General features: G+C 32.4%; 11 protein-coding genes across 17 annotated transcripts; 5 read left to right on the top strand and 6 right to left on the bottom strand.

The window, feature by feature from the left end:
- Nucleotides 1-23,537: 23,537 nt before the first annotated feature.
- LOC144844326 (uncharacterized) lies at nucleotides 23,538-29,719 on the bottom strand. Of its 3 annotated transcripts, XR_013612422.1 has the most exons (6): nucleotides 29,212-29,719; nucleotides 29,054-29,117; nucleotides 28,146-28,235; nucleotides 27,442-27,577; nucleotides 23,914-24,488; nucleotides 23,538-23,879 (listed from the first exon to the last, which is right to left on the bottom strand). XR_013612422.1 is itself a non-coding variant. In XM_078701177.1 (5 exons), exons 1-5 carry the CDS (start codon nucleotides 29,422-29,424, stop codon nucleotides 24,476-24,478), a joined length of 516 nt encoding a protein of 171 aa, XP_078557303.1. In that variant the 5' UTR covers nucleotides 29,425-29,719; the 3' UTR covers nucleotides 23,538-24,475. The 3 variants fall into 3 exon arrangements, 2 of the variants coding, with proteins under 2 accessions (XP_078557303.1, XP_078557301.1); XM_078701177.1 differs by having other exon boundaries at nucleotides 23,538-24,488; XM_078701175.1 differs by lacking the exons at nucleotides 23,538-23,879; nucleotides 23,914-24,488 and having other exon boundaries at nucleotides 25,543-27,577; nucleotides 29,212-29,712.
- A 1,164-nt stretch (nucleotides 29,720-30,883) lies between these two features.
- On the bottom strand, nucleotides 30,884-33,738 carry LOC144845337 (uncharacterized). Its single transcript, XM_078702604.1, has 4 exons — nucleotides 33,377-33,738; nucleotides 33,186-33,249; nucleotides 32,750-32,827; nucleotides 30,884-32,531 (listed from the first exon to the last, which is right to left on the bottom strand). The coding sequence occupies exons 1-4, from the start codon at nucleotides 33,587-33,589 to the stop codon at nucleotides 32,035-32,037; spliced, it is 852 nt and encodes a 283-aa protein (XP_078558730.1). The 5' UTR covers nucleotides 33,590-33,738; the 3' UTR covers nucleotides 30,884-32,034.
- Nucleotides 33,739-37,362: 3,624 nt separating this feature from the next.
- LOC144844802 (uncharacterized) lies at nucleotides 37,363-47,642 on the bottom strand. Its single transcript, XM_078701868.1, has 5 exons — nucleotides 47,504-47,642; nucleotides 40,027-40,381; nucleotides 39,833-39,896; nucleotides 39,402-39,479; nucleotides 37,363-39,181 (listed from the first exon to the last, which is right to left on the bottom strand). The coding sequence occupies exons 2-5, from the start codon at nucleotides 40,237-40,239 to the stop codon at nucleotides 38,685-38,687; spliced, it is 852 nt and encodes a 283-aa protein (XP_078557994.1). The 5' UTR covers nucleotides 40,240-40,381; nucleotides 47,504-47,642; the 3' UTR covers nucleotides 37,363-38,684.
- A 14,013-nt stretch (nucleotides 47,643-61,655) lies between these two features.
- Nucleotides 61,656-91,032, top strand: LOC144845324 (rho GTPase-activating protein 24-like). Of its 4 annotated transcripts, none has more exons than XM_078702576.1 (6): nucleotides 61,656-62,262; nucleotides 83,255-83,510; nucleotides 84,442-84,552; nucleotides 85,536-85,668; nucleotides 86,454-87,531; nucleotides 89,249-91,032. In XM_078702576.1, the coding sequence occupies exons 1-6, from the start codon at nucleotides 62,164-62,166 to the stop codon at nucleotides 89,357-89,359; spliced, it is 1,788 nt and encodes a 595-aa protein (XP_078558702.1). In that variant the 5' UTR covers nucleotides 61,656-62,163; the 3' UTR covers nucleotides 89,360-91,032. The 4 variants fall into 4 exon arrangements, with proteins under 4 accessions (XP_078558702.1, XP_078558705.1, XP_078558703.1 ...); XM_078702579.1 differs by lacking the exon at nucleotides 61,656-62,262 and adding an exon at nucleotides 73,349-73,488; XM_078702577.1 differs by lacking the exon at nucleotides 61,656-62,262 and adding an exon at nucleotides 73,873-73,967.
- A 1,669-nt stretch (nucleotides 91,033-92,701) lies between these two features.
- Nucleotides 92,702-93,112, bottom strand: LOC144845143 (uncharacterized). Its single transcript, XM_078702297.1, has one exon. It carries the CDS (start codon nucleotides 93,110-93,112, stop codon nucleotides 92,702-92,704), a length of 411 nt encoding a protein of 136 aa, XP_078558423.1.
- Nucleotides 93,113-93,634: 522 nt separating this feature from the next.
- On the top strand, nucleotides 93,635-104,402 carry LOC144844582 (cysteine protease ATG4D-like). Its single transcript, XM_078701556.1, has 9 exons — nucleotides 93,635-94,456; nucleotides 95,727-95,810; nucleotides 96,272-96,493; nucleotides 96,721-96,907; nucleotides 98,974-99,050; nucleotides 99,572-100,105; nucleotides 100,379-100,455; nucleotides 100,846-100,965; nucleotides 101,650-104,402. Exons 1-9 carry the CDS (start codon nucleotides 93,733-93,735, stop codon nucleotides 101,845-101,847), a joined length of 2,223 nt encoding a protein of 740 aa, XP_078557682.1. The 5' UTR covers nucleotides 93,635-93,732; the 3' UTR covers nucleotides 101,848-104,402.
- A 755-nt stretch (nucleotides 104,403-105,157) lies between these two features.
- Nucleotides 105,158-106,706, bottom strand: LOC144844745 (uncharacterized). Its single transcript, XM_078701792.1, has 2 exons — nucleotides 106,476-106,706; nucleotides 105,158-106,277 (listed from the first exon to the last, which is right to left on the bottom strand). Exons 1-2 carry the CDS (start codon nucleotides 106,693-106,695, stop codon nucleotides 105,733-105,735), a joined length of 765 nt encoding a protein of 254 aa, XP_078557918.1. The 5' UTR covers nucleotides 106,696-106,706; the 3' UTR covers nucleotides 105,158-105,732.
- Nucleotides 106,707-109,147: 2,441 nt separating this feature from the next.
- Nucleotides 109,148-118,305, top strand: LOC144845328 (general transcription factor IIF subunit 1-like). Its single transcript, XM_078702589.1, has 13 exons — nucleotides 109,148-109,240; nucleotides 110,725-110,807; nucleotides 111,368-111,440; nucleotides 111,949-112,142; nucleotides 112,402-112,572; nucleotides 114,016-114,136; nucleotides 114,286-114,379; nucleotides 115,000-115,141; nucleotides 115,685-115,851; nucleotides 116,529-116,608; nucleotides 116,832-116,970; nucleotides 117,517-117,631; nucleotides 118,098-118,305. The coding sequence occupies exons 1-13, from the start codon at nucleotides 109,223-109,225 to the stop codon at nucleotides 118,303-118,305; spliced, it is 1,605 nt and encodes a 534-aa protein (XP_078558715.1). The 5' UTR covers nucleotides 109,148-109,222.
- A 36-nt stretch (nucleotides 118,306-118,341) lies between these two features.
- On the top strand, nucleotides 118,342-120,011 carry LOC144845332 (uncharacterized). Of its 2 annotated transcripts, none has more exons than XM_078702598.1 (2): nucleotides 118,342-118,673; nucleotides 118,898-120,011. In XM_078702598.1, the coding sequence occupies exons 1-2, from the start codon at nucleotides 118,342-118,344 to the stop codon at nucleotides 119,541-119,543; spliced, it is 978 nt and encodes a 325-aa protein (XP_078558724.1). In that variant the 3' UTR covers nucleotides 119,544-120,011. The 2 variants fall into 2 exon arrangements, with proteins under 2 accessions (XP_078558724.1, XP_078558723.1); XM_078702597.1 differs by having other exon boundaries at nucleotides 118,342-118,763.
- Nucleotides 120,012-120,508: 497 nt separating this feature from the next.
- On the top strand, nucleotides 120,509-129,649 carry LOC144845338 (juvenile hormone acid O-methyltransferase-like). Its single transcript, XM_078702606.1, has 5 exons — nucleotides 120,509-120,526; nucleotides 121,476-121,675; nucleotides 128,130-128,452; nucleotides 128,566-128,704; nucleotides 129,103-129,649. Exons 2-5 carry the CDS (start codon nucleotides 121,501-121,503, stop codon nucleotides 129,267-129,269), a joined length of 804 nt encoding a protein of 267 aa, XP_078558732.1. The 5' UTR covers nucleotides 120,509-120,526; nucleotides 121,476-121,500; the 3' UTR covers nucleotides 129,270-129,649.
- A 5,172-nt stretch (nucleotides 129,650-134,821) lies between these two features.
- On the bottom strand, nucleotides 134,822-140,515 carry LOC144845232 (sodium-dependent phosphate transport protein 3-like). Its single transcript, XM_078702413.1, has 8 exons — nucleotides 140,230-140,515; nucleotides 138,751-138,838; nucleotides 138,367-138,456; nucleotides 138,155-138,282; nucleotides 137,681-137,833; nucleotides 137,384-137,516; nucleotides 136,843-137,078; nucleotides 134,822-135,398 (listed from the first exon to the last, which is right to left on the bottom strand). Exons 3-8 carry the CDS (start codon nucleotides 138,452-138,454, stop codon nucleotides 135,237-135,239), a joined length of 900 nt encoding a protein of 299 aa, XP_078558539.1. The 5' UTR covers nucleotides 138,455-138,456; nucleotides 138,751-138,838; nucleotides 140,230-140,515; the 3' UTR covers nucleotides 134,822-135,236.
- Between the last annotated feature and the right edge of the window lie 3,664 nt (nucleotides 140,516-144,179).

Here is a 144,179-nt window from a genome sequence, read left to right as displayed (position 1 = left end):
AACAGCCATTGAAAAGAACCGCCGCGCGTAATATGACTGCTGATAAATCGATATTGTACCAGTTTGAGTGTTAATTGGTCTGCAGTTTTCTGCGGTTTTCGATCAGTTTGCCTTACTACTCGGATTTTTGTCCGTTTTGTCCATAACTTGTCTCATTTCTTTTCTTTTCATAAGCCTGTTAGTGACAGTCATATTGATCAGATCTCATTGGCGGCTTTGAATTGTCTAGTATCCTGACAGTGGAAATACCATTGTTTCCAACCTCAACAATTACGATATTATAATTATAAGTCTATAAGTTTGAATAAAAAACCAATTATGCGCTATGCAAAACAAAGAATTTATTAAAACATTATTATTCCGAAACTCACAACAATAAAAGTAATTGGAAATATCATATAGAAACTGATTGGTCGTATCTTTATTATATCTTTACAAATAAAAACATGTTATTAATAGATAAATCCATTGATTTTATGCAAAGTATCCGTAGGTGGTCTTGCAATTAAAGCCCGTTTATAACGACAATAAATAGCTATACCGTAGGCCTAAATCTTCTAATAACCCACACTCTAATAGTAACCCCCCTTCTAATAGTAACCCACCTTATAAGTCAATCTATAATATAACCCACTACGCTAATAGTATGGGGGTTACTATTAGAGTCACAAAAACTATTGACAAAATGACACTAAAATCAACATTTGTTTATTTTATATTTTTCTTTTCATTATGAAGACTGGTCGTTTTTGATGCAGCTGTATTGAAAATAAAGAGATAATGCATGTTGATCTTGGGAGTGGGAGAGGATTGAGTGTTTTTGAGTTTATTAAATAAAGTTAAGAGTTCAACCAAATTTGTTTATTCGTACTGTTTTATTATTTTGATGAGTTGCTGACCGGAAAAGTTGGGGGTGGGTTACTATTTACAGGTGCCTTAAGATTACTAATAATAACCCACTACTCTAATAGTAACCCCGCTTCTAATAGTAACCCACCCTAAAATGCAATCAAAGAATAATAACCCAGGGGTACAATTAGAAGATTTACGGTACGGTATATACATAATATTATTTCTTATAGAAAACAAAATGATTTGGAATAGTTCCCATCATAATTATATAGACCTATCCATTTGCGACTATTCGTGCAATTAAATGACGTCATAATCAATAAGAGCAATAAAATCGTTGTATCATGAATCGTTTGTTCTTATCATGGCGTCATTTAGATATAATTTGTAAGTAAACAAGTTTACCTCTTTTATTGACGAACCCCTTGTGCTTGAATAAAACAGAGATGAGGAAAGACGATGAACATGGATGCTATGTCACTGTATTGATTTTGACTGCTATAATAGAGAGTTTTAAATCACATCTTGGCCCTAATTGATAACTATAATTTCATTTTAATTATAACATTTAAATTATAAATTTAATTACTGTAGTTTGAATTGATAAATAACATTTATAGATTAGTATTAGTGAAGCGGTGTGTGAGACTATAATCGGTTATATGATTAAAGTGACCATTGTCGTGAGTGGATGCTAAAGCACGTGATTGATGAAGATTTATTATGTATAGAAAAGGGGTTTATGGCAACATAGAAAAGTGTCTCTATAATGACAACAAATACATGACGAATGAGACGTCATCATGTGACGCGAAGGGACACATCCATCTTTATCTCGCGGAAGAGTTTCTATCAATCACAAAAGTGATGTGGCGCGTGTCAACACATCTTGTCTTAGAAACAAATGATTTATTACACAGCACGGAAAATCTTTTGCAAAACCGTTGGCAGGAACGAATTGTATGAGTTTTGATTATGCAGTTAATTTTGCCCGGTCTCTCTAGGCTCGTTCTGGAAATTTCACCTACTGAAAATGTCTGCGTAATTTTAAATTTCAGCTTCTTTATTACTCCCCGGGCTCTCATTGCACAATAAAATCAATAGTTAGGAATTCTACACGATGAAGATGAGACGCGATTCTTCCGATAACTGCTTTCTAACATAAAACAAAATACTCTGAATTTGATCCACTTTCACTCATTCAAATCTCAGCGCAGTGATATTTTACTTTTATTGATTGTACTCCCGAGTTGTGGATCATTCCCCATTATGTAAAAGGTAGAAAATAGTTCTTGTTTCTGACGCCATATCGTTATTTGTTGTTTTCAAAAACACAGGGGACATACATTCGACATCAACCTTACGGTCAGAGTATCTGTAATGCTAATGTAGTTACTATTCTAAAGTATTTCGAATAATTCTAGTAATAACATAATTAACCAAAGGCCAAAATGATTCGGTTGTTCAGAAAACGCACCGCAGACAATAAAAACTATGAAATCGATTTGCGCTCCGACATTATGTCTCCATGTTCACAGTTTATGTAGGCTTTTATTAAATATTGATTTACATATATTTAAATAATATTTCTCTATAAATAATACTACAATTGATTTATTAAGACATAAAACGATAAAAGAAAATATCCTGGGCCTAGTTATGGAACAGTTAATACGCTACATTTTTATAACGTCAGCAAAAATGTGAAAAACGATGCAACGTTTGGAAAAAAAAAGTTATTCACATGATTTATAGGGCGACTTTATTTCCGGTAATACACATTAAAATTAGCCTTAATCCTTCATCGAAAATATGATGAATACAAGTAGAAACCTTAATAGTAAAGATACAATTGGAATAGATAATTACAGTCGGAATAATGATATGGCGACTGGAGAGAGAGACTAGAATACATGATATTTAAACAAACACATTTGCATTATCAAACTGAAATATAGAGGCAAAGGGCCCTTTAAATTGGTATACATGTCCCAGTGTAGTTTCATATTTTAACGTAAAATTCGACAACAAGTGTGTGTTTCGATTCTCAGTTTGCAATAATTAACAATTTAGGAACAAAATGGGCTAAATAGTAAATAATGTGTGCAAGAAGGCAATGAACTATTTCTTAATTTAAAAAGAGATAATTTCGAACGATAAATAGGGTAACTGACATTTTAATTATAAAGAATAAAATACAAACATAATATTGATAATATCATACTAATACATTTGTAATGATGATGATCCGGCCTGTATTTAAGTGAACAGAAAATTATATTTTGAAATAATGATAGTATAGTACTGAGCATCAATAATACAAATTAATTAGTTTTTGTAATTTTAAAGTCTTGATATATTTATTAAAAATATAGTATAACAATAAGGTATATACAAAAGGTTTCTGCAATTTTTAGTGAGGATCAATATGTTTATAGAATTGTTTTTTCTTTTGCGTGTATAGTCTTCAGTTCAAATTAAATACAACGCTTGCTTTTAAATGCTTTTATTGAATTTGATAACGAATAACATATTGGATTACATTTATTATGTTATTGAATAATAATTATTTCGAAAATAATTTTAAAATAACATAATAGAAAATCAACAACGAGATATTAAATTTAAAAACATCTTCTCTTGTTCAACAATGAAGCTGATTAAATAGTTCGTTGTTAAAAATTATTTTTCACCATTATTCGATTATTATTTAGTTTATTAAACATTAAACCTACTTCATATCATGTCCAATATTGCTGAATGGTTATTAAATATTATATTAATCTATCAGAGTTACACGTTAAACAAACAAAACAAACAATTGAAATGAATTCATTTTTCTATGACATACATTTTCTTTTGTTAAACTTACCCCAGGCGAAGTTTGTATTACTCAATTAACTTTTCAACGTGCCTACGGCCTACATTTTACATAATTTGCATTTTATTAATTGCATTGTTGACAAAATTACACCGGTATTTAACCCTACGGAAACGGAGTTAGGCATTGTTATCATTTTAATGGTCATTATATTTATTGTTTGTTCTGAATTCGTTTTTAATGAAAGTTTTCGTACATACCGCGTTCCTTGCACGCTCTTCCTCGCTCTCGCTGCCGCCTTAAAGACGACACACAATAACTCTTTTTTTTCTTCATACTCGCCGTATTTGTTTCTGCTGTAGGCCTTGTGTATAGATATTGTATTATCATAGTAGAATTCTATTAAACCACAAACGAGTGAGATTACTTACATCATAGACTAAAACAACTAAACAGTTTTAAATATATTTGATGTAAACTCCGAAATCAATATTTATGAAGAAAAAAAAATTAATTATAATTTCAATAAAACGGTTTGATTAACTCATTTAAATTATTGTCAAATCAGCAGATATATATATAAATTATATAAAATAATCTTTGGACAAATAAGATAAATGAACTATGAACTATCATTTAATTATAATGTTTACCATTGTTAATTGTTCAGACCATGGAGGTATAAAATATTTTATACCTCCATGTTCAGACTAGAACAATTTTATTTTTGACCGAATCGTTAGGTAGGCTTATTGAAATGCTCGTTACTGCAGGAGAAAAATCAATTAAAATTGAATTATGTAAAAGTTATGATAGCAGATAAAGAAAGGCCCGTTCATTTGTTTTTGAAGAAGACACCGTCCAGTTAAATACCGGTAATGCATATTTGTAAAATTTTAAATATATGTTCTTTTTATATAGGCCTATGGTTCTAAAAAGTGTGTACGTTTTTGTCTTAGAACGAATATGTTTTATTTTATGTAACCAACTTTTTTAAACCAAATTCTTCACGCTAATTGTAAGAATTCATATAAAGGAGTGGCGCATCAGTATCATCACACAGAAAACCCACGGAGTCTAGTTTGAGCGATCTCTTTCACTTTCAGATCTTCTCATATTGCCGTTTACGCATTCCACTTATCATAATGATACACCTGTCTTATACGAGTATACTTAATTCTCTACAGTACTATCATTGTGGACTCTATCATTATTTCTTTAAAATGATCTGATACTCCAATAAAACATACTGTATTTAATTGCATGTGTTGAATAAATCGTGAATTTTACCTCAGACATTCTACAAAATATTTAAAATTATTACTTATTTTCGAGTTTTATAAAAATATTTAATTTACCGGTATTAATTCTCCAAATAGGCATATCGGTTGATAATAAGGCCACAGTATTTATAAAATAAAACATATTATAAAATTAATAATCTAAAAATGACCAGGGAAAATGCTGAAATTAATAAACGATACCGTATTCAAAGATTATAAAATAAAATCGATTCAGTTTTTAATATTTAATAATATTGTTCGGAAAATGTGCAAAATAGAGAGCATAATCAAATAAACGAATTGAATTTGTACAAATACTTTATTGGAAGTAATTCGTTTTATATTGTATTAAAATTATTTGAACTTCGTATTTAATATAATAAAAACATTATTTAAGTGAACAGTGAATTCATAAGGTGAATGAACGGTGTATGGTGGTAAAAACGATAGTGTATGAGAATACTGACTCATGGTAATTATGATTACGGGGGTTGATTAAATGCTGGTGATAATATTGGTGGTGACTATGATTATATATTGGTGGTGACTATGAGGATGACTGGTGGTGACTATGATAATGATGATTATATATTGGTGGTGACTATGAGGATGACTGGTGGTGACGATGATAATGATGACGACTATTATTATTGGTGGTGACTATGAGGATGACTGGTGGTGACGATGATAATGATGACGACTATTATCATTGGTGGTGACTATGAGGATGACTGGTGATGATGATGATGATGATGATTATATATTGGTGGTGACTATGAAGATGACTGGTGGTGACGATGATAATGATGACGATTATTATTATTATTATTGGTGGTGACTATGAGGATGACTGGTGGTGACGATGATAATGATGATGACGAATATTATTATTATTGGTTGTTACTATATATGTAGATGACTGATGATGGTGATGGTGGTGGTGGTAAAGATGTTGATGATGACGATTATTACTGGTGGTGACTATGAGGATGTGGTGATGTTGATGATGATGAGGATGATGTTGTTGATGATGATAATGCTGTTGGTGATGATGATGATGATGATAATGCTGTTGGTGATGATGATGATGATGATGATGATGATAATGCTGTTGATGATGATGATGATAATGCTGTTGATGATGATGATGATGATAATGCTGTTGATGATGATGATGGTGATGATGATATTGATGATGATGATGATAATGCTGTTGATGATGATGATAATAATGCTGTTGATGATGATGATGGTGATGATGATATTGATGGTGATGATGATAATGCTGTTGATGATGATGATGATGACAATGATGATAATGCTGTTGATGATGATGATGATGATGATGATGATGATGATGATAATGCTGTTGATAATGATGATGGTGATGATGATATTGATGGTGATGATGATAATGCTGTCGATGATGATGATAACAATGATCATAATGCTGTTGATGATGATGATGATGATGATGATGATGACGATGATGTTGATGATGGTGATGGTGATGATGACGATGATGATAACGATGATGATAACGATGATGATGTTGGTGACGATGATGATGATGATGATGACGATAATGACGATGAAGATAACGATGATGATGGTGATAACGATGATGATGATGATGATATGCATGCTTATGACAATAAGATAATATATTATATATTATCATATATGATGAAAGCTTTCATTTACTACAATGGAAACAATAAACAAAAACGTTTCAGTGTAAAACCTTTACCTGCAATGATTAATGATCAAACCAAATTGATGTACGCAGTTGTAAACAACTTAAAACACACTTGAGAGACGAAATTATTATTATTTTAAACGTCCATATTTTATAATTGTTATTACTTTCCAAAAATTAGTCATTTATAATCCACTTGATTATAAAATATATAAGGCCCACTTAAAAGAAATAAGTACACTAGATTAGTATTAAGGTTCATCTCGCTGATACATGTTTAAAGACGATACCGACACAGTGCTCTTCTACATTGATGGATTATTGATATTAATATAATTAGAGTCATTTACTGTCTGCCTCTCATCATTGTCATTATTGGCGTTCTCTTTACTTCGATATAATTCTCGTCTTTTGCTCATTCGCTTTTAATTCTTCCCGGTTCGGATCATTACTTCGTTCGTCTGAATGTCGCCGATGTTCTGTTAGATTTCCCATAATACACCAGTGTAGTAGGATCGCCATTATTATTTACGATATCCCTTGAACATAATTTATTTCTTTTATTGAAATTATGGCTATGAAATTTCATGAAACCCTGTTGTTTCCTAAGAAACACTCTGAACATCATTTATCAAGATATAGATGTCGTTTCAAGAAGACTAAATCAGACGATTCACGAGAAATCGTTGGCGCCAAAACTTGATCAAGACGGGAGACTTGTAATTAGAGAAATTTCCAACAAGAAATTAATACATAAACGCGATCTATAGGATAACGCATGTATAAAGGATATTAAAAACGTATATATATTTCACACCTTTTCACTATTAACTAATCACTTCTTATAATTACACTTTCAAAATAGGATATAATTTGATAGATTTAAAGTTTCTTTTAAATTATACTGAATTTGTTTGTACACTGTGAACAATTTTAACTGCAATCTTACATTAAACTAAAACACAAGCACAAAATAGGCCTAAATACCAACAACAATATTATTAATATGTTATAATACTATTAGGCCTATATGACTTATTTATTCCATTTTGTTTTACAAGAGTAGCTTTAAACATAATGATACAACCGATTTAAAAAGTAAAAATTATTATATAATAATTTAGAAAAATGTCAACATTCATTAAATTTCATTAAAATATGAAACTTTAAATGACATTTGCACCAAACATTGCTTATTTTATTGCTAATCTGATATAAGATATAATTTTTTAAACTTAGTTCTGAAATCAGACTGTACCCTAAAAACCCATATTCGTTGAGTGACTCTTTCACATAATTTCAAAGCGTAGGCCTACCAAATATTATATTGAGAATAATTATACTAGGGGCCTATCCATCAGCTTTGGGCATGTTGGTGTTTTTCTATTTACTTTATGTCATGCCATTAAACATCAAAACTAAATTTAAGTCTATCGTATACGGTTAATTACAATAATTTATTACAATTCAATAAGATAAACTAAATTAATGTTTTGCGCGCTGCATCCTCCATCAGCTGGTGTGTAATGTACTAGGTCTATCACCAGGATTGGGAACTTCTATTTCTCCATTAGTGTATATTATTAGGTATTACTTAAGCGTATAGTGAAATGTTTACTGTGCCTGAAAACATCAAAGTTAATAAAATTCACGCATTTTGTTTCTATAATCACGTTTGACAAACGCATCTACTTATTTCGTATTCTTTTAACTACTGTGTCAGGTTATTTAATTCAATGAGATGACTGGCAACGGTATAAATCTCAAATTAAATTGAAAATATGAGCATTATCGGATATCAAAATTCAGCACGTCATTGTTGGTTTTTTTCACTTAACTCATTGCATATCATTTCAGAAACAATTTATTTTCTTTTCTCGATTTGTCTGAATAAATGATGGCAGACTAGAACTAATCTGTTATGATGGAAGAGAGAAGCGTCGTCACTGGACAATTTACTTCCCGTGTGTGGTAAGATCAAGGACGTATTTATACCGCCACAGTGCAGGGCCACAATCCATTCAAAGTGTGCCAAAGGTAGAATGGGTTATGTGACAATTCAAGTGTGATTTTCCGCTTGAAATTATAAAAATAACAATTTTGAGAAAAAAAGCTGGGATTTTTTTTAGACCAGAAAAGAAAATAATTACTGCATGCAGTACTTCGATATTAGTAATAAGTAAACAAGTGTCATCATAACTAATACATACTAGGAATAGGCCTAAATTGCAATAAAAAAAACCGTAAAAAATACATTGTCACATCACCCATTTTATGTTGGACTTTTTGGCACAATACTTTGAATGGATTCTGGCCCACTGCGCAGGTGTCGACGCTTCAAACTCTGTATGAATAGAGGGCGATATAATGTATTTTTAATGAGAAGACTGAAGTAATAGTATATGTAAAAATAAATACAAATACATTCATCAAATCACAAATAAAATTATAGTATGTACAATGATTCAAGAGATGTATGATAGAGACCCCAGATTCAAAAAATTGTTTAAAAATTGGTTTACAAAATAATAATAAAAGATAATGAGAAGAGAAGACCAAGAAATAGACAAGCTAATTATTTACAAACAAAATAAACGAAAAAAATATTTAAAAAAATAAATAAATAAGTACAGTGTTTTTTTAATAGTAAAATACAATAGTTATAACGGCCTGTGGTTTTGCAATTTTCTTCGTGACGACTTTTGCAAACAGATTAATTACAAACGGCCAAATAAACACAGACATTTAAATGAATTAATTGATAACTATAAGTTGTAAAAAAAAACAGTAGTAGTAAAAAAAGAGAAGAAAATGTTATTTGGCACGGCCCATTAAAAGGAAACATAATAGGCTTATATTAGTTCCTACTATTTTTTCTAGTTTTGAATCAACGTGTTAAAATGTGTATAGAAGCTACGTAAAATGAGCAGGTTTCAGAAGCATTTTTGGCGTTTGCTTACTCCAGAAACCTAGGCCCCCGAAATTCGTGTTCTTTGCGAGTTTTCAAGTATTTGAATTGAGTCAATTGACGTTGGTGTTGTTTTAGTCAAGACATGGTACCGTTTGCAAATCCCGGTGAGAAATGGCCACAGCAATTTCCCCTGGTAATAAGTCCATATAGTTTACTCATCAAACTGTAATTTCAAAATCGTGTGTCTATTTCTAAATTGAACATTTAATTCGACTATGATTATGACTTGAGCATTATTTTGAGATTAATGAAAGGTAAAAAAGGGTAAGTTATGAGTTATGAATCTAAAAAGGAATGATTGATGGTTTAATGGCAACAGATGAAGCAAAATACGGAAATGAATGATTACGACGGCTAAAGAAACGCAGCAATATGATTTAGTTCAAGAGTAGAAAATTGAAGGCCTTTTCTAAAAATATTGTATTATATTATTATTATAATTTTAAAAAAGTATAATTCATTGTCAATATATTATGTAGGCCTACCTTTAATGCTGGTATGTTATTGTAATATGATGCTGGTTAACGTAATATTAAGTTCCCGTGTAGTGGTAAAGTTCTCATGTATTTGTTCTACGGAAAAATCTACGAAAAAATATTCCTTTAATCAACACTCTGTATTATAATTTAGGTATATAACCGATATTCGGCCTTCGGTGTTGTAACGGTTGATGCCATAAAACGATATTCGAGTTGTTGTCTCTTAGAAATGGTCACACTGAAATAAGCATACAAAATCCGAGGTCGAATTATGATTATTTATTTCCGAGTTGTAATGATATAAATTCGGTTGAAATTCATAATACTAATTAAAATCAATTATCTTCTTTATATTCTATGTTACATCAATAATAATTAATTTTAAATCTATCCTAAATCTACAAAGCAGCCGTCAACGTTCCTATGAATGTAACCGTCAATGAATTTATTTGAATAATAATGATTTCAAATCTAATTTCTATTCATGTTTTGTGCTGCGAAATAACTTATTGGGGGAATTCGGAAACAATTATTATTCCCTTGGTCGAATTTGACCATGGATTGTGTTGAATGACAAATGAAGATACCGTCACGAGTGTTCAAATGTGATCATCGCACGAATTGCTTCCTTTTATGCTAAAGATGTTTTAAAGATTGCTTTAGAAAACATGATTTACAGAATATTATAAGAACTTGAAGTTAACAAAAATGTACTGTATAGGCCTAAAGCTTCTTGGCTCCCACACTAGGATGACGTAACGTATAAGCGCGTCGCAATTATCACAAGCGACTTTGATTGGTCAACTCTACGCGCAATATGTGTTTCTGCTGATGAAGTGGTGGAGTTGTAGCTTGTGGCTGTAAACATGAATAAAATTAATGTTAAGATTATTATTATTATTATTATTATTATTTATTGCCAAAAACCAGTTACAAACAAACAAAAACACAGAAACTAAGGGAGTAGGCAGGAACCTAAAAGTGAACCTAATCACTATAACAAGAGTTCAGGTTCCGTACTCCCAAAGTAACAACAATGATATAAAATAAACTATATAAAATATTTAAATAACAAATAGACGAATCAACAGTATCAATATAAAATAAACGGATAAAATACAATAGTCGATTCAACAAAGTCAATATAAAACATGTGATTTAAGTGAATTTAAAAATGTTGGAAAACTGTCTAAAATTAAAGAATTTTTAATCATTTCCGGTAATTCTTCCCACAACCTAGGGAATATGTTAATAGCGGAATGATGAAGACAATTGGTTCGAGCATAGTGATGAATGAACTTAAGTGTATCAAGGTGACGGCCATTAACAACTATAGATTGACGAACACTACTACAATCAACCGTTCCAATAAGTGATTTACAAACAAAGGATAACAGAAGATAATTTCTTCGATTAGATAGTGTAGGCCAATTTAGCTTAGTGAGACGTTCCTCGTATTCCATTTCACCTCTTCTTTGTTTAAGGACAAGCCTAGTAGCCCTTCGCTGGACTGCCTCGATACGTTCTGTAAGTTTTTTGGTTCGAGGCAACCACGCTGGGACACCATATTCAAGGATGGGGACAATGAGAGCTTTATAGAGTGAGAAAATAGCTGAAGGGGATGATCCTCCTGCAATACTAGTAATAAAACCCAACATTCGATTTGAACGAGAAATAATTAAGTTTACATGGTCATCCCAAGTAAGTTCACTATTAATCGTGACCCCCAGATGACAATGACTAGATACGGATTTAATAGGCAAGTCATTTATACGATAAACAGGTCTATACTCTTTCCTTGATCTTGTAATGTGGAGAACCTTGGTTTTATTTAAGTTAAGCTCCATTTCATTTAGATCACACCAAGAGGAAAGCCTGATCAGATCGCACTGAAGAACAACTTCATCGTCTACAGTAAATATATTTCTATAAATTATCGTGTCATCGGCAAACAATGCACATGGAGAAATAATAGATGAGGGAAGGTCATTTATAAATAAGTTAAAAATAAGGGGTCCGAGTACGCTGCCCTGTGGTATGCCAGAGGTAACTGGGGATGATGGGCTAATGGATCCTTGATACAAGACTCTTTGGGAACGTCCCAATAGAAATGACTTGATCCATTTCCAGACATTGCCTCTGATATTAAAGTGACTAGCCAGCTTATTTAAAATAATATGGTGAGGCAGTTTATCAAACGCTTTGGCGTAGTCGAGAAAGATAACATCAATTCTGGGGGCTTTAGTTTTATCTAGCGAAGATGCCCAGGAATGAGTTAGGTTGGTAAGTTGGGTAACACAGGAACGGGAGGGGAAAAAACCGTGCTGGACTTCAGTAATTGGACAATTATAAGCAACATGATCAGATATACTTGAAAACATTATTTTTTTTTTTTTATGATTATCTTTTAAATCATAAATGATTAGGCACTAATTAATATTTCATAGGCCTTTTTTCTCATACAACAATTCACTTAAAGACCTGTTACAAGATTATATTACAGAGCACCTTGTTTGTGTGTCTATTGTACCTAATAAATAAGATGAACATAATAATAGTAACACATTAAAATTTGGTAAAGATTCATCCATTGCATTGTAAACAATCCTTCCATTGAACATTAGTATATAAATCGTGAAATATAAGCACCTATTTAAATGTATGCGTACTTTCAATTACCCACGTTCCAACAATATAAATGCACGAAGAGCAAATAATAACACCTTTATGTATAACCATGACGTTTATAAGTTTCTTGTTCGTTATATTAGATGAATGAAAGAATCAAGGAAGCGCTGTTTCGATTTACTATTTGTCAACACAAGCGTCGAGTAGCCCAGTACTCCGGAGACTGCTTTTGGGTTAATGTGCAAATTGTCTGAATAGGAAGCCCAGGTGATAAATAATGCAATAAAAATGCTTATAAAATCGATTATTCATTTTTATTATATGTATCTATTACAACTTTTGGGTTTCAGTGTATGAAAAGGGGTTTTAGGTCATTTCATGAAGCAGCATTGTATGTGGGTATACCATTATTTTACAATAGAGAACAGGCTAGCTATATACTCTTGGAGACTGTAAACTATAGTATATGAATTATTGTTTGTTGAAATTTCAAAAATAGTTAAAAATCATGAGCAACACATTCTGAAATTAAAATAAGAGGCAATTAAGTTATTTGTGATTTTAATATAATTGTAATAATGATTTTTTTTCGCAGTGGAGTAGCTTGGTGGTTAACGTGCTTGCCTCCCAATGTCAATGGTTGAAACCTGATCCTGATCTAGAACCAGTATTGTACTCACGACTCTTCAAATCCACTCCCCAACACTCAAATGAGACTTAGTTTATAAGCACGACATAATTATAAAATAGTTTATCCATCGTGTAATTGGCCAATTACTAGTGAAATAGTTGTACACTAAAAAAAAGTATTATATAAAAATATAGTATGGTATAATTACAATAATATATAATATTTGGTACTAGGAGTAATGTTAGTTTAAATGCCACACGGATACTTCACAAAAAACATTACTTGTATTTTTATATTTTGTGATGATTTATTAAAAAGCATTACCGCCCTCAATCAGAGCCATATATAAAGAGTTACGACATTGAAAATTAGAAGCCATTTTTGTGTCAAAGAATTCGCACGCTGAGGGCGCGCGCGTCTCTTTTGCAGCAGAGCCATATATTGAGAGAGTTACGACTTCGAATGGATTAGAAGCCATGTTTGTGTCCAACTATTCCTATGTAGCGTATGGAGTTGAGTCTTTTATTTTGAAAATGTATAACGTTCAAAAGGCTATAATTATCGAATTTAATATCAAAACAATCAATTTGTTTAAATGTTTTTGTTAAAATAATAAAAAAATTATAAAGTTACTGCGAACATGGTTTTAAACAACAAAAATAGCAATTTCGGAACGGCTCTGGTTGTGCGCTCCATGCACGCTCTACGCGTGCGCGTTTAGTTTGTACAGCGATTCTCTATAGTAATGCATTGTTTTTACATTTTCTTGTTTAAAATCATGTTCGCAGTTACTTTATGATTTCGTTATTATCTTGACAAAAGCCTTTAAACAAATTGATTGTTTTGATATTAAATTCGATATTTAAAGCCTTGTGAATGTTATACATTTTTAAAGCAAATGACTCGACTCCATACGTTACATAGGCATAGTTGGACACAAACATGGCCGGTGTGCACACCACGTGACTTTCTAAAATCCGTGAACGCAATGCCGTAACTCTCTCTATATATGGCTCTGTTTTGCAGAGCCATAGAGAGAGTTACGGCATTGAATGGATTAGAAGCCGTGTTTGTGTCCAACTATTCCTATGTCTTTTGTTTTGAAAATGTATAACGTTCAAAAGGCTTTAATTATCGAATTTAATATCAAAACAATCAATTTGATTAAAGGTTTTTGTTAAAATAATAAAAAAATTATAAAGTTACTGCGAACATGATTTAAAACAACAAAAATAGCAATTTCGGAACGGCTCTGGTTGTGCGCTCCATGCACGCTCTACGCGTGCGCGTTTAGTTTGTACAGCGATTCTAGTAATGCATTGTTTTTACATTTTGTTGTTTAAAATCATGTTCGCAGTAACTTTATGATTTCGTTATTATCTTAACAAAAACCTTTAAACAAATTGATTGTTTTGATATTAAATTCGATATTTAAAGCCTTGTGAATGTTATACATTTTTTAAGCAAATGACTCGACTCCATACGCTACATAGGCATAGTTGGACACAAACATGGCCGGCGTGCACACCACGTGACTTTCTAAAATCCGTGAACGCAATGCCGTAACTCTCTCTATATATGGCCATATAGCGCACAACCAGAGCCGTTCCGAAATTGCTATTTTTGTTGTTTTTAATCATGTTCGCAGTAACTTTATAATTTTTTTATTATTTTAACAAAAACCTTTAATCAAATTGATTGTTTTGATATTAAATTCGATAATTAAAGCCTTTTGAATGTTATACATTTTCAAAACAAAAGACTCAACTCCATACGCTACATAGGAATAGTTGGACACAAACATGGCTTCTAATCCATTCGAAGTCGTAACTCTCTCTATATATGGCTCTCTGCCCTCAATAATGCGTTAGCGCCATCTATAGTTAGAAAACTTATACAAAACTTTTCTAGCTATCTTCTATACGACTACTCTAGTCTAGGCCTACTAGTACTAGGCCTACGTACGTATACTAATGAATAAATTAGAAATTAACCAAGCTATTATACGACGGTAATTAATTTATATAAATGCTTATTGAATAATATATATGTTTATGACTTACTGTGCGAGGAAACTGAAGGAAAATGTAGCTAGCCTATAGGGCCAGGCCTACTAGCTAGCTAGCTAGGGCCTAGGGCTAGGCCCTACAAGCTAGTAGTAGTAGCCTAGTAGGCCTAGGCCTAGCCTAGCTCAGGGCCATGCCGCCTAGGCCTAGCCCTAGCAGTCGTGGGCTAGCCTTCTACGCCCTCTACGATGGTGGGCCTACCAGCTAGGCCTAGCTAGTAGCAGATAGTAGGCTTAGGTATAGTCTAATAGTAGAGGCCTAGCTAGGTTGGCTTATTAGAATAGTAGCTACTAGGCCTCCCCACCCGTCGTAAACGCTGCTCCAATATATTAATGCACTTGTCAATTGTATGACCCACTATACAACCCCGGGAGAGGTGCGTCATTTGTCCGATGTGCGTCATACCTTATGAATACCATGACGCACTCATGCGTCAATAATGTGACCTACCTTTAGGTGACCATGACGCACCCATTTTGACGCACTGTGACCATGTGTTTTATGATATTTTGGGTGGTAAAGTGACGGACATTGACACACCATTGGTCATTGATTTGACGTACCATCTAGGTTTTTTGATGCACCCCTGTGTCAGTAATTATTTGTAAATGACGCACCTCTCCCGGGGGTCATATAGTGGGTCATATAATTGACAAGTGCATAATTATATCAAATTGGACACACAGTACACTAGGCCTACTCGGTGCTAAAATATGCACTTTCGCACTACACTCTATATTAAGGGAAATCCCTACAAACTGGGTTTTTATTAGAGATTCAACCGTGATCTTCCAATATTCCTGAAACAGGAATCATTTCACTTTTAAAACTCAAATTAAATCCCAGTTTAAGCAGGGAGTTGTAAAAACTCCCTGGTTTAAGTCACAGGTTCTTTTGCCAAGTAGTATCATAAATGAAAACTAATGCAATTTACATTTACATTGATTGTGTAATATGTACGTTTTCAGAACTGCATGCAAAAATGAAATTTTTTAACAAAGATGTTTGATTGACAGAAACACATAGACTAGAGTCAGTGTATTTTTAGATCCTCTAACACTCGAAGGAACAGAATCTTTTACCATTAAGAGTACTTGAATTTTCAAACCTTAACTGTACATTTAGTGTAAAAATAAAGAGATAATGTGTTAAATGAAGAAAAAAACTCTTTTCTTTTGATTACTTTGTAGTTCAATAAATAATGTTTGAAAGTTGACATTGGCTACTGGGTGCATGTTTTTTCCCCATAACTTTCAGACCGGTACGTCCATAACTTTCAGACGGGTACATCCATAACTTTCAGACCGGTACGTCCATAACTTTCAGACCGGTACGTCCATAACTTTCAGACCGGTACGTCCATAACTTTCAGACCGGTACGTCCATAACTTTCAGACCGGTACGTCCATAACTTTCAGACCGGTACGTCCATAACTTTCAGACCGGTACGTCCATAACTTTCAGACCGGTACGTCCATAACTTTCAGACCGGTACGTCCATAACTTTCAGACCGGTACGTCCATAACTTTCAGACCGGTACGTCCATAACTTTCAGACCGGTACGTCCATAACTTTCAGACCGGTACGTCCATAACTTTCAGACCGGTACGTCCATAACTTTCAGACCGGTACGTCCATAACTTTCAGACCGGTACGTCCATAACTTTCAGACCGGTACGTCCATAACTTTCTGACCGGTACGTCCATAACTTTCAGGCCGGTACATCCATAACTTTCAGGCCGGTACGTCCATAACTTTCAGACCGGTACGTCCATAACTTTCAGACCGGTACGTCCATAACTTTCAGACGGGTACATCCATAACTTTCAGGCCGGTACATCCATAACTTTCAGACCGGTACGTCCATAACTTTCAGACCGGTACGTCCATAACTTTCAGACCGGTACGTCCATAACTTTCAGACCGGTACGTCCATAACTTTCAGACCGGTACGTCCATAACTTTCTGACCGGTACGTCCATAACTTTCAGACCGGTACATCCATAACTTTCAGGCCGGTACATCCATAACTTTCAGACCGGTACGTCCATAACTTTCAGACCGGTACGTCCATAACTTTCAGACGGGTACAATACATCCATAACTTTCAGGCCGGTACACCCATAACTTTCAGACCAGTATGTCCATAACTTTCGGACCGGTACATCCATAACTTTCAGACCGGTACATCCATAACTTTCAGACCGGTACGTCCATAACTTTCAGACCGGTACGTCCATAACTTTCAGACCGGTACATCCATAACTTTCAGATCGGTACGTCCATAACTTTCAGACCGATACATCCATAACTTTCAGGCCGGTACGTCCATAACTTTCAGACCGGTACGTCCATAACTTTCAGATCGGTACATCCTTAACTTTCAGACCATTTGCTACCTTTAAAAAACTTTTTTTGGCCTTTTTAAAATTTAATTTGAGCACAATAACTTTACATTATTATTAGCATTTTTTTTCACCATAGTAAACTTGAGTAAAAAAACACTTATTACTGAAATATTAATAAAAATCAATTTTCCAGAGCTAATATCATAAAAACATTGTTGAAAAAGGTTGATTTAGGGTTTTTCATGTATTGGTTTTTAACATGATTGATGACTTTGATGTTTTGTCAAAAAGTAAAGTGTCTGTTTATCCTTATTCAAGTGTTATTTAAAGTAGGGCGCTTTCCGTTTAGATGCTTTTTATGCTTATTCAATTAATGGCTGCAACACACTAGGACGACAATGATCAACGATAAACATACATTTTTCTTGCATAAATTAAAACTTTCTTTCATTCAATAACTATAGGATTTCCATTTATGCTATCTTTGATGAAAATACCGTATATCCTCTGGTATAATCCCACCCCTCTAGAACACAAAATCTAGCTGACTTTAGGAGGAGAGAATATATTCGGTTCAGGGAAAAAATAATTGGTATTAAGCTAGAGAGAGATTTACATCCAGCAAAGTTAATACTAGGACTATGCCTGGGGATATGCCTGTTTGCGAAATCAGACATAAAGTAGGGGGATTAGACCTGAAATGGGATTATACCTTTTTTTTAAATCCATTTCAATGACGTCATGATCAATAAGAACATTAAAAATCGTCACAATATTATTGCTCTTTCCTTTACTAATCATGACGTCATTTGATTAGAAGTGTTAAAATATTTTCACCGTAGATGGTTATCCTATAGTTCTATTGTGAAAAATGTTTAGCTTTCTTTTGTTTTATACAGGAAAAATACATATTCATCTATTTATCATTGATCGTTATTGTCCTAGTATAAATGGGGCTTTTACTCATACAGTAGTATCCTACAGTATATGCCTAAAATGACCTACATATTTCTCATACAGTAGGTGTGACGTATAGTTTTAGAAGGTTAATGTCCTGTCAAGTTAAAGATGAACAGAAGTACAAAAAATAAATTGAAAAAAAAGCACTTTTGAGTTTGGACAGGAAACATCTATTCAATAAAACATGGATTACTTCAGTTACTTGGGGTCAATTTCCTCCCAGTTTTATCTGTTAATTTATTGATTACTATCAGAACTGGTAGGCTGTTCAATTATATTCTATTCTATTTGGGGTAAAGAAAAGAAGACAATTTTCAAGTCATTGATATACCGTAAAACCTTCGAAAAGAAGCCCATGGGCTTCTTTTTTTAGTGCTCTTGGGTGGGCTTCTTTTCGAGATGGGCTTCTTTTCGAGATGGGCTTCTTTTCGAGAGGGGCTTCTTTTCGAGAGTACTTTTGCAAACTGTAGCAGGGGCTTCTTTTCGAAATGAATGCTGTAAATTTTGTGAATTTCTACTACAATAATATGACTTTTGAGACATATTTTCAACCATGAAATTATGTTTAATATACCAATTAAAAAACAATATAAAAAGCAAAAAAAAGTCCTATGATTCACCGTCAAATACAATCATTTCGTTATCATCGTCGTCATCATCCACAATGGAATATTCAAGAGTGTCGTCTGTCGGTTGGCATCTCTTATCCAACCAACCCTTCGACGTTTACTTCTTTGTTTTCAGAACCATCAAGGGCTACATTTCTGGCATTAAAATATCCCACTACAGTAACTCTTAATCACGTGTTTGTATTGTTTATTTCTGTTCCTTTGACGTTCAGTTAATAAACCTACATTAATACAGTATAGTAGTCTATCTCGAAAAGAAGCCCATACTATCTTGAAAAGAAGCCCAGGGGGCTTCATTTCGAGATGGGCTTCTTTTCAAGAGTACTTTTGCAAACTGTAGAGGGGGGCTTCTTTTCGAGATGGGCTTCTTTTCGAGGTTTAAGCCCATGGGCTTCTTTTCAAGTTTTTACGGTATGTCAGAATAGAAAATCAGTATCTCCTCACCCCTTCCTTCATGGTTTGAAAATATTTGTGTAATTTTAGCTGTTATTGACAAACAGTGATTTTTTATCCATACCATCACACCAGCTTTTTCCAGTATAGGAAAATGATGGTGTCATTTTATTAGTAGATTCTAGAATAAATTTATGATGCTCTTGTACTGTCAAGATCTGTCTACACTATCAAACTTTATGTGACAAAAAAATGTGATGTGCCCATATATGGACATGTATGATGATGTCATATCACTACCATATTTGGGCATGTCACATTTTGTTTGTCTTGAAAACTAATTTGATAGTGTAGACAGCTTAAAACAAAAATTGTGTTGCATATTCTTTTCTCCATATTCTGCATGGAATAACTCACTATTTATGATGTCTTGTATTTTTCTAGATTAGCATAGTAGCAGGAGAAAATATTATTTTCATCTAATGTATTGTAAGTCTGCAAGAGAGGAATACTGTGCATGCACTGCAAAATGCCAACACGGTAACACTTTATTTCTAATTTCATTTTGAATTGTACTGCCCTCTGTAGTTTACTATTTCACAACATTTAAATACAGACTTTCGATGTAATATTGTTTATTTGCTGTTTATCGAGAAAAACTGTAGAAAATGAAACTAAACTTGCAGATAGACTTTTGTCTTGTCGGGTGTATTTATCACCTAACTGATAAAAGTCCAGTTACAACTAGATAGAACAAATTGATTAAGCCTGCTCCAATCAGATATGTAGAGGATGCACAGCATTTTCATTATAAAATATATTACATATATACAATGTTTTGTAACCATCGACATAGTAGAATGGGTATAGACACTGCATTTTTAGGTCACGGTTGAGGTATCTTTTACTAATTTTCACTGACTTCTATCTACATCCTCACCGTTAAAATCAATTAATTTCCAATTACTAAAAGTTTTGGGTTTGTGTGTTGCCTGTCAATGTATCTAACAATAACAGTCGCTATCCAATACAATTAAACTATATCCTAATGGTTCAATGATAAAATGTCTGCAAATCAAACAGAATATTCTGGGTTCAACTCTTTTTCTCATTCTTAATCTTACTGATTTCATTTTAACACCTTTATAAATTAATTAACTTCCAGTTTAGAGTTTCTCTCTATGCTTGGAATATTTTCAATACTTATATTATTGTAACTGAACTTCATTCAATTTGGTCCCCATTTTGGATTGTTAATCTTTATATCGTTTTCATGTTTACAGTATATCGTTGAGGGCCTAATGTATGTCGGCCTTGGCTGTTTTGAGTCACCCTCATTAAACAAAGTTTAATAAAAAAAATTAAAATGGTAGATTTTATTTGAATAAAAGTGAATTTGTGATGTCACAAAAGTTTATTCAAATCTTGAATATGGGCCGAAATGTTTCATTTGACAAGTGTTTCACTAAGTTTCTGAACTCTTAATCATTATTATTGAGTCTTATATTAATTATTATATAGTTAGCTGTCAGAACTTTCCAATGTTTTCAGTTATGTCACTTTGGTTGCTTTCAGTTGGTCATCATCATACAGTTTAGACATGATATGGTATGTTTTCAGTAGTCACTTTGGTTGCTTCCAGTTGGTCATCATCATACAGTTTGTCATCATCATACAGTTTAGACATGATATGGTCTGTTTTCAGTTATGTCACTTTGGTTGCTTTCAGTTGGTCATCATCATACAGTTTAGACATGATATGGTATGTTTTCAGTAGTCACTTTGGTTGCTTTCAGTTGGTCATCATCATACAGTTTAGACATGATATGGTATGTTTTCAGTAGTCACTTTGGTTGCTTTCAGTTGGTCATCATCATACAGTTTAGACATGATATGGTCTGTTTTCAGTTATGTCACTTTGGTTGCAGTTGCTTTCAGTTGGTCATCATCATACAGTTTAGACATGATATGGTCTGTTTTCAGTTATGTCACTTTAGTTGCAGTTGCTTTCAGTTGGTCATCATCATACAGTTTAGACATAATATGGTCTGTTTTCAGTTATGTCACTTTGGTTGCAGTTGTTTTCAGTTGGTCATCATCATACAGTTTAGACATGATATGGTCTGTTTTCAGTTATGTCACTTTGGTTGCAGTTGCTTTCAGTTGGTCATCATCATACAGTTTAGACATGATATGGTATGTTTTCAGTTATGTCACTTTGGTTGCAGTTGTTTTCAGTTGGTCATCATCATACAGTTTAGGCATGATATGGTCTGTTTTCAGGTATGTCACTTTGGTTGCAGTTGTTTTCAGTTGGTCATCATCATGCAGTTTATACATGATATGGTATGTTTTCAGTTATGTCACTTTGGTTGCAGTTGCTTTCAGTTGGTCGTCATCATACAGTTTAGACATGATATGGTCTGTTTTCAGTTATGTCACTTTGGTTACAGTTGTTTTCAGTTGGTCATCATCATACAGTTTAGACATGATATGGTATGTTTTCAGTAGTCACTTTGGTTGCTTCCAGTTGGTCATCATCATACAGTTTGTCATCATCATACAGTTTAGACATGATATGGTCTGTTTTCAGTTATGTCACTTTGGTTGCTTTCAGTTGGTCATCATCATACAGTTTAGACATGATATGGTATGTTTTCAGTAGTCACTTTGGTTGCTTTCAGTTGGTCATCATCATACAGTTTAGACATGATATGGTATGTTTTCAGTAGTCACTTTGGTTGCTTTCAGTTGGTCATCATCATACAGTTTAGACATGATATGGTCTGTTTTCAGTTATGTCACTTTGGTTGCAGTTGCTTTCAGTTGGTCATCATCATACAGTTTAGACATGATATGGTCTGTTTTCAGTTATGTCACTTTAGTTGCAGTTGCTTTCAGTTGGTCATCATCATACAGTTTAGACATAATATGGTCTGTTTTCAGTTATGTCACTTTGGTTGCAGTTGTTTTCAGTTGGTCATCATCATACAGTTTAGACATGATATGGTCTGTTTTCAGTTATGTCACTTTGGTTGCAGTTGCTTTCAGTTGGTCATCATCATACAGTTTAGACATGATATGGTATGTTTTCAGTTATGTCACTTTGGTTGCAGTTGTTTTCAGTTGGTCATCATCATACAGTTTAGGCATGATATGGTCTGTTTTCAGGTATGTCACTTTGGCTGCAGTTGTTTTCAGTTGGTCATCATCATGCAGTTTATACATGATATGGTATGTTTTCAGTTATGTCACTTTGGTTGCAGTTGCTTTCAGTTGGTCGTCATCATACAGTTTAGACATGATATGGTCTGTTTTCAGTTATGTCACTTTGGTTACAGTTGTTTTCAGTTGGTCATCATCATACAGTTTAGACATGATATGGTATGTTTTCAGTTATGTCACTTTGGTTGCAGCTGCTTTCAGTTGGTCATCATCATACAGTTTAGACATGATGTCTGTTTTCAGTTATGTCACTTTGGTTGCAGTTGCTTTCAGTTGGTCATCATCATATAGTTTAGACATGATATGGTTTGTTTTGTCATGCTGCCATGTTCACCATGGTATCTTTTTTTTATTCATTTAATATTCATATTCCATTGCTATAGTAATGTTCCATTATACTAGTTAGAATCAATGAATGAGTATAAGATGAACTTAAAACAAGGCAGCAACCCAGCAGAGCGTCACAGTGAACTTGACAGGGTTTTCTTGACGAGAAAACACTCCATAATAAATTAAACAGAAAGAACGTGAGTTTAAACAGAGCCTTTAATGTTCTTTAGACAGAACTGACAAAGTTTCATTTTAAACTGGAATGCAAGGGTTGAATTTGTTCCTATATATTCCCAAATGCATGGCATGCGTGCTAACGTAATCCACATTTCACCATTTATCAATCCGTGATCTTGGTTTGGAAGCGGGTAATCTCCGTTCCTGGATAATATGTCGGAAAGCTGACCTCATCCAAGAGGTGACATGAGACCCTCTTGGTTTGTCATTAATCACATTCATTCCCCTAGTGGAAGAGGTGACCTGATCCCATGTTTTTCAGTTTAATCCTATCCATCCCCCCACTTGAAATTGGAATACACATAATCCAATATTTGCTTTTTTCCTTGTTTACTTGTACTCTAATATTTCCTTCATACAGTTCATACTAGACTTTAGCAGTTTAAAATGAAAAATTATTCATAAAATAATTTTAAAAAAGAAATAATCTTTTGGTGCCGAATTCAATAGAATTAGATTCTGTAAAATTAGGGCTTACAATAATATTTTTTTTAAAACATGTTATGACAGTATGTGAAGCGCCGCTGATTATGAGCTTTTCATAGAAATGGGCGATATATAAAAAGTGTTAGTGTTAGCATTAATAGAAAAGGCCCCTTTCCTGAAATCTATTATTTTTTGACTTATTTACAGTATACTGTATTCAGAATAGCCATGCTCTAGGCCCTCCTTGAGTTTTGGATCCCTGGTTTAGCCAGTAAAGCTTTTTCCCACTTAACTAGCATGCAACGTAAAGATGTAAGCCGCAACGCAAGCGAATTGACCAATCTAAAGCTAGGCTTATTTCAACTGTTGCTTGTGATTGGTCAATTTGTTTGCTTTGCGGCCTACGTCCTTGCGTTGCATCCTAGTGGAAACCAAGCATCAGAGATCATACTGTAGCTGTATGCCACTGCTTGCGTCACTTTTCCCTGCTGTTTCCTATCTCTTCTTTCTGAATCATTTGTATAGACAAAATATGACATAACCAAGACAGATACTGTATTTATAATACATAGATGATACTGATAGGCACTCAGACCCATAATTCACATCATTTTCGATTGTTTTTCAGTCTGTGTACTATTAGCCAAACAAACTTTCTGAGACATTGCAAAAAAGAACAAATTAGACTAACAATTGAAAATGCAATTAAGTAAAATCAGTTGACTACAGAACTTAGAAAAAGAAAAATTCTAAATGGAATGTTTTAAATATGCAAACAAAGAATTCTTCAGTATTTATCCAAACAAAATAGCAGTTATTAAAAATCATTTGTTGTCACTGCTTGATAGCCAACTTGTTTATACACTATACTCAGAACAAATTAAAAGAAATTTATTTGTACTTCATATTCTAAATGTTTTATGAACATTAAATTGTGAATTATGGATTATTATCAGATTGATTTGATGTAGTCATAAAGGAATGACTGTTACATTGATCTCTATGTCTAGCCACATACTTACTAATTCACCTGAGAATTTATTTGCACCCACTATTAGTATTACATAGCACTTTTTAAAATATTAACATACATTACATCATTTGATTTGATCCCTTTTATTGTATTGTTTTCCTATGTTTTGTCAGTCAAATTAATTAATCCAGATTTGATTTTGGAATTTTAGGCATGAATCTGTATTTTTTGTCTGCTTGGTTTAAAAAAAAGAAGTAAAATAAAGATTAAAAAAAACAAACTTTTTTGCTTTAAAAAGTGAATAAATTTTATGTGACATTAAAATGGCATATTCAACAAAAACATTAAAAACTAATTTTTTTTCAGGGAGAGAATCTTTAAATGGAAATATGCTTTATATTATTATAATAGTGTTGGTGTAGGGCAACTGTTTTAGTTTGGAAATCAATGCTTTAGCACTGAAGAAAGTTCCATTCAGTATAAAGACAGAATAAATAAATAATAATAATAATAAATACAGTAGTTTTTATACAGAGGTTGCATTGTACTTAATTGTAATTTTTACAAACCACTTAAATGTAGATGAGTCATAGGGCCTGTTTCTGCTGAGCAGAAATAATCGATTATTAACCGTTTATTTTTTTAATCGATTATTTTTGGGCAGCAGAAACGGCGCAAAATAAAATAACCGATTAAAAATAACCGATTAAAAACACTCAATCCATTGCGTGTTTTAATCGATTATTTCTTGTTTTAACCGATTATTGCGGAGCAGTTTTGAGCTGCAACACAAATAGCGATTATTGACCCTACTTTGACCTCTAGAGTATGGCAAACTCATTCACGTCACAAAGCATGCTGTTTATTTGCGCGATATCGACGACGATCAGCAAAACAACGATCGCGATGTAGACCGAATAACAATCAAATGTTAAACATTTGATTTTTATTATTTTGTGGGGGACAATTACCGAGAGACTTCAGGATTCTGTGTTACAAATACACCGTTACATCCCACCAGTCCAGGCTAACGATGTTTTACATGTCCTTTTTTAGGCCTGTTGTCTGTTGACTTGTTTCGGTAGAAATATATATAGCCTATAGGCCTAGCAGGCCGAAGGTAGAACCAACGAACGGCGAAACGAACTTTTCTCGCCGACGTGTCTTTTTAATATAACATCATTATTCTGTTGTATGTGGTACGGTAGTAGGCCTAGATGTTTATTTTACAAATAATATAGCTTTACGTAAAAGTAATTTTTAATCCTACATGTGAGAGTTTTAGGCAGCGATAGGATGTAAACAAACCAACTCTCATCGGCCTTTCATAACTTTAATGCGCTGTGGGGGAATGATGACATGATTTTAAAAACCGATTACCTGAATAACCGATTAAAGTCGTAGCAATTTTCAATTGCAACGCGATTATTTTTGTGGTTTGCGGTGACTGGAAAAAATCGATTATTTTGATTTTTTCAGCAGAAACAGACCCATACAGAAAAATTATATGATATCTTAAAGCTGTCCTTTTGTTTTTATTTCCAAAAAAAAAAATAATACCAATTGGCAGAGAAAAAGTAGAACGGGGTAACAAATCATATTGCCTGTCTATTCAATCAATCAACTCTTACTTAAATCCTGTTATCCCTAAATCCAAAGCCACTGGTTGATGTGTGGGATGATTGATTGCTGATCAAATCTATTTTAGATTACTTTACCATAAACTGATGATTTTTTTTTCCAAACTAAGTAGGTCTTGGACACATCTAAGGCTGTGTTTATACAACACTCTAAAGTTGAACACGTCTTTAATTGTTGGCATGTTCCAGGAACCGAGGTCAGTTTTTGGGTGGGGGTTATAAAAATATAAAAAGACAATTCACATATCAGGTGAATAAAAAAGTGCATTATTATATACAATTTAAAAAATACTTTATAAAACCAGTACAATATTTTATTTAAAATCAACGGAAATTTATCTCAATATTTCAGCTAATATAGGCAGGAAGGAAAAATGTACACATAATAATTCTAATCTTTCCTGCTTTTCCAAATTATTATTATTAGTAATTAAGTATTTCATCTACTGTACAGTATACAGTATAGTTTGTGTCTATTTTTAGTATATTACCTAGTACAAACTACGCAAGGTAGCTCAAAAGCTTCTTTGTAAGGTGAACAAGGCAGTCCACCGCCTTCTGTGTTGCATCTCCCCTCAACGAGGAACAGCGTACTGGATTGGGATACTGGAACTACCTTACTTGTACCAGGCACAACAGATTGATTACCATCCACGCAGATAAACTCTGTACGTTTATGGTTATCGCGAGAGGTCATTAGGTATCCACCATATTCTTTAGTCCAACTGTTCGGACATTCTGTGATCGCTGGCATCATAAGTGTGGCACTTCGTGGAGCTTGGCAAACAGCACAAGGGACATCATGGGCATGATTGTCAGATAGTGGGCTAAACTGCTTATCTCCATACCTGTATTCTGTACCATATATTGACCCTCTTTCTGCCTGATGCCCTGTTACCGTGAAGTTGTACTGTGGTTTTTCAGTCATACATAGAAAGTTTGCACCGCTTCCTGTAGAACCATATGGTGCCCCAGATGTCATACCTAGGAAAGATTATTAAGTCTAGAGCCTTGTTCGCACTGGATTTTTAAAAAGGTAAATTTAACCATGGGAACTTTACCCAGGGTGCATTATTTTTTTTCCCATTAGAAACTATAGAGGGTGTGCATATATCATGAATATTGATTATTTATGCCTGAGCTCCTGATGTCATACTTGCAAAACACACTGTCTGATGCATGTGCAGATTAGAGTTACTGTACTCTTTTTCTCTCGATGCTTCATGTATAGATTCAGGCCCTCTATAGTTTTTGCCTTAACCTAATAGGAAAAAAAATAATGCACCCAGGACCATCAATAAATGTTGTCACACTTTAATAATTTCACCAGTGTTAGTTCAACCAAGACCATGTTAACTTCTACAGGGCACAGTGGTGGTAAAATTATAAGTAAATTTAGTTTTTTTTCAACTCCGTTAATTTTACCAAATGAAATCCAGTGCAATTGAGGCTTAATATATTCTCAGTTCGGTTTACTTAAAATGTTACATTGAATAGGAACATGGAAGAATGTTTTGATGATTCAATATTCCAGAATATTAAAACATTTTACCTTTGTATATCAATTCAGCAGTTTCGGGGCAATCTATACGCCCCCAACGTGTGAATAGAGTAATTTTAGACTCTGGTAGTGGTACTGTAACTAAAACAAAAACAACCATATAAACCTTTAGTCATACAGAAGCACGCAAACTACAAAGTAATAAATGAAATATCTTAGATCTGTGTTGTAAAATCTTTCTTAATGTAATATATATCTCAGAATCTTTGCTTCATTTGAATAAAAAACATCAAAACAATTCAAAGGCAAATATATCCGTAGCAGTCAAAAAAACTGGATTGGAGATTTTTTTATAAAAGGCCTTTACATCAATTACATTACAAACAATTTCATATAAAAAATCTACAACAAAAAAAAAGAGAGAGAGAGAAGAGAATATTTAAAACAGTTCCATTTCATTTCAGCCTACTACAATTATTTAAGACTAACAAGAAAAAAAAGCAAGAGCAACAAGGTTTCTATGGTATTTAAAAAAACACAGATTTAATTTAATTACATTATTCTGACATCTATGAAAGCTAATGTGTGATCCCTTCCACACATCCAAATACATTTCCTAAGAGTGTAATTAGGCACAGTTCTTTGAAACACTTTGGTCAAATGCCAAATGAAACCTGTGCCATTTTTTTATCTTGTGAAGTTCATATAAAAATACACCTGTGTTTCCAAAAAAAAAAAGGATGGTGGAGAGTGTCTCGTTTCGGTTGTTAAGTTAAAATCGTCTTCATTCTCTTCTCCAGAAGACGGTTGTAGCACAACAATGTTGAGACATTCTCAACCTTACTTTTATTTCCTTTTGGAAATGTGGTGTACCACAAACCTAACTTTACTAGTGTTAATCAGCATGTATGACCAATGAACAATTTTTTAATTGCTATGCATAATGTTCTCAGACCTACTTTTCTTTCGTGAACCATTGTCTGAACTGTAATCTCCTATAGTTGATAACTTTAGAATTTGTTCCTGAAATTTAATAAAATGCTGTATGTTGAAAAAAATATTCACTATCTTCATACTCCTCATATAATTTCAAAATGTAATCACAAGTTGAACTTACTTCATTTCTTGTCAGGTGATCTATACGTGCTTTATCTGACCCAATGATGCTACATAAAGTTGGTATTACTATACATAGTAAAACTGTACATACAATTGCAAGGCCAAGTGAAAGGTTGACAAGTTTACGCATCTCAACTATACGACTGCGAAGTTCCCGCTCACTGTCCATTACCAGAGAAATATCCATACCGTTGGCTTTCATCTCTGTCATGTTTTCTCTAGTATGTGTTTACTTGTTGGACTTGAATATGTACCACCACACTTGTTTAATTAGCTTGCTACGCACGACTGGATGGGTTATACTTTATAACTACTTTTTCCTATTTCTTCTATAGGATAACTGCCTTCCTATACAGTAAAAGTTTTCTTGTTTAAGTTGCTAATACGCATACAATTGAAATGGTTATATTGTACTTTAAATGCCTATTTTATAGGATGAACTTCCTTCCTCTCGAGGAATACCGGTTCCAGGCTGGATTGTTTGATTATCTATAAAAACGTTATCAAGTGATAACAAGCACACTTTAAATCCCATTTTCCTTCTGGGTCACTTGTGTTTCCTTGCCAAACCACAAGATTCTACCAAATGGTATTCCAGTTATATTATCAATTTCATTGTTATTATAAGATTTGATGTAATATGCAAATATTATTTTTTATTATTCTGGTTACATATCTCTGATTGCCACGACATTCTATATTACCACAGCAGTGGCGGATCTAGGGGGTGAATAGGGTAGCAAGCCACCCCCCTTAATTCTCAAAAAAAAAAAAGAAAGATGCATGATGGTGTTCTTTTATTATTTCATAGGCAAAAAATAAACATGAAATGTCTTGTACTAAAAAAAACAAAAAAAAGTGTGTGGCGTATTTGGCGTTTTATGGATTTGTGTTATAGACACGGCGATTACTGCAATCATTGTATACTAAATTACATTGAGATATTTACCTGGCTGTAGGGTATATATCTAAGGTTAACAGACCACCAAAACACAGTACACATGCACTATCGAGGTATTTTCGGAGTACCGCATTACCAAAAGTTCATTTCGTTTGAAGTTTTTTCGATCAAAGTTTATTATTAGTTTGTCGAAAAAGATCCGTATAGTATTTAGGAAGGATTTATTTAAATTTACATTATGTAACATTTGTTATTAAATGTGATTGAAACAGTTGCTCTTGCCTATTAAACAGTGTGTAAGCATCTATTTTTTTCAAAAAATTTCTGAGGCTCGGGAGGGGGACACCCCCTCCCAAACCCACCCCTGCTCGGTGCTATGCACCTCGTTTGCCACTTTTGTGGACACCGCCCCCCCCCCCCCCTTCCCTTTGAAATTTAATTTAATTTGAAAGTAGGCCTAAATGTGACATATGACATTTTTCTTATTAAACATGTTCGAAATATGTTTTTTTTTAATACACCTCAATGCATAATTATACTCGTACGCATAAACATGTTTAAAAACAGTAAATCTTTCTCCCCTTTTCCAACTCTTAACAAAAAATATCAGCTGCAAAGTAAACACAGCCTCTTATGCAATGTATTGTTTACATTTTATTTCAAGACCATTCAAGCTTTTATTTTCAAAAGATTGAAACCAACACACTTTTGCAATTACTTATTTATTTTTTATGGAATTTGTTTACAATTTCAATTAAATTAGGGGGTAATGAAAGAAAATTAGTATTGTTAAAATAAATGGTAACATGTCATATGACATTGTTTTTGTAGTTTATGGTAATTTATGAATTGTATTTTCCAGGACACAAAACTCAAGTAAGTTGTTGGACTATTAACTATTACTACAAACCAGTTGCTAAAACAGACTCACACAAGAAATGGAAAAAATATATACTGAAGTGAGTACAAATGTATCATCTAAACATAAGAATTGATTAAATACTTATTTTAACTTTTAATCGCAAGAAAGTTTAAATAATTATTTGACACAATAACATTTTAACATAGATGAATTTTCATTCTAATAAGAATTGATTGACTAAAAGAGAAACCAATTATTCTATTAAAAGGAAATTACTTAGGAGAAAAGATATATTCTTTTATGAAAATGCATCAATATACAAATTTAAAAGTAAAAGAATACATGAATGTTAATGTTGTCATATTAATATATAACCCTTTTAACAATCAGCAGATTGTCCTGAAAGCAAAAATGAAATATCAAGCAACTATAGTGTCATATATTATATAGTAGATTTAGAGTAGCAAGATTACAATATAATTCATAAAACTGAACCATGCGCGCCTTAACCAAGCCTATTGGAAGATATCCACTACTGGGAAAAATAAAAACTTTTTTTCTCCACGGAAACCAGTTTCAGAACGGTTCTTTGCGATCAAGACCAGAATTAATTGGGATGTTTGAAACCGTTTTTAAGATCGGTTCTTTTTTGTGGAGACCTATCTCTGCTGACAAGAAAAAACCGTTCTTGAAAAGAACGGTATTCAAAACCATATTTCTGCTCAATAGAAACAGGCTTTTGGCAGGTTTTTGTCATTGATAGCAATTACTATAGTATCTATTTTGAGTACATACTACACAAGGTAGCTCAGAACCTTCTTTGTAAGGCAAAATTACTAGACAGTCACTGTTTATGAAATTACTTATTACAAAATATAAAATGCGTATAATATGAATATAGTTTGTAAAACAATAGGCCTTTAGTATTAAAATGTCGATCAATGATAGTTTCCCCATGTATTTTCTACTCTTTTCAACATTGCAACTGAAAGGTTTTCAGATTCATTGTTACGCAAGTTTGTAATTTATACTGGTTTTTGTTGATTTTGAGTATAAAATTACCTAGTACAAACTACACAAGGTAGCTCAAAAGCTTCTTTGTAAGGTGAACAAGGCAGTCCACCGCCTCCTGTGTTGCATCTTCCCTCAACAAGGAACAACGTACTGGCTTGATTTCCTGGAAATTGATTACTTGTACCAGGCACAACAGATTGAGCACCATCTACGCAAATAAACTCTGTACGTTTTTGGTCATCGCGACCAGCCATTAGGTATCCACCGTATTCTTTAGTCCAACCGTTCAGACATTCTGTGACCGCTGGCATCATAAGTGTGGCACTTCGTGGGGCTTGGCAAACAGCACAAGGGACATCATGGAAATGGTTGTCCGATAGGGGGCTAAACTGCCTATCTCCATACCTGTATTCCGTACCATATATTGACCCTCTTTCTATTTGATGTGATGGTACCGTGAAGTTGTACTGTGGTTTTTCTGTTAAGCAAAGATAGTTTCCGCCACTGCCAGTTGAACCGTATGGTGCCCCAGACGTCCTACCTAAGAGTGCAAAGATTATTTTGTGTACTTAAATGGTTAAGGGTTCTTTCACATCTGCTCCAATCCGGCTCAAGTTCACATCAGATTATAACATTAGTGACTTGTTTTTACAACGTGGCTATTTATTGATGATTGTCACATCATTTATCCTATAGAACTACATTATTGTTATTTACTAGTATATTGTTTTCAAGAAAATTGCAAAGCTGAGCACTTACCGCTGTAGATCAATTCAGCAGTACTTGGACAATCTACACTCCCCCAACGGGTAAATATAGTCAATTTAGACTCTGGAACTGTAACAATTAGTAACAGACAACCATTATATAAAGATACTGTATTTGAAGGTGTATGTAATTAAAATTCCTTATGAAATGCCTTTAATTACTACAATTATTTAAAACTATTAAAAATACAAGGTTAAAAAAAACTTCAATTATTTCAATTAATGTTTAAAAAAAATTGTCGTTTGAAATGGACGAATTTATTTACATAATTAACAGTACTGACATATGAAAGCCACACTGTATATTTTGGGCAAAATCCTCTGAAGTCTTATTTTATATCACTGAGATGTGTTATTTTACAAGTGAAACCACTTTTGTACAATTTTTATTGTGTGAATCCACAGTGCTTTTTTTGACTCAGACTTGCCTTTCTTTTGTGAACCATTGCTTGAACTGTAATCTCCAGAAGTTGATAATTTTAGAATTTGTTCCTGAAATAAAAAAAAAACACCCAAAAAACGTTCATTCACTTCATTATTTGGTTACGAAATGGTGTGAAACAACTTTATGTTGTCTAAACTATTTGTTTGCTCTTGTAACCACACATACAATACTTACTTCATTTCTTGTCAGGTGATCTATACGTGCTTTATCTGACCCAATGATGCTACATAAAGTTGGTATTACTATACATAGTAAAACTGTACATACAATTGCAAGGCCAAGTGAAATGTTGACGAGTTTACGCATCTGAACTATACGACTGCGAAGTTCCCGCTCACTGTCCATTACAAGAGAAATATCCATACCGTTGGCTTTCATCTCCGTCATGATTTGTCATGTATATAATGCGTTAAATTTTTAGCCTTGAAATACTGTACGTCAGTACCCTACTTCTTGTTTAAGTAGCTGACTATGCACAACTGGATGTGTTACTTTTTACCAACATTTTCTCTTTTATAGGAACAACTTCCTGCCTATACTAATAGGCATGAAAATGTGTTTTAGTATAGCTAATGTGTATATGATTGTACTTTGATGCTGAAGATAGCTTCCTTCCCCTTTAATTCCATAAAAACATTATCAAATGAGGGCAATAATGATGATAAGCAACACAATTTAAATCCCCTTTTCCTTTGGGTCATTTGTGCATCCATTGCCAAACCACAAGATTATTCTACAAAATGGTATTCTAGTTAAATTCCATTGTTTTTATGAGATTAGATCGATACTTGGAATATTTTGTTTTTTGTTATTATTCTGTTTACTTTATCGTTGATTGCCACAACATCCTATACTGTAGCAGCACCTCAATACACAATTACACCCACTTGATTTAAATCAAGCTAGAAGATACCATAGTGTGTAAAGCCTATGTAAATAATGTGAATGTGATTGGTTGAAACTGCATCACATGACTACTGCTGCAAGGATCGTAAATCGTATATTTCCTCGAGTACGATGATATTGACCGAGTAATTTTCGCGTGATTATCGTGTCCCTGTCTATAAACATAATAAAATCCAGTAAATTCTCGAGTGCGATGATATTGACTGTGTAATTTTCATGTGGGAACACTCACGTTTGGCGGTAAATAAACAAAAGCCACTACCCAAAAAAAAAAAAAAATCAGCTCAAAAGTAAAACAACCAGCCTCTTTACAATTGTATTGTTAACATTTTATTTCAATAAACATTCCAGTTTTATTTTATAAGATTGAAACCAAACAAGTACACATTTATATTACTTATTAGGTTATGCATTATAATTATAATGCTTATAACCTATTGATTTTGTCAATCTTTATTTATTTATATATTCTTTCATTAGCATTATTTTGTCCGTCAATTATCTTGAGATCAATTTCATCTAGCTACGTCAATTTTTCATGGTATATTCCTTATGGCCAGGAATCGATGTGATTAGCCTTTCACAGTTGCGCAATAAAAAATTATGTGGTCTACACACGATTTAATGAAATCACATTTGTAATCATATTTTCACAAGCATCTATATATAATTTATGGTTAATTCTGACATAGACAAGCACAATGAAAAAACTTTGGGGCACTAAATCTCTGCCTTGGATACCTACCTGATCTATCTCAGATGTACCGCGAAATGTAAATTTGATAACATTAGTTTTCACTATTACGCCGATCTTGTTTCATATTTCTATCTTAGGAAGATATTATAAAGAGTTTTAAAACAAAATTTCTGATGAACTCAATTTCAATTGTATGCAGTCAAAGTAATTTCAGGTGAGTTCACAGGTTCACCTTGCAACTACCTGGTTTCAACTAAGTTGGCCGTTAGTGGCTAGCCATTTTAGTGTTTTTTTTTTTCAGATTGAACCGCGCGTGTGAAGGTACAGTATAGTTAAAAAATAAAAATTATACTGCAAATTAATATAATAAAGATCAAATTAAATATACGCCATAAAGCATCAGAATATATTGTGGGGAATAGTATTATAAAATTACATAGGGAGATCTGATGATAAGTGAAATCCTGAGTTTTATTGAGTAAGCTGGCAGGAATAACTGTAGGCTATCTGTGTCCTGTTAGGACCGGTATGTCTGCCCATGCTGCAAGCTGTCTAAAATGTCTTCCTTCTTGGGCTGAAACGGCCCACTCTGTCGCAGAAGTTAGTTTCAAAAGATGTTAAAATTAAATAATGTATTATTAGGATGGTATTTATTTGAATAAACGCCTCCCCAATAATCAAAGTCCATATTTATACACACAATATTGTATTATATTTATAATAACATAATTATACTATTTGTAGTAGAATTCATCGCACTGTTATCTACAATTTACCAAGCATTTGTTATTCTTTTTTACCACTTTTCATATCTATTAGAGGATTTTATTTGATTATAAATGTTACCATATTATTAAAAATAATCCCTCGAATAAGCTGTGAAACAGAGTAGGGTAGTTTTACGAATGTCAAGCATTTTCAATAATGGTAACCGACAGAAAACATACAAGACCTTTTTACCCGAGTCATTATGATTCCGAGAACCATCGTCTACACTTCCTAGAGGGAAGGTACAAAGAGGAACAATTTTTAAATATATTCTTTATCCACTCAGCAAATAAATATTTTTTCATGTTTTATAGGCCTATAAATAATATACCACTAAATACAGTAAAACATTTGCGATTTAATACTTTGTTAAAACTGTCACTGTCATAGTCGATTGAAATAGTAAAGTACATGTGACGATACACCACTACAACGTTTACATTTTTTGTAATTATTAATAATTAATACAAACGTTGAGAAGCAACTGTCAGTAATATAGTTTATTTGTATATTATGTGTTTATAATCTGTAGGAGGCCCTATAATCTGTAGGGCCTCCCACACTCACAGTAATACAGTTTATTTGTATATATGTTTATATTATATCTAACAGTACCAACACTCACAGTAACAAATCAAGCTTACATCAGGTGGTTAAAATCAGTACCGAAGGTATGAACCAACTTTTTATAGCATTATACTCTAGAAATAACGCGCGATTTACCAAATTTTCCCCTTACGTAAATTTATATATAGTGAGTGAACCCTATTTTTCATTTCATTTTCTTAAAGTGTATGTATCATATATTTATGATTTATTATGAAAATAAGATAAAAAGGGTTGATTACGTCATCATTAATTGCATATTAAATGTAATTTTTTTTATTTCGACAATCAAACAAACTATGACATTTTGTTGGACCGAAATAACAAACTTAACATTAACCTACTTCTTTAAAATGTTCATAGTAAAGTTATTCAATATATAACTATATTATATTATTATTATATTATATTATATTAATAATATAATAATTTAATATAAATTAGTATAATACTTTGACAGTGCATCACTTTAAAACATTTTTAAAGATGTCATCATATCATAGTAAACATTATGAATCATTGCGGTATGTTATTGTAATAATGGGTCTGTCTGCCCCAAAGTGGTTACTGCATAGTAAACACGGAGGAATCTTTTTTCACCATTTATTCAGGTGTGTTTATGGCTCGGTGGTGAGTGATCGCGTCTATAGCATTCTATCGAGATCGAGTCTCACCTTGGGTAATGAAACAAATAAGATTTAAAAAATTTTATATCCACCATGTCTCAATGTGCAGTGATACAGACTATTTTATTTGCATTACCAAGATCCTGTCTTTCATTATATTATAAATAATTAAAGATTCTGACAAAAGCAATCAATCAGTATATCTTTTAAAAAATCTATTATCTTTATTTAAATCGATGCATGTAACCTATAATTTGTCATAGTGACGAATTAAATCAAGTTTATTTTTTTACAATTTCAATTAAAACTAGATTTAATTCGTCACTATGACGAATTATAGGTTATATGCATTGATTTAAATAAAGATAATTGATTTTTAAAAGTTATATTGATTGATTGATTTTCTCAGAATCTTTAATTATTATTATTATTATTGTTCCCCAGCATTCTGACGATATATATTAATTTTAAAATTTAGGATATTTTCACCATTTTGTTATTCTTATACGTGCGTAGTCTGTCACTTTTGACGTGCTCGTATAACGCAATTTCGAGTTGAAAAGTGAATCAAATATGATGATATTATTAAAGAAAGATTGTAAAATAGAAATCGGGCAAAAAGAGTGCGCATTAACGTTTAACGCGCAGTGCGTGTGCAAAAATCTGCGCACACATGGCAATTTTTTAAACGCTTAAAATTGCCTGAAACGTACTCTAATTTCATCGAAAATAAATTTTGACAATTTTGAACATTTTAAGCGCGCGTACGCAAGCGTTATATGTGCTACGCACGTAATTGTATTGCCATATGACCTGACATTTATGAGTACCAAATTTTGTTTGTGATTCATGCTTGTGAAAATATGATTACAAACGTGATTTCGCTCGTAGACCGCGTAATTTTTGATTAATGCATATATATATAACCTAATAACTAATATAGACAGTACGTGCCCATGGAATGTTTTCATATATATTAAAGCATGGACGACATAACTGGAAATTGTCAAAGTGAATGCAAGGCACTCCACACACAATACAGACACAATTTAATTATGTACTGTAGTTGAATATATACCATGATAATAGGCCTAAAAGCTTAAAGACCCATAGTACAGAAAATATGAACGTATGTTCTCTAAACCATTGAGAAAATAGTTGCTGAAATTTTTCCTTATGAATACAATTTTAGACCTACGTCCTATAAAACCCTATGTCCATATGTAAATGTATATGTACGCTCTTGCAATTGCCCAGATGGCTCTTGAATACAGGAGCTTTAGCTTAAATAACTGGAAATTGTCAAAATGTACATAGAGTGAATGAATACAGACACATAATTCTGTAGCCAAATATAATTTTCACCATGGGAATTTTAATTGAAAAATAAGCTATAGACTTGAATTTTGTTTTTTGCATGGTATCGGTTGTGAACTTCTCAGACAAAAGGCTACTAGTGTAAAACACAAACTGGTCGCAAACCCTTACCCCCACGCGTGAATCGATTCAAAGTTTTCAGTTTACGGAAAAGAATAGAACATGGGCGCATTTTTGTTGTGCCTGTCAATTAAGGTGAGTTATGGTCAGTTGCTCAGAGTGCTTATGTCGACACATTTGAGTTGAATTGAGTTCCATGTCAACATAGGGAACCTTGATAAGTAAGTACAAATGTACTATCAGACTAACATTAAATAATTATAATTAAATGGAAATCTAAATACGTATAATATGAATATAGTTTGTAAAACAATAGGCCTATAGTATTAAAATTTCGATCAATGATAGTTTCCCATGTAACCCATTGCAACTGAAAGGTTTCAGATTCATTGTTACGCAAGTTTGTAATTTATACTGTTTTTTGTTGATTTTGAGTATAAAATTACTTAGTACAAACTACACAAGGTAGCTCAAAAGCTTCTTTGTAAGGCGAACAAGGCAGTCCACCGCCTCCTGTGTTGCATCTCCCCTCAACGAGAAATAACGTACTGGCTTGATTTCCTGGAAATACATTACTTGTACCAGGCACAACAGATTGAGTACCATCCACGCAGATAAACTCTGTACGTTTTTGATCATCGCGACCAGCCATTAGGTATCCACCGTATTCTTTAGTCCAACCGTTCGGACATTCTGTAACTGCTGGCATCATTAGTGTGGCACTTCGAGCTGCTTGGCAAACAGCACAAGGGGCATCATGGACATGGTTGTCCGATAGGGGGCTAAACTGCCTATCTCCATACCTGTATTCCGTACCATATATTGACCCTCTTTCTATTTGATGTGATGGTACCGTGAAGTTGTATTGTGGTTTTTCTGTTAAGCAAAGATAGTTTCCGCCACTGCCAGTTGAACCGTGTGGTGCCCCTGACGTCCTACCTAAGTTTGCAAAGATTATTTTGTGTACTTAAATGGTTAAGGGTTCTTTCACATCTGCTCCAATCCGGCTCAAGTTCACATCAGATTATAACATTAGTGACTTGTTTTTACAACGTGGCTATATTTATTGATGATTGTCACATCATTTATCCTATAGAACTACATTATTGTTATTTACTAGAATATTGTTTTCAAGAAAATTGCAAAGCTGAGCACTTACCGCTGTAGATCAATTCAGCAGTACTTGGACAATCTGCACTCCCCCAACGGGTAAATATAGTCAATTTAGACTCAGGAACTGTAACAAGTAACAAACAACCTTATATAAAGATACTGTATTTGAAGGTGTATGTAATTAAAATTCCTTATGAAATACCTTTAATTACTACAATTATTTAAAACTATTAAAAATACAAGGTTGAAAAAAACTTCAATGGTTTCAGTTGATGTTTAAAAAAAATTGTCATTTGAAATGGACAAATTTATTTGCATAATTAACTGTACTGACAATGACATATGAAAGCCACACTGTATATTTTGGGCAAAATCCTCTGAAGTCTTATTTTATATCACTGAGATGTGTTATTTCACAAGTAAAACTGTACCATTTTTATTGTGTGAATCCACAGTGCTTTTTTGACTCAGACTTACCTTTCTTTTGTGAACTATTACTTGAACTGTAATCTCCAGAAGTTGATAATTTTAGAATTTGTTCCTGAAATAAAAAAAAAACGCCCAAAAAACGTTCATTCACTTCATTATTTGGTAATTACGAAATGGTGTGAAACAACTTTATGTTGTCCAAACTATTTGTTTGCTCTTTTAACCACACATACAATACTTACTTCATTTCTTGTCAGGTGATCTATACGTGCTTTATCTGACCCAATGATGCTACATAAAGTTGGTATTACTATACATAGTAAAACTGTACATACAATTGCAAGGCCAAGTGAAAGGTTGACGAGTTTACGCATCTTAACTATACGGCTGCGAAGTTCCCGCTCACTGTCCATTACAAGAGACAAGTCCATACCGTTGGCTTTTATCTCCGTCATGATTTCTCTAGTATGCGTTTACTTGTTGGACTTGAATATACCACACTTATTTAATTAGTGGCTATGCACAACTGGATGGGTTATACTTTATAACTATACTTTTTCCTTTCACTTCTGTACAAATCTTAGGTTACCTAAATACCTGTGAGTGAAAATGTTTTCTTGTTAGCTACTGTATGTGTATTTAAAATTAATATCCTTTTATATAACTGACTCTTTTATATTATCAAGGATAAACATCCTTCTTCCTTTTAATACCAAACATAGAAATATTATCAAGTGATAATATCAGTTTACTTCAAGTGTTTCCTTGCCAAATAAAATTCTAAAAAATGTTAACCAATTAATTATCAATTTTATTGTTCATATATAATATTTCGTTTAATATGAATGTTTATTACTTGGAAGGATATTGTATTTTTTATTATTCCATTTATATTATCACAACATCTTATTCAAACTAAAGACCAGGTGAAATTGGAGGTAGTTACAGGACGTGTAACTCCCTAATCAGTAGGCCTACAGAAGCGACAATGTCGAAGATGAATTTAATTTAATCAAATATTTAATCGAATATTACTAGTATTGTTTTAATCAGTTCTGCAAAATTACCAATTAACCCAATTCAATTTGTACAATGGTCCAACATAAAAAAACAAAAATTCTAATGTCACATCATGAACTGTATAGAGTGAGGATCTATAATATTGGTTTGCATATGTGTGTCAAAGTTCAGCAACCTCACAGCTACAAATTACTAATTTAACATTTGACATATTACTTGACTGCTTAACTGATAATTATAATCAGGTTAAGGTATTAACATGAACGTGAGGGAGTAAATTAACTTTTGGACATGTTTTGCATTTGCATTCCTATCTTATTAATTAATACATAATTCATAATTTTTTTTATCTAATACAACAGCTATGTAAGAGTTCTTTGTTTATGTGACAAGAAATTGTACTTGTAACAAGATAACCAGATTTGCATAGCAATGTGTTCCAAGTTGTTACACCGCGCATGTAAATGCCTTGCTGACCAATCATAGTAATCAAATAGCGCGAAACTGTGAAGTGAAAAAGTGTAATTAGTGGGAGATCAAACCTTAACTTTTGTTGAAACAATTTGTTACCATTATCAATTTATGCAGATGTGAAAAGAGTATTTAGTAGTGTTATTTTGCCTAATTCAGATACAGAACACTCCTACTATGATACTGTTTAAATGTTTCCAGAACAGCAATTATGCCAATTCCAGAGTACAATGCACTATTTATTATGGTAAAAATTGCAGTGGGTGGCAGACTAGTTGCATACATCAGTTGTATAATAGTTTGCATACCTTAAATACCAAATAAATAAATACTGTAAATGAAAGGTAACATTGTGATTTATAACCATGGAGAAAAAATAATAATTAAAACAATGTTGGATTAAAACAGACTGGTAGAAGAACCTCTGCAGCCATACACAATTTTGTCAATGTGACACTGTAGTCTCCTCTTAGTCTCTGTTCGAAGAGGTAATTCAGGTGGTGTATGCACAGTATACCATCAATTCAATACACAAAATGCACTTGTCTTGTATTAATATCAAGGGCAAGTAGACTGATAGCTTTAAAATTGTTTAGCCTAAATTACTTTTTCTATGAATTACATAGTATACTGCAAATTGTATGATTGACATATGGTTTATAAGTGACGGACTTGCTAACAGGTTCAGGAAACAACTAGAAACCAAACCATCCTACTACTCCACTCCAGTCGTGCCAAGTTCTTAAAAATGAAACTTATTAAAATCATCTTTCCATCTGGATTCCCAGAAGCAACTTCTTAAGTTAACTTTTTTTTAAAAATCAATTTTAAATTTTATACAGATAAATATTTTTGTTTAATATTTCATTATTTAATATTCTCTATTTCATTCTCTATTACAACTTCAGTAGGCTAAACATTTTAAACCCATGTTCCATATGAGAATGTGTTAATGTAAGATAAATATTTTAAATCAGGTTAAACTATTAAAACTCAATTCAAACAACATATTGCTCTACTAGAAAAAGTTTCAATTCTATTGCTATTGGGTGTTGTATGAAGATAATGATTACCTCTCAATTTATCTGATCTTAAATCATATTCCTTTCAAGTTTCAGGTGATTTTGAACAATTATGAAAACTTTTGAAATCAAGTTTTATATGAAATGTTGAAAACACAATTATAAATATAGTTTTAAAATCAGTAACAGCTGTTAAACATTCTCTCTTGTTAGGGTACTGTATTTAGATTTCCGAAGTATAATTAAATAGAAAAATTCATTAATACAGCGTCTCATGTGTTTTATGTATTGTCTAGTATAGACCAATAACACAGCTTAACCAAACCTTACATGATACAGGCACCACATGTGATACACATGAGATGCTGTATTACAGAAGTTATGATACTGAGCAAAGATGGTTTTATGTGGAGATTAATAGCAGAATTGGGTAGAACATTTAATGTGTTTCTATTTACTACTGACAAGTTAAACAAATTCAGACAATATTATTTCAAACTTAATTTGATGTGTTTTGTTTCCTTGAAATACTCAATCATTAATGTTTCTTTGAATGTTGTAAATCCAGTCATGCTTCCTGCATAGAGCAGCAATTCTCAAGGATTTGCACCAACCCCGGAAGACCAGTAGACCTTGGTTCTTGTCATTTAAGTATTTATTTACTGTATATATTTTTTTGTCACAAAATAATGTAACCATTATTATACAGTAAAACCTTCATTTTACGTACGGTACGGGACCGAAAGGCGTACGTAAAACATGGGATTAAATTTGATGGACCTTAAATTTACCCCAAATACGTACAGATCATGTATTTTCTATCAATAAAAACAGCCGCTGCTGTAGGGGGAATGCTCGTGTGGGATTACGGTCATGTCGGCCACATGCCACATCGGCCCCCAACACAATAAAAGCAATATGTATGGAACGCCATTATAAAGCACACTAGTGTCCATGCAAAGGCGTTATGTTAAATTTACCGTCCGTTTTGTGTTTCCGACATTAGAATGTTGATTGAAGCATGAAAGTGCTGGAAATGAGTTTTAAGGAATCTTTGTTTTAAAAAAAAAATCCGATTTGCCTACTTTTTCTATTATTTATAGTAGGCCTTTATGTTATTTGAGTATGAGATTATTAACACAGAACACTAACAGTAGGCCTACGCCTACATTACAAAAAAGAAAGTCTTTTTATTTTTTATTTCAGTTTTATTTTTTAAATATAATATGTATTATAAATTATTTAAACTATTTACATTGCTTTTAAATTAATAAACTTAAGTAAAAAAGTTTACTATATTATTTACTATATATATCCCAATGAAGCGGATTTTCATTTACCGCGAAATTTCGAAAAGTGACGTGTCTTTGAAGACGCCCTAAAAATAACTTTGGAAAACCCCTACCCATTTTCAAAACACGATCGCACCGAGGTCCATAATAGGTGGTAGAGTAATTTTTTTTTTTCGTGTTATCAGGCTTTAAATACTCATTATTTTGATATGTATATGCCTATTGGTTATTATTATGTAGGCATCCGCGGCGCCTCAAATGTCAATTTTTCCGATAAAAATTGAATTTGTTAGTCTTTCTTAAAATCTGACTAATTTAGTATTGAATTGAAGCTAATTGATATTTCTGCTGTTTGGTAAATAAATACTAAATGGTACATTGTGTTGCGGTTTTGGCGTTCCATAGATATTGTATGTGGCCGATGTGGTATGTGGCCGACGTGACCATACTCCCACGTGTGTAGCTTGTCTCACACTGCAGAATTCCTTACACAGCCGGCCATGGCTTTGTTTGTTGTGCTTTGTTCTTGTTAAATTGCGCCCTCAATGTAAGAAACCTTTCCAATATCTGTCACTACATAAGAGTGCAACTGGGGATAGAGAACAACCTCACCTTTCCAATATACCTGTCACTACATAAGAGTGCAGCTGGGGATAGTGAACAACCCCACCCTTCCAATACCTGTTACTACATAAGAGTGCAACTGGGGATAGAGAGCAACCTCACCTTTCCAATATACCTGTCACTACATAAGAGTGCAGCTGGGGATAGAGAACAACCCCACCCTTCCAATACCTGTTACTACATAAGAGTGCAACTGGGGATAGAGAACAATCTCACCTTTCCAATATACCTGTCACTACATAAGAGTGCAGCTGGGGATAGTGAACAACCTCACCCTTGCAATACCTGTCACTACATAAGAGTGCAACTGGGGAAAGAGAACAACCTCACCATTCTAATAGTCACTACATAAGAGTGCAACTGGGGATAGAGAACAACCTCACCTTTCCAATATACCTGTCACTACATAAGAGTGCAGCTGGGGATAGTGAAAACCTCACCCTTGCAATACCTGTCACTACATAAGAGTGCAACTGGGGATAGAGAACAACCTCACCTTTCCAATACCTGTCACTACATACATACAGTAAGAGTGCAGATGGGGATAGAGAACAACCTCACCTTTCCAATACATGTCACTACATAAGAGTGCAGCTGGGGATAGCGAACAACCTCACCTTTCCAATACCTGTCACTACATAAGAGTGCAACTGGAGAAAGAGAACAACCTCACCTTTCCAATCACTTCATATGAGTGCAACTGGGGATAGCGAACAACCTCACCTTTCCAATACCTGTCACTACATAAGAGTGCAACTGGGGATAGAGAACAACCTCACCCTTCCAATATCTGTCACTACATAAGAGTGCAACTGGGAATAGAGAACAACCTCACCCTTCCAATACCTGTCACTACATAAGAGTGCAACTGGGCAAAGAGAACAACCTCACCATTCCAATAGTCACTACATAAGAGTGCAACTGGGGAAAGAGAACAACCTCACCATTCCAATAGTCACTACATAAGAGTGCAACTGGGGATAGAGAACAACCAAAGTGAAATGTAGATTATATTCTTGATGAGATTTTAATACATGAATCTGAATCATCAATTTATCCATGTCTGTGTACTTTCATCTTTTGTCACCTATTTCCAACCAGATCATCAAATTAATTTTCACTAGCTTATTAGTTTTACACCTTACTGGTTGAAAATCTAATCTTTTTAATTTTGATTGACAAAGTAGTTTTAAACAATTGTCAAGTATAACTTAATATATTTATTAGCCATAACCTTTTGAACTTGTCTTTTCCGAGTCTGTTTAGTAAAAATTACTAAATTAAGAAATAATTGTTCAGACTGTATATTCCCTGTTTACATCTGTCATAGTATGTTTTAGATTATGTTGCTATTTAGTATATTTTATTTAATAACGATGTTGAATTACTATTGTAAAAACAGGTTCAAATAAAGTAACATAAATTGATGACATTTTTTTGTTTATTTAAAGTCCCATTCCCTACGTTTTTTAGATCTAATTTAAGCTCACAAACTGCATTTAATGTAAGAATAAATACTATTTATTATGGTCCTATTGCGATAACTTTTTTTGTTTTTTTTTCTTTGAACTGTTAAAAATATGAAAAATAAGTAGATTCTAATCATTTTAGCGGCCTCCTATAAATCCCAACATGCATTGCATGCGGATTGATTTTGTAGTTTTTCTTCTGTGAATCACCTTTCGATCGTGAGGGCCAAAATAAATGGAAGAATCATAACTTTTTCAGCAAAAATACCAATTTGTATTACGGATTCTGGCAAAAACAGAAAGACAATTAATGCAGCAACTAGACTACATCAGGGTAGGCCTATATTGTTTGTACGTTACTGTTGTTTACCAGCTAAAAACTAAGCCTAAAGACTGTCCACGAGAGGAGATTCACGGTTTTCAGAAAGCTATACCTTCACGGGTCTCCTCACTAATTTCTACAGTACTTCTGGTGGGGCTCCTCTTAGACCTAAAATACTTGGTATGGCAACTTGTATAAAAAATTCGCAACTTTTAAGTTTTGAGGCCATTTAAAATTTGACCTTTGACCTCAGATAATGTCCGATTCCTCAGAACTTGTAAACCGTACATCCTAGAAACACAAAAATAATAATGGCAAATGATGCCAACCAAACCACTAGCGTTGTACCCTCAATTCAACAATAACTCAACTCAATTAATGAATATTATAACTACTGTTCTACTGCTGAACATAGCTGAGTGCAACGCAATGTTTATATCAATTTATTTGCACAACGTATGAACGTACGTGAATCATAATTATAAAAATAATAAAATTAAAATTGTTATTCAACACAATGTACGATTGTTAGTAATCTCAACATTATTAATCAATTAACTTTGTTAGTCAACTTAACATTGCTAAAACAACTGAATAATATTATATGGTGAATAGAATAATGATATAAAAATGAAAACAAACAGTCTATAAAAATATCATACCATTATAGGCGTATCTAAATGGTTATATATTTTTTAATGTGATGCTGTTATTATTATGCCAATAAACTAAGTTTGTCTATATTTTATTTTCAGGTTACATTTTCAATGTCTATCCTGTTGAGGAAGTTGAACTAGAAATAGTGTGGGACCAAAGTAGTACAGGTAGTAGTAATTGAATAATAAATTTGGGCAATCCGTAACCAAAAATACAAAATCTCAAAAAAAAAAAGAAGAAAAATAAACTTTGTTTATGAAAATAGAATAACCGATTATGTAAACCATGGTTCTGGTGTTATTCATGAATGGTTGAAATAGGACCTACTGAAATCAAAAGGACAATCATAGTATACGATGATTTATGCAATTGAGTTGGCCGAGTGAAGTCAGTGTAAGGAAAAGCCGTGAATTCCAAAACCAGTGCTCATATATATTGAGTCACATTCGGCGGGATTGGTATCAGTATTAACATTTTTATTTTGGTTGGGATTTTGCCAAGAAATAAACAGGATTTAGATTTTTAAAAAGATCGCGGCAATAAAAACTATTCCGGCCTTTGACTGGATCCCGGTTGAAAACACGGCTGAACTCTCGTCCATTTGGCGGGATCCCAGTTGGGAGCGGATATACTGACCATACATCCTGTCGGAATGGGATCCCGGCTTAAATCCTATTCAGATACCGTCAAAATTTCACTAAAAAATATCTGGGATTTTGATATTATTCCGCCGTGAATACCGACCGCAGCGAATTTCCGGGATCCCAGTGGTTTTTTTAATGGGGTAGGCTTGACAGTTTTTAGGAGGTGGTGGAAATTAAAGAACAAAAATATAATCTTACCCAGAATTGCACTATAAGAAGTCAAGTAACATCCACTAATAAGGATAGACTGAGTTGGTGAAAGAAAGCAGCAGAAGGACCACACAACAACAACTACTGTAATAATCTTTGGGTGTAGGTGCTATTTAAAGGGGGGCAGCTAACTATTTGCATATAGGTACTTATCCAATCAGAATACACTGGGTAACACAATTTAAAAATAAAAAGTGGTCTGATTCTAATAATTGTACCAAGTTAGTAAACATGGTCATAAACATGTCAAATCGGTGATCAAGGGGGTAAAATTCGAACATACCAAATATACAAGGGAGGTAAATATACAAGGAAGTACTCCACAACCAATGTGCACACAGCAATACATTTATATAAAAGCTATAGTAAAAGTAAACAGCTGTGTGACAAAATCAAAAATATAAATTATAATTATGATACTTACTCTTTGAAATTTGGCCCTGCATCTAAAAAGTTCATCTTTGTTTTTGTAAAGAAAAACAATAGATACTTGAACAGATGGTGAAACATTTTGTGATATGTTTTTATTTTTAAATTTACTAATTATACCGGGTAACCTCTTCCGTCAAAGACCGTGAGGTGAGTGACAGTGGCTGTGTGTACACCCGTGTACTCGTCTCGAAAGATGTACTAGGTTCTTTATAGTGCACATGAGCTAGATGTGTACACTGAACCTACGGTTTATAGTCCTTATCCGAGAATACCACCAGAACCATGGAGCAAGTGACCCACACCCTTGCCGATTTTATGGCTACGTAATTACGGTTCAACTGTCTTAACTGCTCAGCCACTCAAATCTCTTCTGTTAATATATTCTCATAAAACATGACTATCCACATGACTGTAACTGATTTCACTTTCCATTGTATGTTTTCATTCATTATTAGTTTATTTTCTACAATTTATGGTAAAGTTGTAACCTATATATCCTACTTACATTTCCTATGTTTTGAGATTGAGTTATAATATTATCTATACAATATTCACACTAACCAACTGCATTGTTCCCTTCCCTTTGGGAGTAACAGGTTTATAATAAATTGAAAAATTATTCATAAAATAAAATTAATCTTCTGGGGACTGCTCCAATGTATAGCTATGCCAAAAGTACTCATAAACTTTTTATCTATTATTAATATACTGTATAGACTAATGCAATTTTGATTATTATAATTTTGGCAACGTGCCTTGTGTTTGTAACCCAGTATTAGGGCAAGCGTTATCATGATTCGCTAGGCTATATCTGACTCATACCATCTTAAGGAAACTTAGTTGATGTGTTCATTTTTGTTATTCTCATGTCTTTATTCAGTTGAGGTCATGTGATATTAACAACAACCCTTATTGGTTTATCAATTATTTATATGTTACTCAAAATGAGGTTGGGTAACATGAAATAATCAGGTTTTTTTTATCTGTAAATTAGTTGCATATGGTATGAATTTGATAGATTTGATCTAGTAGGTGGTAGATTACATGACCTTAAATTATCTCATACTTTTTTTTTTTGTAGTACCAGAAATCCTGCTTCGACTGACAAAAGTCCAAAATTCCTCAAGCAGATGTGAAACTCCACAAAAAAAAACAACTACGTAGCAACTACTTCAGGTGCCGTATTAAAAAAAAACTTTGAAGAATTGATTCTGAATATGTGGCATAGGAGAGAGCTCTTGATATGAGAGATCATAGTCAACCAAATTTTGGCAAAATATTACAGATATAAAACTGAATATGTTCTTTGAATTCCTCGTATTATAATAATTGTAAGTTGAACAAAGTATCTTTCGCTTTCGCACATCCACGATATTGTTGACTGATTTAACTGAAATCAATTGATTTAATAGGTTGTGAGGGAAGGAAGGGTAGGGCCACGCAAACTTAACCTCTCTCTAGGTCAATTAACTGATGAGTAGGTCTACAGAAAACATTTTTGATTTGTAAATTGTACTGTACCTGTAATGTGTGAATCACTCAAGCATATAGAAGTTTGAAATGAGTCACTCATGCATGAAAGAGTTTATAATGTGAGTCACTCAAGCATGAAGCAGGTGTCATGTTGACAGGTGACAGAGGTATTTAACACAGGTGGGTTATGAACATCTAGTCAGAGAAATGTTTTGTTAATGAAAATAGACCCTTTGTTGAAAAGCGTTATTGATGGTTACAACAATGAAAGTTTATATATAAATCACTTTATGATGTACCCATCCATCAAATGATTGATTACATCACATTTATATGATACTTCGATGGTAATTCCTAAAGTTAGTTAAAAAAGTAGTGAACTATATACTTTGCACTTTTTCTATTAAACACAGGTTAAATTATATAAAACATACAAAAACACCTTTTATATTTTACTTTTGATTAATACTGACATTTGTTTGTTGCTGAAACAAATTTATCATTGGTCATTTTGACATTGATGTTATTCCATAAACAGATAAATATTTAAACCTAATATTTACAACTATATTTTCCCATAAACATAATTTAATTAATTTGTTAAAATGACAAAGGAAATTAATAGAGGAAATGCAAACGTGAATGTGGTTAACAACAGACAATATTAATCAAATGATGGTGCTTTAACTCAAAGTGTACTTTTTATACCAGATCTGTCTAAAGAGGTTTTACTTTTCTAAAGCTCTGTTTACACTATCAAACCAGATAAAAAAAGTCTGATGTGCCCAAATATGGTAGTGATGCTCAAATATGGTAGTATATGGGCACATCACATTTTACACATATCACATAAAGTTTGATGTAGTGTAGACAGAGCTTAAGGCAGCAGCTTCTTTGCAATTAAAAACAATGCATTACAATACAAACATTGATCATGTGTATGACAAAATGTAAATTACTGAATTCCAAATGGATTTTCTAAAAATGGGATTCACGTGTTTGCCTGTTCCATATAGAATAGCCAGGTGACAGGGAAACACAGAGGGAATTTACCATGTGATTTTATAACATCCACTTCCTTTTCAGATGTTTATGTTGCAGCAGTTGCCTGAGGATTCCATGTACAGATTCTGTGTACAGATTCTGTCTACAGCACTATTGCAGCATGCATGGTTGTCATCCATCTGGTGAGTCACTTCTACATACTCCCCTCTGCTCTCAGTCTATGCACAACATCCCAGCACATATTCAATATCCCTTTCATGAAAGAGCTCCAATTCAAATTAGTTTAAAAGTCTAAGTAAATGCTGAGTAATTCAAATGAACCACTCCCCTCTGTTTATTCTAGTCATTGTATTAGTGACTGCTGTGCTCTTTGACCTGATGATTTGACATGCCAATTGCAAAAAATCCATCATCAAAAAGCTTTAGCTGATGATTTCATTTGAATAGTAATTTGTTAAAAGATGCAAATATATCTTCACCTTTTTAAATATAACTGAATCATTGAACTATTGTAGAACTCCTCCTTTGGGACACCCCTATTAAGGAGACACTTTCACATGCAAGAATGTTTTCCATATATGTTAACGCTACAGCCTACCCCCATTAAGGAGGCACTTTGTTCGAGTCGACTCTTCCTAATTTATGTTAAATGGACTAAAGTTAGATGTTTCTGATAGATCCGCCATATTGTTCCTGATATGTTATGAAAGTCAGCAATTTTCTAGAATAAAAACAAATCATATTGAACTTTGGGTTCAAATCATGTTTGTTTATCTGCAAACATTGTTTGTTACAGTATAAAGTCAAAGTGATTCATTCTAATGTAAACCACTCCCCTCTGCTTGTAATTCATGTTAACAATTACATTTCATTTTACATCTTGCAACATATCACCTTTATCATATTAAAAGCATGCTAATTAACATTAAGAGGATATCATCTTTGAGAATTACCCGGACTCATAATACAATTTTCTTAGACCTGTCAACAGCAAGTGATTCAAATTATTTTCATGATGTTTTAAATTAAATTTGTCAGTTTACTTACCTTTTTGATTAATTCATACTAAGACTTTATTTAATATGTTTATCAGTGTTGAAAGGTAATTCCTACAGAAATGGGATGACATTAAAGCCTTTCAAAACTGATAGATTACAAACTATATCATCCTATTAATAAAGTACATTATGATAATCAAATATCGTTACTAGTATTCTGTTCAATCCATTTAATATAAAATCACACCACTGAGCATGATGTGAACATTAAATTATAAAACAACGTGATAACCTCAACATGCTCTAGTGGAATACATTGCAGAAGCATAATTAACCTAATTTAACATGATTAATTAATTCATAAAATTTAATCAACAAATCAGCCAATTAATCTAGTATTGTACACACAATCTTATTGGCCCAGTTTTCATGTCAAAAGATACCTTATTAGCTTAAATGATCATGATATATAAATTGTGAATGAATGGTTTCTCCTTATGATACTAATAGATCATGATAAATAACATTATGAATAACTGTATGTTTATTCATATGAACAAACTAGTACAATATGTGTGTTTTTATATTATTACAGTTTTGTTGCCTTAAATGCATTGGAAATGACATATATGATTACAATAAATGAAGTATTATTTAACCATTTCTGTAATATGTACAACAGGATAAAAAGAAAAGACATTAAATTTTAAATGTATTAGATTATGTCACAGCACAATTGGTACAGATTGTCTCTGTAAAAAAATTGTATTTTGAACAAATTGTTAAGTAAAAATTGTCCCTGACAAAAAGGCATAGTTTTAAGTTTAGTCTCACAATTCGAAAGTTTTTGTTTGTGTATTCATGCTTCCATCCACTTTTTGCAATGAGAAGAAAATGTTCAACCAGTCAGAGATTAGCCGAATAGATTTGCCTAGTGGATTTATATACTATTTTCCAATATAATACATAACCCATTTGTCTGCAGAGACTTTTTCAGTTTCTAGTTTGATAATGTATCATTGTGAATGTCTGGATAATGTGATTATTGCTGAGACTGGTAAAACTTTCTTTCATTTTAGAAAATATTTTGATATTAAACATCCAAAAAGATGAATTTGCACACAGTCATATGATTCAGACTGTGCTGGTTGTAATACCATTCTGACACACATTAGAAAATGGAAAAAAAAGTATGCTCTGTATTCGCATAATGATACATGTGTTGGATTTGGGTTAGAGAGCATTCTTCTCGCAAAAAAAAAACCGTAGCTCCATTGCATTTTATGAACTTGAAAAAAAACGTTACTTCTTACGAGATAAGTAGGTATACCTCTGCTCTTCTAAAGTAATATTGTCTTGGGTAGAAAATAGGCACTAATGGGGAGAAGCAAGTTATTAAAAGTGTAATCCATGTGAGCTTTTATACATTTTAAAACTATAATACTAATAATTATTAATTCTATCTTAAATTTTTCTTATTGCAAGTTCCTAGCTACAATTTGTCCACTATTTCTTATTGATGATGTGAACCACATATTTGGCAGTTCACAGCTTTTAATGAATAATAAAATATACTTAAAATGTGATTTTAAATGATGTTGATGCTAGCACTCCATTAATTTATTTTGAAAGAACATTTTTATCTGTAATTATATTTGTTAACATTTATTCCAAATCAATGTTGATACTCTTCATTTCTTCCCAATTTATTATGTCACCATAGTTTATATTACGCATTTTTCAATTGATTTTATAAGCACATTTTGTAAATATTTAAATCAAAAGACTGACATATATATATTTATTCACAAGAATGATACTGATGTGCCTTCCATCTTTTAATACTATCTTGTCTATCATTTAAACAGCTTTATGCCATCTGTTTATTTTCAAACACACAAGCTTTACAATATTGAGTAATAATCTAATTGAAATATTTTATTTTTAGACCAAGATCATCGTAATGTTTTTAATTATGTTATCGAGCACTTAAATCTTTTTGTGGAAGTTCAGTTTGTCGGTAATTAAAAATTAATTACATGTTTTCTTGTCGTATTGTACAATTATAACAACATTATTCATTCCTTTATTAAATATTATATATGTTATACAAATAAAAAACAATTATTACAAACTACTTTTCCATAAGTCTGGTTTCATTGCCATGACAAAGGAATAACTTGATATTCTTCATGGTTGTTTTTCAATTTTACCAATCTTTGCCTTTTTCTTTTATTTTGCATCTCTAATTGAGGACTTTTCACAGCATGTTTGCCTTTGGATGTATATATATATTGTAGTTTATGAATTTAAATTCTTAAAACCGGCTATTATGTGAATCTTGTACTGATATTAATGCTGACAGTCTTATTCTTGGTAACAGGGCCGTACACAGGCATGTATAGTAATTATATTATAATGAAATCAGCCCTTCAGTAATTTTATAGCAACCAGATTCCTGGTAGCACAATAAAAATACTTTTTAATTATGTTTTACATCCTCAATTGTTGTGAAAAATTGCAATAATATACATGTGTATATAATATGGATATGGTCACATTCATAATTGTAAACAATCTTGGAAAAGAAATCTCAGAAAAGAAAAGTACTATATAGCCAAACTGTTTCACCACATACAGTATTTCTTTTATTTACAGTAGCTGTGATATAAACTTTATAAATCTCGAAAAGATAAATATTCGAAGCCAGACAAACGAGTCTGACATATTGGCAATACATAATCCATGTAAAGGAAATAGCAGATTATGTCAGATGATTTATTAGTCAATAGTTTGTTAGTAATTCAAACGATATATTTCTTTTATTTACTCCACCCTATCCAATGTTCCCAAAATAATCTATTAATGATCAGATACGGGTGTTGAGATTGTTGCAGGTTTCATTTTGTCTCTTATTGAGACATTCTTGTGTATTGTATACTTGGGATTTTGTGGAGGTTCTTTAATATTATATATATATATTATATAACAATTCTTTTTGTATTAATGTTTAATAATAGAATAGCAATTTTCAAATTATTTGCTTTCATATGATCTTTATTTGACATAGAATACTAAACAGAGATTATAGAGGAACATGACATTCAAGCCCTGTTGTACAGATTACCAATCACAGTGTCTTTGGTTCTAGTCTTGCATGACACAACAGTGTTGTGATCAGCGCCTTGAGCACTTTTAGTGGATATACGTGCACTATATAAATTGTTATATAATTATATTATTATGAGTATCAGTTTCCTTTTCCCTAATGCCTGACAGGTTATGTACTTACTGTTGTGTGTTAAAATTTAATTTAAAAAACCTTATTACGATATCAGATTAAATTATGTTTCATTTCATTCGCCAGTCATTATTGGAATATCAAACAAGTTTTCATCAACTTAAATGGTTAATATCAAGTTACAATAATAAGTCACAGAAGAATTTAAGTGCCATTTTTTGTAAAGTTCAACACATTTTCAGAACATTTGCTGTTAAGTGTGTACACTTTGCACCCTTACCGGACCATGGTTTGTGTCATTTATAATTGGATTTAGAAAATCGGATACCAAATTGAGAATCGTGTCCAATTTCAACTAACCGTTTTGAGACATGCATCTTATAACTAAATTTAATTTAATTTTGATTTTCAGATTTGAAATTTGCCTCTTGGGTCTTATTTTAGCACTCACTATAAAGTTTCAATTTTTCACTTAATCAAAATTTAATTTTCCACCATTGCCTATTGCATTTAACCTCTTATTACAGATATAACAAATGTTCAGAATGTTTGTTAACTTAAAATAAATAAATGGCTGAAATTGACAATAGTATGTCAAACTAGTTTATGATTTAATACAATTTTATGTAAAAACAAGTCAGTAGCATGTTTTTACATGACTATAATAGTCATTTTAGGGCTTTTGTTATCAATTCATATAAAATGATTTTAAATGAAACATTTATTAATTTATTATGGTTTATTGATTAAAAAAACCATTTTGGTTTTGCTGAAAAATGTTTAGTTTTTGCAAAATTCACAAATGGTAAAGATTACTTATAAATACATGGATCATTTAAAAAAAGCCCACAGAAACATACAAGATAATAAATATAAAAAAGGGTCACAAAGGTTTTTTTTATTTTATTTATTTATTTCCACTATAAGTATAACAAGGGTGATCCATCCAGTTCCCTCACCTCAAGACAGGACAAAAAAAATAACAATGACAATATTTAAAAATAAAATGATAATTCTAAATAAAATAATGAATAAACAAACCAAAAAATGAAAAAAAAAAATAAATAAAAATGATGAAATGATTAAATATCATTTAAAGAATTAATTAAGGACAATTATTGAAATCTGTAATAGGCTACAAAATTGTAATTATTGCAGTATTTTGTTGCAATATTTTGAACTGTAGAATAATCTGTGAAAGTTTAATATTGTTGATTGGTCATTTTATGCTTTAATTTTGTTTTTTGTCTTTTGTGGGTTCTTTTTTATTTCTTCAAAATAGTTTATGAATAATATGTAGAGATATTTTAAATTGATTAAACTAAGTTAATATGTATTTATATAATCTATGTATTCACATTGATTTAAAATAAGGGATATATAATTGTTTCTTGTCATAAAGTCATCAAGGAGATGAAGTTGTTTGTTAATGTTACTTTAAGACTTGATTGGTTGCGTAGGTTGCAGACTTTTTCTTATGTGAACTTTTAAAATATTTATTCAGTAAAATTGTAAATTTGTAATATTTTGTTCTAATCTTACAGACATCAGTAACTAAAGTTACACCTTCCTTTTTCTTAAGATTCTAGTGTGAGAAGTGATTGAGAAGTAATATCTGTGGTTGTTATACTTTGCTTACAATTTCAGGATCAAGAGTTCAAATCCTGCAGTATTGATAGATACTCTGAGTGAATTAAATTCATTTAAAAAAAATATCTAAAGTTGATCTGTTACAGAACGCTATAATTGGGGCATTTATGAACAGAGATTTCTGTATTTGAAATTTAGAATATTATAAAAAGATATTGATAGTTGATAGATTACTGGATATATGAGATAGGGAAATTCAATATCATAATCCAATTTCTTTAATAAAAAAAAAATTGGATGAATTTGTTTTGTAATTATCTACAGATGTCTAAGTCCCCAATACAATCGTTCCATCATCGAAGGAAACTTCTGTAACATTCTGCGAAATCTGATGTTCGTTGCCGAATAATTAAATCTCATGTCTATGACAGGTGCGGGTATGTCCCAATAGGTGTACGTTTTCTCTCTTGTCATTATTCGTTCTGTAGTTGGGAATTTTGAGCATCGTGATTCTGACAGGAAGTCAAAGTCTGTGTTGATAATTCTTTTGCACTACCTTGTATGCCACTGTGTATAATTTTCAAGGTATGAAGTTGAAGAAGATGAACATCTAAGATTTGTATTTTTTTTTTCAATAAAAATGTTTTAATGAGAATTCTAGTTGTGACTGCCACAACCAATTATAATCTGATTTGGTCCAAATTCACTAATTTTATTGATAATGTGAGCACTAGTAAACTGTAGTTTGCAAACACGGATGGAGCAACTCATAGTTTGCAAACAGAAGCTTGATAGCATTTCCTTGTGTACCAATAAGGCCTAGTTTAAACAATTCCAGTACCTGTTCCATTGAGTACTGTACGTATGCTATAGCCAGTATTGTCACTGATTTTAGTCACTCAATCTCTCAAAAAGGTTATTTTAGATTAAAAGTGTAGGAACCAAATGATTTTAATATGCAATTGCAATTTTGTGTATTCTCTTTAGTTCAATAAAATATTTTTTTGTTGAAAAATAAGGGCGTGCTGAAATAAGGGGTTTAGACTTATTCTGTAGCTGTGCATGTTTGGCACTCGTACAATAAGGTAATATGTGCAGTGTTCCAACTCACTAACGTATGGTAGTTAGTCATCTTTTGCGGTTACAACACTCATCCAACAAAGCTCCTTTACTTGGCCCATAACATAAAATACCACTATATTGCCAAATATCAAAATGTATTTTTAAAAACATTATAGAGCGGCTTTGAATGCATGTTTGTGAAATCATGCTTTGTACTGTTGGATGAATCTTTCTTTGTTCACCAATGGAAGTTTTGATAGATACCTGATATCATTTTCAAAGTATTAAAAAACCTATACAAGGTTTTTACATTTTAATACAAAGAGAATTAATGAAGTGACAATCAGCAACTATTTGAATGTCAATCCATTTTGTAAAAGACCACAATAATAACACTTTTATGGTCCAAAACATGCCTTAATGTTCTACCTCATGAATCTCATTCATATAATGTATATAACTTGACCTTTTGTTCCTGGACAAGGGTCCTTGGTTTATCTTTAAAAGATGCCACAGAAGGTGTGGAGACAACTTGAGAGCATTTCAACATTGAAAATTGCAAATGTTGGATTTTCTTTTAATTATACCTGAATTGAATTATATACCGGTATACTAAAACCATGGAGGTATACCTCCATGCTAAAACATACTCAATGAGAGAAAAGCCATTTCATTAAAAATGTCATTTCCGAAATTGTGATCACTAGAAAAATCAAAGATGAAGGAAATACGGCAAATAGATAAGATCATTTAATTGGACACAGATAACCTATTTTGTGCATTGTATTGAATCGGAACAAGTTTTATCCATCAATGTCATACTTATTTTAACATAAGGGCCAAGGATTCCCAATTTTCAACTATTAGCTTATAGCACATACATATTACAAACCAGCATTTTTTGTAATTTTTGTCTATGCTTTCATTTGTACCTAGCATTTTTGGCTAAATGACTTCTATTTATAACTAAGAATATTTACTGAGAATAAAAGAGGAAGATAGTTTTGGTTACTCAAACACCACTGCATAAACTATAATTTAATTTGTGTATGTGTAGCTTAGTAAAATACTCCTTTGGTAGATCTGTGAAAAAAGAAAGTACTTTCACCTTAATGTCTACACTATCAAAACTAAATTGACAAAAAAGTGTGATGTGCCCAAATAAGGTATTGATATGCCTAAATAAGGTAGTGATATAACATCATCGTGTCCATATATGGGCATGTCACATTTTGTTGTCACATAAAGTTTGATAGTGTAGACAGGCTTTAGATATCAACATAAAAATTCTGGTGATAAAATAATAATTCATATTGTATGACATTTCCATCTTTCTACACTTTGAACTTGTAAAGAGATAATACCAAAGTTGATAGATGCTATTAAATATCTTTATTAGATAAATCACTGATGACTAAAAAGTGCTAGGAAGAAAACAAAAACAAAAAGATTCTGCTAAATCATTGAACAATTTGTTAGTGTCCCAAAGTAAATTGTTGATGAATGAAATAAATGTTTCAACACTGTAACTTTGTATGACAAATGCTTCAACAAAGAACTGTACAAGAAAATGTCTAGTTCCAGTAGCTGTATAATGAGCTTACTGTTTAGGCATAAGTGTAATTAACTAAAACATGCCTGATAACACTATACAATGAATTAAAGAGTTTTCCAGTTTCAATTGTCTCAGTCTTTAGTGAATAGAAAATAAAATTTGTTTGAAAAATGTAAGATTTCTGCTTGTCATAATAAATACAAAGAGAGCATTTGTTGTTGAAGCTCCAATCCTTTTGATAGTTTCTTCTTTTATAAACCATTAAGTGAATAGTTAGACATACCATGGTAGAAAGTAGCTACTGAATGGTTGGGATTTTCTCAAATCAAATGTATTACAAACCATGGATTGAGTTCAAATAAAGTTGTATGTATCTGTGTATAAGTAATTATATTTCTAAAATTTAAACAAGTTTAAAAATTAATATTCCTATAAATCAGTTATAAAAGTAGGTCAGGCTAATCAAGAGAGCAGACGAAAATTAATTTTAAATTATACATAGATAGATAGGTCAAATGTATAATAAACTAAGCATATGTTACAGAATAGTAGATTAAAAGTTAACCTAATTATATATCAACATTTCCCATCCCCCTTTTGGATTACTGTTAATTTTTCATAAGTTAATTAAGCCTACTTAAATTTGGCAGGCCTGATTATTTAACAGCATCCCATACCCTTCCCAGAAGTTAATTTGGAGTTGCTTTCTCATCTTACGAAACAGTGGCAGATAAAGCAATCCCTGTATATTAACTTGATATATAAACATTCCCGCTTTCTTGTGCCATGGCTAAAAAAAAAAAATATATACAATTATAGATTTCAGAAACATACCGAACATTTTGGAATTTTTAAAGTACTTTTATATCAGCTGCTTTTACAGATTTTTTCGAGAGCTTTTCCAACTTTTGTCCTTGATTAACATTGAAGTGTTTCAGGTGATGTTGTGAATAATGTTGCCAAACTTCCAACAGCATATTAAATTGTTTTTTTAAATGAATAACTTGTTATAAAGTCCAGCTGAATATTTAAATACTCGCCTATATAAAGGTATATATAGCTAGAACATATAAGACTGTACTTCATTGCAGTGGCAGCATAACAACGAAACATGTTTAATTTTTCTATGCTGTCGGAGTTTGGCAACATTATTCATGACATCACCTTAACACTTCGGTGTCAATCAAGGACTTATGGAAGTTTGAAAAATTATAGACATTTTCAAATGAATAGTTTTCTGGGCATATGTTTATGTTTATATTTGGGTAAAACTTTCTTCAAAACAGTGCTATTGGAAAGTATGTAATACATTTTCCCTCTATCTCAAAGATAAGCTTTCTCAACATCTTTTACTAAATTAAACATTTACTTTATATACAATAACAGGATAAATGAATATTTTATTATATTTACAAGGTTCTCTCAAGAGAAAAAACAAGCATGAATTGCAAGAAGCCTATTAAACAATTATTTTTAACGTGATGTTTTTACTATTAGGTTGATTGCACAACCTAGAAAAACACTTGTGATATTTCTATCTGAACCCTATAGTTAAATAGAGTTTAAACTATTTAATTTAATACAACTAATTCAAAGTAGTTCACCATTGAACCTTCCTAGCTTGCTTTAAAACATTTTTATAAGACGTGACTTTTATAAAAATATTCCTTTTATAATTGTGTAGTTTTTCATTGACATTTCTTGCAAATTAGACCACTTCACAGACCTATGTCTCTAAGGAGCTAAGCTATACTTTTTTTTAATTAGGCTGTAGAGACAGGACTGTATACAGAAATGTATCCATCCAAAATTATAGTACAGTAAATGTGTTCACATCATCTTCTAATGAAATAATGTAAACATAAAACCAGGAAAGAGTGTACATGGTAAAAATAAATACAGTATTATTCTGTTTGAAGCAACTTTGCTTCTTTGCTACCCTAAGATAACTTATATTTTTTTTTTTTATCCTGGTAATAAAATTAGTACTTTTAATACTATGATACTATCAGTCTTAATATTAATCATTTTATTACTGGGATGTTGTGAATCAGGGAAAATCTTTAATATTATTGATAAGATTATTTTTATCATTTGCTTTTACTCCTATGGGTGTTATTACTATATAATTGATTAAAGTTTGATGTCAAATCACCATATCAAAAATGATCAGACATAAGATTTTGTGAAACATGTGGACTGGATTGCACCGATTTTGTAACTGAATTAAGGGACTTTCGGGTACAAGTTGAAATTAGTTAAATTTGGCTTCATAATGAATTTTTGTATTCAAAAAGAAACTTTTAAAAATGATTTTTGACATCTTGTATGCTAAAAATGTTGAGCCAATTCATTCCACTTTCACATTCACAGATTGTATTGGAAGAATGTTTTGTAGAAGAATAGTTTTTGAGGTGATTGTTATTTTTGTTTGCCACCAAAATTAAACATCCATTAATTTGTTTCCATCCATCATCATAGCATTTCAATTTAGAGAGAGAAAATAATTTTCAATATATTCATTCTTTCCTGATGAAACAAACACAAACTAGCTATTTCTTTTGTTTAAAAAAAAAATGTATCTTATAAATTATAAAGAGATTATGATAGTAATCTGAGATTATAAGAATACCTGATCTGTTAACCAAAAGGATTAACAAGATGTAAAAAAATCTAGCAATATTATGATTGATGAAGCGATGATGGCAAGATAAAAATCATGTATTGAAAGAAGAAAATTCCCTAGGTGAATAGCTTGAAATCGTCTGACACGTAGCCCAGAGAGGAAGTGATGAGTCAATGTCATCATGATAAAAAACATAGGTACATTATATAAGTGAAGAGAAAACAAACATCATTTAAAATCTAAGAAACTTTACCTAGAGTAATGCTAATTGGAGTAAAACTGTTGAAATCATTGGCTGATTCATTCTGTTTGTTTTCCTTCGCTGTGCGACTATAAATACCGAACTGAGTCATCTGAATTACTAGGCTTCAACGAGTGAAGTATTAAAAACTATCTTCCTGTGATATTTTACGGTTGAACCGCTTCGATGGTCGTTTAGCAAGGGACGTGTATGAAGACCACATGAACCTGTCCTGGAAAATCCTTCCAGCAAAATTTATTTGCTTGCACCAAAGTGGTGGAAAGTCGCTAGTTTCGCTTATCACTTTAACTAATCAATGTTCACTCTTCAATCATGTTTGAAGCTGACTTGTAGTTGAGTATCTACTTTGCGGGTATTGGCTCCTGTGTTATTGTCTTACATACGCAAGGACATATTTTGTGATTATGGAAAATTCTTGTGAATTGCAAAGCAGTAATAAGTGGAAAAATTGCAAAAATAGAATTACCAAAGTTTTCTCAATTAACGATAGAAGTGCACAAAATGTAAGTCTTTTTTTTTCTTTTTGAAAATTGGTAATGTTGTACTTCCATTTGATTTTCGTTTTGATTCAGAATGTTTTGTTATCGATGTGGATGTTTGTGTGGCACGATTATTTTAATGGTCTTTGTATCGATTGACTCTATCTGAATGTTTTCTACATTTTGTTGAATGATGTCTTTTCCCAATTTCGAAGATAGGTATTTTGTTCCATATGTACAGTAGCTTAGCTACAGTATATTTCAATGAATTCACATATTCTATTCATTTTCTTCAATAAATGAACAAAATAAAAAAACATTGTTTTATTGAAGGCTAGGCCCTGTCCATGCTGTACAAAAAAATATGGCACTTGACAGCTTGGTTTTTCGATTGTGAAATTGTTACAAACATTTTTACAAAAAAACATGAATATGCAATGTACAACCTAAGGATGGATCAATAATATTTATATATAGTACTTAAATGTAAGTTTGGATTGTGGTATCCTATCTTGCATAGAACAATGCATTTTATTCTCTGCCATTTCTATTAACTTTAATTTCATTCAAAATGTGCTTATTTTCTGGACATCATGTGTGTTTAAGTAAGAAAAATCTTACCAAGATTACACTACTCATTAAACTTTAAATGCATAACTTACTCCCAATATGCAAATCAGTCTTCAACTAGTATTATTTTTATTATTAATCATAAAAATCATGAAATAATGTTATTAATTACAGTATAGATTAGTGTATTTTATAAATTATATTTTTAATAGATTGTTTTTTTAATATTATTTTATCTATTTTATTTTTTTCATTATTTCAGTAAATATATGGATTGTCATCCATAAATACATCACATGTTTGAAAACAATGGTGAATAATTGCCAATATGTTGACAAATGTTTAAAACAAAATTTCAATGATAGTGACAACTTCTCAATATTTTCAGTAACAATAGACACATTTTTATTTTTGAAAATAAAAATCAATTTTATTGCTTATGGTGTACCGTATACTGTACCGTCAGACATGAATCAGTCTATAGTGCAGTTTCTTGAGCCTTTATGACCTCGCAACAAGTGGGTAAAGATCCTTGTATCTACTTAATTGAGCTGTCATTCTAAGGCATTCAACCACTGATGTTGATCACATGTCCTTGGTTCTGTCCAGTCCTATTATTACTGTCATCTTTGTGTCATTTAAGATGCTTCTTAAGCATCAAAAACTCACAATAAGTGGGTCTACTCCGTGCCTAACTTAAATACTGCTGATATTGGTTACATATCATTGGTTCTTTAATGTTTCTTATGCCTAAATGATCAGTATTTCATAACATTTCACTTTTACTACTTTCATTAAGACCCCTGATTCTGAACACACTGTCCTTTTTGTCCAGTGTGACCATAGACGCCATCATTTGGTCTATGTGGTTGAGCGATCTTAGATTGTCTTTTATGTAATATTGCCCTGTAACTGTTCCTTAGTAATGTGTCATATGTTGTTTATGTATCAGATCTTTGATTTTTGTTCTCCACCTTTACTTGTTTTGTAACTTTATTTAACTCTATGGTCATGTGGGTGTACGACAACCATAAACTAGGACTCTCATTGGTAGGTATGTGTGGGTGTGAGAATCTGAAAACAAACTTAATTATAAGTCTATAAATGGCTTTTTAAGCTTAGGTCATCAAAGATTGTGGTCAAACGTTGTTGATAGTTGACCACACAGCCCATTCACATTGAATGGTGGTTAGGGGAAATTCAGGTGGACAGTGATGGTGCCAAGGTTAGGTCAATTAATATATTCAGTCATCTCTTGGTGATTCATTTGGCCCAAATTGATTGGTCATTAATGAATTGAAAAAATTAAGGATTGTCATTATGAGACTAATTTGAATGTTTAATGTGATCCGATCAAAATTGAAATGAATATTTGTATTCAATTAATATAGTGAGAAGTTAATTATTAGAATTATAAACAGATTTGTCTTAGTATAAATGTACAAAAATAACATAAAGATAGAATAAAACAAAATACAAAATAATTACCTGTTCTCAGTTATGCTTAAATGGAAATAATTTTAAAAATTCAAAGTATTCCTAAAATGAGTTTAATAAGACATTTTTCTTCTGAAACTTTTGTTAATTTGAGACTTCTGATTGTAATACTGTGTTTCTAAGTTTGTGCTTAGTAATAGTAGACATATTTTGGTTGTTTTGCATGAATAAATGTTGGCTTACAATTACAATGACAGTGACACGAGGAAATCCCTCTGTTAGCATCCACTGGTCTTTAGCCCTTATAGTCTTTATACACTGACTCACTTCCGTATGCTAATCAAATTTAATCAATTTTATTATTCAAGAACATCTAAAATCTAAACAAAACATTATTTGTTTTTTTGTATATTAAAATCAATTTACTCGTTTAGTAAATTGTTGACAAGTTAATAAGTAGAAAATATAGATATATGATTCAGATTATGATTAAGATTAGTTTAGTGTCTTTAAAAGGTTGTTTGGCTGGTAGAAAACCAAGTTTTTAAAAATAATTAATTGATACAATATTAAGGGGATAAAAGTACTTGTTGACTAATGTCATACAGTAAAACCCCTATTAAGGGGACATCTTAATAGGTTTTTACTGGTCGTATAAAAACAAAAAAAACAAACATTCTCCTCATTCATTTCACAGACAAGTGTCTCCTCCACCCCATGAATACTGTAGGAGGTTTTTACAAAGTGTAATAGTAATACTTGCTTTATCATCTTTATCATTACAGTATATAGATCCTCTATTAAAGGGACACCTTTGGAAGCTAGCAAAGTGCTTCCTTAATAAGGGTGTCCCCAGAATAGGGGTTGACCTCAGTTTAATTTATATAAAGAAATTGTATTCCTGAACGACAACACCGGCAAAGTTTTTGTAATTTATGTACAATTACGAATTTAACTTGCATTACTTTTGATTCTTTATAATTATTAAAGTATAACATTTGGTCATAGGTCTCATTTGTAAACAGTTGTTTAAATTATATAAGGAAATTAAATTCCTTTTGTAAAACATGACCGTATTTTATCCATTATTATCAAAATGTGAGAATGACGTACAGTCACACGCCAGGGTAATAATATTTAATTTCCTTTCAACTCACCAGGTGAGTTTGGCTAGCCTACAGTCTGGCACACCTGAACTGACGCACCTGGATGTAAATTGTCTGTTTGTTCCCAATGGATAAAAATTGACTCATATAATATGGGAACATGTGATTCATATTATAAAACAAGAAATATTTCTTATAAAAAACGCTACTCGACTTTTTGGCGTAACAGTTTTAATTATTGTTCTTTCTTCATTAAATGATGCCTTTTTTTATTAATATTCTATTTAATAATTTAAGAAATAATGATTTATTAGTTCTGAAAAGAACTGTTGAGTTTCTCGACGTTTCAATCAATATGCTTTGATCGTCCTATATACACAGACCGCAAACTTTATATCAACATTTGATTTTGCCTACTGGCCTACTGTACAGAACAAAAATGTATCCAAAACTAACCTACATATTGCGGGATAGGGGCATTACTCCCAAAGTTCGTAGTGACCCACAAAAAAACCCTTCTAGCGCAGCGCGATTACCAGAGAATATATATATTAATTAATAATGTTAAACTCTGTTTGACTGTCCTGTTGAGATGATAAGATATTTTTATTCTGTGTACAATAACTAGGATGCCACCAAAGTAACAGATTAGTTTCTAAAGCTTTGCAGTCAGTTTGATAGTACATATGTCACCTACATTTAAAGATGTATTGTCCCTTTGACTAATTCCAGAAAAATAAAAAAAAAAGATTTTGAAAAAAAGTAGTTATAAAACTTTCACCAAAAATTAATCGAAAAAAAAATCATTTAACTGAAATACAGACGTTTTTTGTTAAAAAAATAACTTTGACTTCCATCTAGTCAAAGTTTTTGATCAAAACATATGCAACGCATTTGTTTTGGCTACTATGTATGCATAATCGTAAAACTTCCTCGCGATCTGTGTGAAAACACCTTCTCAATCGTGACGAGTTGCAAACAATCCTAATTAGCATCATGCATAATGCATACTCGTGGTTTGAAATCTTTGTTTACTTTGCTCTCGACGATTTTCCAGACGAAATGTAATCAAACTAATTTACCTGTTAATTACTTAAAACTTGTTGTTTTTGGCTCGAATTTTCGACTTAAAGTGAATAACTTTAATATTACATTGATATGGCCCATTTAAATTTAGAATATTTTGACCTTCATTTTTTTGTGTTTCAAATGATATTGTTCCCACTAGAACTCAACACAAGGACCTAGATGCTACGCAAGTGATTTGACCAATCACAAGCGATGGATTATCCAAACTGTCACTTGTCATTGGACCATTACAGTAGAAGAGGGTCCACTACTGTTCACTCTTCAAAAAAGTGAGACAAGTCATTATGATTGAATATTTAAAATTTTATTTGATCATCTTCAGTATTGAATTTTTTATTTATATTATTAATTTCAGAAATAGGTCTCAGCTATTTTTACATTTTGATATCTTATAACATTCTGTATACAGTATTTGTTTTGTGTCTCAATTACTATTCAGTTGCTGTTAACCACAGCATTGTGGTTTGACACACTATTTTTTTTTTTTTATGTAGGCCTAATATTAATTTTTACATCAAATGGATACAATATTTCATTGTACAGCTATTCAGTGTTTTAATTGTGCCCATTTGTTGTCTAGATTTGCCCTTCATGAGATGATGTGTAGTAATGTACAGGATATAGAATAAAATTGTTCAATTAAATCATTTGGTAGACGCTAAGTTCTTTCTGTATAATATTATTACCCTTCATAATTTTACATCCTTATGCCTCTTCTAATTTAGATCAAAATTAGGTATATTTTCACTATGAGCATATCTCCGACAAACCCTGTTTATTTTTAAATAAATAATATATTTATAGACCGACTACATTTCTGCTAAATTTGTGCTCGCAAATAACCCTTTAGGTTTGTGGTTGGTCAGAACCTCTGTTTCACTCTTACAATACTGTAACAAACTTCATTAACCACTAACGTAACAACAGGAGAAAATATTAAGAAATCTTAGACTTTAAAAACTCGTCATATTTATTGTTTTGAAAGTTTGTGACGTTTTTTAAAAATAATACATATATATTACTTTAAAAAAATTAAACCAGGCCTTGTCTTAAATGTACGTTTTATGGTAAATTATGGTAAAAAGTGAGAAACAATGCACTACCTAAGTAGCTCGCGGCGATTGACCTCTCATGGACGGTCTTTAGGCCTAGCGTAGCTAGGCTTAGTTTTTTAGGCCTAGCTGGTAAACATCGGTAACGTACGAACACCGTACGCTAGCTATATACCTAGCCTGACGTTGTATAGTTGCTGCATTAATTGTCTTTCTAATTTTGCCAGACTCCGTTGATACAAATTGGGGAAAACCCAGTATTTTCGCTGAAAAGTTAGGAGTCTTCCATTTGTTTTGGCCTCGCGATCGATCGAAAAGTGGGTGAATTAAATTTATAGCAGGCCGCTATAATTATTAGAATCAGCTTATTTTTCACATTTTTAACCATTTAAAGACGAAAAAAGTTATCGCAATAGGACCATATAGTATTATTTTTACATTAAATATAGTTTGTGATCTTGAATTAGATCTAAAAAATGTAGGGAAGGTGTCTTTAAACATAACAATCAACCACAATGTAACTAACATTAACCACTAACGTACTGTACTTGATTTATTTAATACAAAATATGAAAGAGTAGTGTTATTAAATTCATTAAATATATTTTAGGTATATTCATAAACCTAATCTTTTTAAAAGTCACATTTTGTGGCATTTTTAGTACTGCCAGTGCTATTAATGCATCTTTGGATTGTGTATGAGTCACTTTATCTTCAGTGAATGATGTATTATACGTGCTTGTTTCATCATTATCAATATTTCTTTACAGACAATTATTTCTGGATTCTTAAGGGTCATTTTCCCTTTGCAATTACATTTTGAGTCACAAAACCACATCTAAGTCATTTTCCGTTTCATTTTATCGTTTTCATCACCGACCAGTGATGCGTCAAAGTGTACCGCTCTATGATTGTACATTATTGATATTTTGAGTAAAGTTGATATTATATTGCTTGAAGGTTAAATGTCTTTAAATGCCTTTATTATCAATTCTTTGTTTGATATTTTCGTCAGGATTTTTTCTTAAATTTCAAGCGGTTGTCTTTTGGTTTTATTTCACCTCATATCCAACAGCGGGGACCACCACTTACAGAATGGGATAAATAAAAAAAGAAAGAGGAGAGGAAGAAGAGTTAAAATTCAAGAAAATTGCATCTACTCATTGCATAATTGTAGATTTAGGTATAAAGATACATTACATTGTTAAAGAACACAAAAAAAGAAAGAAAAATAGCTAAAATTATACAGACTTATAAAAAAGTTTATAAATTCAAAACATTGCAAAATTGATAATGTTCATTTTTGTTTTCACTGATACGTTTGATTGAAACCGACATTTTTAAAATCTTCTAATCAAATCATCAATCAGCCTCATCTCCTGCCTCCCACACAATAATTTGATTATTAACTCAAAATAATAGAATATAATTCAAAATTAAATATGTAACATCCTTTCTCATCAAATAATAGAAACAATGATGTGAGATGATTTCAACTAACTTGTCATCTTTTTGATCTCGCAATTGGGAGACAGTGCAAGAAAATTATCAATGCAACAAAAATGCATTGCTTGTTAATACAATGCTTCAGTTTGTAACACTGACAGTGAAATTCACTTAACCAGGAAAGAGTGTAATTTCTTCTCTGACGTAACCTTTTCCAGAAATTTCCAGAAAAAGAAAAATTGTAGAAACATCTTTATTTGTAGCTTTTGATTGGACTTGAATATAATTAACATTAAGTTTTAATTGCTACAGTACTTTGAATTCTTTGCATTTTATATAAGTAAATTTTCAAAACACATACTTACCAAACAAAAAATAGGACCAAACTCAAAGCCTTGGCTTAATGCATCCTCACACAATTATATTTATTAATTTATGTTCTGTATGATATTGTATTGTATTGTGTGAAACAATAAACTTGAACTTACTATGGCAACCAAGAGGTGGCTGAAAAGTAGTATTTTACAATTATTTGGGCACTATAACCATTTAAAAAAGCTTAAATATAAAATAGTTTTTGTTGTTGGCAAAAGGATCAGCATTGTTTAAATAATAAAAAAAAAATTATATAAAATATTTTATAGACTGTTGGCTTTGTTAGCTTGCTTTGTTCATACAGTTGATTACTTTGCACAGATCTTGTCTAGAAATAAAAAAAGGTTTTTTTTGTCATTCATGGTTGGTGGCAGCATTTAAAAAAAGTTCAAGATGCTGTTTTCATTTGCTTATAATTCACATAAAAAATAGTCATGGTAGTAAAATATTTTGTATGAGTTCCTTTTTAATTTTAGGGTACATTCAATATATTATTTATCAATTCTTTAACTCTTTATGTATATTTCAAAATGAATATTAAATAGCTAAGATATTTCTTATAATTCCCTCTGTATTTTTTTGGGCACAATCAATAGATGTTTATTCTAATTCTTTGTGAATATTTCAAAATGAACATTAAATAAATTGAAATTTATCTGAGACTAACCATGACCATTTAAGTGGCTTGGCAAGAGTTTAATATTTGTAATTTTGAATTAAACAATTAAATAATTTGTGGAATAAGTCATAATTTGAGTTGCGTAGACAGCAGTTGCTAGTCTGCAAATCTACAGTAATTACTTGATATATTTCTGTAGAGGTTTTCGGAAACTAATATTAAATTGAGTTTTGGAGATTAATTTACAGTATTTCTGAAGTCAGCCAACTTTCCAACATTATGTTGTAGAGTAAAATAATAAAAAATATTTAAAAATAAAATGGTATGATACATTATATTTACTGTATATTTAAAGGAATAAAATGTGTCTCAGTACACTTGTAATGTAAGTGATGTATTCTATATCTATGAGCTTGAAAACCTTTCATATTGTATATCTATTATTTACTTATTTAGAAACACTAAACGTAGCAAATAAAAGTCTGTCTTGACATCATAATGTTGTATATCTAGAGCCCTTCAGCAGGTATATGATATGGAGAATTGTGATAAAGTAAACCATACAGACCACATAGTCATGCTACGCACGTGGGAGTTAGTGTTTATGTATTGTGCACTTTACGATTTTGATTATTTAAATGTCCAATCCCATTTCCCCTGAGAGGGGTATGACCTGAATAATTGAATTGAAGGAATTCCCGTTCCAAAATTAATTTCCGATTGTTGAGTTCAGCAGAGGAAACTCTATCTGTACCCCTGGTACTTTTTTAACTCTGAGGTCAATTAAAATAAAAAGTATTTATTTTTAAAGGAAGTTAATTGAGCAATTGTCTTGAGGCGATATTTGATATTTGACACTGCTGAAGAATTTTCTGTTCGTATATTGCATATTCATATTATTGTACTGTTTAGGTGTACATATTCATATACTGTGTAATATTAAATAACAATATTTGATATTTGACACTGCTAAGAATTTGCTGTTGGTATATATTCATATTATTGTACTGTAGGTCTACCATATTCATATACTGTGTAATAACAATATTTCAGAATGTTGACAATTTTTTTTATTATTATTTGTAGTGAAATGATGTCTTACAAAACTTTATTGAATTAAAAATGGATCCATAATATCATTAATAGGAAAACAAATATAAAATAAACATGGCCATTATTTTAACCCTGAAACTGCCAATGAGCCTGTTTCTGCTGCCAAATAAATACCGTATATAATAACAGTATTTTTTAGATACTATTTTTTTATACACAGCATTTGCAATTAATCTGTTGGGGAAACAAAGATTTCGGGAAAATTAAAAAGGAACAGGACAGCCAGATTTAGAATAGAAAGATAATTTAGACAAAATTAAAGGAGAGTACGAGGTGTGCGAACTTGTCGTTGAAACAATAACAAAACAAACAGTGAAAGCCAAAGATAACACATTGTAATTTGGGGCAAAGGAAGGAATAACTTGTCCCCATTTTGAGGGATCGAAAGGCAGGTTGGGTAAAAAAGATGAATTTTAACACGACCATCCAAGATAGTACCTCTAGCAGAACGGGGTATTCAAAATATGGTATAAATTATACCGTATTTTATACCTTATTTTTAAACCCTATTTTGAGGATATGCAGCAGAATCAGGCACATTGAAAAAATATATTTTTTGTATCTATAATGTCTTCTGCTTTTTTATGATAATGAGATATATAATTATGCATTGTTTGCGGTATTTTTCAACTTAAGGTCTTTTCCTTTGTATAAATGAATTGTGGAATATGTAATGAAAGCTGAGATTATTTTGTGGAAGTCTGTAAAGGATTAAAAATGGTAACTTCTAATTGAGAACGTGAGAATTGGGCCATAGTACATGTACATGATTATAATAAAGACGTCCCATATAATTTTAATAATAAAGTTTTACTTATTTCTCATGTAGTGACACATACTAAAAAGTAATAATAATAATTCAAAATCAAGGTTGATTTAGGGCAAAATAATGATTTTGAAAATACTTTATCAGATATTAAAGTATTCATAAATCTAATGATAAATATCTAAAATTATAGTTGGTTTAAATGAATTGAACATTTTATTTTAATTTCTATTTTATATAATATTAATTAAAAATGTTTCAAATATATATTTTTTTAAAAGGGAGCATCTGTTTTGTTTGTTTTTCAATTGATAGAACTCTATCTTTAGTGTTCCAATCATAATGTAAGAGGCCTCACAAACAATAATACAACAATCAATCAAAATGCCGATATTTCTGGTTTTTATTATAAATATGTCACTTTTATTTTACTAATTTATATTAGATGTGTCCTTTGATTCCCATAGTAATGTACTTTACTTACCCAATGGAATTACTTGCTTCCTTAAATTTGTATGTTATTCTTTGTTTAACATTTAAAACTAATTATTTTTAATACCGCAAATGTCACTTGAATTGACCAGTAACCATATTGTTTTGTTTAATCTTGTTTATCTGCTGTGTATTAGCAATTTTCAATATATTTTTATGATTTTTTTAAAAATAACTTCAAATCTAAAATTGTCTGCTTGATAGGCAGACATCCATTTTTCACTTTTTTTATTCTAAATTTTGAAACGACATAAAAACAAGTTCTGTTGTAGTTTATCTCTATTCACACAGCTATCTGAAAAAGGAAAAGCAAATTTATTATAGTTTGTTTATTTGGTACTACTATTACCCAAGCCTAGCCTGAAGCAATACATGAATTCACTCTATAATGATCACTCTGTAATCCTAATTTCCAATTGAAAATTATCAAAGCCTACAATCTAATCTTATTGTGCAGAATATATAGTTGAGTTTGCTGTTTGAAGAAAAGGAAGAAACTCAGAAAAGGTTGATGTTACAGCTTAAAAGGTATTCACTGTGACCCACTCAGAAGTGAACAAGATGTTTCTTGTTTCGTTTCTTAAAACATTTTCACTTATAGGATTTTGATTGGTGAAAACTTTTAATTGCTGAAAAAATTGACTTGTGAGGTAAACTCTAAATCTGTCACTCACTTGTGGTGTTGATCGTTAGTAAAGCTAATTGATATGTATGAGGACCAATGGCAGGTTGCCGTTTGTGATCATGTTTCACTTGAAGGCAGGTTTCTGTAGATATCTAGCTGCTTTTGGTATTTCGAGAATGTTAGCCTAGCGAGAAATATCATGTTTGCTGCCAATTGCCTGGGCGTCTTTGTGTTGTTATGTTGATTGGTTGTACAGTAGATAGTCTTTACTAATGAAGACCGTCATTTTATTCGTTGGATATGTTTTGCACAGTATTTTCTACAAACAGTAAACTTTTGAAATACCAGACATCACAGTACCTTGGACAGTTCCATCATTTATGTTTTTTGAAGATTTTAACTACTGTATTTGGTTGATGAATTTTCTATCTTCAGTCCATCTGTACTACTGTACTGTTGCCTTTTGAATACAGTGTTAATATCAAGCATTGGAATTGGACTTGCTTTACCCATCTTTTAACCAGATGAAGTGGCAGTCGTTTTTGGAATTCTCAAGCAAAGTTGATACAAATATTCTGTACCTTTTCAACACATGTTATTTATTGAATTGTGCAAACCATATTAATATTGAATTTTCAAGAATTTGAACTAATGACAAAACAGTTGTCTAATTAATATAACCAAATCAATGTAAGATTTGCTGACTTGAGATAACATACAAATATTGTTCACCTATTTCAGCAAGAGTAAGTCAACTTTTATCAGACCACTTCCCTTTTTGATATCTAGAGCAACCTGATAGAAAAAGTGGAAGTCTACAGTATTTGCAATTTCCTTCCCATACACACAGTTTTCAGTTTTTGCTCATTTTTCTGCTGCATGTTTTTTTTGGATTTTACATAAATTATAATTTTTACTAAATATTTGAAGGAATTATACTTTTAAACATTTGGAAACTTGGAAGTTGGATGATAAAATGTTAAGTCGTACGTCAAGTTTTCTGACGTGTCATCGTGGCATCTCAGATGAGTCTTTTGAGGTAGGTACCTTACTGTAGATTGAGTACTGTGAAAAAATCCCTTTTAAACACTGTAGTCTAGACCTATGTATGACATGTCGTCAACATATTATGAAAGAAAATTATGGTTTGGCAGTAAAAGAAGCCACCATTTAACAAATCTTAAAGTGTCATGGCAGTACTATTTTGATAAATTTTGTACAGGTTTAGTCCAGAACTGAAAAGAGTAGAGTAGTCCTGGACTAATTCTTAAGTTTTGTTTAGGATTGAAGTTAGTATAGGGACTTTTACATTTTTACATACCCTATTACTACATCATTTTATGATATTCGCATGCACTAGACGATTGGCAAAAACTTGTTCATCGTAGGTTCACTGCCATGTCAACGTAAATGTCCACTTCATCTATACGTTTATATATCTGTCAACGAGTAACAGTCAACTACGACCCATGTGGATGTTCACTCTAATCTAAAAGTCCTTAATATGGCCCATAGAGCACAACTACTGTACAGTGTAGAACAAAATATGTGAAAATTTGTTATACAGTAACGGTTAACCAATTACATAAGTCAGTAATGTAGAAGCAAAGCATACTGTTAGAGAGTTTTTGTGATAAAGCAAAGTGAAAAACTGTGACAAAATGTTTAAAACAAAATATTTGCTCTTTGTATGAAATCTATTTCCGTTGAACCTGCTCATCATATTCATGTATTTGATTGCATAGCAGGTCACGTACAGATCAGTGAATACAATATGTTTTGCACTCCGGAATTTGTTACCACAGTCACAACTTGAAATTGGTAGCCATGTGTACTGAATTCATCTGGTCTATAAAAAGACAGTACCCAGTGTGTTGCCAATATTTTGATCTCCAGCAATGAATGTTTTATATTTGATAATCTGACTATTTTAAAAACATGTTTGCATTTTCAACCTACATAACTTCTGAATTTGTAGTTGCTAGAAATATCATTTATTGCATATTTATAGAACAATTTTCAGTTATCTGGATTTTTTCAACAATCTGTGGCATATGTTTCCCCCTAATCACTGCTTGCAGGTCAAAGATTACATTTAAGAAAACGAAGTGATTAATAATTTTACAAATACAAACGTATAGTGTTTTGTAAACACTGTTGCCAACAATAGTCCTTTGTCCAATATTAATCTTTTTTTTAGTATGAATGAGTATTAATAATACACAATTTATTTTAATATATTTGAATATTGATAAAATACATACTTTAAAATATTGAATATCGATAAACAAAATACTTAAAGACACCATTGGCATTTGATAAACAAAAAATATGTAAAATAGCTTAAAAAACAAAATTAATGTACTGTAGGTGGGCTAGATTATCTGCACTTAATAAACAAAATGTAGTGGATTTTGCATGAAAGTGTCTCCATTTTTGGGTGATATTTTATTAGTTACATTTGTCAGTGAAGTTAAAATTCAAGTATAGTTTTTATGTTAAAAAGCAGTGAAAAGACAAACATGAACTGATTAAAAATGTTTTCAAAATAAGCAATTAATATATAGACATTTTAATCTTTAAATAACCGTTTGAACTCTTGACATTATAAATAATTTTAATCATATTGTGACACATTTAAAATGAAAAGTTAATTACTTTGTATTATAAGAGACTTTAAATTGGAAGTTTTCAATTAGTGTAAGCTGTTTTATCCATGTACTTTAACTGACCTACTTATACTTTTGTAACATTTTTATTTTGACGTCAATACTTTGCGGTTTGCAATACTACAGTAAACTTTCCTTGATTTTTAGTTGCACTAAATAAAGGTTTTGCTTTTACTTCAGTTCACTATGTATACTTGTCCGACTTTGGATTGAGTGCCACAATGGTCATTACCAAAACATATGACTACTCAGATTTGATTTGTTGCTTAGACATTTCTAAAAATAATTGTAATAATTTAGTATTTTCATATAATGACCCTCTAAATAACATTAGAACCCCTCATTTAGGACTTAGCCTTATTAATGTGTAATGTGGAGCAGTACATATTTTAACACAGTATGGCTAACCCCTTTTAAGGAGTCAGTTTGGAGGGTGCTGAAGGCACTAATTATTAAATAGTATTTAATAATATATTAATAGTATATACAGTAGAACCCCTACTATTTACATTACAGTATATAAAGTTGGCCATCTTTGCTAAATTTTTAATGCAATTCATGAATGAATAAAATGATAGAGTATGAACTATTGTGAATCACAATATGGATTTATTAGATTGTCGAGCTACTTGTATGTTCAATGCCATTTTTTGTTACCCATAAATACATTAATGTTATTTTAAGGAGTATCAAGTAAAGTGTAATTAAGCTTTTTGTATACAGAACATAATAGTATCTTACAATTTGAAGGCATTAAAGAGAAGGTTAAAACACCCAATCAATTGGGTGTTTTAAGACATTTAACCAGTTATTGCTGTACAACTTTTAGCTGCAACTTGAAATAGCGGTTATTTGATTGAACTCCATTGAACTTGAGTCAATCAGTGTAACATCTTGAATACTTGACCGCCTGAGAACATTAATTTTGTATAAAATTAATATTTTTTATCATTTTTCAAATTTAGCAGGAATGGTTGATAATGAATGTTGATATAAAAATTGTTTAAACCTATGTTGAAATATACAGTTGATTTGGCTGTAGCAAAAAAATGTCCAAGGCCTAAGATACCCAAGTATCCTCCTTCTTCAATACATTTTTAACCTTAAACTTCCTTTCGCATAATATGAGAGGTCAATGAAATGTCCAATACAGCTTGTCTGTCAACCCCTTCTCTTATGTGTTTCTTTTATGTTTCCAGGCTAAAAAATAATAATTGCCAGGAAATCAATTAAACTTATCAACCATCTTTCATTGACCAGAAAATCACTCATTTTAGTAGGACCTACTTTAAAATAGTAACATTATAACCGATGGAGATGGAGTTAATAAGCTGAAATCATTTATTTTAATGGAATTGTCAATTTCGTCAATCAGAGACCTCTAAAATTGTCAAGTTAGTTCTACCGGATGTTTACTTCACTATTCTTTTTTTTTTTTAACCATTTTAATGTACACTTGTCCAGTGTACAATTTGTTATGCTATACCACCATTTAATGATTGAGGCAAGTGCTCATAGAAATTCAAAGCAGAATAGAATATGATTTTATATTCATTGAATAGAAACATTCAATATTTCAACTCATGAAAATATTCTCTCCATTCAACATTATTCATTGATATTAATGCAGAGACTCAAATAACATTGACTACAGAGCAAACTTATAAAATGTACTGCCATCAATGGAGCAACCACAACAAGTAAAATACAAAATGTGAATAATGTACTGTTCATTGGTTTAAAAAAGTCAAACATTTGTATATAAATGATATTGAGGTGGTCTTTACCAAAAGGTCTCACAGCACTATTTATATAACATAGCAATTTTTCATGGTCATAGTTAATACAAAATAATCCCAATGTATCTGACTATGAAGATTTGAATGTTAACATTGAACTGTTTTATCTTAATATTTAATCCAGAATTACAAGCACCCTGCACGTTGACAGGATTTATCAAGGGTTTTCTATTTTTGTAGACATTTTAGTATTTGTTGTATTTTACCGTATTTATCATATTTTTACTATGTTTATATGTGACAAAGCAAGACAATTTTCGAGACAGAGTGCATGACAAAATAATTTAATTTAATTGAAGTGATAAATTAAATGATTTTAGAAAATGTTATACTGTAACACTGTCAGATATTCATTCCACAGTATGACTATATTCAGTAGTAATTAATTTGTAATTTATTTTTTTTTACAAACTATTCTTGGAATTGTCAAGATGATTGACATGGTTGCTATAGGAACAGATAATGATTATTGTCAGTTTGGAATGTGTCTATTAGATTTTGACTTGTTGATTAGTTTCTAATTCACCCAGCCCAAGGGACTTGTTTCTAGGGGACAAGAACAAATCAGGAACCTACAAAAGTACTATTAGTTGTACCTGTCAAACACTACGGTCTATTTATCTCACCATCCACCTTGAAATAAAATCTACCTTATTCTTTGGGAGTGAATATCTATATTATAATAGCATTAAATCAAAATAGTTTTACAAAAAAAAAAGTGATGTGCGCAAATATGGTAGTGATATGCCCAAATATGTTATATGATATGACATCATCATGTCCATATATGGGCACATCACATTTTTTGTCCACATAATGTTTGATAGTGTAGACAGAGCTTAATATACTGTTTGAACTTATAGGCCAACCTTTAATTCACTTTAACCACTCGGCTATGTCAGAATCAGGATTTATTTTTTTTTTGGCAATAAATAATAACTTCACAATCTAGAATTCCTTGTCATATAAATCAGATTATTAATTTAACATAAACTAAACATTAACGACATTAGTAATTAATTCTTGATTAGAATTAATTAATAGGTGATTTGTCAGGGTGCTTTATATCATTCATATTATGTTATGTTATAAATTTCGAAACCACAATAGATCTACGATCCACTTATCAATAATTGTGACCATGCTTGTCAACTAAAATTACACTCTTGTCTTGCCTTTTAAAATCAAAGGACATTTTTCAATTAGCTATCTGGACAACTTCCAACATTCAAAGATCTTTTTTTTTCTCACTACAACTTTCACATTGTTTTCATCCCCTGAGTTTGAAATGGACTAGTCCAATTACTCAGGGAGTCAAGATATATAAAGTTTTTAGCTTCGACCCATAACATACTCCTAGCAAAGCAGTATTCTCTTATAGATTGTTATTTTTGGTAGGCTATTTTTAAAATAAGGCAAGATGCCTTTATTGTTAAATTTATACAAGGATTCTTTAAGACAGAAGATGAAAATATGTCACGAGGTAAGGCATCATTGTTTTTTACGATACCAAATTAAACATTTGAATCAAGTTTGAATTAAATTTAACGTGACAGAGTTGGGAAAACTTTGTCAGTTGTTAATGACATTTGATATTCTATTTGCTTATACTATTTATAGATTTGATTTCGAATGCATGTTTCAAGTTTTTAAAAATTGTAATTATCATTGTTTATTGTGAAATGAAAAACAATTTGAGTTACTAATAGTTTATTATACTACACTATATTTGTACTAATATTTCTTGATTATTTTTTTGTGTTTGCTAAAAGATGTGAAAATTAAGATTAAAAAAGTTGCAATTTTTAAAATATCGCCCCAATTGATATTAAGTAGATGCTTTTAATTTTGTGTCGCAGTTTCTTACAGATTTTGGGCTTATAATTTAGATAGTTAACAAATCTTTAAAAAAAAATACAATCTTATTAATATAATATTGATTGATCGATAGGTGTGGTATTTATTTAAGTTATCTGCAAAGTTATCTTTTGCCTTATAGGTAACCATCTGACATTGTATATTATAAACATAATGATACAATGTATGGAAGTAGTTTAATTCTAATTTAATACATTATTAAATATTGTTTCAAACTTTTGCTGAATCATAATTAAAAACTAGGTTATGACATTTTCTCTTACACGTTTCCTTTACCCAAGGACTGTTGATGGATGTTCTGTACATTGTTCTCGGCATGTGAAATAGAATTACCTTGTTTTTTTTAAATTGTTTTTTTTTTTAGATTTAAAATGTTCAAATAAGTATGTAAACTAGAGTATAGTAGTAACATTTTTTAGATGAGAAATTACATTCAATACTAATGTTCCTTTAATTAATTTGTTATTCACTTATACCCTTTTCACATCTGCATAAATTGTTACAACTTGTAACCAGGTTTGATCTCTGATTTATTACACGTTTTCATACATGCATACGCGAACATTGTGAAATCTCTGGAGAAAGCATAGTTGCGCTATATTATTACTATGATTGGTCAGTTTAATACCAGAGCAATACATGCATGTGCAATAACAACTCTGGACAGGATATTTTACAGAAAATTGTCTTCACACTATGCAAGCCTGGAATACAAGTTGTTACTTTTTGCAGGTGTGAAAAGGGTATTAGTATTTTAGTAATAAAAGTATTATCTGATTCTAACAATTTTATTTTATTTCTAATGAGTTCAGTATGACAAAAAGTCTGATGATACAAGGTAAATCCTTTCATCATAAAGATATTTTTGGTATGATGTATTAAAACAAAAAAAAAACCAAATTATTACATTTTTAGTACATCCTAATCCTAGTAATATTTGTCATCCAATGTTCTTTAACATGATTTGTATATAACTTTTTATTTTATCAATTTTCTATGAATATTGTAATTATAGATCGATAGAGTCAATAAAGTTATTTATATTGAGAATAACAAAAATAGAAAACTTATCGATTGATGGATACATCAAGAATTTCATCACCTGTGATATGAATCTGTCAATTGTATTGTATGAAGCATTGCAAAAGTTTTAATAATTCAATATTTTTAATTACAACTTCAGCTTAGATTTGGAACTTGTTCAAACATTATTATAATAACTTAGTCATGGACAAATGTGAATACTCTACAATAATTGATGGGAATATTACTTTAAATCTATCTATTATTATTATTTGTAACAATGAACATAATGCTTTTTGTAAATTATTGTTACATTTTTTATAAATTAAAAGTAATGTAAAACTTTGGAGTGTTAAGCATATATAATATTAAAAATAATAGCAAAAAGTAATAATTATAATAATAATCATAATTTCATTCTAGCGGTACTATCTGGAAAGTGTCAAAATACTACAAAACCATCATGAAAAACTAGTTTACACTTTATAGATTATAAATTACCCATTTTATGTAATTGTTATACTTTTTGTCATTTAAATATGTTTCAGCCAAATATATTCTTACAATAAAGTAAACTTAGTTGTTTGCTTATCTGTAAATTGCATGTATAATGCCGTGTTCATTTATAATATTTAATGGTTTTTAATAAACCTGAAGACAAAGACCAGAATCTATATTGACAGTAAAAAGGCCTTTAAATCCTTGTAGTAATACTGTTATGGCATGTTTCTCCAACCACATGTTCTCTGGCATATGTCATTCAAGTAGTTGTCTTTAAGAGAAAACCTTTTTTGTTTTTGGTTTTGGCTTACTTTGGCTGGCCAATTTCCAAAATTAATGTAATATTACATTTATCCCAAGTATGATTTCTCTTAACCCTCTGTTCACATGCACTAAACTTAGGCCTTTATAAAGAATGAAAACACATTTGAATCAAATCAAATCCAAGTTAAACTGATATACAAAGTGCTTGTGTGATCAGTAAACTCTTTATATACAACGACTCAATACACTGTATTTTGTTCTGTTTTCTTCTTATGAAACAACTAATTTAGTTGTATCATTACTTCCTCATGTCTGCTCTCTTACATTTCATCAGTTTTAAATTAACACTGAAAAAAAACTCCAGATGATGGAGAAAACGGAAGACTTTTCTAGGCTGTTGAGTGATTTTAAAACCATACAACTATTTACAACTTTTTTTCTGGTTTTAGTTAAACACTGACCACAAAGTTTCTTTAAAGTGTTTAATATGTTTAGATTGACTGTTGAGAGAGGAATACATTAACATAGTGTGGTGCATTTCCAAAAGACAAAGTATAATTGATAGAAACATCTTTAGTTCTCATGAGATTGTTTTTTTTTCAATATATTATAAAACTTTATACATATTTACACAAACCTGGATGTACTTTAAATACATCATCAACCATTTATAGGTTTTATTAACATAGATATTTTTAATTTAAATTAATCTTTATAAAACTTGGAATATTGATTTGTTGAATGTACAGGTTGCCATTTCAGTGTAGAAGCACCTTCTCCATCTGTTTTTCTCCCTCAAAAAATATATACAGTAGGTCTATTATTATAGTTTAAACATTTATAATTTATTTAAAAACTTAAAAAGAATATATTTCTATTAAATAAATCAATGTTAACTTTTTGGTTAAACCAGTTGACAAGTACTTACTTGCTACGTTTCAGCTACTTTCAGTAGCCTTGATCACGCAAATGACGTTGACATGATGTTCTGTCATTCGTCATAGTTCGGTGACTTGCGCCATCTTTCGTCTGATGTTCAGCTTTCTGCTGGTGTCCCCCTTTGGATGCTCGGGTGTCCCTTTTTATTAAGTCATCATAGATGTGGCTCAGTTCATGTCCTCCCTGGTCTCTGTTGATGTTCATATTTGTTTTTCTTATCCAAATGGCTTCTTTGACGAACTATGACGAATGACAGAACATCATGTCAACGTCATTTGCGTGATCAAGGCTACTGAAAGTAGCTGAAACGTAGCAAGTAAGTACTTGTCAACTGGTTTAACCAAAAAGTTAACATTGATTTATTTAATATATATTTGAAACCAGATGAAATTTTTTGAGAATATATTTCTACCTCTTTATATTTTACAAAAAGTTAAAAATCAAGTATTAAAAACCATCATACATCTGGAATTTGACACAGCCAACGGTTGAATTAAAATACAGCTAATATTGTATTCTGAACTAATGTATGAATTGGAAATTAGTCTTTAAATCAGATATCAAAATGTCTTGAAAGTCCGTCTGCAACTTAAAACATTACATTCTTCGCTTTCAAAGAAAAAACTCAACCCAAAAGAGACCGTTTGTTTATGGAAAGAATGAAAGTAAATTAATTCAATTTTGGTCACATTTAGACCTTGACACGCCCATTAATACAAACACATTATGGGTCTTTAGAGATATCAAGGGAAAAAGCTGTAATATCCAGGTACTGTGCTGACCGATAAATTTAAACTTATTATATAGTTTGTATTCAAGGGGAAACCATCCAGTCTTGGCTTGTCAGTTGAAATGTGATGGAAAATATGTAGTTTATTAGATTTGAAACTTCCTCTAATTTTTGCTGTTATCTGAGTCGTGTTCTTTTTTATTGTTGGCTAAAAGGTTTCGGTCTCAAAGTCATATAAATGAAAGCTTCATAACTAGATGGAAAACTAGGACTGTGAGAATCACAACCCAATAAAACTGTGGGGTAACGGCTATGAGTGTTCACTGGCTAAACCCAGGGGCCCAGAGGTCACGGGGCACCAGAGCATGGGCAGTCCAATGCAACTACCCAGCGTTGGAGGGCCTGTTAAGAGTGCTAATTAAACAAGGGGTCAGTCTTAAGCCACTAAACTTATTTAAGATAAAGTAATACAGTGTTGTATGTTTCCCTTTATATTTAATATATTAAATAATTCTATTTTCAGACTAACCCAGCTGCTAAGATTCTTCCGGAACCAGTTTTCAACACAAATGCCACAGACATACTGTACAGTGGATGGCTGAAGACACATCAAGGGGTGCTATTCAAGTCATGGCAAAAGTGTTGGTTTGTGCTTGCAGATGGTCACCTTCATTACTTCAAACTTCTAGGCTCGATGCCTTTAGAGGGTACAAAGCTTAGTTCCAGATTAGCTTCACAGCCAGATGAACCAGAAGGCTGCATCCTCGATATCAAACCAGGTATGGGCTTCACAATTAAAAAATTATTATTAAACATATAAAGATCTATCACACCCAATTAATCTTTGTCAATGACGTGTTATACTACTATAAATATTATCTGTTATTATTTTGATATTTTAATAATAAGAGATAAATTCTATAAGAACTGTTTGACAGTTACTCACCACATTAAATTAATAAATATATCATATAGGAATAATCAGGTTTATATCGGACTGATAGGGGAAGTTAGTGGGGGATGGATAACTTACCCCCTTATTCCCAAATGACCTCAATAAACGTCTCATGGTTATATTAATATTATAATAAACAACCAGTTTAGGTCAAATGTCAAGTTTTTGATATATCCAATAATCTTCTATATTAGATATACTTTATTAATTTTATTTAAGTTCAATTTTGAAGAAAATTTATATCTAGATTAGGAAACACAAGGATGTGAGTAAGGTAGGGGTTCCGACCCTGTGCAATTGATGTGAGTAAGGCAGAGGGTCTGACCCTGTCCAATTCAAAGAGTCTGCTCGTCAACATAATAATGTACACCAGGCTTAAATGTCTTTAATCTTTTTTATTTTGGAGTTATCTGTTAGATCGTCAATGGTCATGGCTGTTTCACTGAGGACATTTGTTGTTTTTTGTCTGGAGTAAGCTGTCAAAAAGAATGAATGTTCATTGATGTGGGAATTCACTTTTACAGCGATAATAATATCACAACCACTTTAATATATTTATCAGAGAGTCAATCCAACAGTTGTTTATCTAAACACACACAAACAGAAATATTAAATAACACTTAAGGGTATAAATGTACATATCTCATCCTTCAGATTAGAATTTTAGCTGTTTAGTTTAGCAGTATATAATGTACATGAAACGTTCAGAATGAATAAAGATACTACAATACTACTTTCTGTTTCATTGTTTCCAGGAAATGACCAGAAACCAGTGAATGGTTGCTACAACAAGCCTTTGAGTATCTGTGCTGCTAGTCAATTTGAAGCTGAAAAATGGGAAAGGCAAATACGAAGGATAAGAGGAGGTACAAATTTGCAACCTTGTTGATAAATATTAAAATAATTACCATTTATTGTGATAGGAGGTTAGGAGGTGGAATTGTTGCTGTGTTCTGTTACACCTTCTCAAATATTATGTACAAGTAAGCAATTAGGAAGTGCTAAGTAGTTAGTAGCGGCAGCAGCAGCATGTAAGTTAACGATTTTAATATGAAAAATGCACTCACTGGGTAAAACGGCCAGAGGAAAAAACAGACATTAAAATATGTTGAAAAAAGCTAAAAACGTTTGAGACCTCCAGCGTGAGAGGGCCACTGAATGTCTGTAAACCAGCGGCCTCAGGCGTCTGTGTTACGCCACTGCTTGTTGATGCTGCGCTTTTATAAACTCTTGTAATATCACCTAGTTGAATGTAGAACACATTTTCAGACAAGAATAATCAGTTTCATCTTTTTTTAGATAATATTTAAGATAAAAAAATATACTAAAGACATACAGCAATGTGATATCCTGTTTAGTCATTGCGTCTCAGGAGCTATGGGATTTAAGCTGGAAATGAGTCTCCTTACCGCAAAGTGCGTCAGAATTTTCATTAAAGAAAATCTCTCGGCCGTTGACAGATCAAAGACCCCCTCTAATAACAGATAAGCAGATAACATGGCATGCCATATTGTCATTCCTTTGGATAAAAAGTGATAGATAGAGGATTTTAGTTTCCTTTTTATGCATGGATTTATCAGAATTCCATGTGTTTTTTATTTTAAACATAATGTGATTAGCTGTAGGGATCATGTAGGCCTAGGTTGTTACCTAGAATCCAAACTAACTTACGCATTATAAAGAAAGGTAGATGACCTAGGCATTTTTAAGCCAGATGTTTTAAGCATTTGATTTTAAAGTGATTTGAGTTTTAAAAAACAACAAAATAAACAAAATGTCATTGATTGATCTCATCATCGACAATTCCAGTATTATTATTATTATTATTATTGATTTCGATAAAATTCAGGTGTGTTTGGCCAAAGTTTAGAAGATACAATAACAGATGAAAGTGATACAACAACCAGGTTGATTCCGTATGTAGTGGAAACATGCGTGGATTATCTGCGAAAAAATGGTCTAACAGAGGAAGGCATCTTCAGGTAAAACAATCTTCTTATTAAAGATATATTGTCCCGCAAAAACAAGACAAATGAAGATTAATAAAGTCAGATTTTAAATAGTTTATTTTGTAGTTTTAATAAAGTTATTCATTAAATAATATTTTATTTTCACTTATAAAATGACAAAATAAGCAGTTAAATTCAACCAAAAACCAATTGGCTGGCAGCCAATTTAACTATTTTTTGCTTTAAATTACAGTTTTTTCAGGTAAATACAATTTTGTATTAAAGTGGATAACTATAATGACATTAAAATGGCATATTCAAAAAACTTTTTTAAGAATTAGTTTTTCAGGGAGACAATACATCTTCTCAACATAAAGAAATGATCAATAACAATATGATATAATATCATTGTATTTATTCTATAACCAGCGTCAGCATGAAATCGTTATCATTGATAAAAACATTTTCATCAAATTTTATCAGATATTAATTAGCATAAAATAAAGGAAACTACCTTATTGTTATTCATACAATGAGTCATTTAATGTAGACCTACATTATAATGTATTTTTTTCTCTCTTTCTTTTAAAAATTTGGCAAACCCCTTATTTTTATGGACTTTTTTGTCAATCAAATATACTATGATTATTTTGTAACAAAAAATATACTTTATAGACAAGACAAAGGGGATGATCAAATTTACAAAAGTGAAAAAAGGGTATAATTTCTGGTTTTGATTGGTATGTAGCCTTTAAACGTAATATCAAAAATTGTTCCATAGTAGTTTGTTAATTTGAATATCCATATATATTGTATAGGTTAAATGGAAGAGCAGGACTCGTCCAAGAACTTCAGGATGCATTTGATTGTGGACAACGACCAAACTTAGACAATTTTGAAGTCGATGTTCATACTGTTGCGTCTTTATTAAAACGTTATTTTCAGATGTTACCAGAACCTGTTGTTCCATGGGCGCACTACAAATTCTTTGAGAATGCCATCAGGACTCTCTTTCAAAATGAGGACCGCGGTCGACATGAACTTATTATCCAGATCGCCTTGCTTCCGCGAATCAATTACAATCTTCTGAAATTTCTTTGCGATTTTCTTCATGATGTTCATAAATACGAGAGACAAAATAAGATGGGTCTTGGAAATCTGGCAAATGTTTTTGCACCACATATTCTTCGACCTCGTCGAGCTGGTGGGTTTATTTTACTGGGTAGCACTGCGCTAAGCCTTCAACTCGTGCACTACTTGATTAAAAACCCTGCTGGTATGTTCCCTCCAACAAACATGATCAACTTTGATGCAGGCTCAGTTGCACGACCACGATCAATCATCTCAATGCATTACACTAACGAAGCAGAAACGTACGTAAATTTGAGGCATACGGTAAATAACATGCACATAAAAGACAAATCACAAAATGTATCGTATCGGAGAAATAAAGACCCTCGCAAACGCTATGGTTTCTCTTTCCACGATCAATCAGAAATGGCCGAAGAAATTGTGAATCAAATGAAAAAAGAAAATTCTACAGAAGAAATTTATCAGAATCAAATTCAGATGAACAATGAATTATATGATGAACTTCAGGTGGATAGCGGCAAAAAGAAATGCTCATCCATCACGTCAAATGGGTATGTTGTACCAAAAGTGACAAACGGTAACATACAAGATGATGAACTTAATTATTTAAACATTGAATTTTCATTGAATAATCAGGATAATCGATCAACATATGAAAAGCGCAAGAGCATCGAACTCACTAATCAGCTCTTGTTACTTCAGAAGAAATTGACACAGAAAGAAGAAGATTTTCAACGACAGAAAAAGAAGTGTGAGAAATTCCAACGGCAAATGGATTCATTAAAGTTGAGACTTTATGGAGAGGTAACTATAATATTATTATTCATACATACATACACATACATACTTTTGTTCCAAATTAAATTTAATTTGATATAATAACCATAATTTATCTAAAATGACAATTTGAAATTCAAATTGAATCAAAATTAGTTGATTCCATAAAACTGAAGGATATGTACAAAGATGTATAATTATAGGCCCAAAACTTATACTTATTATAATTATTATTATTATGTAAATAGGTCTGTAGAATTTATGACTAAAAGTTTTAGTTTTATTCCTTCTGTGGTGTAGGCTTTAAAATCATTTTGGGTTGAATATTGAATAGAATGCTTTCTTTTAGGTACCCTGGATAATTCACAGGCTTGCCATGAGTGTGTATTTAGTATTTTGTGTTATAGCATGTGCAAATACAGTAATTCAATTACCTTTACTGTATTGAATAGATCGACTTGATAGTACATGAATACTTGATAAATTTCCTAAAAAAGAAATCAATTTAAAATGTTTAAAAAAAAGAGCTAAACTCTATCTTTCCACCTTGGCACATGTTGCCTAATATGACGCATTCTTGCATACTCTGTTCATCCAAAAAGCTTTGTATTTTAATTCTGCCAATACTATTCAATAATTCCAATGGGAATTTAACTAACCCATTCTTTACTTTCTCTTCTTCAAATCAAGAAATCAGTAAAAGAAAATGTCAAATTTGCTAAAGCTCTGTCTACACTATCAAACTATATAACAAAAAAATGTGATATGCCCATACAGTATATGGACACATGTCATATAACTTCCATATTTGGGCACATCACACTTATTTTTGTCAAGCTAGTTTGATAGTGTAGACAGAGCTTAATGTTTGTGAAACTGATATAGTGTACATTTATTGCAGTAGCCAAAAACAACCTAAAGCTCTGTCTACACTATCTAACTACAGAAGTTTGACAAAAAAAGTGCAATGTGCCCGAATATGGTAGTGATATGATGACATCATGTCTACATATGGGCACATTACATTTTTTTTGTCACATAAAGTTTGATAGTGTAAACAGCTTTAATATGAAGATTAAACATATGAACTGGATGGCTTTAATATGAATTTAGTTAATAGCTTACATTAAATGTTCAACCCAATAATCATCAGTTACAATTCTCTATGAATCTCGGTTTTTCTCACGATATAACTCTCACGTTTTAAATCTATTTTATGAAATTTGGGCTTGTTTGTCTTGAGAAAGATTTGTCTGTAGCATATCCTGGATATTATAAGGATCGAATAACTGCCCTCAAATGAAATGTTAGCCCGTAAAAAAATAAATAAAGAACGAAACTGTAAACAACTTTGATTACAGTCTAATAGCTCTTTATTTATTGTTGAATGTGTAGACATTTATTTCATTATTTGCTAAAAAGACACAATGACATTCACAATACAAAAAGAACCACTGCTTATAATTGTCAGCCATGTGGTACTTACTGTACATAAACTATAGACTTTAAATTGATTTAGACAACCATAGCCTCCCAGTGTAAATAGTAAATGTATTCACTAATCTGTATTGAAATTGAGAGTTTTTTCTTAACAAGTTTTTTTCATTTGCATCCTTTGATTATTTCCGATAGGTTATCTACAACATCCAATGATAATACATTGTGAATGTAAAGCGTGACTCACTCTAAATTAAACTACACTGTACAACGTATCATGACATCATTGATTTTGTTTGTTTTTCAGGAAGCAGCGAGAGCAGCTGCGGAGGAGCAGAGTCGACGTCTTCTACAAGAAGTTGATAGTCTGAGAAAACGTCTGGGATTGAGGAAAAATCGGTCTGTGGACGGACCATGAAGAATCGCAGAGTTTATGAAATGACTGCAAATCAATCAACAAGACATGATTTAGACTGCTTTTGCTTTCTGTTTTTATATATTTAGTTGATAACAGTTTAATTTATTATTAGTTGATAATATTAATATTCTTTATTTTAAAAAAATAAAATGTAAAATTTTCAAATCAAATTTCATGGTCAGGCCCCATTATTTGATAAGATGTGATCATTCATGTCCATTCCACTCCACACATAATAATATTTCTTATAAAATACAGTAGAAAATGTGCGTTTGATTTTCCTGAATTGGGATGTCCCAAAGGAGGAGTTCTACTGTACAATAATTAAAATGTATTAATCTACATCATCATTTTTTCGGATAAAATATAGTAGAAGCCCTATTGAGGCCACACCTCGGAACAAACAAAGTGGTTGGCCATAGTGTTAAAACATGTGTTCGTTTCACAAAATTCTCTGAATAGGGATGTCCCAAAGGAGGAGTTCTACTGTATAATTATAATATAATTACTGAACAAGTCTGGGTTACTTAATGTTAATTAATGTTTTATATTCAAATGAAAACTGTTAAAACAAAAACATTAATTAAAGCTCTGTCTACACTATCAAAAACTAGTTTGACAAACAAAGTGTGATGTGCCCAAATATGCTAGTGATATGACATCATCATGTCCATATATGGGCACATCACATTTTTTTGTCACATAAAATTTGATAGTGTAGACAGCCCAAGGCACAAATTACTTTTCAGATTTACAGATCACAAAGGTTTCTGAATTGAATATCTCAATTTTGCTATAAATATTTGTTTTGAAGCTGGTGATTCAATGTCCAGTTACAGAGTGTAAATCTAGGTTCTACTTAGGATAACTGTACTATTATTATTATTATTATTATTATTATTATTATTATTATATATTTTATATGTTTTTTTAATGCCTTTTAGATATTTCTTTTATAATGTATAATACAATTGTACAAAGTAATTTTTTTTAAATACAAAATGTACATAAGATCATTACTCTTCATTGAATGAAGAATGTTTTAGTTTTATAGATTTTAATTTTTATATATATAATTATAATATAATAGCCTTTATTGGTGGAGAAAGCTATGTAGAGTAAATACCATCAATTATATCAGATGTGAATACACTACTGTGATTTATTATGCAAATAAAAAGTTTGGATAAAACTTACATATAGAGGGCTCACTTTTATTTTTGAATTAAAACGACTTCAGTTCAAAAATAATGTAAATTACAGAATTATTAATAATACTCGTACTATCATGGAGCTATAAATTTACTAATTTATAAAGCTCCATTATAATTAATAATTTTTTGTAGTATTTCTATGAAATTTAGGGGATATTAAGGGTTATTCGGTTCAATGGAATCAAAGACAATATGTTTTGCTTTGAGAAATGACTTCACTCTTCGTAATTGGGAAAGTTGAGTTGCAGTGGAGCTTTGTCGCAACAACGTTTTTGGATATACGGTAGGTTTGGTGGTGGGTTAGTAACAGTCTGGAAAATGTTACAGTCCAATTGTATTTGTTAGAAATTGTAAATGAATAACTGTTCGTATATCCGTTGTATGTAACTTGCCATATTATGTAGGCCTAATGAAAGTAAAATAAATTGCATTTTTAATACAACTGCAATAGTTGGTGTGTTTATTTATCTGTGAACAATGCAATTGATTTGAATATTAATGGCATGGTTTTGACGGTAATCAGAAAATAATAAACATGATGAATATCAACCATCAAAACATATAAAGTAATCCTATACATTTACTTTAAAATTACTGTTCATCAAAAAAACGTATCAGGTCGGGAAAAATCACCGCAAAATGTGCAATGGGCCGGCTTGTTAGACCAGTTGCAGACATTTAGTAGTAATAATAGTAGTAATGCGAGAACAAAATAGATTTGAATGATTAACAAAAGTATAGATTGCAATTCATTATTACAGTTCATTCCAAGCAAAAATACTATTATAAAACCAAATAAATATTGATAATTGATAACCAAGGATTTCGTGCGCTTAAATTGTCTTTATTAATACAAACATCGTATTTTTTGTAAAGGTGCAAATTGATGACATTGTTGTTAGTTGATTTTCCACAAATATTACATATATTTTCTTAATAAAACATTAAATATTTATTAATGTGGATGGTGGTCAAATAAGTCTAGAATTAGAGTTTAAGCAGAGACCATCATTAACAAAATAAAACACATTACAATGAGATTACTGTACAATAATTAAATAAATAAAATAAAGGTAGAGTAGTTTATAACAAAATATCTTCTTCTGTGGCTGTCATAATTCAGATGAGTAGGGAAATACAGAAGCAATAAGAATTAGTGACAAATAAATCAGACATGACTTACCTCCCAGTCGATGATCTCGCGCCATTATCATGATATCATTATTATATACCCGATATTTTATGCGCAATTTACATAATAATGTAGGCTAATCGATCATTAGCTTATAAATCTTCTAATAGCAACCCCCTACTTATTAGAGTCACAAAAACTATTGACAAAATGACACTAAAATCAACATTTTTTTATTTTATACTTTTCTTTTCATTATGAAAACTGGTCGTTTTTTATGCAGCCGTATTTTGAAAATAAGGAGATAATGCATGTTGATCTCGGGAGTGGGGGAGGATTGAGTGTTTTTGAGTTTATAAAATAAAGATAATATAGTATTCAACCAAATTTACTTATTCGTACTGTTTTATTATTCTGCTATGAGTTTCTGACCGGAAAAGATGGGGGTGGGTTACTATTTAGGCCTACATGTGCCTAATTTAAGATTAGTAATAGTAACCCACTACTCTAATAGTAACCCCCCTTCTAAAGTAACCCATCCTAAATAAACCCATCAAAGAATAATAAACCAGGGTTACAATTAGAAGATTTACGGTATTAGGCCTACGAAAGAAAAAAAAACTGATTCGGTTTTTTCTTAAATATTGGTTTTATCCAAACCTGTTCGTTATAACCATTAATAATCTATCCATGAACAACAAATGCCTTCGATATTGTGTTCTTATTACCGGAGTAACATCGGTGGCCGCTGGCGGGCGAGGTATGAAGAGTATTTTTTTCAAGGAGAAATGTTTGTAAAATAAAAAAAAATGTTTTTTGATATTTTTTTACAGAATTAATCAACTAGAATAGTTTTCGATGATTGTAGGCTTACCAGTTTATATATATATATTACCATATTACAAAGTAAATAGTTAGTATTAAATTAATTAGTTTAGTTTAGTTTAGTTATAATGGGAAAGTTTAGGCGATGTGCCTTTTTAAACCCCATATCAACTACATTGTGTCGATGCGATTCTTGAAGGTATTAGTCGTCTCAGAATTGACAACGTCGGCTGGTAAACTGTTCCAATGGTTTATTACTCGTTGCGAGAAGGTATGTCTTCTACAGTTCAATCCTTTATGGAAAATAGGCTTGAAAAATCTCAGGTGATGCCCTCGAGTAATTCTGCTAATGTTACTTCTCATTTGGAAAAAGTCATCCTTGGCTACACCCTCGAAATCTTTTACAATTTTATATGCTTCAATCAGGTCACCTCGAATTCTTCTGTCATACAAGGTTGTTAGGCCAAGAAACTTTAAACGATCTTCATATGAATATGAACGGATACATGGAACTAATTTAGTCGCACGACGTTGTACTCTTTCAATTACATTTATGTCCCGCTTTGAAGATACGGATTCCATACTTGAACACAAAATTCGAGATGTGGGCGTACATAATGCTTGTAGATGACGTTAAAACAATCCTTATCCATATATACGAAAGTCCTTCTGATGCTTCTTAAACAGTTCATGGCCCGCTGAGATGGCGCAGTGTTGGCTTGGTTTACAGTCATTAGTAATTAGTACTCCTAGGTCCTTTATTTTCTCAACTGTTTCCAGTTCAACTTCATCTATTTGGTATTTAAAATGAACATTTGAATGCCCGAAGTGCATCACCATGCATTTGCTTTTATTAAAATAAAAAAAAAAAATTAAATTAAATAGTAGTATTTACATTTAATAATTTATTGTTAGTTTTTGTATGGCGGAAATCGTTTATTTTGTTTCTAGTAATGATTTGTTGGAGAGAGAATAAGACAATTTTGTAGCTTGCGCCCTCTATACAAAAGAATATCGTGATGATCCTTCGCGTTTCGTACTTTCCAAAGTTCATGTGATTTACATTATGATCTGACCGCAAAATGGTGGAGAGTGTATAGGAGGGGAGTGAACGATGGTATGATAAGGTGTTTGTTTTGGGCTTGTTCTGCTTCTAATGTTTCATAATGTTGGCATAATATACTATAAATACATACTGTATAATGGACCTATTAAATTCGCCTGTATCAGAAGTATGGAAGGCTACAAAGAGAGTATTTACAGATGTTGTCGACGACCGTAGTAGGCCCACGACGGATATCTCGTCGGAAAGTGACAGGGGTAGCGCAGGTAGGCGAAGTGGAGGCAGCTCGCGACAGGTAACAAGCAATAATAGTTCAAAGGGGCCTAAGAATAAGGTTACAATGAATTCTACTCCAAACAAACAAGGTAAAACACGTACTATATCTGAAAGGGAGTTACAGTCAGTTGCTGCTTCAGGACCTTTTATTTCTGGAAATTTAAAAATAAATTATTCTGATGATTTGACTGATGATGATTATGACTTTCCATCAACAACAACAATGAGTCAACAAAATAAAAAAAGTGCAGTCACTGCAAATAGGTACCACACCCTGGACCCAAAAATGCATTCATTGAGGGGCAGGTACACAAACGATTTAGACTCGGAACATTTGAGACCAATGGAAGCGAGTCAAAGATCTTTACCACCCGCGTCTGAATCTAGTCGGAGTCGGGCTCCAAAGACATCCAACTCGCGTTCGAGAACTCGTAGCAAATCAAGTGACAGGATGTATAACCGTATTGATCAAGATGCAATGTTTCTTTGGCGGAGACGATCGCTATCAACCGACGATGACTTGCACGAGGAACAGGGGGAGAAGGTGAAAACGAAACTAATGACGATGTGGAATAATATGAAATATGGTAATTTGATAATTAAAAACTTAATTTGTCTAGGCCTGCTTAATACCATAAATTAGAATTTTTAAAAATATTATGCTTTTTCAAGTACTACAGTAGGCATATTTGCATCCTAATTCATGGTTATAAATTAGAATTTATGATTATTTTTCAATTTTTACTGTAAATTTAACTGTAAAATTCTACAGTTCTTATATATAACACATTTTTTTTTGTTTAACACTATTAAATAGCTAAATTTAACCAAACAAATGCTTGGTAGGTAGCATTTTGTTGCCAGATAATGGTTAAAAAAGCAAAACGCAAGTAGATGTTTAATTGTGTGGCCATTTAAATTTATGGTGTCAAGAACAAATTTTGTGTAAAGTTACAGTATGTATTTCTCTTCCCTTTAATTAATTAGTTGGTTGAATATTGTCCATATTGTATACTATGAAATATTCTCACACTCATTTTAAAATTCAAAATCTGATTACAGTAAAACTCCCTAGGAAAGTTTCCCCTTAAATAGGAGTTTTCGCCTGAATAGGGGTTAGTCCTAGTGTTAAAGCATATTGCCTCTCCTTCGATCCACAATAAAATGTGACAGACAGATGTGTCCCCTGAATAGGGGTATATTCCAAAGAAGGGGTTCTGTATGCTGTACAATAATTCATATGTACAGACAAATACATAGTAGTCGGTTATTATAATGTTATAATATAATGCACTTGTTTTTAACAAGAGAGTTAATATGATAGAGCTTTCTTGAATGATGACAGTTGATTGAGTAGGAAAATTGCCAGAATATTCAGTGAAATTTGAAGAATTTCTCATGAAAGGGAAATTAAGGAAATGGATCAGAGAAGGTCACTTGAGTCTCTGTTTACCTGTCTAAGATAAGAAAACTAACATGTTAAAAATATAAATATTCCATTTTTACTGTAGTGTCTGTGACGTGTTTGTACAAAATATATTTATTTATAATGTAATTCACAGTATGTGTCTTCATTATCAAATTATTTTGGAATACATTCTTTTAGGGAATTTCCCTTCGTTTACTGTTTGTAAATATCGCATCTTAATAACATACGAAATTTATACTTTAGTTTCATTTTTTCTTCCTCATAATTAGATTTTTCAATTTCACAATTTGTTATGATTTAATAGGTCAAGTTGAATATTTACTTCTTATTTTTAAAAAAGAAATTTTGTTTCTATTTGTAGAATTTAATATGTTTTATATATCATTGTAAAAATAAAATGTTATATTTTTATATCTTGTGTATTATAGGTTGGACAGTGAAAATGAAGACAAATTTTAATTATCAAAAACCTGTGTGGTTTTTAGGATTCTGTTACCATCAGCGACCTGAAGGTATAAGAAATACAATAGTTAACATCTACTGAACTTTATAGTTCTTTACGGTAGCATCAAAATGATGGTTGGTAGCAAAGATATAAAGTATTGTTCCCAAAACATGAAAAAGTAATAAAATCAGATTTTGAATAGGTTTTTAGTCATTAACGTCTGTAGAAACAAAAAACAACCAAAAAAAATCATCATTTCACTTATTAAAACACAAAATAAACAACCAAAGACACATTCTGGCAGCCACTTTTATTTTATTTTTTTGGTGTAAATTACACATACGCTGTTTTTTGGGGTTTTTTTTCGATCCAATGTTTGGTCAACATGAATAATTATTACAGTTTGTGACATTAAAATCACATATTTAACAAAAAAAAAGTATAAAAATTATTTTTTCAGGGGAACAATATATCTTTAATTTTTGTAATATTCATTACCACTAACTAATACTGACATTCATTTTACAGATCCAGACCCAAATACTGAAGATCAGAATCAAAACAATGGTAAACCAGGTCAGATGGAGCTGTTCAAGCGCGACTTCACCTCTCGAATCTGGCTGACATATCGCAGAGAGTTCCCTGTGCTTGCCGGTTCTTCCTTCACCACTGACTGTGGCTGGGGATGCATGCTTCGTAGTGGACAGATGATGTTGGCACAGAGTTTAGTTTTACATTTTTTGGGAAGAGGTAAAACCGTTGATACAACCTACAGTATATGATCTATGTCCATGCTTATATAGCGCCTCTCTAACGTCGTAATTTATCTCGTGAATCATGATTTCTGCCAGAAACGTCGAGGAATACAAATATCGCACTGAGAGCCTTGCTACAGTACATCATCAAACCTAATTTCGGGTGTTTGGTTTTTTGTTTTTAAGTCTTGGAATTGGACAGATTGTTTTTTTTTTTGTTAGATTGGAATATTTACAAAGATCAATCTGAAGTGATGATGGTCCATCATTATCAAATTATCAGATGGTTTGGTGATCAGCCCTCGGAAATGAGTCCATTCTCCGTTCATCGCCTTGTGGACATTGGTCAGACTTCAGGCAAAAAAGCGGGTGATTGGTATGGGCCAGCATCAGTTGCTCATATATTAAAGTAAGTAATTTTAAGATTCTATACCGATATTTTTACAGGTCTCTGTTTTCATTGAAAGAAATAGAAATAGTGATTTGTTTTAATTATTGTAGTGTAAATAAATTTCAATAGCTCTAAAATATTTGATGGTTCAGGGTATTTCTATTAGTTTGCATGACTGGCTTAGAAGAATTGACACTTTTGGTTTGATCTTCTGACCTTGACAAGTAAAAATACATATTGCACCTAGATAATTGATTGTACAATACAAATAGCTACTTAGCTTACAATAAGAGTTTGGGTTTAAAATAAATTGAATCCTTTAAAGATGTATTGTCCCTTTGTCAAATTCCAAAAAAAAAAAAAAAAAAAAAGATTTCGAAAAAAAGTCGGTCATTTTGAAGTATCATAATAGTTATTAACTTTCACCAAAAATTAGTCGAAAAAAAAATCTAATTTAACTGAAATACAGACGTTTTTTGGTCCAAAAAATAACTTTGACTTCCAGTCAAAGTTTTCGATCAAAACATGTCCCATAATGCAACGCGCTTATTTGGCTACTCTGTATGCATAATCATAAAACTTCCTTGCGATCTGTGTGAAAACACCTTCTCAACCATGATGAGTTGTAAACAATCCTAATTAGCATCATGCATAATGTATACTCATGGTTTGAAATATTTGTTTACTTTCGCTCGTGACGATTTTCCAGACGAAATGTAATCAAATAAATTTAGCTGTTAATTAGGTAAAATTTTTGTTTTTGGCTCGAATTTTCAACTTAAAGTGAATAACTTTAATATTACTTTGATATGGCCAATTTAAATTTAGAATATTTTGACCTTCATTTTTTTGTGTTTCAAGGGACAATACATCTTTAAAATAGATTCACAATCTACATGATGAAAATGTATAGTTTGATTCAAACAATGCTCTTCTATAGCTAGTTTCAATCCTCCCTCCCACTGTGTGAACTTGCTATTGTTTCTAGCTTTCCACTTATATTCCATGTTCCTGGACTTTCTGCATTTCTACTCCTAAGGACAATCAAAGCATATTGATCAAAACGTCGAGAAACTCAACAGTTCTTTTCAGAACCAATATACGTGGTGTACCGCATTGATTCTATATAATATTACAATGTAAATCTGCTATGCATAGGTGAGCAAGATTATCCTGTTTACAATTAATAAGTGTACACCCAACAATTTCTCTACAGTAGCTGTGAAGTTGTGAGAGTGTTGCTTAGGAAAGTGATACTATTACTATCCTGATGCATTTGTGAGCAACTTATTGACAGTATAGTAAAGTATATGCAATACAAATGTCCCCATCTCCAATTTATTTGAATTCAAGTAATTTTGTACTATGTTCTGTAGTAATGGAATATGCATCATGAGTGTGTAAATTGTGTGAAATGTAATTTTTTAATAGTGCAATTGTGTTTATAAAGTTGATAAAGCATTAATATCTAGTCTGTGTACTTTAAGTTTGAGGAAAGGTGATAAAACTGGTTAACGTGTCTGCTATATGTCAAGTGCTTAATTAGTACTGAAATATCATGTTTAAATTATAATATAGGATTTACAGTTAAGATAAATAGCACCATAGTTGGCAGCACACAGTCATGATGTGACCCTTAGGGGCGAAGCATGTAGTTGAAAAGTGTATGTCCACAGTGCATTGAGAAGACATTGTGGAATGTGCTGATATAAATGTATTAATATTAATGTCAGGAAATATTGTTTGCATCATTTTTGTGGTAATTAATGTATGTTAAATAATATGTGTCTGTTAAAATAACTATGTTTTGTTCACTAGGCCACATTGTACTGTACATTTGGACCAACAGTCCATTACTACAATCTTAAAGATGCTAATTAATACATTTTTACTAGCTAGAACAAATACATAAATCAAACTTTTCACCATACACAAAATGAGGACTATTTAATATACATACTGTAGAATAATGCTGCATTAGCTCACCGTAGCACATTCAACTCTCATCATTTGTACATTTGTTACCAGTTAATGTTATACGTACACAAACTAATGTATTGCCTTAATTTTCTTATCTCTTACAGAGAGGCAGTAGATATAGCACCTGAATTGCATCCCCTACTTGAACAGATATGTATATATGTTGGACAAGATTGTACAGGTATGTATGCATTGTTCTTGAGCTACCATATCTTGATGAAGAGGAGTAAAGGTTCAAATGTAAATTATGTTTTGGAAAGTTTCCAATTCCTATATAAATAAACCAGATTTACTTTTTTCGATCTACTTTAATTTGAAATAAATGAATTTTTATTTTCTACATATGCCATTTAAAATTATTGATAAAGGGATAAAGAAATAAAAAAGTAAATGTCATTGTTATTTCAACAAGAGAGTAAGACGTACTCAACTTTGATAGGAGTAGTAAAATATGCTATTTCAATTCATTTCATTCCTCAAAAAGAATATTTAAAATACAATACATGCTAAAGGAACAATAAACTACACACAACCAGACATAGACAGGATTTCCAAGTGAACTTAATCACTTATCTAGTAAGCCTCCCATTGCACAGATGGACTATAAAAAATACACATTGTAATCAAATTTAATAAAAAAAAATAGAACTTTATTTCAAGAACGATTACTATTCTTAAAAAAAAAATTTTTTTCTCTTATAGTTTATAAACAAGATGTGATTGATATTTGCACCAGTAGGCAGAAGTCATCACTTCAACCTGTTTACCAGGTACCAACAGCAAACAAGAAATCAACAAAAGATGAAAATGGACGTAGTAAAAGTACCTCCTCACAACAAATGCATAACAAGAACTTTACAAACTATAACGACAAGAACGTGTATAAAAAACACAACAATGAACTGTACAAATTACAGAACCACAATGTATCGTACTCCGAGGGCGCTAGTTCCAGTAGGAACCAAGCATCGAGTCATTCGACTGGAAATAATCAAAATGGTTCAGGACATTACAATAATGGCGACTTAGAATGTGACAGTGCCAAAGAGTCAAGTAACGACTCGGAAGAGGTTGCCCCCTGGACTGCTGTCGTTTTACTGGTTCCTGTTAGGCTCGGTGGAGAGATGGTGAATCCCATATACCTACGTGGAATACAGTCACTATTTACAATGGAAAATTGTCTTGGAATTATCGGTGGTAAACCAAAGCATTCGTTGTACTTTGTTGGTTTTCAAGGTAAGCTTGGACATTTAAAGTGTTACTGTACCCCAGCATCAGGTATCCTGTGAAACAGTCCATATTCTCCTAAGTCCATAATAAAGTGTTTGGTCATAGTGAACATATAGCCTTAGTTTCACAGAAAAGTTTTCCCTCAATCGGGGTGTACTCTGAATAGGAGGTGTATATTTATTCACTACTACTTGTTTCGTATGGCCAGCAAAGCTGGTCGCACTCTTCAGGTGAATTACAAAACAGGAATAATTTTAAAACTCTATTTTTGTTCTGTAGAAGAAAAACTAATTCATCTGGACCCACATTTCTGTCAGGGAATGGTGGACATGAAAAACCATCAGTTTCCACTACATGTAAGTAATTCTTGTAATTTATATCACACTTGATCTGTGATTTTGGTGCTTAGCTGTTTTTATCTCAAATTATAATAGTAATCATCAGTATTTCGTTTGCCATGATATTTATTTCTAGAGAAGTAACCGTTTTGAAGGAGGCATTCTGCAGTCAATAAACTGTTGCTTGACAGGTTTATATAATTTATTCCCACTAGTCTATCTTAAACTTTCAGTTTCATTTTGATGATTATAGGGGAAGGAAATTTCCCTATAAATAAATTTAATTACAGTAGTCTTGTATTTAACCGGGAAGAATGTTTTGTTGTATTGTAGCTTACTGTAGTTAAGATATTTTCAAAAGCATCATAGATAAAAGATAAATATTGGTTTTTTTTTAATTGTTTGCAGTCTTTTCACTGCATGTCTCCACGTAAAATGTCTATTAGTAAGATGGATCCAAGCTGTACGATTGGTTTCTACTGCAAAACTCGGCAAGACTTTGAGGATTTCTGTCGAATTATTCCAGAGGTATAGTTTTTGTTTTAAATTTTACAGACAACAATCTGACAGAAAGCTTACATACAACTCACCAATTACAGGATGGGAAACGTGCATGCTTTCTAAACCAAGTCTTATATGAGGCTTAAGCCAAGATCGCAATGGAGTTAATTTTGTCCAATTAAACGAGTCACTGGCTAAAGTCCAATCCGAACACTCCCTTAGGGTTAAATTAATCAACTGTTACCGACCACTGCCTGCCCAGTAGAACTGACCATGGTCTCGGTAAAACTAACCATGCTGACTAAAAAGTCAAATCTAGGGTAAAAACATGACTTTCACCATGCATCGTATTTTTTAACGTCAAGGTTAAATTTTGGTAAAACTAACAGAGTGAAATTATCCAAGTGCAAACAATTGTCAAATTTGGGTAAAGCTACCCTGGTTAAATATTTAAAGTCCAGTGTGAACAAGGCTTTAGGTAGTGGCGCTGTATAAACAAAATCTTGAAACTAAAACAGGACTTGAACCAAGGATGCTGTGATGGATAAGCAACCACCAAGTAACAGTACACTACAAGTATAATTGGTTATATTGGATGTGATTTAAAAGAGTGAAGTTCTCTTTTAGATTGTGTGTAAAATACATATTTTTTTTAAATATATATATTACTTATTTGAGACAATATTTGTTCTATTCTTTCCTTTTGTATAGGTGGTCACACCCCCAAAGCATGAGGGTGATTATCCGATGTTTATTGTTCGTGATGGCAGATGCGAAGATTGGAATGCCAAAGCGAAAGCCGTAACAAATAAACCAGAAAAATACCTACGTGTCCGCCATGTAGATGAAAAAGGACGGGTTATCTCACCTGTTCGAGAGTCTGAAGACTTTGTGTTTCTGGAGACGTAATAGTGTTCATCTGATGACACCTGGATAAGTAACTTCAAAATATTTCTATTTAAACCTCTTAAGTTTTGATTCTTTTTTCAATTAATGACGAAATTCATTCATTTTTATAGATGGCGGTTTAAATTTTCTCTGATATTATCGAATATTTTTTTTCAGCAACTCTACTCTCAATAACTTATAGCATCGTATATGTTTGTCTTGTGAATGGTTTGGCAGTGAATTCATATGCCTTAAAAATAATAAGTATAAAAAAGAATTTATATAAATATATATTTTAAACATTTTCCTGGAAATAGATATATAGGCTCATATAATATTTATATTTCAAAGTACTGTATTCATCAATCATTAAACAGTTTAGCAATATACTTACTGAACCACAGTTTACAGATTTAATTATTAAAAATGCAATATAATTTATTCATTGATTATTGTTATTATATTTTGAAATGTATTTTTGAAATTTTTTATTGGCAACTTTGTTAGTATTCATCACATCCAAGTATAATTAATTACATTAATTGATTGTCAGAAATGTGACATTTTTTATTTTTATTTTTTTCAAAATGAAGTCCTATAAGAATAAATTTTATAGTGGAAGTCTGGTGTTTTGTTTTTTTTCATCACCATCGTGGTGGTGCCATTCCGGTGGCGTTGACGCCCATGTTTCTATATTTATTTTTGTTACAAACAAATTTTATTTGCAATTATGATTTGGTCGTGGTAATTTGTCGTAAAATGTATTCAACTCATATTGAAAGATATGGACACTCTGAAATGATGACTCAACTTGGCTTAATGTATTCTTTAGTCAGTGATTTTTTAAACTTATAATCTAAACTTGCATAGAATATTGTAAAGGTAATTGTGTAAAATTAACATATGTGTATAAAAGATTCTTCTGCCATGTAAGCAATAATCCTTACTTGCCTCTTTTTTTAAAGTCTAACAAAAGTTTTTTTTCAATTGGATTAGACCATCCATGACCCGGATAGACCCTAAATAGCACAAAGTGATTCTGAGGTCATAAAACCTTAATATTTGGTATATATATATAACTTAATATGTCCACTGTGCATGACTGTTACAATATATTTTTTTAAATAATTAAAATATTTCATAATAATTTATTTTCTGAAACGCAGTCGTCTTCATTTGAAATAGCATTTTTCAATTAGCAAAATATAGTGAAATTTTTTTTAGTGTGTTAAATCTAAATACAGTATCTATCTAACTACATATTTTTGTTCTAACTTTGTCAGATTAATGTTTGTCATCAGTGGAAATGCAATGTTTAAGTAGTGTAAATTAACATATGTGTATAAAAGATCTTTCTGCCATGTAAACCAATAACGTGTACGAGTCGAAGTGTATCATTTGATTGGTTAATTTCATATCACATGTCGTTCAGTATTGCTTCTATTTGCACGGTAAATGTTCTATTGAATGGTTCTATTTACAGGATAATTTTATAAAACTGTTTGTGCCATGTAAGGCTAGTGACTGTATGCATATTCGAAAAGCCAACATGAAGTGCATAACTGCTGTAACTGCTTCACTATGCAGCCAGAATTGGAGCACTGCCTCTTTGATTGCTTAGCCTCCCTCCTTTAACATTGATTGTAGATGAAAACTGATTAATTGAATACAAGTTTACTTTCGAACAATAGGTGTGTTATAAAACTAATAATAAGTCACGTAAAATATATCTATACACCTATTTTTTGTCATTTTGTATTACTTCTCAAAAGCTAAATATTGATGAACTGTATTACATGTAAATATAACTAGAAAAAGAATCTAAATTCTAATTGATCTTATATTTTGCCTCCTTTCTTGTTTCTGCTGTAGCAGAAACTGTAAACATGGGAGTGGTTCTACTAACATTTGTAATTCTTGACAAGTTATTTATTGTATACAAAATAGTATTAACAAGTTGTCTAATTTTGTTTATCTTTAATGATTTTGAAAGGGCAGATATAATATATAAATAAATAATATACATATTGTACATACTATGTAATGATGATGAGTTGAATAAAATGAAATAGGATGTTAAAAGTTGTTAAGCAAAATGAAATTTGATTTTTAAGAAAGTTGTCCATGACTCACATCATTTGAGTTTGATCACTTTACTCAACTTCAGACATTGAAGAAGTAATTTTTTTTTAAATTAACAAAGGCGGATCCAGGTGGTACCTCAAGGGTTGCATGCTAAATTAAATGATAGCTAAAATAAAATTTATTACTATACTTGATATCCATTTTTTACATTTTAAGTTTAAACAAACAAATATTGAACAAATATTTTTGTTGAGTATGCAATTTTAATGTCACTAGTTATTCACTTTGACCAAAAATTGGATTAAAAAAAAAATGTAATTTAAAGCAAAAAATAGTCAAATTGACTGGACGTCAATGGGTTTTTGCTTGAATTAGACCATCTATTTTGTCTCTTTATAAGTTTTATTCCTACTGAAGTGTTTAACTTTATTAAAACTGCAAAATGGCCTATTCAAAGTCTTTTTTTTTCATTAATCTTCATTTTCCATGTTTTTTGTGACAATTATACATCTTTAAATGTTAACACTTCTCTGCTTGTCTGGATCCGCCCATGAATATGCTGTATACACAACAAAATATACAAGACACTTGCTAAAGTGAAAGATTGAAATTCTAAAGAAATCTGAAAATTATCAATAAAACAACAAATATTATGCTATAACTTGTATATTTTTTATTAAACATTGACAAATAACAAGTAACATAATTGAAGTACAATAAAATAAAGTGTGCATATTGCTCTATTGTTTATAGTTAAAACTAAATGGTAAAATGGCAACAAAACAATTATTTCAAGTGATTTAAGTACTATAGTGCAAAATGTCTATATATCTTTATTTTCAACATAATTTGTTTTTTAAAATAAATATTTATGAACTATGATTTGTAAAGTAAAAGGTAAAACATAAACACATCAAATATCAATGTGTAAGTCCGTGTGTACAGTAGAACATGACATATATGAAAACAACAATTTTATAACGCATTGATAACAAAATTGTACCATACCTATAGAATGTTGGATACAATTATTTATAACACTTTTAATACTATTTATAGTAACATTTCAACAACAAGGTAACATTTTATTTTAATTATAAAGTAAAATTATAAATGCATTATTTATTCCTTTAAATCATGATGAACTAAAAACAATAATTAAAACGTTAAACTCTAAAACTAATCTTTTTAAAGAAACCCACTTTAATTTCAATTTTTTTGTTATGTAAATCAAAACTTATATCATTCATATTTATTTTTTCTTCTAAACAAGGTTAAATTAATGTCTATTTGTTCATATTTCAATCACTATACAAATACTGTGAATAAGTTAAGAATAGATTGATTCAACACTAATTTTTATTTTACATTTGTTAAAAGTTATTATTGTATCAACACAAAATCACTCCATTAATAAATATAAAATAATATACTATAATCTATTTTACACAATAGAATTATATGCACATTTAGATAGACAGTGGCTATGGTTAATGCGTTGGTTAATTGTATATGTACAGCAGTGATTCATATAAATAAAAATCAGTTTGAAAAGGACTGCACAACTACCAAACATATTTATTTGCATATACAGGTAATGCCGATGTCTTTCTGCCTGGACAAACACTGGAAACCTGTGAAACATATAGAGTAGGAGCTGAAGGACTTGGTGAACAAAAGTAGGAACTAGTTGGTGATTCTAACTGCACAACTACCAAACATATTTCTCTGCATATAATGCCGATGCCTTTCTGTCTGGACAAACACTGAAACTCCTCGACACATATAGAAGCTTATGGATTTAGTGAACAAAAGTAGGGACTAGTTGGTGATTCTAACTGCACAACTACCAAACATACTTCTCTGCATATAATGACGATGCCTTTCTGCCTGGACAAACACTGGAACTCCGCGACACATCCGTGTCACATACACATTGTCTCTACAGCTTGGACACTTTAAAAGATCAGATACCGTATCGATTTTGGAAGCATTGTCTGGTTGATACACGACTACTCCAAGAGTTGCTTCCATGTATGTTCCACAATATGGACATTCTCCCTTAGCGATGACATCTGCCAATGAAATGTCCATCAAACTCAGGAAACCTTTCTCAATGGCAGAGCAAAGACACCTGCTAAGGCAAGAGGTTGTAGAAGGGATCAGTCGTCTCAGATGCGCGTGTATTGTTTTTAACCGTATCTGATCATTACTTAGTGATGATAGTGTTGTGTCCAATAGTCGGTCGACAAGAGCTTGCTTACTACCAGTAATCTTAAGTTTGCGTATCCAGCAAAGGCGTTTCAGTTCTTTGTGTCGCTTGGAGAGTAGTGATGTTGATGACCTGTTCTTGAATGCAGCATCTTCTATAAAACAAAAGAACTCACAAAGTTGTTTATCTATGTATAACAATTTAGAAATTTCTATAACTTACTGGAAAAGCAGTGCACAGACTTCATTAAGACAACACTGTGTACTGAAAAATCTGTCCTTACAAAAAAAAAATGAAAACACTAACAAAATAAGAAGATTAAGTTAAAATCTCATGATTAAATCAAACCAACCTGTTGACTTTTCATTGTTGCTTTCATCTGATTCTGTTGACCCAACATCTTGAAGTTTTTTCATCAGCTTTTGATGAAGAATTTCTAAAGCAATTTTGGTTTCTTCACAAGATGCATTTGCAGGCAGTGTATCATTTATATCAGTGTCTGTTACTCCACGAGGCTCTTGCTCAATCAGTGTATTACTCAGATCATGTGCATTCTGATTTAGCTGACCCATACCAGCATCTAAGTTATCATTACCTGCACCAGACAAGCATCTGTATTTTTCTTGGATGGAAAAGACAGAAGTAACTCCAGGAATATCTGTTGAGTTCTCCACACTAGTTTTATTTGGTTCAATTTTGAATAAACTTCCCCTAACATAGAAAGTAGACTCTTCAGACACCAACCAGTTACGAATCTTTTGTTTGTTTGGATCAAGCATTATTGTAGGTTTCTGTCTTTCAAAAGAACTCATTATATTGGTTTGGTTACTGAAGCTGTTCATTGGTATGTAACTAGAATTGGTGTATGAAGGTAATGTCATATATCCATATCCTAGTGGTGGCTTCATGCACATAAGTAAGCCATCCGTTTCTGAAGCATAACACTGATTAACTCCTGTATTGAACTGCCAATCATGCACTGCAGTTTTTTCTCCATTTTCAACTTGTGAATATCTCTGTGTAATTGAATCACGGTACTGGCCAAGATATCTCTCATCAGTGACATATCCTCCAGGCTCATATTTTGCAGAAGTAGTAGTATCTTCTTTATAATTAGTGTGAAAGCATGATCTACCAATCTGTGTTGGGTAAGGTGCATTTTCAAATTCCCTACTTGGTTCCATGTTAGAGTTGGCTTCTGAAATCTGAGGTTGTGCAAAGTTTCCTTGAAAAGGAAAAGACCTGGAGTGGATTTGCTGCTGGTATTCCACTTGTTTCTCAACAGGGCATGGATAACTGATGAATTGTGGAAACATTTCATGTCCATAAAGAGGCATAGATCCATTTTCAATTAATGGTTGCTGATATTCTATGTTTACATCTTGATAATAGGCTGATGTTAGGTGATTTGTAGTCAGGTGGTTATTCAAGGGATTAGACATAATAAACAAACTGCTTATCGGTCTTGTTCACTTCCGATCAAACTTGAATTACGCTATTTCGGTCCATTCACTGGTTGGTTTTTATTAAACTTAAAAAAATACACCTTTGTTAATTTTAATTAATTAATCAAAATTTTAAAACATAGAATTTAAAATATGAACATGGAGTATGCGAACAGGAAGAAGAAACATGTCTGTAAAGTCATCAATTTAAAGGATTTATTTGTCACCATCGTGTATGGGGTTCCGACATTGGAACACAATTGATCGCTCGTGCATGCACACTTACATAAACTCAATTTGAAATTGCGCAAAGAATTCTTGCGCAATTTCAAATTGCGCTATCAACTTGCGCAAGAAAATCCTTGCTCAATTTCAAATTGCGCTGCACAATTTGTAAATTGTAAACACCTTTGCGCAATTTGAAAACAAACTGTAGGCGTAAATGCGTGCTAATGTCGACGATCGGTTAACATTTAATAATAATAATAATTTTTTGGAAACTAATAACTCAAAATGAAACATAATAAATGCGAAGATAACATGTGTATTAAATACACAACATAAATGGCATACACAATTAACCGCCCGGAACACCACCGCTTTGTTTTCCTTCGTCGGGTCTTCGACGGTATGCTAACAATAACAATATTTTCACTACTAAAATAAGGAAATGTGATAATATCTTTAATATTGAATCATTTTTAGAAATTACTATAAAAATATGAGTGTGCATGATTTCACAATCTGTCGAAAAACCTTGCGCAATTTGCAGATTACTTGCGCAATTTAATACGTTGCTTGCGCAATTTGAAACACATTTCAATTCAAACTGCGCAAGGAATTGTTTGCTCAATTTTAAATTGCGCAAATCGTTCAAATTGCGCATAACATATATACAGTACTACTAGGCATAGCCTAGCTAGTCCCTACTAGTCAGGCCTAGCTAGGCTAGCCTAGGCCTAGCCTAAGTAAGTCTTAGTTAGGCTAGCTAGCTAGGCCTAGAAGGCCTTGCCTATTAAAAAGATAGGCTTATTCGAATAATATAAATTAATCCAATACTTACCAATGTTATGCTGAGCTCGGACAAATGAAGAGATTATTAATTAGCCTAAAAAGGGACTAGCATACTACTGTATATAATAAGGCCCAGGCAAACTTTAAACTTGACTGGACTTGTTTGCAAGAAACTTTATTGAGAGCGCCCTATATAACCTAAATAACTCTATAGCCTCCTACTTTCTATTTTATTTTCGCGCGGAATTTGTACAACACGCGCGAATAAAAAAACAATCGACGAGTGACGACGCGAACATGATTCTTTCGTATTAATTATCTTTAGGTATTTTCTTAAACCATTATATTTTCTTGTCTTTATAAAAAATATCTCATTGATTGATTGATTGATTGATTGATTGATTGATTTTAATTATTAATCATGGAATTGAATTTGTCCATTTTTTTTTATAATCTAAACAGCAGTAAAAGTTGTAAGTATTAGCTTGAATGCGTTCAACCGTCATGATACAACGCAAATTAATATAATATAACGCCGCTTAACGCGTTGTACCTATTATAGCAGAATCAGAACAGAGACGAGACGACTAAACCGGGGGAGGGAGAGAGGTTGGTGCGAAATCCGACCGAAAGCAACAAGATGAACATACAACAAAGGGTAGGTATCATATCTTGATTAAAAATGTAGAGAATCTTTTATTTATTGTATTACTAGACATTTAGTGAATCCGTGTGGTGGGGTAATCCGAGTGCGGTTTATATAGCCTAATAAAGGTTAGATTAATACATGGTTAATACTAGGCTAGTAGTAGTAGTAGTAGGCCTAGGCCTAAGTAGAAGGGAAAGGCCGAGGCTAGTAGGCCTAGCCTACCTAGTGGCTAGGCCTAGCCTATGCTACCTAGGCCTAGTTACTAAATTAGTAGGCCTAGGCCCTAGCTTAGTGGTGTTAGGCCTAGGGTAGCGGGACTAGGCCTAAGCCTAGGCTAGCTAGCTAAATACAGCAGGTCAACCCGTACCCATCATGCAACTCGTAGTCGTACCTACCAACTCCTACCTAATTTTTGGCTCATTCGTACCCAACATTTTGGCTCACTCGTACAGTACACCCATCATGGACTGACTCGTCGTACCCATATGGGCTGGCTCGTACCCAAGTTTGTAAAATATATTTGTATTACATTTAAAACAATTTTATTACATTTTTAGATGCCAATCATAATAACCAATATTATTATAAAGGCAAAAACTACTGACCTAACTAAAAAGAATAATATGTAAAAACAGGTATGGAAAAAGCACAGCTACTCCTGCCCAGCTAGCAGCAGGAAGCCATTGTTACTAGATTAAACTGTTTTAAAGTTTCAAAAACATTTTTAAGTAGTTACTCGTATTTTAAAATCGCAAAACTATTTATGGCACAAGTTGATACTAGCCTCATTTTTGCTGCTAAGTGAGCATAAGTTTTAGATTAATAAATCTATGTAGATTATTATTATATTGCTGTTTACTAAACAAAGCATGCACGAGCATATTGCGTCATTATTGCGTTGTCTATTTGACAACTATAAATGTTCACAAGACACAAACATACATTTATATAAATATATAAATGTGCCTAATTAAACGATGTTTACAATCAATGGTCATTGTAAAACCTGTAAAATAAAATAAAAAAACAATTAAAAATAACAATATTCACACAGCAAACGCATGCCTCTAGTTTTGTGCTGATCAAATTGGTACAAGTAAATAAGCCAAAAAATTGGGTACGAGTAAGCCAAAAAATGGGTACGAGTAAGCCAAATACTTAGGTATGAGAGCCAAATAATTAGGTATTAGTTTGCATGGTTACGGGTTGGGTATGGGTTAGCCTGAGTGGATACGAGTTGACCAATTATTTGGGTACGAGTTAGCCAAGTTGGCTATGAGTTGGCATGGGTACGGGCCAGGCCCAGGCTATATAAGCCCTCTAGTTACCCAATCAATGAGCAAAAAGAGTTTACTGACTACTGTGAACTGAATGTGATACATTATTATTATTTTATAGGTTACTGATAATAAACTTTCTTGGTAGAAGATTATGTCTAAATAAGTAAATATTGACAATTGATTTTTTCTTTTCATTTATTCCCAACCACACAGGCACCGAACCCAGGTATGTCGAGATCAACTAATGCACCTCCTACACAACAAGACTTTAAAGAGTATGTTGTTCGTGTACAAAGGTAATATACACTTTCTGGTATGGTTCTTTCTGTAATGTTATTTATTCAAGGTTGGATGGGGTGAGGTAAGGGATGTAGATGGAAGTGCCACCTAAAGAGATGATACATTTCTCTGCCCTTGTGCTTTCTTTTTTCTATATTATACTGTTTGTGTATGCAGTGATACAGGTTATATTCAGTAAAGTGCTTTGAATTTGTAACTCTTAACATAGTACCTAGTCCTATTGGTATACTATGTTTCAGTTTTCTCAATATTAAGTTAATAATAATATTAACTATTTTTGAGTGATTAACCTTAAAATTCCTGATTGTTGTATTGTTCTTAAACTTTCATTAAATTATATCCCACCTCTTGTAATATAAAACCTCAAACTAAAGTCATTTATCATATTGTATATTTATAATAGTAGTACAGTAGCTAGTAATAGAAGTTCATCTTTTAACTGAGAAGTTTTTTAGTTATTTTATTATTATTAAATTATTATGTACAGTGTTGTAAAAGAAATTATTCTAGGCCTATGTAATAGTCAAGAGTACTGACATTTTATTTTTTGCTTTAGGAATGCGGATAAAATGTACAGTGTAATGAAGTTCAATTCTGGTGATAGAGTAGACTTTACCAAATGGAAAAAGGTTGGTTGTAAAGTATTATGTAATGCATACTGGTCAATGTAAAACATACCTCTAAAGCTCTGTCTACACTAACAGACTTTAACAAAATGATGTCATATCACTACCATATTTGGGCATATCACTACCATATTTGGGCACATCACACTTTTTTGTCAAACTAGTTTGATAGTGTAGTCAGAGCTTAATTTACAGTATTCAGTCTGAAGTTGAATGCTACAAAATGTATTTATTTGGCTGTAAAAACATCTACTGTAAATACCAAATTCAGGGAAAACTGAAAGAATTGCTTTTACAAAAAAAGAAACCAAAACATGCTACTGTAATACACTGTATACACAAATTGAACAGTTTTAAAAGACAACCAACGTTTAATACAAAGACTCATTTAAGAATTTACTTCAAATTACTGTATAAAGAAATATAAAATAACGCAACTTGATAGTATGTTAAAATCTAAATAATGTTCACTATATCACTACAAATATCACTATACACTATTTCATTTCAGGGTGTTATGCTTCGGGAAAATAATTTGAGTAAATTTAAAAACCAAAATGATATGCCAAAGTTTGGTGAAGGAAGTGAGTACGGAAGAGAGAGAAGGGAAGAGGCAAGAAAAAAGAAATATGGAATAATTTCCAAAAAATACAAAGAGGAAGACCAACCTTGGATACTTAAACAACATGAAAAAGGAGGCAAAAAGTAACAATTATTTTAGTAAATTTTCTTTCTTATTTTCTAATGTCAAATACTGTGATGTTCAGGAGCAAACTTGAGAATTAATAAACAGGCTAAAATCTTTTAAAACGCTTTATTACATTTTTCACAGTGTATTTAAGGTTGCAATTAAGCCTAATCACACAGACAAAAACATTTTTATGTAGAATACTATTGTTTAGCTAGTTAGCTTTTGTAGTTAACCAATCTAATCTATACTTTTATTTATATTTTTCTACTGAAGGTATAAAGGCACAAAAGAAGGGGGAATAAACGATAACGCTAGTCACTATATTTTTACCCAAATGGCAGATGGATCATTTTGTGCCTCGCCTGTTAAATCCTGGTATAAATTTACTCCTATGGTGCAATATAAATTTCTAAATGATGAGGAAGCTGAAGAAGAATTTGGGAGGTAAGTTCTTCAATATTTATTTTGTTGGTGAAATGAGTTAAAATATGTTTGGCCTGGATATATGGTAGAGAAAGAAATCAAATTAGTTATGAATAACTAACTATATTTGTCCTTGGCGCTGAATAAGTGGCAGAGCGGGTAAGACAGTGGAACTGTAATTACGTACCGTAGCCATAACATCTGCAAGGGTTCGAGGCTCACTCGCTCCATTGTTCTGGTGGTAGAATGAGTCTTCTTGGATAAGGACCAGTGTACACATCTATCTTTAAAGATGTATTGTCCCTTGAAACACAAAAAATGAAAAAAAAAATATTTTAAATTTAAATTGGCCATATCAAAGTAATATTAAAGTTATTCACTTTAAGTCGAAAATTAGAGCCAAAAACAACAAGTTTACGTAATTAATAGGTAAATTAATTTGATTACATTTCGTCTGGAAAATCGTCACGAGCGAAAGTAAACAAAGATTTCAAACCACGAGTATGCATTATGCATGAATGCTAATTAGGATTGTTTACATCTCGTCGCGGTTGAGAAGGTGTTTTCATACAGATCGCGAGGAAGTTTTATGATTATGCATACAGAGTAGCCAAACAAGCGTGTTGCATTATGAGATATGTTTTGATCGAAAACTTTGACTGGAAGTCAAAGTTATTTTTTGAACAAAAAAACGTCTGTATTTCGGTTTTTTTTTTTTTTTTTCGACTAATTTTTGGTGAAAGTTAATAACTATTATGATACTTCAAAACGACCCACTTTTTTTTTAAATATAAAAAAAATATACATCTTTAAAGAACCTAGTACATCTATCAAATAGGTGGTTATCCCGGTATACTAATACTATCACAGCACCTGTTGGTCCCATCCTTCACATCTGGTGAGAAGTTGAATAAAAAAAAGTAATATTAGGGAGCTTTCAATTTGCGACAACCTAAGAACTGCCGTGATTACATCATTTCAATTTATTGTGCTTCATCACCCTTTCCAGTGAGGTTTTTTTTTATGAAATGATTTATAACTAACACATATCATTGTTTTCTATAGATATTTATAATAAAACAATATCTTAATAATGTATAATGAATTAACTAATCCATCACATATCAAACTAATCTAATAGACATAGGCCTACAAAAACTATAATGAAACATCGTATACTACTATATCTCTAACAAAACATTTCAATCTTCAATCAACTAAAGTTTAGTCGTTATCTCGGGACCATTCTATAGTCGCCACCAGGTAGACTTGCTTCATCAGTGCTTCTATGAATGGATGACTAGTTGGGAGCAGGAACGCTAGTAAACCAAACCTAGTACCGTTTTTGATTGCGATCATGCCGGAAATTACATCACGATTTTAGTCCTAGGTCATACCAAAGACTATTAGTATTGCTTTTTTGTATGTATATCATTTTTATAGTCTTTAATGTTATTATTGCAGGAGGGACAAGACATTAAATTTCTTTTCTGTTATGGTGAAGAAACGAATAAAACAAGATGGGTCATTGGAAGACGAACAAAAGGAAGAAAAATCCAAAGCTCCACGAAAGAAAGATTCACTTGTACAGTAATTTTTATATTAATGTTTAAGTTGATTTAAGGTTTAAGTCCAAAAGGCAGGGTGGTGCAATCTATTATTCATACAATTTATTTTTATTATATAAATACCTTGTGGACATTCTGTGATTTATTATTATATGTTATTCTTTAGACAATAACTGAAGATGATGAATACTTAGGCTTTTTATCTGATGATGATGATTCTGACGATGATTCTGATGATACTGAAAGAAAGCAAGCAAAAGGTACATTTTATATTATATTTATTCATTATACTTGGTGGCCTCTTCAGTCAAAGCGGGCCCAGTTATGATGAGTGGCTGTGTGTGGCAGTGGCTGTGTGTGTACTAGTACACAGGGCTAACCAACTACTCATGCCACCTACTACGACTAAGTGCATATGAGCTAGATGTGTATAGAGAAGAATCGTTCTACCACCAGAACCATGGAGCGAATAAGCATTGAACCCTTGCCAATGATATGGCTATGTATTACGGTTTCACTGTCTTAACCGCTCGGCCACTCGCTTGAATTAAAAGATTGGTTGTTTTATTATATTAGGCGGAGCTGAGTAGTACAGTAGAACATTCAGTTTTATAACAAATGATTATCACCATTCAACGAATACAAAATATTGTACTGTTACTGTTGTAAAGTAAACTTTTATTCAATGAATTCATCTTGAATGGAACATTGAAGATGCTCGATCTATTCACTATCCATACAATAGTACTTTTAGTCATTAAAATTAGAGAAAATAATGCGCAGTATGTGGTATGAATAGTAAATATTTGTGTATGATTACAAATTGTGTTATGATGGATGTGACGATTTTATAAAGTGGAATCATATTTTTTTTTAATAGAAAAGAAGGCCAAAAAGAAAGCCAAGAACTCGAAGAAAAAATACAGAGTAAAAAAGAAAGATTGGGGCGAAGAAGCAGGTGAAGAAAGTGACGTTGATGATTACGATGATCAAGAAAAAGATTATCTATCAGAAAAATCTAGGTATCTAATTTACATACAAGTTTTTTTTTGTTTTCGTTTATAAATGTATTTACTCTGTTGTTCTTTTGTACATTTTTGATTTAATTAAGTTTAACCGTGACCAGCTTTCCTTTAATTACAGGTGCCGACTTCACTCCTCTAATGATCCCACCCGACTTTTCGTTCCATGATCTAATTGGAAAACTGGTGACAATGCTTTTTCTTTCACCACTCCGCAGATCTGGAATGCGAAGGAGCGAACTTGGCACCTCTATTTAAACGTCAACTTAAAACTTTTCTTATTAATTAATTACTAAGTATTGTTATGCGCTCTGTTCTTTGTAGGGCGCCATATAAAAACTTGTATAGAATAGAATACAAGTGAACATGTTTGTACTGTATATGTTGAATTTTAAATTGGTATTTGTAATTTCCAATTCAATGTATAGTATTCATTTTTTTCTACAGCAGGTTTATGGGTCTAGGTCACACTTTATCTACCAATTTTATTAACTTAATTTTTATATTTAAATATACTGTACTGATTTGATTATTTTGCTGCAGTGATGAAGAAGAAACTGTAGAACAAAGAAAAGACGAAGAACGTGGTTTAGATGAGGAGATAGAAGAGATCAATGTATCAAGTGAAGAAGAAGTTGAAGAAGAAGAAATGAAAGAACCAGAAGTAGAGGATGCAGAGAATAAAGATAAAGAGGACAAAAGTAAAGAAGGTGGGAACTAAAGCTTGGTTCCCACTAGAGACCCAACGCAAGGACATAGACGCAACGAGAGCAAGTTGACCAATGACAATCTACTGTTTGAATAATCCATTGCTTGTGATTGGTCAAATCACTTACGTTGCATTACGTCCTTGTTTTGCGTCTTCTCTAGTGAGAACCACACTTAAGATATGTTGCACAATTAAAAGTGATTCAGATTTTTTTTAAATGTGCTGCATAAATATACTTTTCAAAGAAGTTAAAAGATATTCCTAGATGTCACTAAGTCTACACTATCAAACTACTTTGAAAAAAAAGGTGATATGTGCCCAAATATTGATAAGATGTGATCATATCCATATAATATGGGCAAATGACATTTTTTTTGTCACAAAAATTTAATAGTGTAGACAGAGCTTAACAAATATTTGGAATCATCCCTTAAGCCTTGTCTACACTATCAAACTTTATGTGACAAAAAAATGTGATGTGATGTCATATCACTACCATATTTAGGCATACCACTACCATATTTGGGCATATCACACTTTTTTTGTCAATCTAGTTTGATAGTGTAGACAGACCTTTATACAACTAGACTAGATTATTGCACTTTCTGTCTTGTCTGCATTTAGATAAACTTTTTTTAAAGTTTTTTTTCTTAAGTTTTGTTAATAATGTCATTACAGATGGGAGCAGTGCAAGTGGATCTGATTCTGATGATAGTGATATCGATGATTCAAAGATACAGTCGGCAGTCTTTATGCAGGTAGGTCAAAGTTCAAGTAGGCTTGTTTTCCAGAATTTTCTTAGTCCAGGGAAAGACTGAAAGAAAGAGTAATTTCGCTCTTCCCTGGTTAGTCTTAGTATTTTGAATACCATTTGATCATTTAAATATTTTACAGTAAAATTTAGTGCAGAATTATAGCATTAGATCAATTATTAAAATTCCTATGGTTTTTTTGTGCTTCCTGATTTTGAATGTTTCACAGAATAAAACACAGGTTAAGAAAACGAGTGGAAAGTCTTCAAAGAGTTCAAGTCGTAACAGTAGCAGACCTGGTACACCCTTAACTGCAGATAACACAACAACTACACTGTCGCAGGTTGCTGGACGTTTACAGGACAAAGGTCAGTTAAAACATTGTACACAATATGATTATTTTAGATCTTAGATTTTGGATATACTTTATTCTTGCGGAATAACCTACCATGTAAGAGGCATTATGCCACATGTAATTGTATACATATAAAAACACACAACATAGTCAAATGGCCGAGCGGTTAAGGCAGGTGCGCCGTTTACCGTACCTAAAGAGCCCAACAACATCGGGCTATAAACCGTAGGTCCAGTTTACACAGTTATAAGCTGTGTGCACTTTAAAGAACCCAGTTCATTATTTGAGAAGAGTAGGGGTTACCCCGGTGAACTGGTTAACAAAATAGCCCCTGTATCAGGGGGATTACCACCTATCTGATAGGACAGTGATTAATTTACTATTGGTAATCCTTGGCCACATTGCCTAAAGACATAAAATAAATAAGTAAATAAACAATAAATAACAAACAATTTTTTCAAGTTGTCAATGATTGAAATAGATATGCAAAAAAATAGATGTACTGTAATGTTAAATAACATTTTTTTTATATTGCAATATTTTTAATTATTCCTGCCAGGTGTATCAAACAAAAGACAAGGTGATGCAGGGTCATCATCACAATCACAAACACCTGGACCTCCTTCCAAGAAACCTCGCACTGAGAGCCCTATGCCATTGAAAGGGCAACCAGGGTGAGTTATCAGGGACTTTTAGATTTGAGTGAATGAAGCCCACATGTAAAAGCTTTATTTTAAAATAACCGATAACAGTCATTAATTCACAGTTCGCAAATATAATTTTACTGAAATTCACTTTATTATATTCTCAAATTTGAGTCGTTGTGAGATCATTTTCTGACATGATTTTGTTAAAATTTTGCAGTGTTAAGACGTCATATGTCCACTGGTACTCATGTCAGAGAGCAAATGCCAAAATGCCACAAAACAAGTGCTCAAAGACGCTTGCATGCGCATTCATAACATTAGGTCATAGAGTAGGAGTCGACACTCATCAAATCAAAACTATAAAAGTTTACTGTAAAGTAATGTCTTTATACTGATGTTAATTTGATAAGATATTTGCTACATTTGATACTGCCTTATAAGGTTACAGAATGTACCCTTGAAGCAATCTAATAATAATTATTGTTATTTGCAGTGAGGTCCGCATTACGGAGGATGTTGTGAGGAGGTATTTGATGAGAAAACCAATGACTACAAAAGATCTATTGCATAAACTGAATCCAAAGAAAACAGGCATGTCACCCACTGACATTGTTAAACGTCTTACAGAGGTCATGTTAAAGTTAGGGCCTAAGAAAGAGGTAATTAAAGACAAGGTGTACTGGTCAATCAAGTCTACATGAAGATTGTGATAATGGGGTGTATATATTGGATGTCAAATGGATGCTGCCTTCTTGCAGTATAGGTCTAATATCAGACTACAAATGGATGCTGACTTCTTGCAGTATAGGTCTAATATTGGATGTCAAATGGATGCTGCCTTGCAGTATGGGTCTGATATAAGACTTCAAATGGATGCTGACTTCTTACAGTATAGGTCTAATATTGGATGTCAAATGGATGCTGCCTTGCAGTATGGGTCTGATATAAGACTTCAAATGGATGCTGACTTCTTGCAGTATAGGTCTAATATTGGATGTCAAATGGATGCTGCCTTGCAGTATGGGTCTGATATCAGACTTCAAATGAATGCTGACTTCTTGCAGTATAGGTCTAATATTGGATGTCAAATAGATGCTGCCTTCTTGCAGTATGGGTCTGATATAAGACTTCAAATGGATGCTGACTTCTTGCAGTATAGGTCTAATATCAGATGTCAAATGGATGCTGCCTTGCAGTATAGGTCTAATATTGGATGTCAAATGGATGCTGCCTTGCAGTAATGGGTCTGATATCACTGATAAGACTACAAATGGATGCTGCCTTGCAGTATAGGTCTAATATTAGATGTCAAATGGATGCTGCCTTGCAGTATGGGTCTGATATAAGACTTCAAATGGATGCTGACTTCTTGCAGTATAGGTCTAATATTGGATGTCAAACGGATGCTGCCTTGCAGTATGGGTCTGATATCAGACTTCAAATGAATGCTGACTTCTTGCAGTATAGGTCTAATATTGGATGTCAAATGGATGCTGCCTTGCAGTATAGGTCTGATATAAGACTTCAAATGGATGCTGACTTCTTGCAGTATAGGTCTAATATTGGATGTCAAACGGATGCTGCCTTGCAGTATGGGTCTGATATAAGACTTCAAATGGATGCTGACTTCTTGCAGTATAGGTCTAATATTGGATGTCAAACGGATGCTGTCTTGCAGTATGGGTCTGATATCAGACTTCAAATGAATGCTGACTTCTTGCAGTATAGGTCTAATATTGGATGTCAAATGGATGCTGCCTTGCAGTATGGGTCTGATATCAGACTACAAATGGATGCTGCTGCCTTGCAGTATAGGTCTAATATTGGATGTCAAATGGATGCTGCCTTCTTGCAGTATAGGTCTGATATCAGATATGGTTTTCGAGCTTGTGCAAAGAGCATTCGTTTTGTTATTTGGTTCTCGGCAGATATGGGCTAATATTGGATGTCAAATGGATGCTGCCCTCTTGCAGGGTCTGAGATGGTTAGAATTAAAGACCAATTTTAACGATCTGTATATATAGACATGCACAGCATGCACAACCAGCACTCGTATAATACCGTTTTAAAGCTCAATACTGTACATGATTTAGTATGTAAAAATAAGGGGTGATTCTACCATGTATGAGGATAATGAACCAAGTCTTTAAATCTACAAGTTTGCTGGATCTGGCTTGAAAATTCCACCACCCCCAAGAATTACATTCTAATTTCTATACTAATGAAATATATGATACCTCTCTTTCACAGTTTAAAATATGAAATATCTTTGATCATTTACTGTATTAATAAATATATTTTACTTGTATTAAATTTAAACAAATACAAAGCCTGTACATGAATTTTGTATCATCCTGGGTATTTATATTTAAACATTAAAAGATTCTTGACTGAGAGTTCTTTACAACATTTTCTGTATTATTTTACCTGGAGGAGAAGTACTGAGTCTGATGTTAAACAGTTTCTGACGTAGCCTATAAGTTCCCTTAAAGCTCAACAACAGGTATATATTTAAGATACAATTTTTAGGTAGGCCTACATGTACATAAATATAAAATTTGTAACATAAATCATGACAAAAAAAAAACATTTATCTAATCGTTCTCTTAAAATGGTGTTGCAAACAGAATTGGGAAAAATTCTGCTATAAAAATAGAAAATGAAGAAAAAGTGTTGGTGGTATACGGGGTATTTAAATTTGTGATTTTTAGGGCGAAAAGTATATAGCCAACCCATCTATTTTTGTTAGCCGTTTTTGAATAATATATATTATGACCAATTTTGCACAACATATAACAGTAAGTCTGGACCTGTTTTGGTGGCCAAAATTGATCCGCCAATATGACCGGTATTTTGCAGCAGCCACCCACACACACAGATAAACCAAGTCATCTGTACCGTTGGACCGATTTACTGTAACAGGTAGGTGGCTTCGGTGGGTAGAGTATGTGCTTATTCTAGAAATGTATTGCCTTCCTCTCAACGTAAACAATTCAAGGAAGATAAAGGAGACATATTGGCATTCAAATGTATTCCTCTGTAAAAACCCCAATCTATACAAAGATGTGTAGTAGTTAGGCCTTTGATCTATACAATCGGATCAACACCGACTAAACTAAAATGGAAGTTAAGTGAAGCGAGACGATATTAATTTGTACGAGGCTTGGGCTTAAGTCCATTTCGGCTGTCGACGAGAACCTCATACCTTGTATATGGCGCGCCAAACGTGCCGGTTACGGTATGGCGTCGCAGTTATGGTGTGTGTACGACGCAGACAGGGAGCGATGTCTTAATAATGATATGCGCATTGTATAATTGTGTTATTTATTTACTACTAAGTACTTAGTACTATTCCTAAACTGTTTAATTTTATTGAATTCCCGAATAGGCCTATAGTAAAAACATTTTCCGTTTGATTAATGTGAAAAATGTGCTATGAGTGGCATTTATTTTCTTAGTGAATGGTATACTAACTATATTCAATTTAAATATATATATATAATTAAAAATACAATGTGCGGCCTGAAAATATCAGGTATCAGTTTTGTATTTTCTTATTTGATTGCATCATCATTTGTTTGTATACTACAAGGCAATCTTACAGCTCCGGAGATCAAAGAAGCTTATCTGTGGCTGCGACACAATCAGTTTCACGCCCTCTAACCTTTTTTGACACCGCGGAGAATATGTAGGCGACATTACATAGTACAGTACTGTTGATGTTTGTCGCAGCCAGACATAAGATCAAAATACGGTTAGAGTTCTTATCTTGGCAAGGCGAGCGTCATGTTTGTTAGATTGTTGGTATTATTACTATTATTACAACTAGTACCTTGCATGTTAGAGATATTATTAATTGCGTCACTTATAGATACGACGTCATTAAATCCTTCAAGATGAATTCTTCAGAAGCTAGTATTTACTCTGAAAATAGAGGAATTATGGAAGCTGGCTACAGAAATTATTTGCACAAACATTTAGCAGTCAAGGCAAATGACAAAGTATTAGATTTTGGATGTGGAACTGGAGATCTAGTGTACAGATTGAGCAAGGAAGCTAAGTTGGTAATTGGTAAGTAGAAATTAAATATGGAGCAACAAAAATAACATTTCTGAACATTATTTAAAAAAAAAATCATTTTAATGTTTAAATATAAATTTGCAGTACTTTGTACCTGTGTGTTTTAGTATCATCATGACTCGTGAATCGTAGGATTTGTAGAGGTTGTTTAAGTCTTGTATGAGCAGTGTTTTACCATTGTAAAGATCCAGGTAGGCCTACTTAGGCTGAGCAGCAGGACGCTGAGCTCGGCCAGATCAAAGGATCAGTCTCGTCCCCTAACACGCTTGACTGATTTTCGATTGGCCAATTGGCGTACAAAAACGGTACCATCCATAGTAAGTACACGTATTGATGGCCTAATTTAATTATATTGAATTTATATTTGAAGTGGGAAGGGTCTTGGAATTAAGGAAGATGTATAAAAGGTAACAATAATAAAGTGAGTATAAACAACATCTGGTTTTATGAATTTTAATGTCTACATTGTCAAGATGAAGGTTAACGGTAAGATTCACAGAAAAAAAAATGAAAAACTTCAAATCAGTTTTAAAAATTAAATGCCTATTTAAACATTATATTCGTAAAAATCAGACACATTTGAAATTAATATTGTAAAATATTTATTAAATCAACTGCTTAAACATTAAAAATATAACATTAGAACTTATTGTTGGTCAGCATTTGAACTTGACGAATCATGTTTAGATATTTAATTATGGCGTCAACTGTAGGTCTTGCGTTTGGGTCTTGTTGTTGACAAAGATTACTAAGGGTTGACATATGATCACTGCCAATGGTGTCTGCAACTTGGTTAATGACGTTTCCAAGTGCATACACATCCGTCGCTGTGGAATCATGGGCTGCATGCAGTGCGCGTTCTGGTGCGATGTCGGGATATTTTTTTACAAATGCTACTGTATCTCCCATCTGCTGAAATACTTTATGGTACATGTCTCCAGGCCTGGGCTCCTTAATGGCTGACACCATCCCAAAATCTATTATTTTTGCGGTTGTCTTAACACCATTATTATACACAACTATATTTCTTGATGCCAAGTCGTTGTGTAGTAATCCCAGACTATGCATTTTCTTTAATCCTTGGGCCACGACCAGTATAATGTCAATTGACTCGGTGGCATTGAAGTTGCCAGTTTCCAGCGCATCTGCTAATGTGGTTGTTTTATCTTCTCCTGGTGTTGTTACATACTCCATGGCCATCATACACTTTCCTTCCTGTCTTAAAACTCCATACACTTGTGGAAATATTGAATCGTTCTCCAGATATTTCATGATCCGTGCTTCAATACACAGTTTCAACCACGTTTTATGTGTATCCTCATAGCTGTTCAGATATGCAGTTTTCACAGCCACCATTTGATGACTTATTTCCATTAGGTCCACACGGCCATAACTTCCGCTTCCGAGTTCTTTTAAAGGTGTAATGATTGAAGAATCGATATATGGTACTTGAGGCAGAATGCAATCGAGATACTTGTAAGAGGTATCCAAATGAATGCTAAATTGTCCAGAAACAGACGAATAACAGCTACTGCTGCTGCTTCCTAATGACAGTCGTCCAGGTGCTGATGAATAGCCATTTCCATATGCCTCTAGAGGTGGACCTACTGGGACAGACTTTGTAATCATTCGAAGTGTCTTGTATGATGTCCTACCGACGCTGTGATGCTTGAGAGCAGAAGACTTGGAATCAGGTTTCTTATTTGTTGACACACTGTTGTCATCATTTCTGCTGCTGGCACTACTAGCTTTCGCCTTTTCATATGGGACATCGTTGTCGTCGTCTGCTTTGACACAAAATAGCGCAAGGACAGCCGTCCAAATGCGCTTAATTATGGATCCACGATGATGTGATCCAGCGTTCTGTCCAGATCTGTAATAATGATAATATTCTTTAAAATATATGATTTATTTCAAACATTCTTTGAAATTAAAATGTAAATACGCGTTTAGTATTAACATTAGGCATATAACCAAACAAATCTTATTCGGTCAGATACTCTGTCTGTCTAATAACTGTGGTCCGGATGAAACTACTTGAAACCACGAACTTAAATCTATAACGTCGTGGGTATAGCCCCCTGACTCAAAAATATTTAGTTTTAGATTTTCAAAAAAGTCTTGCTCACCTTGTATTGGATGTGGACATTGTATTTTAAAAATAAAACAAATGATGTAGTCGATATCAGTATATAAGTAACTTTTTATTGAAGAGAGCAACACAATATACTTGCTTTTCAAAGGTTAATAGACGTTTGTTTTGTTTCGTTGTCACAGTATCAAACCAGTGTTGTTATGGACACAAATGAGGCGCGCGCGGTGTGCGAGCAATCTCCTTGGCACACATGCGCGCTTTATGTGAGTACTCCACCTTAGACCACCACCACCACCAACCCCAAACCTCACATCCAAGCTGCATCACCGTGAATTAGATTTAAATGTACAGACCTAGTGTTTAAATTGACACCGTGCCATAGACATTGTGACAATGGTGGTTCTAACGATTTAAATTTCACTCATCCTGATTAATAACAGATTTACTTACTAGGATTGGTAAGCCACAAAATAAAATTTCAGAATAAACTTTTAAATTTTGTCATCGAATTGAGAATATTCAAATAAAATAATAGAAAGATTATAATAGAAACAAATACTGAAGATATTTCTATCGATAGCAGACAATTATAATAATGGCAATTAGACTATACTACGACCACCAAAAGTCAGTCTACAGTATGTAAAACCAAGGAAATCTAAGAACAGGACTCTGTGAGCTCAGCCAGATCAAACGATCAGTCTCTGCCCCCTTAAACGCTTGGCTGATTTTCGATTGGCCAAACTGTTTAGTAAGAGACACCAGTGGGTACCAAAACGCTACCAACCATAGTCCGTACACTAGTCTTATTGATAGCCTTAAACTTTAATCCATAACCCTTCCTACTTTCAATATAATCAATCTCGGAATTAAGTAGGATATGTATAAAAGGCAATTTTTGGGAAACATAACAATATAGTGAGTATAAACATCTGATTTTATGAATTAATTTTAAAGTTAACGGTAAGCATAATTTCAATTCACGGAAAAAGAAATAAAAGACTTAAAATAACAGTCAAAACTGAAATATTTTGTTGTTGTGATTGTGTGTTATAATTTGGTATAAGTTGTTGTACCATGGCGAATATTAATAAGTTATTTCTCCATTGTGGTGCATACACGTTGGTGAACGATCGTTTATATGGACAAGTTAGGTTGTTTTACTTTTTTTGTTTTAATAATCTGAGTATTGGTAAAATGTAAACTTTTTTAATGTTTTTTTGAAAAGCATAATTATGAATATTTCAAGGGCTTAGGAAAAGACATCATCACAGACTAATAACCAATCAGGATCAAATCTATCAGTTAAGCGTTGTACGTACTTGATTATACTTATTATATATGTCATGTGAATATTTTGGAGAAATTACTAAATCCTAAATGTATATTCTGAACTCATATAAACTAAAAGTACAACAACATTTAAAATTAATATTGTAAAATATTTATTAAATCAACTGCTTAAACATTAAAAATATAACATTAGAACTTATTGTTGGTCAGCATTTGAACTTGACGAATCATGTTTAGATATTTAATTATGGCGTCAACTGTAGGTCTTGCGTTTGGGTCTTGTTGTTGACAAAGATTACTAAGGGTTGACATATGATCACTGCCAATGGTGTCTGCAACTTGGTTAATGACGTTTCCAAGTGCATACACATCCGTCGCTGTGGAATCATGGGCTGCATGCAGTGCGCGTTCTGGTGCGATGTCGGGATATTTTTTTACAAATGCTACTGTATCTCCCATCTGCTGAAATACTTTATGGTACATGTCTCCAGGCCTGGGCTCCTTAATGGCTGACACCATCCCAAAATCTATTATTTTTGCGGTTGTCTTAACACCATTATTATACACAACTATATTTCTTGATGCCAAGTCGTTGTGTAGTAATCCCAGACTATGCATTTTCTTTAATCCTTGGGCCACGACCAGTATAATGTCAATTGACTCGGTGGCATTGAAGTTGCCAGTTTCCAGCGCATCTGCTAATGTGGTTGTTTTATCTTCTCCTGGTGTTGTTACATACTCCATGGCCATCATACACTTTCCTTCCTGTCTTAAAACTCCATACACTTGTGGAAATATTGAATCGTTCTCCAGATATTTCATGATCCGTGCTTCAATACACAGTTTCAACCACGTTTTATGTGTATCCTCATAGCTGTTCAGATATGCAGTTTTCACAGCCACCATTTGATGACTTATTTCCATTAGGTCCACACGGCCATAACTTCCGCTTCCGAGTTCTTTTAAAGGTGTAATGATTGAAGAATCGATATATGGTACTTGAGGCAGAATGCAATCGAGATACTTGTAAGAGGTATCCAAATGAATGCTAAATTGTCCAGAAACAGACGAATAACAGCTACTGCTGCTGCTTCCTAATGACAGTCGTCCAGGTGCTGATGAATAGCCATTTCCATATGCCTCTAGAGGTGGACCTACTGGGACAGACTTTGTAATCATTCGAAGTGTCTTGTATGATGTCCTACCGACGCTGTGATGCTTGAGAGCAGAAGACTTGGAATCAGGTTTCTTATTTGTTGACACACTGTTGTCATCATTTCTGCTGCTGGCACTACTAGCTTTCGCCTTTTCATATGGGACATCGTTGTCGTCGTCTGCTTTGACACAAAATAGCGCAAGGACAGCCGTCCAAATGCGCTTAATTATGGATCCACGATGATGTGATCCAGCGTTCTGTCCAGATCTGTAATAATGATAATATTCTTTAAAATATATGATTTATTTCAAACATTCTTTGAAATTAAAATGTAAATACGCGTTTAGTATTAACATTAGGCATATAACCAAACAAATCTTATTCGGTCAGATACTCTGTCTGTCTAATAACTGTGGTCCGGATGAAACTACTTGAAACCACGAACTTAAATCTATAAGGTCGTGGGTATAGCCCCCTGACTCAAAAATATTTAGTTTTAGATTTTCAAAAAAGTCTTGCTCACCTTGTATTGGATGTGGACATTGTATTTTAAAAATAAAACAAATGATGTAGTCGATATCAGTATATAAGTAACTTTTTATTGAAGAGAGCAACACAATATACTTGCTTTTCAAAGGTTAATAGACGTTTGTTTTGTTTCGTTGTCACAGTATCAAACCAGTGTTGTTATGGACACAAATGAGGCGCGCGCGGTGTGCGAGCAATCTCCTTGGCACACATGGGCGCTTTATGTGAGTACTCCACCTTAGACCACCACCACCACCAACCCCAAACCTCACATCCAAGCTGCATCACCGTGAATTAGATTTAAATGTACAGACCTAGTGTTTAAATTGACACCGTGCCATTGACATTGTGACAATGGTGGTTCTAACGATTTAAATTTCACTCATCCTGATTAATAACAGATTTACTTACTAGGATTGGTAAGCCACAAAATAAAATTTCAGAATAAACTTTTAAATTTTGTCATCGAATTGAGAATATTCAAATAAAATAATAGAAAGATTATAATAGAAACAAATACTGAAGATATTTCTATCGATAGCAGACAATTATAATAATGGCAATTAGACTATACTACGACCACCAAAAGCCAGTCTACAGTATGTAAAACCAAGGAAATCTAAGAACAGGACTCTGTGAGCTCGGCCAGATCAAACGATCAGTCTCTGCCCCCTAAAACGCTTGGCTGATTTTCGATTGGCCAAAATTTTTAGTAAGAGACACCAGTGGGTACCAAAACGCTACCAGCCATAGTCCGTACACTAGTCGTATTGATAGCCTTAAACTTTAATCCATAACCCTTCCTACTTTCAATATAATCAATCTCGGAATTAAGTAGGATATGTATAAAAGGCAATTTTTAGGAAACATAACAATATAGTAAGTATAAACATCTGATTTTATGAATTAATTTTAAAGTTAACGGTAAGCATAGTTTCAATTCACGGAAAAAGAAATAAAAGACTTAAAATAACAGTCAAAACTGAAATATTTTGTTGTTGTGATTGTGTGTTATAATTCGATCAAAACAAATTTAAAAATTAGATGCCTATTTAAACTTCATATTCAAACATTCAAACACATAGGACCTTTCAAAGTACTAAAATACAATTAAAAAGTAATACAAACTCAACGTATGGTGTACATAGCCTAGAATTTGTCGGCTTTGTGCGAGTTCGTCGAAGCCTAACCGAAGATCAAAGTATGTTACGATAGCCTATCTTGGCAAGTCGAGCTCAGTGGTTAAATATCCTTGGTCTGAGCTAGAATTAAAACTTAAGACCAAAGACGTCGCGATGCAGTTCAATTCTTTTATAATTAAATAAATTACATACATAAATAATTATTTGCTGTTTTAATTCTTTCCATTTTAGGTTTTGACATTTCAAAAGAAATGATAGATGTTGCAAAACAGAAACATCAAGCTGCAAATATATCGTATGAAACTGCAGATATCTCAAACTGCCTGGAGACACACCCAAACTGGAAAGGCGAATTTAGCAAGATCGTTTCTGTTTATGTACTGCATTGGGTAAAAGACAAAAGACAGGCTTTGCAGAATGTATACAACTGCCTAAGCAAAGGTGGAGAGTGTTTTATTCTTTGTGGTGGTACTATGAATCAAATGCGAGGGCACAATGATGATGAACTTCCGTATTACTTGAAAAATCATATCAAATGGAAGCGTCATCTTGAGGTACGGTAATAAAATATAATATACTGTAATTGAGATTTTCTAAATTATTATTCATCTAGTCACGACAAGAGACAAAAGAAAAACAAAACATAATACATTTTTTCATCTTGAAGGGGTACGAGAATAAATATTACCCACTAACTCTAGAAGAAAACACGCAGTTGTTGAAATCGGTAGGCTTTGATGACGTCAAAGGGCACTTGCATACACCCTGTGAGGAATTAGATATCTTTAGTAAAGATGAGTTACAAGGTAAGCATAATGTCATAGACATGAACCATTGATTTAGTGTATAAAAATTTGATATTTACTTCATTTTATTCCAAAGGGTTCACATTTTGGCCCCAAATTTCATATTTGAAATTCGGATCAAACATAAGGGTGGAGATGATGACACCAGAACGAAAGGAATTAGGTTTGATCTTCCATCCAGCCCTAGCCCTATGGGTACACTACTAAACTTATTTTTATAACAGTTAACACCAATATAAATTCCTGTCATTTGATTGTACGATTGTGGGTCACATGGCGTTCAATAGTGCCGCCTATTTTAACAGTAACAAACATTGAACTCTCGTTGGGTAAATGTCATCATCATCATCCTCATGCCATTATTTGTACTCATAAACATTCATTGTATGATATTTCAGGATATGTAAGTACAATTATTGATCAAATAAAATATGTTCCTGAGCAGTATCGATCAGAAATGTTTGAAGATGCTTCGGAATGGTGCTTCAAGAACTTTCCCGTCAACAATCGAGGAAATAAATACCTGCGACATGATACACTATTTTTGTGGGCTAAGAAGAATTAATAGATAATTCCTAATGAGAAATATAATTACAATTGCTTGATAACAGAAAATTGCAAAGGTTACGTCTGGACAAAACTGTCTGTCCCGAAATATGAGCACTGTTTCTATAATTTGACAGTACTAGAGGTGTAGACGATGTTTCTCGGAATGATAATGACTCGGGTAAAAAGGTTTTAGAAGGACGTTCTCCTTGTACGTTTTCTGTCGGTTACCATTATTGAAAATGATTGACATTCGTAAAACTAAACCTACTCTCTTTCACAGTGTCTTAGATGATTAATAACATTTTAAAGTATAGTGTTTATTGTTTGGTAGGGCCCTTTATAGTTCATTTGAGGGAGGTGCCTATTCGGAGGATATGTTTAATTTTTTAGTTTTAATAATATGGTAACATTTATAATCAAATGAAATCCTCTAATAGATATGAAAAGTGGTAAAAAAGAATAACAAATGCTTGGTAAATTAAAGATAACAGGACTACTACAAATAGTATATTGTGTTATTATAAAATGTGGAGGGAAGTTTATTAGATAGTTGGGTTAGGGGCGGGGGAGATTATTATTCAAAGTGATATTTTATTGGAGAGGCGTTTATTCAAATAAATACCATCCTAATAATTAATACATTATTTAATTTAAACATCTTTTGAAACTAACTTCCGTGATAGAGTGGGCCGTTTCGGCCCAAGAAAGAAGACATTACGGCTTGCAACATGGGCAGACATCCCGGTCCTAACGGAAAACTCGGCTGTCGGGATTTCACTCGATTTTAAACAAAATGTCTTATCATCAAATCTCCCTATGTAATGTTATAATACTATTCCCCACAATATATTCCGATGCTTTATGGTGTATATTTAATTTAATCTTTATTAATTTGCAGTGTAATTTTTATTCTTTAACTACTGTACCTTCATACGCGCGGTCCGTTCCTAAAATAAACAAAAAACTAAAATGGCTATAGCCACTTGACATTCGTAAGCAAGCAACAACACCCATGAAATATTCCGGTTCCGTCTGAGAAATGCATATAGGTGAATCTGCATTATCCATAGGCTGATCCAGAGAGAGATCCAAAAATTAAATTCAGCACTACTTCATTTTACAATTGTTAAGGCCTCCCAAATTCTCTCCGCTCCAACCCAAACCCCCTAAATCAAAATCTTGGATCCGTCATCCTAATGTTGGGAAGACTGCGGGAGGGGAACAATTACTGGATTCGTGTTTTGTTTTAAGATAGAATATTGTGCATTGTATGGACAAAAAATGCATTTTTAAAGACAATGGGGTTTTTCCCGCCAAATTGGACGACATATTGGATTCTGGCATGATGATGTCATCGTATCGAATCAATTCATCAACTACTATGAGATGTAGTTATTAAAGTAAGCCTCTACTAATTTTAATCATTAAAACACAACTGCAAGTAACAAAAACTGTTAATTGGTTTTCCCTATCCCCTATAGGTATAGGTATATAATTAGGGTTTAGTTTAGCACTGTGCGCTATCATACCCATTTTGGTTTTGTACTCACGCACAGTGATAATAAATAGGATTCAGTTTAGCACTGTGCGCTATCATACCCATTTTGGTTTTGTACTCACGCACAGTGATAATAAATAGGATTCAGTTTAGCACTGTACGCTATCATACCCATTTTGGTACTACTTGACCACAGTGATAATACATAGGATTTATTTTAGCAATATGCGCTACCATGTCCATTTTGATTGCACTTGCGCACAGTGATATTAAATAGGATTTAGTTTAGCAATATGCGCTACCATATCTATTTTGGTTGCACTTAGCACAGTGATAAAAATAAGAATTCAATTTAGCAATATGCTACCATACCCATTTTGGTACTACTTGAGCACAGTAATAATACATAGGATTTAGTTTAGCACTGTGCGCTACCATATAGTTTAGGACCTGGGTCAGATTTGTATGCATTTAATTTAGGAGAGAATATCTCAACTGTTATAGGATAATTTGACCCCAACGAACAACATGGAATGTGTGCCAAATTCGCTATCCGGGACGAACATGCCCAAAATCAGGGTCAAAGGTTAAAAATGTGTGGTTCTTATATCTCGACAACCACTTGTCGTACAGATTTGCTTTTGGTGTCGCATTGTTCAGAATATACATATTTATATTCGTACTAACACAACCTTTAGCGAAAAAATGACCGGAAATGCTTTTAATGACCTTTGACCCAAAAATGACCAGAAAACACATTTTTGGGTTAAATTATTCTTTAAAATGCCAATGGACAAACTGTATGGTATCAAATGAAAGCATACACAATATGCTACCCATTGCTACCCAAGTTGTATTGACAATTTTTTAATTATAAAGCTAATTGTATGGAAAATGTGCATATTTTGATTATTTTTATACAAAAAATGAACATTTGGTAGCGTAATTATTATGTTTATTTATATAATATTAAATAATTTAAATGTTTGGAAAATGTAACATATTGGACAAAGTAACATCCAATATGAATAATATTTTTAGTTAAAATTAATGTCATAGGACCTGGGTCAGATTTGTATGCATTTAATTTAGGAGAGAATATCTCAACTGTTATAGGATAATTTGATTTACCCTCAGCCTAAATATAAAAAAACATAATTAATATCTAAAAGTGATAAAACAGTAAAAATGGGTTCAAAATGCTTGGTAAATTTACCAAGATCTTCTAAACACTTGAATTATTTAAACCAAAATAAATTTACACTATTTAATATACTCATTTTTGTAAAAAATAATAAAATAATACAAATAATATTTAAAAAAATAAATAAAAATAAAATAAACAAAATTAGCATCATAATTACAGATTTTTAATACAAGTTGGGTAGCAATGGATAGAATATTTTATGGGCTTTCATTTGATTTCGACTCTTATCACTATCGACATTTTTGTTCTTACCTATCGTGCCATATAATCTAACCTTCATGTTAGGGTCAAATTGCCACAGTGATAATAAATAGGATTTAGTTTAGTACTGTGCGCTACTATACCCAATTGGGTTGCACTCGCGCACAGTGATAATACATAGTATTTAGTTTAGTACTGTCCGCTACTATACCCAATTCGGTTGCACTCGCGCACAGTGATAATACATAGTATTTAGTTTAGCACTGTGCGCTACCATACCCATTTTGGTTGCGCACTCGCGCACAGTGATAATAAATAGGATTTAGTTTAGCAGTGTGCGCTACTATGACCATTTGGTTGCACTCGCGCACAGTGATAATAAATAGGATTTAGCCTAGCACTGTGCGCTCCCCTTACTCATGTTTGTGGCACTCACACGCACAGTGATAAAAAATACGATTTAATTTAGCACTGTGCGCTCCCATACTCATGTTGGTGGCACCTGTGAACATTACTAATCCAAGTAAGTCTACAGAAAAAGAGAAGCGCAAATTTAGAAAATTTAATGAAAACAATATTCATCATTTTCGGAATGATCTGTGAATAACATCGTGGCATGATGTCTTAGATAAATTAGACCCTGACGAAGCGTATGATACTTTTTTTGCAAAGTACAAAGCCCTATATGATAGGAACGTCCCTGAGTTAGATCCACGAAAAAGAAATTAAAATCATGGATGACCAACGGGCTTTTAACTTCCATCTCATACAAACAAAAACTTTATCTCAAGAGCATTCGGCACCCTTTCAACTCTAATATATTGAAATACAAAAAGTATCGTAATAAGTTAAATAATCTTCTAAAAAGTGTTATAGTGGATTATTTTAAAAACTTTTTTAATGAAAACAAATCCAATATAAAAGCTACTTGACGTACTATAAACTCTATACTTAAACCATCAAACAACACAATTCCTAACATTGAGATAATGAGTAATGGAAATTTAACAAAAGACCCAAAAACTTATTAAACAACCATTTTACCAATATAGGGCCTGAATTAGCAAAAGAAATCGATACTAGTTCTATCAATAGTTTCCATCACTATCTTAGTCCTCCTTAAAGGCTTTAACACTGATAATAATTAGGGTTTAGTTTAGCACTGTGCGCTACCATACCCATTTTGGTTGCACTCGCGGACAGTGATAATAATTAGGATTTAGTTTAGCACTGTACGCTATCATACCCATTTTGTATTGCTTGCACTCGCGGACAGTGATAATAAATTGGATTCATTTTAGCACTGTGCGCGACCCACCCAATTTTTGTTGCACTCGCGCACAGTGATAATAAGATTTAGTTTAGCACTGTACGCTACCATACCAATTTTGGTTGCACTCGCGAACACTGATAATAATTAGGATTTAGTTTAGCACTGTGCGCTACCATACCCATTTTGGTTGCACTCGCGGACAGTGATAAAAATTAGGATTTAGTTTAGCACTGTACGCTACCATACCAATTTTGGTTGCACTCGCGAACACTGATAATAATTAGGATTTAGTTTAGCACTGTGCGCTACCATACCAATTTTGGTTGCACTCGTGAACACTGATAATACATAGGATTTATAATAATAATCTTTATTGTCTTTCTTTTTTGTTCTTTCTCACATACATAAATTCAAAACTTGAGACAAAAGTTAAAAAAAAGCTTTCGCTTATCGAGTTTTGGCCTTTAAAATAAATAAAACTTAAACTAGAACGTACATCATTTCTGAGAAAGAGAAATCTGAAGCTTATCTAGCTTACCCATAACTTCTGCTCTGAATTCTTCATCAGATTTGGGCGTGGCAGCTTCCGGGCCCTTGGAAAGCGGCTTAGCACTTGGTTGTGGCGCCGACGATGGTTGGTTTACAGATTTTGCTCCTTTTTTTCCACTCATAATTTAAAAATTACTGACCAACACTTCAACCACCACTTTCAAAAGACTTGTAGAAACGTTTTTAGTACACCAAAATAGTTTAAATGTTAATGGATCCTTAAAGTAAGTACGAGTATTGACTGCTAACACCTTACATGTTATACGCTCAAAATATATTAAAATAGTATTTTTTTATTGTCTTCAACATTATGATACTGTACTCTAGCTGTTAAACCGGTTTTCTCCTATTAAAAACAATTATCGTAGGAGGAGATAGGTAAATGCGAAGTATCCTCGTATTATTGTGTGCGGGTATTTTTCAAGATGGACAACCATTAGACAGTGTATACCGCGATCGGAAAACACCCCTATTTGGGGAAAATCGTTGAACCTAAATTCGTTTTATTGTCAATAACTAATTATCTAACTTAATTTAATTAGTAAACAGGGTTACATCAGGTGGTTAAAATCAGTACCGAAAGTACGAACCAACTTTATATACCATTGAGTAAACATTCTAGAAATAACGCGCGATTTACCGATGTTTACCCTTACGTAAATTTATATATAGATAATTTTGCGAGGACACACTAATCCACGGCTTTATTACTCTTTAACAATCATTGATATTTTTTTGGGGGGTAATGGTTCAGTTTGATTAAAAGTTAAAAAGTAAGAGTTAAAAGATTAAGAGTTAAAAGTAAAACCATTGTTTGTAAGAAGTGTTATACTGGCCAGATATCTCTGAATTATTTATCTATTCAATAATATTATTCGAAAAAAAGTGTATACTTGATTGATTACACTAATATGACGTCGTGATCCTTCCACGATTAGGTGGTACAATGTCAAAAAGTAGAAGATTTTATTGTACAATATATAGTCTTTTCTCATTTCGTCTATTACATTGGTGAGTTTTATTACCACGAATTGAATGGGATTTAAAGCGCATCTAACCGTCATAACCGTATATTTTAGCGTCTCGGCTAAAAAGCTCTGCTTATTTTGAGTTAGGCCTACCTTTTCCATAACTTTTGGATGAAATATTTGTACATATCCTTAGTTTTATGGAATGAATTGATTTTGATTTAATATTTATATTTCATGTTCTTGAAAAATAAAATATAAATTATTATATACTTTTATAATATTGTTCAATCTTTTATAGTCTTATAAGATTTCATCTCTTGCTTTGTAATATTTCCATCTGATTTGGTTAGTTGTTCTGCTTTTGCAAACATTAGAAAGAAAATCATTCCAAATAGATTGATACCGGCAATTATTCTAAACATCAAAGACCATTGACTCGCTGTATTCTGCAAGAACAAAATGATTTTATTAGCGCATGATATGATTGAAAGCCCTTAAAACACATAACTCACTGTTGAGTCTTTTGTATGTAAAAGGGCTTTGATGATTTTGTTAGTGCTATATAAATGAAATAATAATAATAATTAATAATGGACTCAGTTTAATGCCAATAGCAAATATGGTATGCAAATAGAGGATCATTCCCCGTATGGGTAATGCATCCTCTCACCACCAGAATCCTTCATCAACAATGGTCATCCTCCAAGCACAGGAGGAAAATAACACAAACTTATGTGCAACATCAAAACAGCTCAAGACATGTACACCAGTACATTGAAATCCCTTCACCAGGCCATGCATTTAACAAGCACTGCATGTTATTGTACCTGGTCATTTTGTTAACACCTTCATCTTTTAATTATTGTGCAGCTGTACAACATCTATGAATGTACGGATAGCCCCTTTCATCTGAACAGACGCAACACATGGCATTTATCTCTAGTTCCAAAAAAACTCTGGTTCCAGAATGGAACTAGAAAACCCAGATTATCAAATGGATCGTTCTATTATTAATCTGAGGGTAGCATGTTTGAAATACTACAGTATTATACGTTTTCTTACTTGTAGTAGCGGCCTACGACTTAAATCATAAAGAAATACAGTATACACCTTTTAAAATGTTGGCCTGCCTATCTAAGCAAGCTCAATTCAATGCTCAACGTTTGGGCGCTATCGCAATGTATCGCGAAGAGTAGGCCTGCTTGTACCCAAAATAACTCGTACCTATTCCCAACTTGGATAACTCGTACCTCAACCAACTCGTACCCACACCAACTCGTATATACCTTATTTTTAAGTCTATATTTTAACGGTAACGTGCACTGTATTTATTTTTCTTTATGATTTAAGCCGTAGGCCGCTTCTACATGTTACAATATTAGTAAGAAAACGTACAGTAATCAGTTTTAATAATACTCTAGTATTTCAAATGACCTACCTTCTTATTATTAATTGAATGATGGATCTAGAAAACTCAGATATTGATATCTGAGTTTTCTAGATCTAGAAATGTCAGATATTTTGGTTTTCTAGATCTAGAAAACTCAGATATCTGAGTTTTCTAGAAAACTCAGATATCTGAGTTTTCTAGAAAACTCAGATATATCTAAGATCTGAGTTTTCTAGACACCCTAGCAAAAATTCAATACATGCCTTCTATTGTCTAACGACTAAACTACATGCCTGTAGTTATTGTTTTTTCGGTCGGATAGTTTTCAAATTTGAGCACGCGACTGCAGCCATGTATATGGCCTTGTTTATGCTAGTCCACCAGTCGGCGTTTCGATTTTTCTAGTGAGCTCAAGTATCATACGTATGGAACGCCATGTGCCAAAATATATATCTTTTTACTAATTTCGGTCTGGAACATAGACTATGTATACAACTTACACCATCTTGTATCAACATTCCAAAAAGCAGTATAATGATGAAGGCAGCACCATGTCCCGTAAATGACATTATTCCCATGATCACTTCCGATCTTTCCTTTGATACTTCTATAATGTTTGTCATGATGCTTGTCGTATAACTTCCAATACAACCAAACGACAATGTAAGCAGTGTCATTGACACTATTGCATTGAAGTACCCAATACAAGACATGCACAGGGCAGGTATACCAGTAGCTGTTTTAAGAAGAGAATGTTTAATACATATAGATTATTATGTCATAAAAGAAAAAGAGACAAAATAAGCAACAAGAAGACGAGTTGGACTGAGAAATTAGTAATTTTTTATGTACCAGTTAGTAAGAAGTAAAGTTAGAAAACAAAAGTTTAAAATCTTAGACGCAGACTTGATGAATTATGGGCTAGTAAATATAGGCTACTGACTGAATATACATTTATGTCATGAATATTCATCTGTCCAGGAATAATCTTATGAAATAAAGAAATTTGTTGATGAGATGTAGACTTATATAACATCTTACTTAAAATCATAAACATCTTTCTAGTGTTGACAACTTTCAGATATTTTCGTCGAATGATGATGTCAGCACATATTCCAGACAGAATAGTAACAATATATTCTAAAATAGCTGAAATCGACGTTATAAGACCAATCTACACAGTAACAAAACACGAATCGATTATTATTATACTATGAAATAAGGACAGAACATTAATCATAGGCCTAAACAGTAGGCATATAAAGGCCAATTTTACTGGTTTGTTTATATATGATACCAGTGCTGAAAATATTGAATACACAATAAAGATTCACTTACATTTTTTTTATCAAATCCTAATATCAGTGAAGCAAAAACGGGTGCCTCAGTTAAGATAAAAACAACAGTTATAACGTATACCGTGAAACCAATGATTATTGACCACACGGCAGTTGACGTCATCAGATCGCAAAATGGAACATTATATGTATCCTGAACAAAGATAAATATATATATATATATATATTAATTGAAATTTAAAAAATAAGACAAAAAATAAACGTTTAATGAGACGGCTTCGCCAGCAAATTAATGGAATTACATTATTAATTTGTTAGAAAAGTTACGTTTTTTACAGATAAATGTGTACTCGCTCGTTTGTTATTTAAATATGATGCACGAGTGGGTGCTGTTATTAGTGATTCATATTCGTTCAGAGAGTGCTACAATATAAATTACATTGTTAAAAAAGGCTTTCTAGATCATGGTACCCATGGCATTGATTCACATGACTGTTACGTGGTACATCCTTACCTTTGTACTGTATGTATCGTTGAAGCTCTTTAAATATATAAGTTCATTGTTTGATATAAAAGGATCGTCCTCAGGATCGTCATAGACAAAAATCATAAATACTATTAACACAATAGCACTAAAGGCACCTATAAAGAAAAATAATAATTGTTCAGTACCAATAGTTGTGATAAAAATGGAATACAGGCCTACACTGTAAAAATGTAACTCACAGTAAGTGTAATATGATATTGGCCATCCACTAAAACTGGACGAAATCCATATTGATATAGGATAACAAATAACCTCGGCTATTCCCATACCTGTAAAGAAACCCCATATAATTATCAATTAATAGTCCATACATACCGTTATACATAATTTATATATTTTATTTTTTTATATAACATCACCTGTAGGCGGAATCATTGTTCCTGTTGTCTTTTAAAAAAAATAAAAATAAAACATTTTGTACAGGATCGGAAGATATGTTGTACGAGACACCATGACATGAAAATGAATTAGTACGCTTGTGCTACATGAAAATCTTTTCGGGCAATTTTTAAAACGGTATCTGTATGATGTAAGGAAGAATTATGTTGATTCATTCTTTTTACCAGAAAGACCAATAGAAATTATTGTACTTCGTTCTTGTGGAACAATCCATCTTTTTATAGTGGCATAGAACGCCGGTATTAGCAATCCCTGAAAAATACATTGAGAAAGAAATTGTTTAACTTAACGTTATGCTTCCAATACAATAATGTAAAGCAAGGAAGCGCATGCGCAAACATCCTTCCAATGTCATAAAGACAAGCTGGTGAATCCATCATTCGTTCGTTCGTTTTATTTCACAATGCAGGGGCGGACCCAGGGGTGTTGCCTTGGGGTACGGGCAACAGCCTTAATTTCATACTAAATGTTGTTTCTGCCACTAAATTAAAATTAAGTCCCATTTCATCGTATACAATATCCATATTTATACGTTATAGAAGTCCAGTCTGGAAGAGAATATTTGTAAATTGGCACACCAATAGGCCTACTATATCGCGCACAGATAAGAGTAGATAGGTTTCTGAGCATACGCAGAACAAATTTCTGATTGAATAGTTTCTTGTGGTGCGCGCGTCATGAGAGCAGGGAGATGTATCTCTCTCTCTTGATTATAGGTACGAAAGGAGGCCACCACACACTGTGTTCGGGAAAAACCCGTCATATGGGTCGTCAATTTGTTCACAATTATTACGTTTTTCCATAATTTAAGGCCAAATCATAATTTTGCGTATTTTATTTTTCCGTGTAGTACCCTATTTATCTTCATTTCCGTATACGTCCGTAATATTAGGCCGAATTTCAGAAGTAACAGAGAATTATACCGCGTCGGTAGCTGAGCAAACTCGGAACTTGATAGACTTAGTCATAAAGTAGTTACAGAGTTTTAGGGCATTTTATCATTGTTGTTAGCTTATTGTTAAAATTGTTAAAATAAGTAGGCCTAATTTTTTTAGTAGTAATGCTGGCTCCAACGAATTTAGCGACCTTCACAACCAAAATATTTCTTTGTAACAAAAATTATTTTAAATACGCGACTATTGTTAGTCGCGTATGTTTTATTACCGGTCGAATAACATATGCTACGATCCTCTGTTTGCTAGCGCACTAGGCCTATAGAGTGAGTGACATTTCCGGCGAACTAGAGTTGCAATTTATTATGAATTTTTCGTGCGAGAGTACCATGTAGGGGTGTCATTTAACAATTTTCTTGCTCAAATACTCTGTGTCTACAGCACTGGAGTCTTTTGGGAAACCCTCTTAAAAAATTCCTGCGACCGCCCCTGTCATCATAAGACACATTCAAATCAAATTATTCAATTAAAAGATGCAAGAAAACAAAATAAGCTCACCAGAACAAAATAACAAATATTATAGTAATGATTTATCGAATAATAATAATAATAAGTAAAACAGGTGAGAAAATGATTATAAAATTATAAGAAAAACAATTACAGCATTACGCTAGCTACATCCATAACATAAATCCATATAGGTGCGGGAAACTATAACTATAATATCTGTTTAATGTCACAGAAACTAACCTCTGCCAAGCCTTCTAAAACCCGTATGGTAATCAGTACATTGGAGCTCACGCCTGAAGCCCAAGGAGTAAGAGCTGCTAATACGTTTTGCCAGATAAGATAGAATATCACTGCTGGTTTTCCGCTAGTTTTACTAACCAACCAACCTCCAGGGATTGCGCCTAATGTATAACCGTAATAAAATGATCCAAGTATATACTGTTGTGTTTTATCGTCCCAATCAAACACTGGTATCTAAAAACAAAAGTACAGCACATGATTATCTTAAACATGCGAAAGCAGCGGGTTGTTGTGAAGAGTATTCTTATGTTTTTAGTCGCGTGGACGCGACTCTATAGTTCACTATGTCGATCGGTCGGTCTGTCTGTCGGTCTGTCTGTCGGTCCGGTATCACTATGCATTGTAGCACGCGACTTAATGGCTGTTGGCCTTGTTATTCGTTGGTTGCGTTCTACTCAGATCATACGCAGAGCCGTATATATTTAATATAATGTAGCGGCTCTGATCATCTGTGCGCCAGTGCCCCCATACCCTTGATTTCCACCGGGACGTCTTCCCTTTTAGGCTGTTATGACGAACTATGCAGGTGTCCAGATTATTTTTTATTACCTGTATGGTAGGCCTAATTATAGTCTTATCATAATAGATATAATAGAAATGACTTACCGAACGGACATATGGAATCGTAGAAAGATTTGAATTTGCTTTCTGTTCCTCGGTAGAGTTCAACTGTCTTACCATGTGGATAATGGTAATATTAATATTTATTCTTACGCAATAAGCACAAATGAATACAAAGCAACAAATTACAGCTACAGAATATCGCTTCATTTTGAAGCCGTGTCGGTGATCCCATTAACCTAGAGTGTATAGTTAGGATTTACGTAGGTTTAGACTTTTTCTTTTTATTTCGACTCTTATCACTATTGACATTTTTGTTCTTACCTATCGTGCCATATAATCTAACCTTCATGTTAGGGTCAAATTGCTTTTGTTCCTCGAGACGGAATCAAAAGATGATTAGAACCACAGTGATAATAAATAGGATTTAGTTTAGTACTGTGCGCTACTATACCCAATTGGGTTGCACTCGCGCACAGTGATAATACATAGTATTTAGTTTAGCACTGTGCGCTACCATACCTACTTTGGTTGCGCACTCGCGCACAGTGATAATAAATAGGATTTAGTTTAGTAGTGTGCGCTACTATGCCCATTTGGTTGCACTCGCGCACAGTGATAATAAATAGGATTTAGCCTAGCACTGTGCGCTCCCCTTACTCATGTTTGTGGCACTCACACGCACAGTGATAAAAAATACGATTTAATTTAGCACTGTGCGCTCCCATACTCATGTTGGTGGCACCTGTGAACATTACTAATCCAAGTAAGTCTACAGAAAAATAGAAGCGCAAATTTAGAAAATTTAATGAAAACAATATTGGGGAAGGCGGGGCAGAATGGGACACATTTTTTCAAATCACTTCATTTCATTTTGTCAACAATAATTCTGCTGTTAAAGTTGATAATACTAACGGTGGTATCTGTGAGAGTTAATATAGAACATATTTTATGTATCACACATTTATTTTATATCCTATGAGCGATCATAAAAATATCTTTTTGTCCCATCGTGCCCCAGCCTCCGGGGCAAGATGGGACAGCTAAATTAATATGTAAATTCCAATGTAATATTACTTGGGGCATGACGGGACACCTACTTTGGGGCATGCCCAAGTATAGTGTCCCATGCTGCCCCACCAACAGTAATAGTTTACCAAAGTGAATGCTATGTGTTATCCATGCATGACTGACCAATGTCCATTTGGATGAATACGTAGTATCTCGCCTTTCTAAAAAAACATTAATTTTGAATGAATATGACCAGTTAAAAACTTTCAGTTGGTGGTTAAAACTTACTGACCAAAATTGTGTAGTTCGCTAAATCAGTTATTGTTAAAAAACTAAAGAATTACTTGTTTTTTCTCGCTCAAAATTTTCTCAACACGTATATTATGAAGACTGTAATAAAGCATGTAGAAATAACCCCCTCTACTCTGTTAGCCTTCGAAATACAGCCATGTCCCATCTTGCCCCTTGTCCCATCATGCCCCGCCTTCCCCTTCATCATTTTCGGAATGATCTGTGAATAACATCGTGGCATGATGTCTTAGATAAATTAGACCCTAATGAAGCGTATGATACTTTTTTTGCAAAGTACAAAGCCCTATATGATAGGAACGTCCCTGTGTTAGATTCTCAAGAGCATTCGGCACCCTTTCAACTCTAATATATTGAAATACAAAAAGTATCGTAATAAGATAAATAATCTTCTAAAAAGTGTTATAGTGGATTATTATAAAAACTTTTTTAATGAAAACAAATCCAATATAAAAGCTACTTGGCGTACTATAAACTCTATACTTAAACCATCAAACAACACAATTCCTAACATTGAGATAATGAGTAATGGAAATTTAACAAAAGACCCGAAAACTTATTAAACAACCATTTTACCAATATAGGACTCACAAAAGAAGAAGCACATAAACTCGACACATTTCACAGACAGCAACTTCGCAAAATCATAGGTATCAGGTTCCCAGACAGGATATCGAACATAAATTTATACAGAAGGACAGGAACAAAACCGATTTCATTAGAAATAGTCGACGCAAGATGGAGACTATTGGGTCACATACTTAGACAAGACCCATGTACATCAGCCAACACAGCAATAAGCTATTATTATTTCAGCAACACTACCAATATAAAATTTCGAGGAAGACCGAGAACCACCCTACCAATAACTCTCAGCAACGACCTACTCACCCTTTATAAGCATAATACAGACATTAAGTATCCCGGAAAATTGAAAACCAAGAAAGACATGAACAACTTAAAGAACTAGCCAATGAAAGATCAGACTGGAAGAAACTAGTAAAAGAGATTTACGGAGCAGCCCAAGCGGAAATGTCGGCAGACTTTTCAGCGGAAAGGCAGTAATAATATAATAATAGGGCCTGAATTAGCAAAAGAAATCGAAACTAGTTCTATCAATATTTTCATCACTATCTTAGTCCTCCTACTCCAAATTCCCTTTTTTTATCTCCAGTTTCGAACAAGAGGTTCTTAAAATTGCAAAAACAATAAAGCTGCTGGAATTGACGATATATGTGGCAATGTTGTTAAAAATCAATAGACCTTATTCTTTCTCCACTTACTCATATTTGTAATTTATCTTTATCCACAGGACCTTTCCCTAAAAGCAAAGGTCACTACTATATTTAAAAAAGGTAACACATCTGATCCCAACAATTATCGACCAATTTCTGTTCTTACTTTCTTTTCAAAAATTCTTGAAAAACTTATCTATGACCGTACGTATGATTTCATTAACCGACACAACATTCTCTACAATAAACAATATGGTTTCAGACAAAACTATTCCACTTCTTTTGTAATTGATCTTACCAACAAAATTGTGGATGCAATTCATAATAAGTTGTTTTCGTCTGGTTTATTTATCGATCTGTCTAAGGCATTCGATACTATTGATCACACTATTTTACTTTCAAAAACTCTTTAACTATGGTATCCGTGGCATTACTCTTGACCTTTTTAAAGATTATCTGTCCAATCGACTTCAATGCACTTATATCAACAATGTTTTTTCCGAGTTTAAACCTATTATTTGTGGTGTTCCTCAGGGTCTCTTCTTTTTGATTGTATATCAATTATTTACCTAATGCATCTGACATCCTTTCTTATTATCTTTATGCTGATGACACCACCATTTTTTATTCACACACTAATTTTGATTTTATTTGCAATACTTTTAATAGGGAATTGAAGAACGTGAACTATTATTTTAACGCAAACAAACTTATAAATATTAACAATTGCTATTTATGCTTTTTGGTTTTCGACACCAAGATTTGATTAACAAC

Source organism: Antedon bifida, chromosome 6 (assembly GCF_963402885.1).
Source record: "Antedon bifida chromosome 6, ecAntBifi1.1, whole genome shotgun sequence".
Taxonomy (NCBI): Eukaryota; Metazoa; Echinodermata; class Crinoidea; order Comatulida; family Antedonidae; genus Antedon; species Antedon bifida.
This window is presented reverse-complemented; position numbering and strand designations above follow the sequence as displayed.

Coding starts and splice junctions, on each gene's coding strand:
- LOC144844326 (XM_078701175.1), bottom strand. CDS start 29,424: ATGACAGAGATGAAAGCCAACGGTATGGATATTTCTCTGGTAATGGAC. Junction 28,236..29,053: donor CAATGGTTCACGAAAGAAAA/GTAGGTCTGAGA, acceptor TTTTTGTTTTAG/TTACAGTACCACTACCAGAG. Junction 27,578..28,145: donor TGCTGAATTGATATACAAAG/GTAAAATGTTTT, acceptor AATCTTTCCTAG/GTATGACATCTGGGGCACCA.
- LOC144845337 (XM_078702604.1), bottom strand. CDS start 33,589: ATGACGGAGATGAAAGCCAACGGTATGGATATTTCTCTTGTAATGGAC. Junction 32,828..33,185: donor CAATGGTTCACAAAAGAAAG/GCAAGTCTGAGT, acceptor TAATTGTTACAG/TTCCAGAGTCTAAATTGACT. Junction 32,532..32,749: donor TGCTGAATTGATCTACAGCG/GTAAGTGCTCAG, acceptor TTGCACTCTTAG/GTAGGACGTCTGGGGCACCA.
- LOC144844802 (XM_078701868.1), bottom strand. CDS start 40,239: ATGACGGAGATAAAAGCCAACGGTATGGACTTGTCTCTTGTAATGGAC. Junction 39,897..40,026: donor ATCACCTGACAAGAAATGAA/GTAAGTATTGTA, acceptor TTTTTATTTCAG/GAACAAATTCTAAAATTATC. Junction 39,480..39,832: donor TAATAGTTCACAAAAGAAAG/GTAAGTCTGAGT, acceptor TACTTGTTACAG/TTCCTGAGTCTAAATTGACT.
- LOC144845324 (XM_078702576.1), top strand. CDS start 62,164: ATGGAAAATTCTTGTGAATTGCAAAGCAGTAATAAGTGGAAAAATTGC. Junction 62,263..83,254: donor ACGATAGAAGTGCACAAAAT/GTAAGTCTTTTT, acceptor TTCTATTTTCAG/ACTAACCCAGCTGCTAAGAT. Junction 83,511..84,441: donor CATCCTCGATATCAAACCAG/GTATGGGCTTCA, acceptor CATTGTTTCCAG/GAAATGACCAGAAACCAGTG.
- LOC144845143 (XM_078702297.1), bottom strand. CDS start 93,112: ATGGAATCCGTATCTTCAAAGCGGGACATAAATGTAATTGAAAGAGTA.
- LOC144844582 (XM_078701556.1), top strand. CDS start 93,733: ATGGACCTATTAAATTCGCCTGTATCAGAAGTATGGAAGGCTACAAAG. Junction 94,457..95,726: donor GTGGAATAATATGAAATATG/GTAATTTGATAA, acceptor TGTGTATTATAG/GTTGGACAGTGAAAATGAAG. Junction 100,966..101,649: donor TCTGTCGAATTATTCCAGAG/GTATAGTTTTTG, acceptor CCTTTTGTATAG/GTGGTCACACCCCCAAAGCA.
- LOC144844745 (XM_078701792.1), bottom strand. CDS start 106,695: ATGGGTCAGCTAAATCAGAATGCACATGATCTGAGTAATACACTGATT. Junction 106,278..106,475: donor CAACAATGAAAAGTCAACAG/GTTGGTTTGATT, acceptor TTTGTTTTATAG/AAGATGCTGCATTCAAGAAC.
- LOC144845328 (XM_078702589.1), top strand. Junction 112,573..114,015: donor GCTGAAGAAGAATTTGGGAG/GTAAGTTCTTCA, acceptor TTATTATTGCAG/GAGGGACAAGACATTAAATT. Junction 116,609..116,831: donor AGTCGGCAGTCTTTATGCAG/GTAGGTCAAAGT, acceptor AATGTTTCACAG/AATAAAACACAGGTTAAGAA.
- LOC144845332 (XM_078702597.1), top strand. CDS start 118,342: ATGGATGCTGCCTTCTTGCAGTATAGGTCTAATATCAGACTACAAATG. Junction 118,764..118,897: donor GCTGACTTCTTGCAGTATAG/GTCTAATATCAG, acceptor CTTGCAGTATAG/GTCTAATATTAGATGTCAAA.
- LOC144845338 (XM_078702606.1), top strand. CDS start 121,501: ATGAATTCTTCAGAAGCTAGTATTTACTCTGAAAATAGAGGAATTATG. Junction 128,453..128,565: donor AATGGAAGCGTCATCTTGAG/GTACGGTAATAA, acceptor TTCATCTTGAAG/GGGTACGAGAATAAATATTA. Junction 128,705..129,102: donor TAGTAAAGATGAGTTACAAG/GTAAGCATAATG, acceptor ATGATATTTCAG/GATATGTAAGTACAATTATT.
- LOC144845232 (XM_078702413.1), bottom strand. CDS start 138,454: ATGGGAATAGCCGAGGTTATTTGTTATCCTATATCAATATGGATTTCG. Junction 137,834..138,154: donor ACGATACATACAGTACAAAG/GTAAGGATGTAC, acceptor ATCTTTGTTCAG/GATACATATAATGTTCCATT. Junction 137,079..137,383: donor AAAGATGTTTATGATTTTAA/GTAAGATGTTAT, acceptor TTCTTAAAACAG/CTACTGGTATACCTGCCCTG.